Source organism: Pseudophryne corroboree, chromosome 11 (genome assembly GCF_028390025.1).
Source record: "Pseudophryne corroboree isolate aPseCor3 chromosome 11, aPseCor3.hap2, whole genome shotgun sequence".
Taxonomy (NCBI): Eukaryota; Metazoa; Chordata; class Amphibia; order Anura; family Myobatrachidae; genus Pseudophryne; species Pseudophryne corroboree.
In genome coordinates this window covers 143,847,426-143,991,604 of record NC_086454.1, presented here as the reverse complement: position 1 = coordinate 143,991,604, position 144,179 = coordinate 143,847,426, and the positions used below count along the sequence as shown (strand labels likewise).

General features: G+C 46.4%; 1 long non-coding RNA gene and 1 other non-coding gene across 2 annotated transcripts; both read left to right on the top strand.

Annotated features, from left to right (window-relative positions):
- The first annotated feature begins 663 nt into the window (after positions 1-663).
- On the top strand, positions 664-780 carry LOC134971070 (U5 spliceosomal RNA). Its single transcript, XR_010190217.1, has one exon. It is a non-coding gene; the product is annotated as a U5 spliceosomal RNA (small nuclear RNA).
- Positions 781-35,574: 34,794 nt separating this feature from the next.
- On the top strand, positions 35,575-135,112 carry LOC134969149 (uncharacterized). The gene is made up of 3 exons (XR_010189411.1): positions 35,575-35,625; positions 122,556-122,740; positions 134,643-135,112. It is a non-coding gene; the product is annotated as an uncharacterized LOC134969149 (long non-coding RNA).
- The last annotated feature ends 9,067 nt before the right edge of the window (positions 135,113-144,179 follow it).

The window sequence follows — 144,179 nt, the reverse complement described above, 5'->3', positions numbered from 1 at the left end:
CCGGCCGCTCTTCCAGCGCTGACACCGCACACTGATGTATGAAGGCGCCGCCCGCTCGTCCGGACGGCTCCCCAGCGCTATACACAGCGCTCCCCTGCTCTCCCTGCACCCGCTCCCGTCCGCTGCAGGTAACATGGGGGAGACTACCGGGGGTGAGGGGGAGTAAATACCCATAGCAGCAGCACCAAGGCTGCATGGGTTAATAAGACATAGTTTTAACAGATCATGTCCTAAAATATGTTTCTAATTGTATGAATGGCATGCTTCCTGTTTTTCTGTAGGCTGCCATATAATGTAATAAGTGTTCTATTAACTGGAATGTGATTATCACACTTTAATAGGCTATTAAGCCTATATTACCTGTATAATAGGCTATTAAGTCTATATATATTAACACTGCAGCAGGTCCTGTGCTTTTCAGTGTATGCATGGCATGGGGGCCATTTTTAATCATTACAGTTTCTTCCAGTTTATAATTCCAGAACATTCCGGCCATACACCTCTGCTCCACAAGGGGGCGCAGGGGTGTTAGTGGGAATTTTTGTTCAGGTTTCACATAATTCTAGAACATTCCTGCCCTACATCTCTAAGCCACCAGAGGCAAAGGGGTGTTAGTGGGAATTTAGTTCGGATTGCACATGTGAACTGCTTTTCACATAAAGAATACTCTGGTTTCTCTTCAGATCTAATAAATCTTTCGCCTGTTGCTAAAGATGTCCGTAGAGAGAAATAACCATGAGTTTCATATAAATTTTTGAAGCAACAAAAATATATATATGACACATAAGAACTTCAATAAGTAGTGCAAGTGTTGTCTGTTGCCTATTGTGGTGTCAGTCTGCATAGCTAGTAAGGCTCTAGCGCAGACTAAAAATAATTTTAACGGTCCTATGTTAAGCATTGGCAATTCAAATTAAAACAGCGGTAACATCGGAGTCTCGGAAGTACTCCGCCTACTATAACTAAAGATAGTCTTTTCAAAGGGCCAAGTTCCTTTGGGTACCAGGGTTAATGCAGATCTCACACAATAACTACAAGTGAGAAGGGTGCATTACACCAGCACTTATATAGTGCGGGGTTTTTGACAACATACATTGCTAAAAACCAGTGAGTCAAGGTCTCCATTTGTTTTTATAGAAAAAAATTAGTGGACTTTGATCACTATTTAATCGGTTTCAAAATAACGCGATCCGCCATTGGCAAATGCGTCTGTGTTAAACACTATAAAGTCCCAAGATACATTTGGGTCATTAGTCTCTAGGTATGGAAGCTATGAGATCACTGTTAAAAGAAGCTGCAGAGTATATCTGTAAAGCTTCTACTAACGCCTGTTTTTCATCGTAGCTAGTTCAGCACGACTAGGACAGAGCTTGTTTGGTCCTAAATTTGATATTCAGCCATTACCGCATCCAGTATCAAAACGGAATACTGGTACCGGCGTTTAATCCCTTTAGACTTCAGTTTTTTCAAAGGCGGTTGTACAAAACAGTCACGCCTTGTAACGTCAGGACGCTACAGTCAGCAAGCCAGGGGTTTGATGGCCTCTTTTCCAATTGTGGAAGCGCGTCTTTACATGTTACTTTTGAGGGGTTTCCAGACTTCAATTCATGGATGTCTCAGCTATTTACAGATTAAAGGACAATACTGGCTCTGTCGACCGGTTTGGCAGGTTGCCATTTAGTCTCTGCTGGGTTTCAGCTGTCTTTATAAGCCAAGCAGTAGTATACCAACAGAGTCAGGGTTACATATTCCCTCTGTTTGAGCAAAACCAGACGGCTCTGTCGCAATCTCAATCAGCAGGTCACTTACTGCAGTGGGAAAATGAATTTTCTGCGGTTAGTATTTGTTTATTGGAGCACAAAGTTGCATAATGGCACTTGATCTTCACAAGGCGTATTTACCCATTCCGGTTTGATCTTCACAGGTTCTAGCGTTTGCAAATCGCCACAACCATTATCCATTTCAGGTCTACCGTTGCTTATCGCCTCGGGTATTTACCAAAGTTATGTTGGGGATGATAGCTCATCTCACATAAGGACTCTGTCTCAACAGAGTTTCTCTACCTTAGATGATCTGCTCATAAGAACTCTGTCTCAACAGAGTTCCTCTAACTTGCGCTACTAAGGTATACTGCGGTAGCAGATCAAGTTCGAAAACAATCGCATCTAATTCCGTCTAAACGATGTCAATGCCTAGGTAAGATTATAAATACGGTAAATCAAAGACTTTTACTTACTACACCAGCAAGAACAAATGTACATCTAGTAATTAGTGCAAAACACGCACACTAGCGGTACATTGGTGTATTCACCTATTAAGAATAAAGATGTGTTTTCAATTTAGTTCGCCCCTTCACTCGCGTTTCCCACAGAGGGACAAGGGTGTATATACTCTGGACGAGAGTCGCAGAGGGTCAGGATTTGTAGTTAAACAAGATCAGCGACAAAGGTTCTAAAACGGATCACGACAGATTGCTGTCGATAAATGTCCTGGAACTCCGTGCATTTTACAATGCAATACATGCTTCGTTTTCAGTCTGACCAGGGGCAGTCAGACAAGGCAACGGCAGTTGCATACACAATAACCAGGGAGAACCAAGAAGCCGCATGGCAATGCGGCAAGTAACTCAAATCCTCAATTGCTCAGAACACCATTATGTGAGAATGTCAACTACGTTCATTCCGTGAGGGGACATCTGTCACACAGATGATCTCACTCGTCAGGATTTAGATCCTGAAATCTGGACATTAAATCCACAGGTGTTTCCTATGTGAGTCCACAGAAGAAGGTTACCCTCAAGTATACATAATGGCATCTCGCCACAATTACAAAAGCTTAGTATGTGTAACAGGGGCAGTGGCGGTGGAGTCTCTCGCATTCATGTGGTGATTCAGCATCGTGTATCTAACTCCACCAGTTTTTTCCGCTGCTCTCTCTCTCTCTCTCTCTCCGTTGCCAAAACGGATCGTAACACGTCACAGTCATACTAGTGATCTCTCATGGGTTCCGAGAGTTTGCTTCTCAAATATCCAAGGAATACTTGCACACGATCTTGGCGCTCATAATACGTCCGACCTGTTACATCAGGGAACGTTCTTTTACCCATAATTCATATGTACCTATTACCTATGTACCGTAGCTGCGGTTGACGCGGTGAGAGGTCATACCGCCCTCGTAAGAAATAGAGCATTACAGTAACGGTTATACCAACCATGTTACGAGCCGCTTAAGGCAGCTCATTATTACAAAATTTCGTATGCGTACATAGGTGGTAAAGCTCGGAAGTTTCCAACATCATCCTTCACGTTACCCGTATTATTCTGGTAAACGGGGTGGGATGGAAAACTGCGTTTATCTGCACTGAGTGTGCAGGTATCTGTATGGTAAACTTATTTTCAAAGATGTTTGCCTCTATTGCGTCTCTATTGCGTCTGTACACACCTTTCTACAAGGTGTCATCAAAGTTCAGACTCTATTTATCCAACCTATAGCGCCAGGTGGCTTGAGGTTGGGTTCAGATTTCTTACAGTTTTCATATTTGAACCCTTACAACAAAGGGGAATTAAGTTTATCACTTTGGAAAACATTTGTCTTCTAGCCTTGGCTTCGGCAAGGGTTTTGTTTTCATATTTGGGTGCCTTGTATTCTAAGCCACCGTATTTGAGTTTTCTCATGACAAAGCAGATCTTCGGACTAATTCCGCTTTCGTATTCTTCACACCAATAGTGCTTCCTGTGTGGAAAGCACATTCTAGAATTCTGAGTGTGGTACACGCATTACGCGTTTTATATATGTCCCGAACGTCTACAGTAGGTGATACGGATACGTTGTTTGTTCTCTATGATGCTGCCAACTGGGCTTAGCCAGTTTCTCAGCAGATATTATCCAGTTGGATAATAATGTCTACAAGTCAGGCTTACTTTAAGGCTAAGTTACAATCGCCTACGTCAGTAATAGCTCATCCCACAGGTTCTGTGGGAATGTCAGACCCAGCGGGTCGTGGAGCGTCTACGACGCGGCACGTTTGTGCACGTTTACACGTTATGAATGGTGGCGCCATCAGCATCTAGCTTTGGGCTGCCTACTGTTACAAGTATCAAACAGCTCTCCCGCCCACGAGGGAAGCTTTGGTACGTCCCAAGAGTACTCCAGTGACCCCTAGTGGATGATAAAGAAAATAGGATTTTGGTACTTACCAGGTAAATCCTTTTCTTTGAATCCATAGGGGGCACTGGACGCCCACCCAGAGCAGTTTTACCTGGGTTGTTTTAAGCTCAAGGGAGCTTAGGGTAACAAGTTTTACTTGATTGATATTAAGCTCAGAGGAGCTTATGGTAACACATTTTCACCAATTGGTTCAAATTATAAAGTTCTATCGGTTATGGTGTCAACTGTTTAGTTGACAGTAAGGTTATGGGTCAACATTGTTCTTGTCCGTTATGTTATAGGTATTCTCCATTGTCAACCTCTCTATATCGTTCCTGTTCGCTCAGTAAAAAACACTGAGAGAGTACACTGAGGTACTCGGGGATATGGAGGGGGGGGAGGGTCCTAAATTTAAATATTCAGTGCCCTTGTTCGGCCACGCCCGTCCATATCCCAAGAGTACTCCAGTGCCCCCTATGGATTCAAAGAAAAGGATTTACCTGGTAAGTACCAAAATCCTATTTTTAGTGGTGGGGACGTTCCTGGTTGGTAGAAGTACCTTTCGCCCGAATTGAGCATCATGAGAGTCAAAAGTATCCAAGGCATAATGTCTGAGTGAGTTAATGGAAGACCATATGGCTGCCTTACCCATCTGTTCTGCTGAAGCACCATGCTATGCTGCTCATGAAGGACCTACCTTACGAGTAGAGTGAACAGAGACATTAGCCGGAACAGGAAGATCAGCTTGAGAATATGCTTCTGACATCGTCATTCGAAGCCATCTTGCCAGCATCTGTTTAGTAGCAGGCCATCCTCTCTTGTGAAATCAGTAGAGAATGAAGAGAGAATCTGTCTTTTTGACGGCACTGGGTTAATGCCCGGACTACGTCCAGCGACGCATCTTCCGAAGAAAGTCCCGATACCTGAAAAAAACGGGACTACAATTTCTTCATTAAGGTGGAATTTAGACCCCACCTTAGGAAGATACCCAGATCAAGTTCTGAGAACTACACTATCTGGATAATATCAGAAAAGGAGATTAACATGACAATGCTCCTAAATCTGATACTCTTCTAGCTGATGCCATAGTCAGCAGAAAGAGAACTTTAGCTGTTAACAATTTAAGATCCACTTTCTCTGACGTCCTAGTGGATGCTGGGAACTCCGTAAGGACCATGGGGAATAGCGGCACCGCAGGAGACTGGGCACAAAAGTAAAAGCCTCAGTTAGATTTTTGTGCCCGAACGAGAAGGGTGCATACTAGGTGGCTCTCCTGAGCTGCTTAGAGTAAAAGTTTAAAGTAGGTTTTTTATTTTCAGTGAGTCCTGCTGGCAACAGGCTCACTGCACCGAGGGACTAAGGGGAGAAGAAGCGAACTCACCTGCGTGCAGAGTGGATTGGGCTTCTTAGGCTACTGGACATTAGCTCCAGAGGGACGATCACAGGCCCAGCCATGGATGGGTCCCAGAGCCGCGCCGCCGGCCCCCTTACAGAGCCAGAAGAAGGGCAAGGTCCAGGGAACAGTTAGAGGTCGGAGTAGCACTATCTCAAGTAGTACTACGACAGCACGGGTGGATTCTAAATATTCCAAAATCGCAGCTGATTCCGACGACACGTCTGCTGTTCCTAGGGATGATTCTGGACACAGTCCAGAAAAAGGTGTTTCTCCCGGAGGAGAAAGCCAGGGAGTTATCCGAGCTAGTCAGGAACCTCCTAAAACCAGGCCAAGTGTCAGTGCATCAATGCACAAGGGTCCTGGGGAAAATGGTGGCTTCTTACGAAGCGATTCCATTCGGCAGATTCCACGCAAGAACTTTTCAGTGGGATCTGCTGGACAAATGGTCCGGATCGCATCTTCAGATGCATCAGCGGATAACCCTGTCTCCAAGGACAAGGGTGTCTCTCCTGTGGTGGTTGCAGAGTGCTCATCTTCTAGAGGGCCGCAGATTCGGCATTCAGGACTGGGTCCTGGTGACCACGGATGCCAGCCTGAGAGGCTGGGGAGCAGTCACACAGGGAAAAAATTTCCAGGGCTTGTGGTCAAGCATGGAAACGTCATTTCACATAAATATCCTGGAACTAAGGGCCATTTACAATGCCCTAAGTCAAGCAAGGCCTCTGCTTCAGGGTCAGCCGGTGTTGATCCAGTCGGACAACATCACGGCAGTCGCCCACGTAAACAGACAGGGCGGCACAAGAAGCAGGAGGGCAATGGCAGAAGTTGCAAGGATTCTTCGCTGGGTGGAAAATCATGTGATAGCACTGTCAGCAGTGTTCATTCCGGGAGTGGACAACTGGGAAGCAGACTTCCTCAGCAGACACGACCTCCACCCGGGGGAGTGGGGACTTCACCCAGAAGTCTTCCACATGATTGTGAACCGTTGGGAAAAACCAAAGGTGGACATGATGGCGTCCCGCCTCAACAAAAAACTAGACAGATATTGCGCCAGGTCAAGGGACCCTCAGGCAATAGCTGTGGACGCTCTGGTAACACCGTGGGTGTACCAGTCAGTGTATGTGTTCCCTCTTCTGCCTCTCATACCCAAGGTACTGAGAATCATAAGAAGGATAGGAGTAAGGACTATACTCGTGGCTCCGGATTGGCCAATAAGGACTTGGTACCCGGAACTTCAAGAGATGCTCACGGAGGACCCGTGGCCTCTACCTCTAAGAAAGGACCTGCTCCAGCAGGGACCCTGTCTGTTCCAAGACTTACCGCGGCTGCGTTTGACGGCATGGCGGTTGAACGCCGGATCCTGAAGGAAAAAGGCATTCCGGATGAAGTCATCCCTACCCTGATCAAAGCCAGGAAGGATGTAACCGTGCAACATTATCACCGTATTTGGCGTAAATATGTTGCGTGGTGTGAGGCCAGGAAGGCCCCTACAGAGGAATTTCAACTGGGTCGTTTCCTGCATTTCCTGCAAACAGGACTGTCTATGGGCCTAAAATTAGGGTCCATTAAGGTTCAAATTTCGGCCCTGTCGATTTTCTTCCAGAAAGAACTGGCTTCAGTTCCTGAAGTTCAGACGTTTGTCAAGGGGGTACTGCATATACAGCCTCCTTTTGTGCCTCCAGTGGCACCTTGGGATCTCAATGTAGTTTTGGGGTTCCTAAAATCACATTGGTTTGAACCACTCACCACTGTGGACTTAAAATATCTCACATGGAAAGTGGTAATGCTGTTAGCCCTGGCTTCAGCCAGGCGTGTCTCAGAATTGGCGGCTTTATCCTATAAAAGCCCTTACCTAATTTTTCATACGGACATGGCGGAATTGAGGACTCGTCCTCAATTTCTCCCTAAGGTGGTTTCAGCGTTTCACTTGAACCAGCCTATTGTGGTACCTGCGGCTACTAGGGACTTGGAGGACTCCAAGTTGCTGGACGTAGTCAGGGCCCTGAAAATATATGTTTCCAGGACGGCTGGAGTCAGAAAATCTGACTCGCTGTTTATCCTGTATGCACCCAACAAGCTGGGTGCTCCTGCTTCTAAGCAGACTATTGCTCGTTGGATTTGTAGTACAATTCAGCTTGCACATTCTGTGGCAGGCCTGCCACAGCCAAAATCTGTAAAAGCCCATTCCACAAGGAAAGTGGGCTCATCTTGGGCGGCTGCCCGAGGGGTCTCGGCTTTACAACTTTGCCGAGCAGCTACTTGGTCAGGGGCAAACACGTTTGCTAAATTCTACAAATTTGATACCCTGGCTGAGGAGGACCTGGAGTTCTCTCATTCGGTGCTGCAGAGTCATCCGCACTCTCCCGCCCGTTTGGGAGCTTTGGTATAATCCCCATGGTCCTTACGGAGTTCCCAGCATCCACTAGGACGTCAGAGAAAATAAGAATTTACTTACCGATAATTCTATTTCTCGTAGTCCGTAGTGGATGCTGGGCGCCCATCCCAAGTGCGGATTGTCTGCAATACTTGTACATAGTTATTGTTACAAAAATCGGGTTATTATTGTTGTGAGCCATCTTTTCAGAGGCTCCTCTGTTATCATGCTGTTAACTGGGTTCAGATCACAGGTTGTACGGTGTGATTGGTGTGGCTGGTATGAGTCTTACCCGGGATTCAAAATCCTTCCTTATTGTGTATGCTCGTCCGGGCACAGTATCCTAACTGAGGCTTGGAGGAGGGTCATAGGGGGAGGAGCCAGTGCACACCAGGTAGTCCTAAAGCTTTTACTTTTGTGCCCAGTCTCCTGCGGAGCCGCTATTCCCCATGGTCCTTACGGAGTTCCCAGCATCCACTACGGACTACGAGAAATAGAATTATCGGTAAGTAAATTCTTATTTTATTTTTTTTAAGTGGTTCTTATGGAGCAACTTAAAGGGCTTTGAGGACTAGACTACAGTCCCAACGCACCGTAGGCGGAACAAAAGGAAGACTGAATATTCAGCATTCCCTGAAAAAAGTGCGTACATCCTGAAAATTTGGAACCATGCAGCCAATGCTGACAGTAGCACTTTCAAGGAAGCCATCCTTAACCTTTATCCACTCCCGCCTGAAGGAATGCTAGAACCCTAAAAATTCTAAAAGATTTTGGGTCTTTAATTCTTCCATTATACCAATGATTATAGACTTGCTATATTCGGTGGTAAATATGAGCCGAGGAAGTCTTTCCTGCTCTGAACATTGTATGATCTACCTGTGAGAATCCTCTTGACTTCAGGATATAGATTTCAAGAGTCACGCCATAAAAGACAACTGATACAGATGTCTTGTGATACCAAGGACCCTGCATTAGCAAATCAGGGCGTTTGAGGAATCAGAAATGAAGCATCCATCGACATTCTCTGCGGATATGTGTATCAACGCCTTCTGGCCAAGCCGGAGTTATTAGAATCACGGCACCCTTAGCTTCTTTTATCTTCCTCACTACCCTGGTAGCAGGATGATTGGAGGAAAAAGATAAGGCACCTTTGTTGTATTTTTCCTCACCATCCTGTGGTAGCAGGATGATCCGAGGATACACACAAGTGATATGAAATTCCCACTTTATCTTAAAGACGTACACAAAGATCACTACCTGATCCCTTGTTCCTGAACCTTGTATGGGTGTTTTGCCGATGGGACCTCCAGAGATCCATCTCTGGCAAACCCCACTTGTCTACCCGAGTCTGAAATGACTTTTGGGTGTAGAGCCCATTCGTTTAACTGAATGGCGTGTCGACTGTGAAAGTCTACTCTCCAGTTTAGGACTGCTGGAACGAATACTGCGGACAAGGCTGGAAGATGGAGTTCTGCACACTTTAGTATGTGACTTGCCTCCTTCCTTGTTGTTTTAGCTGTGTATTACTCTCTGAAGGTTGAGGTACACTATTGCCATTGCCTTGCCCTGCGGATCTGGACTAGCTTTCCTTTAGGAACGTCCCTTGCCCGAACCATGATCATGTATGTGGCCCGAAATGCTAATAGGTTAATAAGCAGGCAACTTTCTTCTGTGATTCATAGTCCCAGATGTCACACTCGCGGCGCTGCGGCTGCCGCGCTTACCGCTCCGGGTGCGCTGGGTCTCCCGGCGGTCGTCGCCCCCGGTGGGCTCCGGGTCGTCGCGTCTTGCTGGCGCTGCCTTCGGCGGATTCCCGGGGTGTGGGCGCCGCCATTGCGCCCGGCATCCACGAGAGCGTGGTGAGCGGGTGACGTCAACGGCCCCTTCCGCCAATCGGGAGAGGGCGGGAAGTTCAAAGGCAGACGCCGTACAGAGCCCCGGCGCCTGAGTATCGTCTTTTCCAATGATCACCAGTGCTAGCAGCGTTCAGCGTGTTCTCAAGCTGAACGTCTCCTGTGTTCCAGCGTTGCAGAGTATCTTTCAGTGGGACATTCCCTGTGCTACCAGCGTTACAGAGTATCTCTCAGTGGGACATTCCCTGTGCTACCAGCGTTACAGTGTATCACTCAGTGGAACCTTCCCTGTGCTACCAGCGTTACAGTGTATCACTCAGTGGAACCTTCCCTGTGCTACCAGCGTTACAGTGTATCACTCAGTGGAACCTTCCCTGTGCTACCAGCGTTAGTGTATCACTCAGTGGGACATTCTCTGCGTTACCAGCGTTACAGTGTATCTCTCAGAGGGACACCTCCTGTGCTGCCAGTATTACAGGGTATCCCTAAGTGGAACGCCTCCCAAACTTCCAGAGTTACACTGAATCTCAAATCCTCATTTATTTCTCTGACGTCCTAAGTGGATGCTGGGACTCCGTAAGGACCATGGGGAATAGCGGCTCCGCAGGAGACTGGGCACAACTAAAGAAAGCTTTAGGACTACCTGGTGTGCACTGGCTCCTCCCACTATGACCCTCCTCCAGACCTCAGTTAGAATCTTGTGCCCGGCTGAGCTGGATGCACACTAGGGGCTCTCCTGAGCTCCTAGAAAGAAAGTATATTTTAGGTTTTTTATTTTACAGTGAGATCTGCTGGCAACAGACTCACTGCAGCGAGGGACTAAGGGGAGAAGAAGCGAACCTACCTGACTGGAGATAGTTTGGGCTTCTTAGGCTACTGGACACCATTAGCTCCAGAGGGATCGAACACAGGACCCGACCTCGATCGTTCGGTCCCGGAGCCGCGCCGCCGTCCCCCTTACAGAGCCAGAAGCAAGAAGTCGGAAAATCGGCGGCAGAAGACCTCGGTCTTCAACAAGGTAGCGCACAGCACTGCAGCTGTGCGCCATTGCTCCTCATGCACACCTCACACTCCGGTCACTGATGGGTGCAGGGCGCTGGGGGGGGGGGCGCCCTGAGCAGCAATATAAACACCTTGGCTGGCAAATCATCACAGTATATAGTCCCAGGGCTATATATGTGATAAATTACCCCTGCCAGAATCCATGAAAAAAGCGGGAGAAAAGTCCACCGAAAAAGGGGCGGGGCTATCTCCCTCAGCACACTGGCGCCATTTTTAATTCACAGTGCAGCTGGAAGACAGCTCCCCAGGCTCTCTCCTGTAGTTTTCAGGCTCAAAGGGTTAAGAGAGGGGGGGCACTAAATTTAGGCGCAATATGTGTATACAAGCAGCTATTGGGGGAAAAATCACTCCGTTATAGTGTTAATCCCTGCATTATATAGCGCTCTGGTGTGTGCTGACATACTCTCTCTCTGTCTCCCCAAAGAACTTTGTGGGGTCCTGTCCTCAGTCAGAGCATTCCCTGTGTGTGTGCGGTGTGTCGATACGGCTGTGTCGACATGTTGGATAAGGAAGGTTACGTGGAGGCGGAGCAGAGGCCGATAAATGGGATGTCGCCCCCTGTGGGGCCGACACCAGAGTGGATGGATAGGTGGAAGGTATTAACCGACAATGTCAACTCCTTACATAAAAGGCTGGATGACGTAACAGCTGTGGGACAGCCGGCTTCTCAGCCCGCGCCTGCCCATGCGTCTCAAAGGCCATCAGGGGCTCAAAAAACGCCCGTTACCTCAGATGGCAGACACAGATGTCTGACTCCAGTGTCGACGAGGTTGAGAAATATACACAATCCACTAGGAACATCCGTTGCATGATCTCGGGAATGAAAAATGTGTTACACATTTGTGACATTAACCCAAGTACCACATAAAAGGGGTTTTATGTTTGGGGAGAAAAAGCAGCCAGTGTTTTGTTCCCCCATCAGATGAGTGAATGAAGTGTGTAAAGAAGCGTGGGTTCCCCCGATAAGAAACTGGTAATTTCTAAAAAGTTACTGCTGGCGTACCCTTTCCCGCCAGAGGATAGGTCACGTTGGGAGATATCCCCTAGGGTGGATAAGGCGCTCACACGTTTGTCAAAAAAGGTGGCACTGCCGTCTTAGGATACGGCCACTTTGAAGGAGCCTGCTGATAAAAAGCAGGAGGCTATCCTGAAGTCTGTATATACACACTCAGGTACTATACTGAGACCTGAAATTGCCTCAGCATGAATAGTGCTGCTGCAGCGTGGTCTGATACCCTGTCAGATAATATTAATACCCTAGACAGGGATAATATTTTGCTAACATAGACCATATTAAAGACGTCGTCTTATATATGAGGGATGCACAGAGGGATATTTGCCGGCTGGCATCCAGAATTAATGCAATGTCCATTCTGCCAGGAGGGTATTAGAGACCCGGCAGTGGACAGGTGATGCTGACTTTAAAAGGCACATGGAGATTCTGCCTTATAAGGGTGAGGAATTGTTTGGGGATGGTCTCTGGGACCTCGTATCCACAGCCAGGCCCGGCGACAGGGGGGGTCAAAGGGGACACCCGTCCCGGGCCCCGTCATTGTGAGGGGCCCCAAGGTCTAGCGGTGGCAGCATATCATAATAAATGTACATAATTCTATAACTCGCGGCACCGCACCAGCCGCGTGCGGCCCGCTGTGTGGTTGAGTTGTTGTTTTTTGCGGCAGCATCCCCCCAAGCCGTGTGGTCACCCCCTCAGTGCACAGCACCAGCCAGGTCAGCTGTCAGCCTGAGCCAGCCAGTCCCCGGCCGTGCTGTATGCTGTGCACTGACGTTGCATCAGTCACACACGATGACGCCCGTCCGGACCGCCCCTCCTCTTCGAGTCCTCACCGCACGCCTCCCTGTCTCTGCTGTGTGAGCTGTAAGGAGCCGGAGCGCCAAGCAGGAGTGGCCCAGGACAGTACTGCGGGATTCTGAGCCTGGTCAATTAGCGGCGCCGGCGGCTGTGTGTTGCTGCTGGTAAGGCTCTCCAACTCCAGAATGTTTAGGGATTTGGGTTTGGTTTGGGGCTTTGGGATTGGTTTGGGTTGGGCTGCGGGCAGGCAGGCAGGCACATTATGCATGCAGCATTCTGCACATATAGATGCATCTGCATGCATGCATGTCAGATGAGATCAGAGCAGAATGTCTGTGTGGTGGTGACTGGTCTTTCAGGCTCATCTGCTGCTCAGCACAGACAGTACAGAATGCCTGGCCATTGTGTGTCTGGGAATCTTCATTTTGGAAAGAGATGATCCCAATATATCAGTATTGTAATAGGCAGGCGGGGTTGGGATCGGGTGACCGGCGGTCGGGATCCCGGTGGTCAGCATACTGACGCCGGGATACCCACAAGTGGGAATATGGCTGGGCCCCCTGCCGGCATTCTGGCGTCCGGGATCCCGGCGTCGGTATGCTGACCACCAGGATCCCGGCTGCCGGGATCATAACTACATCCCAGGGAGGTGCATGTGACGGCCGTGGGGAAGAACATAGTGCAGACAATGTTTTTAGGGCCGGGTGGGGGGGCCCGCAGAGATATTACTGTACCGGGCCCCAAGATTTCTGTTGCCGGCCCTGTCCACAGCAACAGCTGGGAAGAAAATGTTTTACCTCCGGTTTCCTCACAGCCTAAGAAAGCACCGTATTTTCAGGTACAGTCCTTTCGGCTTCAGAAAAGCGAGCGGGTCAAAAGGCGCTTCCTTTCTGCACAGAGACAAGGGAAGAAGGAAAAAGCTGCACCAGACAGCCAGTTCCCAGGATCAAAAATCTTCCCCCGCTTCCTCTGAGTCCACCGCATGACACTGGGGCTCCACAGGTGGAGACAGGTGCGGTGGTGGCGCGTCTCGGGAACTTCAGGGACCAGTGGGCTTGCCCACAGGTGGATCCCTAGGTTCTGCAAGTAGTATCACAGGGATACAAGCTGGAGTTCGAGGCGACTCCCCCTCGCCGTTACCTCACATCAGCCTTGCCTGCTGCCCTCGGAGAAAGGGAGGTAGTACTGGCGGCAATTCACAAGCTGTACTTCCAGCAGGTGAAATCAAGGTACCCCTCCTTCAACAAGGCCGGGGTTACTATTCCAAAATGTTTGTGGTACCGAAACCAGACGGTTCGGTGAGACCCATTCTAAAATTGAAATCCTTGAACACTTATATACGAAGGTTCAAGTTCAAAATGGAATCGCTCAGGGCGATTATTGCAAACCTGGAGAATTTCATGGTATCACTGGACATCAAGGATGCTTACCTGCATGTCCCTATTTACCCTCCTCACCAGGAGTACCTCAGAATTGTGGTACAGGATTGTCATTACCAATTCCAGACGTTGCCGTTGGTCTGTCCCCGGCACCGAGGGTATTTACCAAGGTAATGGCCGAAATAATTATCCCGTACTTGGACGATCTCCTTATAAAGGCGAGGTCCAGGGAGCAGTTGTTCGTCGGAGTAGCACTATCTCGGGAAGTGCTACAACAGCATGGCTGGATTCTGAATATTCCAAAGTCGCAGCTGGTTCCTACGACGCGTCTACTGTTCCTGGGTATGGTTCTGGACACAGAACAAGAAAAAAGGGTTTCTCCCGGAGGAGAAGTCCAAGGAGTTGTCGTCTCTAGACAGAGACCTCCTAATACAAATACAGGTGTCGGTGCATCAATGCACGCGAGCCCTGGGAAAGATGGTAGCTTCTTACGAAGAAATTCCATTCGCCAGGTCCCATGCAAGGATCTTCCAGTGGGATTTGTTGGACAAGTGGTCCGGGTCGCATCTTCAGATGCATCGGCGGATAACCCTGTCTCCAAGGGCCAGGGTGTCGCTGTTGTGGTGGCTGCAGAGTGCTCATCTTCTAGAGGGCCGCAGATTCGGCATACAGGACTGGGTCCTGGTGACCACGGATGCCAGCCTTCGAGGCTGGGGGGCAGTCACACAGGGAAGAAACTTCCAAGGACTATGGACAAGTCAGGAGACTTCCCTACACAAAAATATTCTGGAACTAAGGGCCATTTACAATGCCCTAAGTCAGGCTAGACCCCTGCTTCAACACCGGCCGGTGCTGATCCAGTCAGACAACATCACGGCGGTCGCTCATGTAAACCGACAGGGCGGCACAAGAAGCAGGATGGCGATGGCAGAAGCCACAAGGATTCTCCGATGGGCGGAAAATCATGTGTTAGCACTGTCAGCAGTGTTCATTCCCGGAGTGGACAACTGGGAAGCAGACTTTCTCAGCAGACACGACCTCCACCCGGGAGAGTGGGGACTTCATCCAGAAGTCTTCCAAATGATTGTACACCGTTGGGAAAGGCCACAGGTGGACATGATGGCGTCCCGCCTCAACAAAAAGCTTAAAAGATATTGCGCCAGGTCAAGGGACCCTCAGGCGATAGCTGTGGACGCTCTGGTAACACCGTGGGTGTACCAGTCGGTGTATGTGTTCCCTTCTCTGCCTCTCATACCCAGGGTAATGAGAATAATAAGAAGGAGAGGAGTAAGAACTATACTCATTGTTCCGGATTGGCCAGGAAGAGCTTGGTACCCAGAACTCCAAGAAATGATCTCAGAGGACCCATGGCCTCTGCCGCTCAGACAGGACCTGCTGCAGCAGGGGGCCTGTCTGTTCCAAGGCGTACCGCGGCTGCGTTTGACGGCATGGCGGTTGAACTCCGGATCCTGAAGGAAAAGGGCATTCCGGAGGAAGTTATCCCTACGCTAATTAAAGCTAGGAAAGAAGTGAACGCAAACCATTATCACCGCATATGGCGGAAATATGTTGCGTGCTGTGAGGCCAGGAAGGCCCCAACGGAGGAATTTCAGCTAGGTCGATTTCTGCACTTCCTACAGTCAGGGGTGACTATGGGCCTAAAATTGGGTTCCATTAAGGTCCAGATTTCGGCTCTATCGATTTTCTTCCAAAAAAGAACTGACTTCACTGCCTGAAGTTCAGACTTTTGTTAAGGGAGTGCTGCATAGTCAGCCCCCGTTTGTGCCTCCAGTGGCACCGTGGGATCTCAACGTGGTGTTGGATTTCCGGAAGTCGCATTGGGTTGAGCCACTTAAATCCGTGGAGCTAAAATACCTCACGTGGAAAGTGGTCATGCTGTTGGCCTTGGCGTCGGCCAGGCGTGTATCAGAATTAGCGGCTTTATCATGCAAAAGCCCTTATCTAATTTTTTTATATGGATAGGGCGGAATTGAGGACTCGTTCCCAATTCCTTCCTAAGGTGGTATCAGTTTTTCATGTGAACCAACCTATTGTGGTGCCTGCGGCTACTTGGGACTTGGAGGATTCCAAGTTACTGGACGTAGTCAGGGCCCTGAAAAATATATGTTTCCAGGACGGCTGGAGTCAGGAAAACTGACTCGCTATTTATCCTGTATGCACCCAACAAGCTGGGTGCTCCTGCTTCTAAGCAGACTATTGCTCGCTGGATCTGTAGCACGATTCAACTTGCACATTCTGCGGCTGGACTGCCGCACCCTAAATCTGTAAAAGCCCATTCCACGAGGAAAGTGGGCTCTTCTTGGGCGGCTGCCCGAGGGGGTCTCGGCTTTACAAATTTGCTGAGCTGTTACTTGGTCGGGTTCAAACACTTGTGCAAGAGTCTACAAGTTTGATACCCTGGCTGAGGAGGACCTAGAGTTTGCTCATTCGGGGCTGCAGAGTCATCCGCACTCTCCCGCCCGTTTGGGAGCTTTGGTATAATCCCCATGGTCCTTACGGAGTTCCAGCATCCACTTAGGATGTCAGAGAAAATAAGATTTTACTCACCGGTAAATCTATTTCTCGTAGTCCGTAGTGGATGCTGGGCGCCCATCCCAAGTGCGGATTGTCTGCAATACTTGTATATAGTTATTGCCTAACTAAAGGGTTATTGTTGAGCCATCTATTGAGAGGCTCCGTTATATTTCATACTGTTAACTGGGTATAGTATCACGAGTTATACGGTGTGATTGGTGTGGCTGGTATGAGTCTTACCCGGGATTCAAAATCCTTCCTTATTGTGTCAGCTCTTCCGGGCACAGTATCCTAACTGAGGTCTGGAGGAGGGTCATAGTGGGAGGAGCCAGTGCACACCAGGTAGTCCTAAAGCTTTCTTTAGTTGTGCCCAGTCTCCTGCGGAGCCGCTATTCCCCATGGTCCTTACGGAGTCCCAGCATCCACTACGGACTACGAGAAATAGATTTACCGGTGAGTAAAATCTTATTTTCTTCAGCATCACTCACAAGTTCTTCATTCTTCTGTGTGCTTCAACATCGTCTCAAATCTTCATTCATCTCTTCAGCATCGCTCACAAGTTCTTCATTCTTCTGTGTGCTTCAACATTGTTCTCAAATCTTCATTCATTTCTTCAACATCGCTCACAAGTTCCTCATTCTTCTGTATACTTCAGCATCGCCCCCAAGCCTTGGCCACAACTAATTCTTTAGCATTACACGTCGGTTACAACGGCTAAGTTCTGCATGAGGAAAACCTACATCCGGCCATCCCTGCTCCGGCCCAGCTGTGGTTCCTCTTCCCTATCATCGGAAGAACCCCTGAGTTCTCAACACTTCCAACCCAGGTCAGTGACAGTATACTCAGGCCACATGGACCCAGGGGATCGGAACCCAGAGTCGAGCGCCATCCAAAACTTGGCTTCCCGAGTTCAGAGTCAGGAGGCGGCACAGAGCCAGGTGATTCAGTATCTCCAGGAATTATCCGGCAGGCTGGATCAAATTCAGGCCTCCCTGGCTTCAGTAGTTCCGGCTCCTGCTCCAGTACCCACTCCAGTAGTCGTCTCCAGTAATGTTCAATCCTCGTCTGGAACCAGGTCACGCCTTCAGCTTCCCACTCCCTCTCGCTATAATGGGAATCCAAAGAATTGCCGTGATTTTCTCAACCAATGCGAGGTGCATTTTGAACTTCTCTCACACAATTTCCCCACGGATCGGTCCAAAGTGGCATACATTATTTCCTTGCTTGAAGGTTCAGCGTTGGATTGGGTGTCTCCGTTGTGGGAACCATCTGACCCATTGGTTTCCAGTTACACTAATTTCATCGCGTCATTCCGAAGGATTTTTTATGAGCCCGGCAGAACGACCGCTGCTTCCTCGGACCTTCTCCGAGTCCGTCAAGGCTCCCGTTCTGTGGGACAGTATGTGGTTCACTTCCAGACCATTGCCTCAGAACTACGCTGGAATAATGATGCTCTCAGGGCCGTTTCTGGAACGGGCTCTCTGACCGTCTGAAGGACGAGCTGGTCACTAGGGATCTGCCGGATCCTTTAGAACAGTTGATTTCACTCTGTGTCAAGGTGGATCTTCGCATGCAGGAACGAGGTGGCGAACGTAGTCGGTCGGATCGATCCAGATTCCGGCTTCTCCCGCCTAAGCAAAGTTACCCCGAGTCCGGACAAACCCATGCAAATCAACCGATCCCGGCTGTCCCCGGAGGAACGACAGCGCCGTAGTGAGGGTAAACTCTGCCTCTACTGTGGAGCCGCGGATCACTTTATCAAGTTCTGTAAGTCCCGTCCTGGAAACGGGCAGGCCTAGCTTGTTCCGGAGGAGTTAAGTTAGGGGTTACATGTAAATCTTCTCCGACAGTGGACTGTTTACTCTCCGTGTCTCTGTTTTCTGAGTCTATAGCCAAACCTGTTAAGGCCCTGCTGGACTCTGGGGCTGCAGGGAATTTTGTTTCTCTTTCTTGTGTTCAGAGTCTGGGTTTACAGATAGTCTGTCAAATGACCTATAACGTTGACTGCCATCAATGGTACCAAAATATCTAATGGTCTTATTACAAGTCGCACAGAGCCAATCAAGCTGCAGGTCGGAGCTCTGCATCAAGAACATTTGGAGTTTCTAGTAATTCCGGAGATGCCTCACGATCTTGTTCTTGGTCTACCTTGGCTTAAAATTTACAACAATCAGGTCGACTGGAAGTCGTCACAAATATTGTCCTGGAGTTCGTTTTGTCACTCTAGTTGTCTCACTCCTGTTTACCCGCTCCGTGCATCTTCCAAGTCGGATGAGGAGCTCATTCCGGAGGCCTATCGGGAGTTCACAGATGTGTTCTCGGTACAGGCGTCCGATCAGTTACCACCCCATAGACCCTGGGACTGTCCCATTGAGCTTATCCCAGGGAAAATGCCACCCCGGGTACGCACATATCCCTTGTCATTACCCGAGACCCAAGCTATGTCGGACTATATCAAATCTAATCTACTGAAAGGATTAATTCGCCCCTCTACCTCCCCGGCTGGAGCAGGTTTCTTTTTCGTGAAGGACGGGGGGTTAAGACCATGTATTGATTATCGTGGCTTAAACGATATCACCGTTAAGAACAAATACCCTTTGCCGCTAATTACTTAGCTATTTGATAGGGTTCGTGGAGCCCACGTCTTCACTAAGCTCGACTTAAGAGGAGCCTATAATCTGATACGTATCCGACAGGGGGACGAATGGAAGACGGCCTTCAATACCAGGGACGGGAATTACGAATATCTGGTAATGCCGTTTGGCCCCAGCAATGCCCCTGCCGTTTTTCACGGATTTGTAAATGAAATCTTCCGAGATATGTTATACCAAAGCGTAGTGGTGTACTTGGATGACATGCTGATATTTTCTAAGAATCTTGCAGAGCACAGAGTACAGGCCAAAGAAGTACTTCTTCGCTTACGAAGGAATCGTCTCTACGGCAAGATTTCCAAATGTATCTTTGAGGTCCCTTCAATTCCGTTCCTCGGTTATGTCATCTTGGGTACGGAGCTTCGCATGGATCCGGAAAAACTCACTGCCATTCGGGACTGGACTCAGCCTCTCTCCTTGAAAGCGGCACAAAGATTCCTGGGCTTTGCAAATTACTACCGGAAATTCATTAAGGGATTTTCTACCATCGTTGCACCCATTACTGCCCTAACCAAAAAGGGGTCTGACCCAAGTCTCTGGTCTTCCGAAGCTGTAGAAGCGTTTGCCCGGTTGAAATCAGCCTTTATGTCTGCTCCGGTACTCCAACAACTGAATTTCTCAAAACCATTCTTCTTGGAAGTCGATGCTTCCTCAGTAGGCATCGGTGCCGTCCTTTCACAGTACTCTTCTAATGGGAAGTTACATCCATGTGGTTTCCATTCTCGTAAGTTCTCTCCTGCTGAACGAAACTACACCATTGGAGATCAGGAAGTTTTAGCAATAAAATCTGCCCTAGAAGAATGGAGGTACTTATTGGAAGGTGCTAAACACCTAATTACTATTTACACCGATCACAAGAACTTGTTGTATATCAAGACGGCCCAGTGCTTGAATCCCCGTCAAGCTAGATGGGCGCTCTTCACTCGGTTCTCGTTCGTTATTAAGTACCGGGCCGGGACTCTTAACGCTAAGGCTGATGCTCTGTCTCGTTCTTTAATGGCCTCGGATGAGGAGAATTCCTTTGAAAAGAGTTTAATTCTCAGTCCAGTCTCCAGGTTCATCGGTCCTTACCCCGTTTTGCAAGTCCTGAACCCTGTTATCTGCAAATTGGGATTGCCTTCCCACTTTCGGGTACCAAATTCTTTCCATGTTTCTCTCCTTCGACCCCTCATTTTAAATCGGTTTCATTCGGAGTCTCCTAGCCCATCTTCACAAGAATTTACAGTATCGGGTAGAATGGAAAGGTTATGGTCCTGAGGAGAGGAGCTGGGTCAAAGCTTCTGATGTCACTGCTCCCCGACTAGTCCGGATCTTTCATTCTAAACATCCAACGAAACCAGGAAAGTGTCCAGGGGCCACTCCTAGAGGAGGGGGTACTGTCACACTCGCGGCGCTGTGGCTGCCGCGCTTACCGCACCGGGTGCGCTGGGTCTCCCGGCGGTCGTCGCCCCCGGTGGGCTCCGGGTCGTCGCGTCTTGCTGGCGCTGCCTCCGGTGGATTCCCGGGGTGTGGGCGCCCGGCATCCACGAGAGCGTGGTGAGCGGGTGACGTCATTGGCCCCTTCCGCCAATCGGGAGAGGGCGGGAAGTTCAAAGGGAGACGCCGTACAGAGCCCCGGCGCCTGAGTATCGTCTTTTCCAATGATCACCAGTGCTAGCAGCGTTCAGCGTGTTCTCAAGCTGAACGTCTCCTGTATTCCAGCATTGCAGAGTATCTTTCAGTGGGACATTCCCTATGATACCAGCGTTACTGAGTATCTCAGTGGGACATTCCCTGTGCTACCAGCGTTAGTGTATCACTCAGTGGAACCTTCCCCGTGCTACCAGCGTTACAGTGTATCACTCAGTGGAACCTTCCCTGTGCTACCAGCTTTACAGTGTATCACTCAGTGGGACATTCTCTGCGTTACCAGCGTTACAGTGTATCTCTCAGAGGGACACCACCTGTGCTTCCAGTATTACAGGGTATCCCTAAGTGGAACACCTCCCAAACTTCCAGAGTTACACTGAATCTCAAATCCTCATTTATTTCTTCAGCATCACTCACAAGTTCTTCATTCTGTGTGCTTCAACATCGTTCTCAAATCTTCATTCATTTCTTCAGCATCGCTCACAAGTTCTTCATTCTTCTGTGTGCTTCAACATCATTCTCAAATCTTCATTCATTTCTTCAACATCGCTCACAAGTTCTTCATTCTTCTGTGTGCTTCAACATCGTTCTCAAATCTTCATTCATTTCTTCAACATCGCTCACAAGTTCTTCATTCTTCTGTGTGCTTCAACATCTTTCTCAAATCTTCATTCATTTCTTCAACATCGCTCACAAGTTCTTCATTCTTCTGTGTACTTCAGCATCGCCCCCAAGCCTTGGCCACAACTAATTCTTTAGCATTACACGTCGGTTACAACGGCTAAGTTCTGCATGAGGAAATCCTACATCCGGCCCAGCTGTGGTTCCTCTTCCCTATCATCGGAAGAACCCCCGAGTTCTCAACACTCCCAACCCAGGTCAGTGACACCAGAATATTAATCTTTCGGACAATGGCCTTCTCCAGCCCGAAGACTGACATTTGTTATCAGGAACTGCCAACCTGATATCCAACAAGGTTGTCCCCTTGTTTAAATGGGATGGCTGTAGCCACCAGGTTAATGACTTTCTTACCTTCTGTGACAGTACCACTTTTGTTCGTTTACTGTCCATCTGGCCCACATACAACACCTGGTATTCACAGGTGGTCTGTTATCGGAGATTTTTAATCAGGCACAACACTGATTGACTTCCAGCATCAGATGAGATTGGACCCATCAGGTGTGATGCGGCTGTAGACAGAAACTGCAGAAGTCTTGAGTAGAATTGTTCATACACCGATGTTGACACCATCAAACCCATAATTCGCATGTGGGGTGAATTGATATTGTTCGACTATGTAACACCTCTTGAGTTCTTGACGGTACCTTGGATATCTTATCCCGATGTAAATACTTTCTACAGACTTTGATTCAGTTCAGCCTTCCCGTGAGTCATCCGTTGTGACGGAACCAGGGATGACCTTGCCCCATATATGAACCACCTGTACCCCTACAGACAAGTTGTCTTTTCGGGATGACACAGAAACCTTTCCTGTATTTGTTCCAGAAAAAAGGTGGCCGAGGTATGGCAATTTTCCTTATCCCCTGCTTGCGGAGATAAACTGCCATAATTTATTTTAGAACATACTCTGGGGCTGTGTTTAGTTGTTTACCCACCGGGTAAGACCTAGAACTGAATGTTGCCGAAGGATGGTAAACATTGAAATAACACTGATGGACAGTGCTGTAGGAACCTGTACTTAAGCATCCTGACTATCCAGGGATACTATGTAATATACTGGTTCCTTACCCAACTATGGAGTGCTTCCATGTGAAACGTGGTACCCAAAACTATCTGTTTAGGATTTTACAGATTGAGAATGAAGTAAACAATCCTTCTAAATCAACCCCAGGTTGTAGTAAACCCCCATGTATTGCATGGGTTACCGGGATGACTACGCCTGACAAAAGCCATTTCTGAACTGCCTGCAATCCCCTTATCTTCGCCTTTGCCCAGAACGGGCTAGAGCTGAAGAATCTTCGAGGAAGATGCTCTTGAAAAGGAAAGCATAAACTAGAGCTATCGTTTCTTACACCCCAGCATCTGTTTCCAGATCTGTGCACCCTAAGAGGCCGGCCCCCTTCCCTGGGATCCCCCATAAAAAGGCCTGTACCATCATGCTGATGGATTATCCTCTGGTTTGGAAGCTGGCCCTCTGCTCGCTGTTACGAACCTATTGCTTTTCCTTTATGTCAGAAAAAAAGGCCTAAACCAGACCCCTAACTAGGGGTTATTTGTGGAAGGAAACGTGACCTTCTTGGAGTCTGCTTCTGACTCCCCACTATCTGCTTATTTAACAGAGACTTTAAACCAAAGTCAAGTTCCCAGAACCTCCTTTGATTCTGAATTATCTTTGCCTGTATTAAGCAAATTGACCTGTTAGCAGCTATTGTTAAGGTTGATACCCCAAAAGCATAACCCATATCTTTGCTGCCTGTTTGTAAACTTATATGGGATTCCTGCTCCCTTGCAGGTACAGAAAACCCGTCTTCCAGTACCTTAGCCAGGCAGCTATTTGCTTTCATGCCAGCTGAAGTCATGGCGTGCCTTATGACTGCCCTAAACAGAGACATTATGGTTTTTTTGAAAACCATTACTCTTTTGATGTTGACGGCAGAGGCTATATAGGTTTTTGCACTATCCAGTATGCATACCTATTTTAGGAGGCACTTCTAGAGGATGCTGGGGTCCATTTTAGTACCATGGGTTATAGACTTCCGCAGGAGCCTTTGGCACTTTAAGACTTTTCAACAGTGTGAACTGGCTCCTCCCTCTATGCCGCTCCTCCAGACCTCCGTATAGGAACTGTGCGTGAGGAGACGGACAACTTCGAGAGAAGAATTTACATTAAACTAGTGGCGAGATTCACACCAGCTCACACCATACCAAAAACATATCGCCTAACATGGCCTTTAACATAACCCATGCTAACGTGCATGCATAACGTAACAGCAACTGCTGTAAAACATCTTAACACATGAGAACCTGTGTAAAAAGACAAAACGTAATTTGCAGGAAAAATGAGCACTGGGCGGGCGCCCAGCATCCTCTACGGACTACGAGAAAACGATTTACCGGTAGGTAATTAAAATCCTATTTTCTCTTACGTCCTAGAGAATGCTGGGGTCCATTTTAGTACCATGGGGATGTACCAAAGCTCCCAGTATGGGCGGGATAGTGCTAACGTACCTGCAAAACTGCATGACCATACAGAAGGTCGTCAGCAGCCAAGGTGTCAAACCTGTAAAACTTAGCAAACGTGTTTGCCCCTGACCAAGTAGCTGCTTGGCAAATTTGCAACGCCGAGACACCCCGGGCAGCCGCCCAGGAAGAACCCACTTTCTTTGTAGAGTCGGCGTTTACCGAACTCTGCAACGGCAATCCTGCCGTGGAATATGCGTGCTGAATGGTAACTGATCCAGCGCGCAATAGTCTGCTTAGAAGCAGGACACCCAATCTTGTTGGGAACATACAGGACAAACAGTGCCTCTGTTTTCCGTATCCGAGCCATTCTTGCAACATAAGTCCTCAACGCTCTGACGACGACATCCAAGGACTTTGAGACGGCTGAGGTGTCAGAAGCCACTGGCACCACCACAGGTTGGTTGATATGGAAATAAGACAACCTTTGGAAGAAAATGCTGACGCTTCCGCAGTTCAGCTCTATCTTCATGAAAAATCAAATAAGGACTCGTGTGACAGAGCCCCTAAATCAGACACTCGTCTGCCTGAGGCCAAGGCCAACAGGATGACCACTTTCCAAGTGAGAAACTTCAACTCTTCCTCTTGTAGAGGCTCAAACCAGTCTGATTTAAGGAACTGCAACACCACATTAAGATCCCATGGCGCCGCAGGAGGCACAAAGGGAGGTTGGATGCGCAAAACCCCCTTCACGAATGTCTGGACCTCAGGAAGGGAAGCCAACTGTTTCTGAAAGAAAATGGACAAGGCCAAAATTTGGACCTTTATAGACCTTAATCTCAAGCCAGCATCCACACCCGCCTGTAGAAATAGGAGAAGACGTTCTAATTTAAACTCCACCGCAGGAGACTTCTTGGATTCACACCAAGATACATATTTTCTCCAAATACGATGGTAATGTTTGGACTTTACCCCTTTCCTGGCCAGAATAAGTGTGGGAATGACTTAATTGGGAATACCCTTACGGGCTATCTGGCGCTCAACAGCCATGCCGTCAAACGCAGCCGCGGTAAGTCTTGATAAACAAAGGGCCCCTGCTGAAGCAGGTCCTCTCGAAGAGGCTGAGGATCTTCCAGTAATAACTCCTCAAGATCTGGATACCAAGCCCTCCTTGGCCAGTCTGGAGCAATGAGAATTGTTTGAACCCTTGTTCTTCTGATGATCTTGAGAACTTTTGGTATTAGTGGAAGTGGAGGGAACAGATACACCGACTGAAACACCCACTGGGTCACCAGTGCATCCATTGCTATTGCTTTTGGGTATGTCGACCTGGAATAATATTTCTGAAGCTTCTGGTTGAGATGTGATGCCATTATGTCTACTTGAGGAACGCCCCAACGATCTGCTACCTCTGCAAAGACTTCTGGGTGGAGGCCCCATTCTCCTGGATGGAGATCGTGTCTGCTGAGGAAGTCTGCTTCCCAGTTGTCCACTCCCGTAATGAAAATTGCCGACAGAGCTGTTGCATGTCTTTCTACCCAGAGGAGTATCTTTGTCACCTCTGCAATTGCCGCTCTTTTTTTTTTTTTGTTCCGCCCTGGCGGTTTATGTAAGCTACTGCCGTTACATTGTCTGACTGGATCTGTATGGGACGACCTTGAAGAAGGTGTGCCGCTTGATGAAGGCTGTTGTACACAGCTCTCAATTCCAGAATGTTTATGTGAAGGAGTACTTCTTGACTTGACCATCGTCCTTGGAAGCTTTCCCCTTGCGTGACTGCTCCCCAACCTCGGAGGCTTGCATCTGTGGTCACTAGGATCCAAGTCTGAATCCCGAACCTGCGTCCCTCCAGGAGGTGAGAACTTTGAAGCCACCACAAGAGTGAAATACTGGCTTTTGTTGACAGGATTATCCTCCGGTGCATGTGTAGATGCGATCCGGACCACTTGTCCAGTAGGTCCCATTCGAACACTCTGGCGTTGATTCGGCCAAATTGTAGAGCCTCGTAGCCGCTACCGTCTTCCCCAGCAGGCGGATGCACTGATGAATCGATCCACGTGCTTGTTTTAAAACTTGTTTGACCATCCTCTGGATCTCCAGAGCCTTTTCCACCGGGCGGAATACTTTCTGTGCTTCCGTGTCCAATATCATTCCCAGAAATGATAACCTCATTGTGGGTTCCAATTGTGATTTTGGAAGGTTTATGATACAACCGTGCTGTTGAAGCACCGTCAGGGAAAGTGCAATGTTCTACACTAGTTTCTCTGAATCTCACTTTTATGAGGAGATCGTCCAAGTATGGGATAACTTTGACTCCTTCCTTGCGAAGAAGAACCATTATCTCCGCCATCACCTTGGTGAATATTCTCGGAGCCGTGGAGAGCCCGAAAGGCAGTGTTTGGAACTGGTAGTGGCAGTCCTGCACCGCAAACCTCAGATATGCCTGATGTGGCGGGTAGATGGGAACATGTAAATAAGCATCTTTGATGTCCATCGATACCAGAAAATTCCTTTTCCTCCAAACTGGAGATCACCGCTCTCAGGGATTCCATCTTGAATTTGAACCTTTTCAAATAAAGGTTCAGAGTCTTTAGGTTTAAAATCGGTCTGACCGAGCCATCCGGTTTCAGCACTACAAACAGGCTTGAATAAAACCCTTTTTCCTGTTGTGAAACAGGAACTAAGGAAATTACGTTGTCTTGGCATAATTTCTGTATTGCGTTCAGCACTTCTGCTCTGTCCTAAACAGAAGCTTGTAAGACTGATTTGAAAAATCGGCATGGGGAAGGTCCTGAAATTTAAATTTGTACCCTTGGGATACTCTCTGCAATACCCAAGGATCCAGATCTGAGTGAACCCAGACCTGGCTGAAAGACAGTAGACGTGCCCCCACCCGATCGTACTCCCTCAGGGGAGCCCCAGTGTCATGCTGAAGTTTTAGCAGAAGTAGCTGTTGACTTCTGCTCCTGCGAGCCTGATGGTGCTGTAGATTTTTTACCTCTTCCTCGACCTCTTCCTGCGAAGAAGGGGGTACCCTTTGCCTTTTTAGACTTGTTGGGCCGAAAGGATTGCATCATATGAGAATGAAATCCTTTCCTAGGTGAAGCAGCTGCGGAAGGCAGAAATACTGACTTGCCTGATGTTGTTGTTGAAATCATGGCATCCAGCTTGTCTCCAAAGAGGGCTTCTCCATTGTAAGGAAACACCTCAATATTCTTTTCTCTTACGTCCTAGAGGATGCTGGGGACTCCGTAAGGACCATGGGGTATAGACGGGCTCCGCAGGAGACATGGGCACTACAAAGAACTTTTAGTATGGGTGTGCACTGGCTCCTCCCTCTATGCCCCTCCTCCAGACCTCAGTTAGATTGTGTGCCCAGAGGAGATAGGGTGCATTACAGGGGAGCTCTCCTGAGTTTTTCTGAAAAATAATTTTGTTACGTTTTTTATTTTCAGGGAGCACTGCTGGCAACAGGCTCCCTGCATCGTGGGGCTGAGGAGAGAGAAGCAGACCTACTTAAATGATAGGCTCTGCTTCTTAGGCTACTGGATACCATTAGCTCCAGAGGGAGTCGGAACGCAGGTCTCACCCCGCCGTTCGTCCCAGAGCCGCGCCGCCGTCCTCGCAGAGCCGGAAGATAGAAGCCGGGTGAGTATAAGAAGAAAAGAAGACTTCAAGGCGGCAGAAGACTTCAGATCTCCACTGAGGTAAGCGCGCAGCGGTAACGCTGCGCGCCATTGCTCCCACACACTACACACACACTGAAGGCACTGATGGGCGCAGGGGGGGGGGGGCGCCCTGGGCAGCAATATAAACCTCTGGAATGGCAACAGGGTACATTTGGCTGCGGAGGCAGTAAATTAAAAAATCCCCCGCCATTTTTCGTATATTGGAGCGGGACCGAAGCCCGCCGCTGGAGGGGGCGGAGCTTGATCCCTCAGCACTAACAGCGCCATTTTTCTCCACAGAACGCTGCAGAGAAGCTGGCTCCCCGGACTCTCCCCTGCTGAACCTGGTGACAGAGGGCTGAAAAGGGGGGGGGGGGGGGGGGGGGCATTTGTAAGGCGCAGTGAGTGTATACACATTTATTGTACATATAAAAAGCGCTATATCTGGGTTTTTATTCCAGTGTCAGTAGGCGCTGGGTGTGTGCTGGCATACTCTCTCTCTGTCTCTCCAAAGGGCCTTGTTGGGGTATTGTCCCCTTATAGATATATCCCTGTGTGTGTGGGGGTGTCGGTACGTTACGTGCGTGCCGGCATGTCTAAAGCAGAAGGCTCGTCCAAGGAGGAGGTGGAGCAGATGAGTGGTGTGTCTCTGTCGGCAACGCCGACTCATGATTGGATGGACATGTGGCATATGTTAAATGCAAGTGTGACCTCATTACATAAGAGAATGGACAAAGCAGAGTCCAGGGAAAGAGCAGGGAGTCAATCCACGGATTGGACTGGGTCTCAAAAACGTCCCCTATCCCAAATAGCAGACACTGGTACCGACACAGATTCTGACTCCAGTGTCGACTACGATGATGCAAAATTACACCCAAGGGTGGCAAAAAGTATTCAGTATATGATTATTGCAATAAAAGATATTTTGCATATCACTGATGACCCCTCTGTCCCTGACATGAGGGTGCGCATGTATAAGGAATAGAAACCTGAGGTAACCTTTCCCCCATCCCATGAGCTTAACGAGTTATTTGAAAAGGCTTGGGAAACTCCAGATAAAAAACTGCAGATTCCCAAAAGGGTTCTTATGGCGTATCCTTTACCCTGCACAGGACAGGGTACGTTGGGAATCCTCTCCCAGGGTGGACAAGGCTTTAACACGCCTGTCCAAGAAGGTGGCGCTACCGTCTCCAGACATGGCAGCCCTCAAGGATCCTGCTGATCGCAGACAGGAGACTACTTTAAAGTCTATTTATGCGCATACAGGTGCTTTGCTCAGACCGGCAATAGCATCGGCATGGGTGTGTAGTGCAGTTGCAGTGTGGACAGATACCTTGTCAGCTGACCTTGATACCCTGGACAGGGATACCATTTTATTGACCTTAGCCCACATTAAAGACGCAGTCTTAAATATGAGGGACGCTCAAATAGACTTTGGGCTGCTGGGTTCCAGAGCCAATGCCATGGCTATTTCTGCGAGACGAGCTCTATGGACCCACCAATGGACGGGTGATGCAGACTCATAGAAGCATATGGAGGTTTTACCTTACAAGGGTGAAGTGTTTGGGGATGGGCTCGCGGACCTGGTTTCCACAGCTACCGCGGGTAAATCTACCTTTTGTTCCCCAACAGCAAAAGAAAACTCCACAGTATCAGATGCAGTCCTTTCGGTCGCATAAGTCCAGAAGAGGTCGGGGCTCCTCCTTCCTTGCCAGAGGTAAGGGTAGAGGAAAGAAGAACGCCTGCTTCGGCTAGTTCCCAGGAGCAGAAGTCCTCCCCGGCTTCTACAAAATCCACCGCATGACGCTGGGGCTCCACTGAGGGAGTCCGCACCAGTGGGGGCACGTCTTCGACTTTTCAGCTAGATCTGGGTTCTTTCAGACGTGGATCCTTGGGCGATGGAAATTGTTTCCCAGGGCTACAAGCTGGAATTCGAAGAGGTGCCCCCTCGCCGATTTTTCAGGTCGGCCTTGCCAGCTTCACCCCCGGAGAGGGAAGTAGTGTTAGCTGCAATTCAAAAGCTGTGTCAACAGCAAGTGATTGTCAAGGTTCCCCTGGTCCAACAGGGAAAAGGGTACTATTCAACCCTGTTCGTGGTCTCGAAGCCGGATGGTTCGGTCAGACACATTTTAAATCTAAAATCCCTAAACCTGTACTTGAAAAAGTTCAAATTCAAGATCGAATCGCTCCGAGCTATAATATCCAGCCTGGAAGGGAGGGATTTTATGGTGTCACTAGACATAAAGGATGCATACCTTCATGTCCCCATCTATCCCCCTCATCAGGAGTACCTGAGATTCGCTATACAGGACTGTCATTACCAGTTTCAGACATTGCCGTTTGGGCTTTCAACGGCCCCGAGGATTTTCCCCAAGGTGATGGCGGAGATGATGGTGCTCCTGCGCAGGCAGGGAGTCACAATTATCCCATACTTGGACGATCTCCTGATAAAGGTGAGATCGAGAGATCAGTTGCTGAAGAGCGTGTCACTCTCCCTGAGAGTGCTGCAACAGCACGGTTTGATTCTCAATCTGCCAAAGTCACAATTGGTTCCAACGACTCGGCTATCATTCCTAGGCATGATTCTGGACACGGAACAACAGAGGGTTTTTCTCCCATTGGAAAAAACCCAGGACCTCCAGAACATGGTCAGAGACTTGCTAAAACCAAAAAGAGTGTCTGTTCATCAATGCACTCGAGTTCTGGGAAAAATGGTGGCAGCCTACGAGGCAATCCCCTTCGGCAGGTTCCATGCGAGGACATTTCAGTGGGACCTTCTGGACAAGTGGTCCGGATCCCATCTACAAATACATCAGAAAATAACCCTGTCCCCCAGGGCCAGGGTGTCTCTCCTGTGGTGGCTGCAGAGTGCTCACCTTCTAGAGGGTCGCAGGTTCGGCATTCAAGACTGGGTTCTGGTGACCACGGACGCGAGCCTCCGAGGATGGGGAGCAGTCACACAAGGAAGAAATTTTCAGGGACTATGGTCAAGCCAGGAGGCTTGTCTACACATCAACATACTGGAATTGAGGGCCATATACAACGGCCTATGACAAGCGGAGAATCTTCTTCGCGACCTACCGGTTCTGATTCAATCAGACAACGTCACAGCCGTGGCTCATGTAAACCGCCAAAGCGGGACAAGGAGCAGAGTGGCGATGGCGGAAGCCACCAGGATTCTTCGCTGGGCGGAAAATCACGTAAGCGCTCTGTCAGCTGTCTTCATTCCGTGAGTAGACAACTGGGAAGCAGACTTCCTCAGCAGACACGATCTCCATCCATGAGAGTGGGGACTTCATCAAGAAGTTTTTGCAGAGATAACAAGTCTTTGGGGAATTCCTCACATAGACATGATGGCGTCACGCCTCAACAAGAAGCTTCGGAGGTATTGTGCCAGGTCACGGGACTCTCAGGCAGTAGCGGTGGACGCCCTGGTGACACCATGGGTATTTCAGTCGGTCTATGTGTTCCCTCCTCTTCCTCTCATCTCAAAAATATTGAGAATCATAAGACGAAAAAGAGTGCAGGCAATACTCATTGTTCCAGATTGGCCTCGAAGGGCCTGGTACTCAGATCTTCAGGAAATGCTCACAGAAGATCCGTGGCCTCTTCCTCTCAGGGAGGACCTGTTACAGCAGGGGCCCTGCGTGTTCCAATACTTACCGCGGTTACGTTTGACGGCATGGCGGTTGAACACCGAATCCTAGCTGGGAAAGGTATTCCGGAGGAAGTCATCCCTACTCTGATAAAGGCTAGGAAGGAGGTGACGGCAAAACATTATCACCGTATCTGGAGGAAGTATGTATCTTGGTGTGAAGCCAAGAATGCTCCTACGGAAGATTTCCATCTGGGCCGGTTTCTCCACTTTCTACAGACAGGAGTGGATATGGGCCTGAAGTTAGGGCCGAAATCTGTACCTTAATGGAGCCTATCTATATTCTTCCAGAAGGAATTGGCTTCTCTCCCAGAAGTCCAGACGTTTGTGAAGGGAGTGCTGCACATCCAGCCCCCCTTTGTGCCCCCAGTGGCACCATGGGACCTTAACGTGGTGTTAAGTTTCCTAAAATCTCACTGGTTTGAACCTCTTCAAACGGTTGAATTAAAATTTCTCACGTGGAAGGTGGTCATGTTATTGGCCTTGGCATCTGCAAGGCGGGTGTCCGAATTGGTGACCTTGTCCCACAAGAGCCCCTATTTGATTTTCCATGAGGATAGAGCGGAGTTGAGGACTCGTCCTCAATTTTTGCCTAAGGTGGTTTCTTCATTTCATATGAACCAACCTATTGTGGTGCCTGTGGCTACGGGGAACTTGGAGGAGGATGTGGTCAGGGCCTTAAAAATTTATGTAGCCAGGACGGCTAGGGTTAGGAAAACAGAGGCTCTGTTTGTCCTGTATGTAGCCAACAAGGTTGGCGCTCCTGCTTCTAAGCAGACTAATGCTCGCTGGATCTGTAACACGATTCAGCAGGCTCATTCTACGGCTGGATTGCCGTTACCAAATTCGGTAAAGGCCCATTCCACTAGGAAGGTGGGCTCTTCTTGGGCGGCTGCCCGAGGCGTCTCGGCATTACAGCTTTGCCGAGCAGCTACTTGGTTGGGTTCAAACACTTTTGCAAAATTCTACAAGTTTGATACCCTGGCTGATGAGGACCTTGCGTTTGCTCAGTCGGTGCTGCAGAGTCATCCGCACTCTCCCGCCCGGTTTGGAGCTTTGGTCCTTACGGAGTCCCCAGCATCCTCTAGGACGTAAGAGAAAATAAGATTTTAAACCTACCGGTAAATCTTTTTCTCCTAGTCCGTAGAGGATGCTGGGCGCCCGTCCCAGTATGGACTAAATCTGCAAGACTTGTATATAGTTGTTGCTTACATAAGGGTTATGTTACAGTTGGAATCGGTCTTTGACTGATACTGTTTTTGTTCATACTGTTAACTGGTTGCGTATTTTCCAGGTTTATATGGTATGATTGGTGTGGGCTGGTATGAATCTTACCTTAGATTAACAAAATCCTTTCCTCATGTTGTCCATCTCCTCTGGGCACAGTTTCTCTAACTGAGGTCTGGAGGAGGGGCATAGAGGTAGTAGCAAGTGCACACCCATACTAAAAGTTCTTTGTAGTGCCCATGTCTACTGCGGAGCCCGTCTATACCCCATGGTCCTTACGGAGTCCCCAGTATCCTCTACAGACTAGGAGAAAAAGATTTACCGGTAGGTTTAAAATCGTATTTTTTGATTCCGCATCAGCATTCCATTGGCGAATCCACAGCGCCCTGCTGGCTGAAATCGCCATAGCGGAGGATCTTGAACTCAGCAACCCAATATCCTTCATAGCTTCAACTAAGTAACCTGCAGCATCTTTGATATGGCCGAAAGTTAGGACTATTTCATCCCTATCAACTGTGTCTATGTTAACAAGCAAGTTGTCAGACCATTTTTCCACAGCGTTACCTACCCACGCACAAGCAATGGTGGGCCTGAGCACCATTCCGTTAGCCGTATATAAGGATTTTAGGGTTGTTTCTAATTTACGGTCAGCTGTATCTTTTAAATAGGCTGAACCAGGGGCAGGCAAAACTATTTTCTTAGCCGAGAAACTGAGGTGTCTATCAGTGGGGGTGTCTCCCATTTCTGCCTGTCTTCCTCAGGGAAAGGGTACGCTACACGTATCCTTCTGGGAAGGGTAAATTTCTTCTCAGGGTTAGCCTAGGATTCTTCAAAGAACGCATTCAAAACCTTTGAAGGAGGAAAAGTCACAACCTGCTTTTTATTTAATTTAAAATAATCCTTTTCCTCTGAGACCAGTGTTGTTTCAGGAAACTCGAACACTTCCTTTATAGCAACTATCATACATTGTATGCTTTTGGTTAATTTGGGGTCTACCCCTCTCAAATCCCCAGTGTCGACATGTCGGAATCTGTGTCTGTGTCCCCTTGCATTATCTGGGCCAGAGACCTTTTCTGGGAACTGGATGAGACCCGAGTGGATGATATGGAGGGGTCAGTAAACAGTGCATCCTCCACAGACTGCCTCCAATATTTAGTCTGTTGTTCAGACTCAGAGAATTTCTTTGCAAGCATTCTCACCCACTCCGGCTCCTTCTGAGAGGGTAGGGCCACCACATTACCCTTTTGTGCATCTAAAATGGGTTCTTCCTGGGAAGAACCTCCCCAATTTCTGACATGTTACACACTTGTACACACACACCCCTATCACACAGGGAAGCTATTGGGGACAGACCCACACTAAAGTCTGTCAGAGACCGAGGGATTTGCCAGTCCACACACTGCGCCTTATTGTGAATTGTAAATATTACCCACTAACAGCACATATACCAATAATAGGCCCACAGACCTAATTATAATGAACACTCTCTGCCCCTTCTATAACACCCTGTACTTGTATCAGCGTTGTCATGAGGAGAAACAGCGTTCAGGAGCTTCACACTGGAGTTTCTGCAGGAGAAAATGGCACCCAGTGAGTGTTCTGGCAAGTCTGAGAAGCCCCGCCCTTCAGCCTCAGCAATGTAATATTTATACTGGCTGCGGATGGCACATCAGCGGGTGTACATGTATGTACCCTTTTTGCCAGTGAGAGGTTTTAAAACTTGGCCTCAGAGCGACCCCCCCCCCCCAGCACTCTGCACCATTGTGCTGAGAGACATGGCGCGCGCTGTTGCCAGCAGCTTCCCTGTAAAATAAAAAACCTATGAAAGTCTTTTTCCAGCAAAGCTCCACTAGTGTGCATCCAGTCTCCTGGGCACATTTTCTAAACTGAGGTCTGGAGGAGGGGCATAGAGGGAGGAGCCAGTTCACACTCTTGAAAAGTCTCAAAGTGCCGAAGGCTCCTGCGGAACCGTCTATACCCCCATGGTACTCAAATGGACCCCAGCATCCTCTAGTACGTAAGAGAGAGGATATTGGAAAGTAGCCCAAACATTTTCCTGATTCTCAGCTGTTCGTGTTTTGGGACGTTTAGATAAGGGTGCCTTATTTTTAACCCAGGCTCTGCTGCTTCTATGAACAGACTAGCCTCTACTGCTGTAATTTTTTCAGTTTATTAACTGAGCTGATACCCTTTTATCTGTTCTTCGTGTGCCGAAGTATAGTATATAGAGCTTTCATCGACTGATGAATTATTCTGTGTAGTCTGTGAAGTGATGATTTATTTTATCTCAGTGTATCAGCTTGTCTTATTTGGAGAAGCTGTTGGGGAAATACTGTAGGTAAGGAGCTGCATATATGGGTTAACAGTGAACCCTGTTCCTGGTATTGAAGCTGTAAGAATTAACTTTCCAACTAAACTGGACAAGGTCTGTGTAAACATCGTATCTACACCTGATGTAGATAAGGGATGTATCAGGGACGTGCAGGCAGGGGAGGCAGTGCCTCCCATGTCATTAATACAATAATACAAAGAGATACTTATGACACATATTCTGTGTCATAAGTATCTCCTTTAGCGCTGATATTATTTTAAGAATTTTTTCCTTGAAAAAATCGTGTGTTAAATGTCCGGCTGTCACTGTGAGAGAGCAGGAAGAGGGGGGCGGGGCCATGCGCTGGACAGTGAAAGCCCGTTAAAAAAACAGCAGAAGCGGCACCTTACAGAAGTGCCGCTTTAGAATGGGGCGTGCTTTCAGCTCATATGAAAGCACGCCCCCACCCCTTTCAGCTGCTGTCTGGCCGAGAATGCAGACATGTCACAGTCTGACATGTCTGCAGCAGCAGAGCCAGCAGCAGCAGTACCCGATGACTGCTCCCCCCCTACCCTCTTTGCATGGCCACTCCCTCCCCCTGCACCAGCCACCAATCTCTACTGCAGCATACATACATTCTCCCTCCCCTCCTGAGGCTCCGCCCCCTTACGCCGAAGGCCACGCCCCTTTCCCCGATCTATTTGGGAAGATATGATTTCTCCCCAGCCAGCTCCGTGGGATGAACCAGGGAGGGAATATGTAGAGACTGCAACCTACCACAATCAAAGGTAAGGATCTGTGGGGGGATTGGTGTTTTATATGTTTATATGTGTATGTATGTATATATATATATATATATATATATATATATATATATATATAAATATACACAGCCAGCAAACGTAGCACTCCTGGTGTCTTGTTAAATGAATCTCTCAGATGGGCAGTTTAGTAAAACAAGTTTCAATGCCGTTTTATTATTAAGGCATTTTCCTCAGGTTACAAATACATACAAAACAATCTTACCTTTAAAGGCTACTAATCACCCTGTGAACCTGCCGCGTGTGGCCGGCGGGAGGCCGCCCGCTCCGTCTGGCGCAGCTATAGTGACGTCAACCTACGTCACTTCCCCCATGAGTGCTCCCCATCACCATAACAACGTATACAGGACAGACAAATTGCTATGGAAACAAGCAGGAAAAATGCTACAGACGAATCTGAAAAGCGTAACTGGATACTATTAGCATGCATCCATAACTGCAGTATATAGCCATGGATGGTAGATAGTGTACTAAAATCCAAGGCAGTGTCTATGCATAAAACATGATATTTGCAGTACAAGGTTCTCGTACAAAGAGATCACAATAGTATCTAACACCCATAAATACTTGGGACATGTCATAGCAACATGCTTACTCAGCATAAAATAAACAGTAGTGACGCATAGGGCTCAGAGGATGTAAATTTGGACACTCAATCTAATGACCCTAAAATGTCCTCCTGTATGCCCCCAGAGTAATATAGGTAGATCTAATTTGCAATAGCAAATGGTCAGAAACACTAGTGGGTTTATCAGCGGTGGCAGTTGCAGACGCAGAAAACAAATGCAGCTACCGATAAAGTCAAGCTACATAAATGAGCAAGGAAACTAGGATAACTGTATTAGTTATAAAAAACAGTTAAATCCCTGGGACTCATAGAGTCCCCTTGGGTGGATAGTGCCTAAACGATAGATCCATCGTGCTTCCAACCTAAGGAGTTTGCCTCCCCGATCACCACCTCGAATAGCGGCCGGTACGTGGTCGATCATACGGTATTTGAGCGTGGTCAATGGATGTCTACTGTGGGCAAAGTGCCTTGCTACAGGCTGTTCGCTTGTACCCTTGGCAATAGCTAATTTAATTGCTGACCTATGGGCTGCCATACGTTCTTTGAACATTCGTTCTGTTTTGCCGATATATGACAGCCCACAGGGGCATATAAGCTGGTATATGACAAATTTGGAGGAACATGTAAGCGTGTGAAGAATATACATAGTCTTGCCAGATTGGGGGTGTTGAAACGTGTCGCCCGGTATTAGAAACTGGCACGTAGTGCAAGTACACCGGATGCATCCCTTTTTATTAAACATAAGTTGAGGAGATACATGTTGGGAGACATCTGCTTTGACTAGGATATCTCTAAGATTTTTATTACGTTTGTAACAGGACATCAATTTGGTATTTTGTAGTCCCAATTCAGGGTCACTCTGGATGATAGGCCACAATTTTTTAGAGATCTGGTTGATCCCTGTACTGGCAGCATGGTATTGCACCACCCAAGGGATCATTGGGCTTTCTGGATTGTGAGTTTTGGAAGGGCCAATTAGTGTCTCCCGCTCTACCCTCAATGCCTTATCCTTAGCGGCTGTAAGAAGGTGCATAGGATAGCCCCGTTTGGCGAACTGCTCTATCATCTCATCCATCTGAGCATTCGCTATGACAGGGTCAGAGGTAATGCGTCTAACTCTAAGGAGCTGGGAGAATGGCAGCCCCCTCTTAAGTGGCTGAGGGTGAAAGCTCTTATAATGCAACATATTGTTCTTATCGGTGGCTTTAGAATAGAGGGAAGTTGTTATCATTCCCTGTTCAAGAGAGATGTGTACATCTAGATAATTGATGGCATGATCGCTGATAGTATAAGTGAGTTTAATAGGGTGCTGCAACATATTGTGCGCTTGAATGACCTCCTCAAGTCTGCTCTTGGGACCCTGCCAGATTAACAGCAGATCGTCGATGCAGCGGCAGTAAAACAATATACTGCTCGCCACATCGGGATCTGTGAAAAATATTTCCTGTTCTACTTGAAATATGAAAATGTTGGAGTACGCCGGGGCCATAGAAGACCCCATGGCACACCCCTTCAGTTGCAGATAGATCTGCCCATCATACAAGAAAAAAAATTTTTGTAAGGTCATTTGTAATAATTGAATGCACAGTTTCAAACTAGTGCCATGAAATTCAACATGGTTACTCAAGTATTGCTCCATAACCGCAAGGCCCATATCATGGGGGATCACTGTACATAGGTTTTGAACATCAATACTGCAAAGTAAAACATTGTCATCAAACCTAGGTAGTTGCTGTAATTTGTGAAGTAACGAAGTGGTATCTAACAGGAACCGCGGATGCGTTTGTATGCATGGTTGGAGCAAAGAATCTAAATATAAAGCAACAGGTTGAAATAGGGATGATCGAGCGGAAATAATGGGGCGCCCTGGTGGTTTACTAAGGGACTTATGAATTTTGGGTGTATATAGTAATGGGATGAGTTGGAATTAGAGCATTGCGTATAGCACTCGTTATTAAACCCTCATGTACTGCACTATCTAGTAGTGTAGTAAGTTGACATTTAAATTCATTGGTGGGATCCTTAGTCAGCCGACAATATGTCTCAGAATCTTGTAGTTGGCGCTGGATTTCATCTTTATAGTCCTTTTTGTTCTGGATCACTAGTGCCCCGCCTTTATCCGCAGGGCGAAAAATGAGATTGTCCTGTGCTGCAAGATGGTGTAGGGCTTCATTTTCGGCTTTGGTTAAATTGTAACATAATTGTGGCATGTTAGTCACATGCATGTTAGTCTGTTCATCCAACAATCTGCCGAACGTTTTAATTGAAGCATTTTGAGACTGCGGTTCAAATTTAGATTTGGGCAGAATTTTCTGCAGTTTACTAGGGATTTGTAAATTCTCTGCTAATGGCGCCTGTTTGTGAAAATGTTCTTTCAGTTTAAGTTGTCGCTGCAGACGGTATTTTTCTATCTGCCAGTTGAACGGGTCACGCTTAGCAGTCGGGATGAATGATAAACCTCTGGACAAAACTTGCTGTGGGGGGATTGATGTTTTATATGTTTATATGTGTATATATATATATATATATACCAAACGATAATGATGAGGCGGCACTCAGAGTCTTGTGAAGTGACAACAAACTGTATTGGTGCAAAATCAACGTTTCGGGGTTTCCCCCTTCGTCATCCTGACGAAGGGGGAAACCCCGAAACGTTGATTTTGCACTAATACAGTTTGTTGTCACTTCACAAGACTCTGAGTGCCGCCTCATCATTATCGTTTGGTGTTATGCAAAGGGTTTCATCCCTGGAGGAGGGCACCTGAGCAAGTCAGCCCCATAGCAGGGGCTGAGCCGAGTGCCGGAGCAAAAACTTGTGTATATATATATATATATATATATATATATATATATATATATATATAGGGTTTGGGGTATATATTAATATTATATAAGGGTTTTGTATTAATATTATGTTTAGGGGAGTGGGTTGGGTAAATAATATTGTGTGGGGGTTGTATCACCATCATGGGGTTGTGTACTGTCTTGTATTATAGTATATTGAAGTTATTTGGGGATGGTGCAATGTAATGTGTGTGTATGTGTGTGTGTGGGGGGGGGGGGTGGTGGAGGGTAGTGATGTTTTGTGGGATTTACTTTTTATTTTTATCTACGCACACGCACACAGGGCCGGTGCTACCATTAGGTTAGAGCCACATGTCCGGGGTTGTTTCCACCAGCACCTCCAGCGTCGCTAGCTCACTCACCCGCCCCCGCCTGGGACCACAAACCGTGTAAGCAGGACACGGTGACGGAGCTGCTGGAGCCCGAGGAGGAGGCCGGGTGCCAGTGGCATTTAGTATATTACTTATCATGCAGCCTGGGACACGCCAGTAGGAGCCATAGGCGGAACTTTACTATGAGGATGACGGCTCAGGGTGCCATTGACTTCATATAAGCCGGCGCCAGATCACATCGCTGAGGCCAGCTAAGCTTACCATGTACTTGCAGGTGGCTTGCTGACCCCTTCCCAGGGACAAGTGGCCGCCTCTCTACAAAAGCTCCTCCAGCTCAGACACCTATCATCTGGTTGGTGCGGAAGTCAGTGATTCCGCCCTTCACAGGATCAGCCACGGGGAGTGAACATTCCAGGAGCCCCATCACTGGACACAGGAGGCCGGGGGCACCGAGACTGGCACTGCTGCTGCTACTACTTCAGGTAAGTTATTGTCTCTACTTGCCTGATGTACAGTACACCCAGAGCAGCTTCTCTAGTACAGCCCAATGCCCTAAATTATGCTGCACATCTGACGGCTCCCTATTGCCCTGATACACCCCGACTGCTCCCTATGTGTCCCTGATACACCCTGACTGCTCCCTATGTGTCCCTGATATACTCCGACTGCTCCCTATATGTCCCTGATGCACCCCGACTGCTCCCTATGTGTCCCTGATACACCTCGACTGCTCCCTATGTGTCCCTGATACACCCCGACTGCTCCCTATGTGTCCCTGATACACCCCGACTTCCCCCTATGTGTCCCTGATACACCCCGACTGCCCCCTATGTGTCCCTGATACACCCCAACTGCTCCCTATGTGTCCCTGATACACCCTGACTGCTCCCTATGTGTCCCTGATACACCCGACTGCTCCCTATATGTCCCTGATACACCCCGACTGCCCCCTATGTGTCCTTGATACACCCCAACTGCTCCCTATGTGTCCCTGATATCCCCGACTGCTCCCTATGTGTCCCTGACACACCCCGACTGCCCCCTATGTGTCCCTGATACACTCCCGATTGCTCCCTATGTGTCCCTGATACACCCCGACTGCCCCCTATGTGTCCCTGATACACCCCGACTGCCCCCTATGTGTCCCTTGTACACCCCGACTGCTCCCTATGTGTCCCTGATACACCCCGACTGCTCCCTATGTGTCCCTGATACACCCCGACTGCCCCCTATGTGTCCCTGATACACCCCGACTGCCCCCTATGTGTCCCTTGTACACCCCGACTGCTCCCTATGTGTCCCTGACACACCCCGACTGCCCCCTATGTGTCCCTGATACACTCCCGATTGCTCCCTATGTGTCCCTGATACACCCCGACTGCCCCCTATGTGTCCCTGATACACCCCGACTGCCCCCTATGTGTCCCTTGTACACCCCGACTGCTCCCTATGTGTCCCTGATACACCCCGACTGCTCCCTATGTGTCCCTGATACACCCCGACTGCCCCCTATGTGTCCCTGATACACCCCGACTGCCCCCTATGTGTCCCTGATACACCCCGACTGCCCCCTATGTGTCCCTGATACACCCCGACTGCTCCCTATGTGTCCCTGATACACCCCGACTGACCCCTATGTGTCCCTGATACACCCCGACTGCTCCCTATGTGTCCCTGATACACCCCGACTGCCCCCTATGTGTCCCTGATACACCCCAACTGCTCCCTATGTGTCCCTGATACCCCCGACTGCTCCCTATGTGTCCCTTACACACCCCGACTGCCCCCTATGTGTCCCTGATACACCCCCGATTGCTCCCTATGTGTCCCTGATACACCCCGACTGCCCCCTATGTGTCCCTGATACACCCGATTGCTCCCAATGTGTCCCTGATACACCCCGACTGCCCCTATGTGTCCCTGATACACCCCTGATTGCTCCCTATGTGTCCCTGATACACCCCTGATTGCTCCCTATGTGTCCCTGATACACCCAGACTGCTCCCTATGTGTCCCTGATACACCCGATTGCTCCCTATGTGTCCCTGATACACCCCGACTGCCCCCTATGTGTCCCTGATACACCCCTGATTGCTCCCTATGTGTCCCTGATACACCCCGACTGCCCCCTATGTGTCCCTGATACACTCCTCACTGCTCCCTATGTGTCCCTGATACACCCCGACTGCCCCCTATGTGTCCCTGATACACCCCTGATTGCTCCCTATTCCCCTGATTGCTCCCTATGTCCCTGATACACTCCTCACTGCTCCCTTAAGGACCCATTTATCCATGATCGTATTTGCAATGCAATCTGAGTCTGAGGTACATGATTCTGGCACAGTGAGATAGCGATCTAGTGAGGCAGCGATCTCTCTATGCTGGCATCAGTCATCTTACCCTAACTCTCCCGCTGTCAGGAGCTGATGGAGCTCAAGGAGGAGGGCGGGGGTGGCACCTTCTCCCAAGCAGGGAAGGGCTTCCCCAACTACCGACTGATCTGAACCCCCTCACAGCCAGCCTTGGCCAGTCAAAACCCGGAAAAACTACAAGTGGGTCTTCAAGGGCGACTTACCTCATCCGCAGCCACAGCATCAGCCAGAACAGAAAGGCAACCATGGTCAGTACCTCATCCAGCCATCAGTCATGTGACCGGCAGGAGGTTCTGCAGCAGCTGCGACTCTCTAGTGCCTGAGAGGTGTCAGCTGCCTGCAGATGACCATAATGACATGCCAAAACATTAATGTGGGGGTGTGTCTATATATATATATATATATATATATATATATAAAATTTCCATATGCACAGTGGGAACCAATGTAGCGGTGTAGGATGGGTCCAAATTACAATATATATATATATATATATATATATATATATATATATATATATATATATATATATGCCGTGTCTGCACATTTTCACCTCAGGGGCTCGGCATTTTGCTGAGTGGGGGTGAGGGGGGGGGGGGGGGGGCGCTGGAGGTGTTTGCTGTTTATTTGCCTAGGGTGCTGAGAAACCTTGCACCGGCCCTGCACGCACAGAGGTGTATTCAGCAAGGAGGGGTCAGTGTGCCGTCTTCATCCGGGGCCCCTTCTTTTTAGCCGGTGGTACAAGTAATACCCCTTTTCAGACTGCCTGAGACGGGTCGCACACAGTGTGCGACCCACCTCAGGCCCCTTGTCGCTGCTGTCTGCAACCCGGTATATTGCCGGGTTGGTGACATCAGTGGTGACGCGGCAGGGACGGCGCTTGGAGATCACATGATCTCCAAGCGCCACCCTACACACACAGTGAACGGGAAACGGGTCGCTTCAACATGGCTCCCATTCACACTGCACAGTGAGCTGCGTTGAACACGAGTTCAACCCTGCTTGTGACCAGGATTAAAATACCGGGTCACTCTACCCAGTATTTTAACCCTTGCACCTTTCAGACCGCACCTGAACACGGGTTATGCGCGCTCATGTGTCAATAACCCGTGTTCATAGGTGGTGGTCTGAAAAGGGTATGAGTAGACTCTGGTGCTGTCCTAGAGTCCACTCACCAGCTTTTCCCAATAGTCATAGCCAGCGGGTTTTTGAGGGAGGATGAGTGGTAGGCTAAAATTTATCCTAGGGCGCAGTGCCACCGTGCACTGACCCTGCTCCCAGACACGGACCTGTACAGGTGGAGCTAGGAAGTGCTGGAGGAAGAGCCACCACAGCGAGCAGGTTTATTGTTTTCTCTGTTACCGGCTACAGGGGTGGTCTTCAGTATGCCGACTGACGGGATCCCGGCGCACAGTATACCGGCGCCGGGATCCCGACAGCCGGCATACCGACACTTATTCTCCCTCGTGGGGGAGTGGGACAGAGTAATGTGCTCTCCATAGTGTATTTATTAACAGTTTTGTACATAGCGCAGCAAATTCCGTTGTCACCCACTGCTGTCACCTTCTCCCCGGCGTCACCCTCTCCCTGTCACCCGCAGTTCGCACCAACTGCTGTCACTCTCTCCCTGTCACCAGCTCCCTGGCATCACCCTCTACCTGTCACCTACTGCTGTCACCCTTTCCATGGCATCATCCTCTCCCTGGTGTCACCCTCTGCCTGTCACCCACTGCCTCCCTCCATCACCCTTTACCAGTTATCCTCTGCCTGTCACCCACTGCCTCTCTCCATTACCCTTTACCAGTTATCCTCTGCCTGTCACCCACTGCCTCTCTCCATCACCCTTTACCAGTTACCCTCTGCCTGTCACCCACTGCCTCTCTCCATCACCCTTTACCAATTACCCTCTTCCTGTCACCCACTGCCTCTCTCCATCACCCTTTACCAATTACCCTCTCACTGTAACCCACTGCATCTTCCCTGCATCACTGTCTCCCTATCACCATCTCTCTCCTGTCACCCTCTGCCTTTCCAAGGCATCACCCTCTCCTTCATCATACGAATACAGCATTCCCATTGTGGATTTGTTGTGTGGCTACACCCTCATTGCAAGACCCCACCCAGTTTTCCAGGAGCACATGTGCCTTTGGCACACGCAGGGACAGTGGCAGTAGCGGGCATGGTAGATACTAGAACCAAGTGGGCTAAAGAACCTCTGATGTCAGGAGGAAGAGCTAGGCTGACGGGACAGTTCTTTCACTATGCACGCCACCCACTACTACCTTTAGTAACCTGGTGGCGAGCAAAGCAAGCCAACGTGCCCAAAGCGTGGCGAATGAAGCAAGCCCACAAGGGTACATTTTGGGTACCCTGTTCAGCCCTGGTGATGTCAGAGGTTCTTTCTCCAACTGGGTTTTAGCCATAACCTAGCGGGCAACGGCTCGGGGGTGGTAGCGGACATTGGCTCGACGGCGGTAGGGGTCATCGGTGGGACTCGGCAGACATTATGGCTGCAGTGCCTCACCAGCCACTAACCTCACCGCACTCCACTGGGATGTATTATGCTGAACAGCACACAATTTTACATATAAACCACAGATCATAGAGGATTATACAAAACAACATGATATGAATGTTGGTACTTACTGCACCTGGTTTCCCAGGTGGTTTTCAAAAACGAACCAGTCCCACCACTGCTTAGCTTCCAACATCAGATGATTGGACATATCCAGTGTGACACAGCTGTTGCTTTTAGACATGATAATTAATCAGTACTTTCACAGTATACTACACCATTTGTGACTGTAACACTTATATCTCTGATATCAATCCGACCCTACTGATATAAAAGGGTCCAGGTGGCATTTCCTTTCCCTGAGGAGGATAGGAAAAAATGGGAAAACCTGACGATTGTTGACGCCTCTGTGTCCAGACTCTCAAAGAAGGTGGTTTTACCTGTTCCAGGATCTACCGCCTTAAAGGAGCTGGCTGATGGGAAAATTGATAACACGCTTAAATCAATGTATACTGCTTTAGGGGCCATATTACGTCCCACTATTGCTACTGCATGGATTGCAAAGGCAATAGTAAAGTGGTCGGCTACCTTATTGAGGATTTGGATACTATGGATAGGGATGACGTTGCTTTATATTTACGCAACATACATGATTCAGCAGGTTTTATGGTAGAATCCATGAAAGGCCTGGGTTCCATGGCTGCGGGAATATCTTCCATGTCTGTTTCAGCTCGTCGGGGACTGTGGCTGGGCCGACGCGGAATCCAGGAAAAGTGTGGAGGCCCTACCCTATGCAGGTCAGGCTCTCTTTGGGGAAGCTCTAGATGTGTGGATATCCACGGCTACAGTGGGTAAGTCTTCATTTCTTCCCTCAGCTGCACCTGCTCCAAAGAAATCCTTCTCTTCATCTGCCCCGCAGTCCTTTCGGCCTAACAGGCCTAGAAAGGCCAGAGCGTCCAATACCTTCTTTAGGGGAGGTCGAGTTAAATCCAAGAAACCTGCAGCTGCAGGTTCCCAGGAGCAAAAGCCTGCTTCAGGTACGCCAAAGTCCTCTGCATGACGGTGGACTGTGCGGCCTGGAGACGGGGCCAGTGGGAGCCAGACTCAGACACTTCAGTCACGTTTGGGTATCGTCCGGCCTGGATCCCTGGGTGATAGATATTGTATCCCTGGCTGGAATTTCAAAGTCTCCCTCCTCATCATTTTCTCAAATCAGGCTTACCAACTCTGTTGGCAGACAGCACTGCACTACAGGACGCTGTCCAAAAACTGGTGGAGGCACAGGTCATTGTGCCAGTCACATGCAGAACAAAGGTTACTATTCGAACCTTTTCATGGTACCGAAACTGGATGGTTCGGTCAGGCCCATTCTGAACCTAAAATCATTGAACCACTTTCTAAAGGAGTTCAAGTTCAAGATGGAGTCTCTCAGGGCGGTGATATCAGGTCTGGAAGAGGGGGGAATTGCTGGTATCCCTGGATATCAAGGATGCGTACCTCCACATTCCGATATGGCTGCCGCATTAGGCTTATCTCCGTTTTGCATTACTGGACTGTCATTTCCAGTTCCAGGCCCTGCAATTCGGCCTCTCCACAGCACCAAGGGTGTTTATCAAGGCGATGGCAGAGATGATGGTTCTCCTCTGCAAACTAGGGGTGTCATGTCCCACGATATATGTGTTTCATGTGTTGTCATGTTTTTATTGCAGAGCTTTGCATTTTGTTAAAATTTGTCCCTCCTGATTTCCTGTAGCCAGGTTCTGATGTCATTAGTCCTGCCCTCATCCTGTCCTCAGCTCTGTGTGTGTCTGCCATTTTAGATTCTAACCAGCTCTGGTAAATCATCATCTTTTCACCTACTGCTGTTTTGTGCATAACTACAAGAATATCAGCTTGAAATAAACCCTTGTATGCAAAATGGTTTGTTGGTTCCGCACTAGCAGTGCGCTGTAAGGTCACACTAAAATATAAGTAAATATGAAAATAACCAATATAAATAGTGCTAGTAACCCAATCTTTGAATAGCACTTTGCTATTGGTGGTGCTCCCAAAACACTTTTGTAGATTAACTACACATATATGGGGAAAGAGAAGGACAAAAGAATTCCTTTTCGGGAGCACTCTTATTTGAAAATAATAGTCAATCATAACAGTATAAGGTAAACAATGTAATGATGAATAATCTAAAACTTAACATTTATTCTGTTCCTTTAAAATATCGACCTAATTAGAATCTCTATCTTAGTTTCTAAATAAGAGATAGAAAGGTGAAAATATAGATTAAAATAGTGAGAGTTGGTAGCATAGGTATGCTCCACCAGTGTTTGTCAGGTGAAAATATAAGTGATAATCTTGGTGATATCCACAGTGCCTGGTATTCCTAAGTGGTCTCCCCTCAGAGTACTAGCCAGGTCTATCCTATCAGCTTCCGAGATTGAAGATCGGGCTACTTTCAGGATAGTACGACCTTGAACAGTAAAGATGATAAATGAAGGAAGAAAGAGCCCACTTCTGCTGTCTGTACTCTGCCTGCTATACGTCACTGAATAAATTGGCCCCAGGCTTTTCCAGATGAGAGAGTGTTGGAAAAGAGAGCCGTAACCAGTCTAGGGGTGGAATAATTCACTGGATGTCACGGTCATATTCCACTTTCAGTATAGGAAAGAAGAAAGAAAGAGGACACTTCTGCTTTCTGTTGTGACAGCAAAATGTACGCTGAAAAGGACAGAGCCCTTGCCAGCACTGCTGTCAGCCAGATGAGAGAGTGATAGAAGAGGTAAGAAGAAGTACAGATAAAAAAAATAAGTGTTTGAGAAGTTAAATACTATGTTCATGTTCATCTGGATTCTTCTCACATGTCTTGGAAGTTGAGTTGACACTATCTGACAAGGTCTCTCAGTGTGAGTACTGGTTAATGTAGACATATACCTAGAGCAACTATCTGAAGAACACTACACTTACAGCCTAGTTATTGAGTCAGAATAGTGAAAAGATGGTTGATAAAAACTACCAGTAAGCCAGTTGCAGCTTCTGCAGATACAAATACATAACAAGCTTGCCTGTAGTGTAACAGGAAATCAGTGTTTGCAGCTATAGCACAGCTCATTATAGCATAACCAGCTACAAACTTACTCTAGCTTTATTCAGATCCATTTTCCTGTGTACTATCATGGCTGAAGGAAATTCAGTTCCGGCTATTCAGGATGAGCAATGTCTACAATCAGAACAAGGAGAAGTTATGGATCTCAACCTGCAGTCTAAACGCCCTGCTAAGCCTATATGGAAGGTAAAAGAGAATCTTGAAGGTAGGAAACATGAGCTTTCTTCCACTGTTCTAAACTTATGGCAAAAATTGCAAAGTCATATGTCCACCATTTCTCAGCCTGTTTGTGATGTGTCACCGCTAGAGGGCGTACTATGACAGCTTTGTTCAGTATATGAACTTTATAAAGTGTCAAGTAAGGAATATATAAGCATTTTGAAGAAACTCAATAGCCAGGATTCTTTAGAAGAACTGCAAAACTTTAATCGTCTTAATTTGGATCAAGACAGTGTATTGCATGAGGTTAAGTCTAAGACAGCAGCCAGAATTGCACAATTATTGGAAACATCATCACGCATTTCTGTGTCCACCAGGCGTTCAAAACGATCATCTAAGTCACGAAGCTCAAAATATTCCATGCTCAGCGAACAACTTATAAATGCACGTGCAGAAGCAGAAACTGCTAAAATACAAGCCGATTTTGCACAACGGAAAGCAGAAATGGAATCTAAAGCAGCACGTGAAAGAGCAGAAATGGAATCTAAAGCAGCACGTGAAAGAGCAGAAATGGAAGCTCTAGAGAAACAATGTGAGTATGCCACAGCAATGGTTAAAGATTTTGGAACAAGCTGGCAGTGGAAGTGAAAGGGACAGCATCAGTTCAAGTGAAGTGGATGTGGGGGATCCTCTTAAGCGCACAAGAAGCTACGTCCTAGGTCAAAACAGTGAACCCCTGATTGCTGCAAACATTCCTGACAGTGCGGACATCCTTCCAGGGGACATCCTTCCAGAACAAAAAGACTCCTGTCCCTATGCAACACGCCACATCCAAGGTCAGTACAATGCACAATCACTTGGTCATCCTGACCCATTTTCACACACCACAGTGCACCAAGGCCCAACACCTCAACAAACCCAATATACAAATGCCTGGTCACAACCCAATATGCCAGTAAGTCCCCAAATCCCTGGCAACCACACAGTTCTACATACAGACTTTAAACCAGCTCTTAGGTTGAATGCCTATGCACCGCCCTATCTCCCTATGTCTCTTACCCAGAACACCACAAATAATATGAACAGAACTACACAGCCAGCAATTCTTTGCCCAAAGTCAGAGAAAACAGACATGTCAGACTTTGCAAGATTCATGGTTCGTCGTGAACTTATTAAGACCAGCCTCACTAGGTTTGATGACCAGCCTGAGAACTACAGAGGTAGGAAATGTGCCTTCAAATCCACAACTAATAACCTTGGTATTACTGCTGCTGAAGAACTAGATCTGCTGATCACGTGGCTGGGCCCACAGTCTACAGAACGTGTTAAGAGACTCAGATCTGTCCATATTAATAATCCTGCGGCAGGCCTCATTGCTGCTTGGGAAAGGTTAGAACGAAGCTTTGGAAGTCCTGAAGCCATAGAGAATGCTCTGTTCAAACGGCTGCGGGATTTTCCAAAAATATCCGGCAAGGGCAATGAGAAATTCCAAGAACTCAGTGACCTACTCTTTGAACTCCAGCTGGCCAAAATGGACACTCACTTACCTGGGCTCAGTTACCTGGACACAGCTCATGGGGTAAACCCAATAGTTTCCAAGCTGCCATACGGTATTCAAGAAAGGTGGACTACACTTGGGTCAAGATATAAAAGAGAAAATTGAGTCTCCTTTCCCCCCTTTTCTTACTTCTGTGAGTTTGTCAAGAATATTGCGTAATCCAAGAATGACCCAAGCTTCTCCTACAGTGAGTCAAGTTATCCTGGTTCACCTACTCCCAAGTTTGACAGCCCACGCTCTAACTACAAGAACCACAGAGGTCCAGTATCAGTGAAAAAGACTGAAATCCTTCCCACACCAGCATCAGCTCCTGTCAAGAACAACCAAGGCGATAGGATCGAAAACCCCAACCGCATGTGTCCCATTCATAAGAAGCCACATCCCCTCAAGAAATGCATTGGTTTCAGAAAGAAACCCCTCCAGGAACGCAAGGAACTTCTAAAGAATTTTAGGGTATGTTTCAGATGTTGTGCTTCTACTGAACATTTTGCTAAGGACTGTAAAACTGCTATTAAGTGCATAGAGTGCGGCTGTGAGGACCACGTGCAGGTACTGCACCCATCACAACCCAATACTACACCCTCGGCACATTTCCCCTCTGCACCAAGGCATGGCGGGGAGAATGCAGATCAAACAGCAAGTCCTACTACTGTATCTTCTTCATGCACTAAAGTCTGTGGGGGAGATCTCCGGGACAAGTCTTGTGCAAAAATATGTCTAGTCAAAGTATACCCCAAGGGACAGCCAGAAAAGACTCTAAGGGTGTACATCATCTTGGACGACCAGAGCAACCAATCACTCACAAGATCAGAACTCTTTGATCTGTTAAACTTAAAGGGAGATGCTTACCCTTACACCTTGGGTACCTGTAGTGGAATTACAGAGGAATCTGGAAGAAGAGCCAGTGGACTGGTTGTAGCTTCTCTCAAGGACAATCTTGAGATACCCTTACCCACACTTGTTGAATGTGATGAGATACCATCCAACAAAGAGGAGATTCCTACGCCAGAGGCCGCTCTTCACCACACTCACCTAAGGCCTATATCCAATGAAATACCAACCCTTGACAAAAATGCAAAGATCTTACTTCTGCTTGGTAGAGACATTCTCAGGGTACATAAAGTACGTCAACACATCAGTGGACCAAATGATGCTCCATTTGCCCAACGTCTTGATCTAGGCTGGGTTATAGGCAATGTCTGTATAGACAAGATGAAGACGCCTACCAAGATTTCCTCATTCAAGACAAACATCTTGCTTAATGGTCGCAGCACCTGTTTTCCGCCATGCCCACATCATTACTGGGTGAAAGAGAAGCTGGGCAGCGGTAATTCGCAGCATAGCCATCAAGATAACATGAACATGGTCCTGTCTTGGGATGACAGTCTCGGATCGACAGTGTTCAATTCAACAAGTGAGGACAACAAGTTAGCATCTGCGAGAGAAGATAAAGAATTTCTCAAGATAATGAACAGATTTCACTCAAGACGATTCCAACAGCTGGGTAGCACCTTTACCCTTCCGCTTTCCAAGAGTTAAACTACCAAACAATCTACAGCAAGCAGTTGCTAGATTTTCCTCTTTAAAACGAACTCTAAAGAGGAAACGGAAAAACATTTTGTGGATTTCAAGCAAAACATATTTGACAGAGATCATGCAGAACCTGCACCACCAGTAAAGGAAGGAGAATAATGCTGGTACCTTCCATCCTTTGGTGTGTATCACCCACGGAAACCCAATCAAATTAGAGTGGTTTTTGATTCCAGCACTCAGTATGATGACGTCTCCCTCAACAATCTGCTCCTTACTGGGCCAAACCTATACAAAAGCCTCATAGGAGTGCTAATTCACTTTAGAGAAGAGCCTGTGGCAGTAGTAGCTGACATCCAGCAAATGTTCCATTGCTTCATAGTCAGGGAAGACAATCGGAACTACCTGAGGTTCCTGTGGCACAAAGACAACAACGTCAATAATGAAGTCATAGATTACCGGATGGAGGTACATGTATTTGGCAACAGCCCTTCTCCTGCTGTAGCAATCTATGGACTCAGGAGAACAGCCCAGAAAGGTGAGAAGGACTATGGATCTGACGCTCGTCATTTTGTTGAAAAGAACTTCTATGTTGATGACGGACTTAGGGGGTAATTCCAAGTAGATCGAAGCAGGATTTTTGATAGCAATTGGGCAAAACCATGTGCACTGCAGGGGAGGCAGATATAACATGTGCAGAGAGAGTTATATTTGGGTGGGGTGTGTTCAATCTGCAATCTAATTTGCAGTGTAAAAATAAAGCAGCCAGTATTTACCCTGCACAGAAATAAAATAACCCACCCAAATCTAACTCTTTCTGCACATGTTATATCTGCCTCCCCTGCAGTGCACATGGTTTTGCCCAATTGCTATCAGAAATCCTGCTGCGATCAACTTGGAATTACCCCCTTAAATCCCTACCCACAAGTGAAGAGGCAATCGATCTCCTCACCAGAACACAAGAAATGCTTTCTGTAGCAAACTTCAGGCTCCACAAGATTATCTCCAACAGCCAGAAAGTAATGGAAGCATTTCCTTCTGATGATCATGCCACCAACTTGAAAGATCTTAATCTTGGTTCTGATGTTCCTCCCATACAACGCAGCCTAGGCTTGCTCTGGGACATTAAACAAGACATATTTACATTCCAAGTATCAGGCTATGACAAACCTTTCACCAAACGAGGAGTTTTATCTGTCATAAATAGTATCTATGATCCTCTTGGATTTGTAGCTCCAGTCACCATTCATGGCAAGATGTTGCTGGACTACAAGTCATCTCTTACCTATGAAGTTTTAGTCACCTTTCTTGCAGAAGTATCTGCCATAATCAATGCAAGATCACTCATCCCAGTATCCTCAGACCCGGAGTCTCCAACCATTCTTACTCCAGTCACTCTTCTTACGCAGAAGATTGGAGCTGCTTTAATTCCTCCTGAAATCTTAGACCACAAGAACATTTACAGACGTCAGTGGAAACAGGTTCAACACCTGTCCAATGTGTTTTGACATCGCTGGAAGACAGAGTATTTACATATGCTTCAAAGTCGTCACAAATGGCAGATGTCAAAATCCAACCTCCAGATCGGGAACCTTGTTCTTTTAAAGGATAAAGAGGCCCATCGCAATGAATGGCCAATGGGACTTATCACCAAGGTTGTTCCCAGTGACGATGGAAAGACTCGTAAGGTAGAGGTTAAAGTGACCAAAGGAGGCTCTGCCAAAGTTTTCTTCCGTCCAATCACTGAACTAGTACTTCTTCCAAAGGAAGATATCACACAAAGAAGGACATGACTACTAGATTCACCTCATGATGGGAAGTATTCTACCTCAAACTTCCAGCTATGATATACCATCGACACCTTATTATTTGAATCATACTGTGGGTTGGTGGAAGTGTTTGCAAGTTGCGGCTTCCCCAATCCGAAGATGGGTTTATCACTTGGAACTTGATCTAACATTTTCCTACTGTTATGGATTACAAGCTTCAAGACCTTCAGTCACAAGACTTCGACTGAACTTATTTCTTGTTATCGTTGTTTATTGTTACAAGTTTTCTCTTTGGTCTTACAGGTCGCAAGATTAGTTCTGGACTTCATCTAAGGACATTACTATAATGTTTGATTTATCGTGAAATCTAAAGATTCCAGACGGGGAGTGTCATGTCCCACGATATATGTGTTTCATGTGTTGTCATGTTTTTATTGCAGAGCTTTGCATTTTGTTAAAATTTGTCCCTCCTGATTTCCTGTAGCCAGGTTCTGATATCATTAGTCCTGCCCTCATCCTGTCCTCAGCTCTGTGTGTGTCTGCCATTTTAGATTCTAACCAGCTCTGGTAAATCATCATCTTTTCACCTACTGCTGTTTTGTGCATAACTACAAGAATATCAGCTTGAAATAAACCCTCATCTGGATTCTTCTCACATGTCTCGGAGGTTGAGTTGACACTATCTGACAAGGTCTCTCGGTGTGAGTACTGGTTAATGTAGACATATACCTAGAGTAACTGTCTGAAGAACACTACACTTACAGCCTAGTTATTGAGTCAGAATAAGGGATGAACATCATTCCTTATCTGGACGATCTGCTGATAAAAGCATCATCCAAGGAGAAGCTGCTGCAATCCATTGTTCTCACAACACGCCTCCTCAGGAGTCATGGTTGGATTCTGAACCTTCCAAAGTCACATTTGGAACCAACCCAGAGGTTGTCCTTTCTGGGAATGATCCTGGATACGGAAGTGCAGCGGGTGTTTAAAGGCGTTGGTGATGCAAGCTATGGTCCGGGATGTCCTGAAGCCAGCCGGGTGTCGGTTCATCAATGCATTCGCCTATTGGGAAAGATGGTGGCCTCTTACGAGTATGGGAGGTTCCACGTTCGGACCTTCCAACTGGATCTTCTGGACAAGTGGTCGGGATCTCACCTCCACATGCATCGGAGAATTCGTCTGTCGCCAAGGGCAAGGATTTCACTCCTCTGGTGGCTCCAATTGCCCCACCTTCTGGAGGGCCGCAGGTTCGGGATTCAGGACTGGGTCCTTCTAACCACGAATGCGAGCCTCCGGGGCTGGGGAGCAGTCACTCAAGGAGTAACCTTCCAAGGACGGTGGTGAAGCATGGAGGCCGGCCTGCCCATCAACATCCAGAAACTAAGAGCCGTCTACAACGGTCTTCAGGCGGCCCCTCTACTGAGAAATCGGGCCATTCAAGTGTAGTCGGACAACGTAACAACAGTGGCTTACATAAACCGACAAGGCAGAACGAAGAGCAGAGCGGCAATGTCAGAGGTGACAAGAATACTCCTCTGGTCAGAAAAGCACGCGTTGGCGCTGTCAGCCATCTTCATTCCGGGAGTAGACAACTGGGAAGCAGACTTCCTCAGCAGACACGATCTGCATCCAGGGGACTGGGGTCTCCATCCGGAGGTGTTCACGGAAAGAACAGACCTTTGGGGTTTGCCCCAAATAGACATGATGGCATCTCGTCTCAACAAGAAGCTTTGGTGTTATTGTTCCAGGTTGAGGGACCCACAGGCAGTGGCAGTGGATGCCCTGGTGTCTCCGTGGGTGTTCCAGTCAGTGTACGTGTTTCCACCACTCCCACTCATCCCAAGAATCCTAACGCTCATAAGGAGAACTAGGGTTCAAGCGATCCTCATTGCTCCAGACTGGCCAAGAAGGGCTTGGTACACAAATCTTCTGGATCTACTGCAAGAAGAGCCGAGGCCTCTTCCTCTTCGGCAGGACCTGCTGCAGCAGGGACCGTTCACCTATCAAGACTTACCGCGGCTACATTTGACGGCATGGAAGTTGAGCGCCTGATACTTGCTCGGAAGGGTATTCAGAAGAAGGTTATTCCTACCCTCATACAGGCTAGGAAAGGGGTAACGTCTAAACATTACCATCGTATTTGGAAGAAATATGTCTCTTGGTGTGAATCCAAGAAGTTTCCTACGGTGAGGTTTCAACTGGGACGTTTCATCCTATTCCTGCAAGCAATAGGATTTTGGTTACCTACCAGTAAATCCTTTTCTCGTAGTCCGTAAAGGATGCTGGGCGCCCTCCCAGCGCTTTGTTTTCCTGCAAAGGTTATTTGGTTCAGTACCACTTTGTTTTAGTTGAGTACTGCGTTGTTACTTGGTAAGTAATGTTTCAGCAGTTGGCTTGACGTGCCTTGTATGTGTGAGCTGGTATGAATCTCACCACTGTTTGTGTATAATCCTTCTCTCGAAGTATGTCGTCTGCTCGGGCACAGTTTCTAGACTGAGTCTGTTAGGAGGGGCATAGAGGGAGGAGCCAGCGCACACTCTCAAACTCTTAAAGTGCCAATGGCTCCTAGTGGACCCGTCTATACCCTATGGTACTAATGTGGACTCCAGCATCCTCTACGGACTACGAGAAAATGATTTACCGGTAGGTAACAAAAATCCAATTTTCTCCTTCATCCACTAGGGGACACTGGAGAGCCAGTACGGTGGGGAATATAGTAGGTAGCAGCTTGGAGCTGGCACTTTAAATAATAGCAATGTGACTAACTCCTCCCATACTATGTTCCTCCTCCAAGCCAGTCATTTTAATGTGCCCAAGGGAGCTGGTTACTCTTGGGTTTCTTCCTGATGGAATTCTTTGTAATTTTATTTGAATTTTTTACAATTTGAGGAACAGACAGGCAGCTTCTGTCTCTGCCTGTCTGCATTGTTGGAGCTGCCAGCGGGGTCACCAACACAGCTGCTGGCGGCTTAGCGCTGGGATCCCCGGCTGCAGAGACGTTAGCTCTCTGGTGAGATGACCGGACTCCGCTGCTTGCAGCGCACGTCGGGGTCACTTCCTCACACCTCCACCGGCCGGCACGGCAGCGGTAAGTATGACCCTGGCTTCTGTTAGCAGAAGTCACGGCTCTTCATTGGGGTGCGGATCACTCCATTAGTGGTGCATCCACTAGCGCCATTAGATTTCAAATAGGCGCCATGGCAGGGGGGTGGAGCTTATTACCGGCTTGAGCTCTCGGCGACCCTGGTGTTTCACACACGCTGACCACCATTTTACATCAAAGCGCCCTGCCCCTAGCTCACATTTATCCTTGTGTTCTGGGATATTGGACACCTGCATGATAACGAGCGGTTGTGCACATATGAACATGTATGTATGTATGTGGATTTCATTTGTGTGGCTGGCGTTCCCCATTCTGGGTCCTGCAGCCAGCGGAGCTTTCCAGAAAAGACATGTGAGGCACCTGTTTTCCTATTTTAGCAGTACACTGCATACAGGGCGGGTGGGACTGCCATCCCTTATTACCTCACACTTTTTCTTGTCAATAGAATGATGTCAGAGTCTATTTAAAATATAGGAGGGGGCTCAGCACGCTAATGCTAGTGGCTGAGGTGCTGCAGGACCTGGGTTCTAGTCCAACTCAGGACCAAACAATAATGGTGGTCATTCCGAGTTGTTCGCTCGTTGCCGTTTTTCACAATGCAGCAGTTAGGTGGAAAATGCGCATGGTACGCAGTGCGCATGCGTTCACTAATTTAACACAAAACTTTGGAGATTTGCTCAAGCTCGAGCAATGTTTTTTCATCGCTCGAGTGATCGTAGTGTGATCGACAGGAAGTGGGTGTTTCTGGGCGGAAACTGGCCGTTTTCAGGGAGTTTGCTAAAAAACGCAGGCGTGTCAGGCTAAAACGCAGGAGTGGCTGGAGAAACGGGGGAGTGGCTGGCCGAACGCAGGGCGTGTTTGTGACTTCAAACCAGGAACTAAACGGCGCGGAGGGCGGGTGGCGACGGAGGTGCGGACGGCGGGTAGCGGCGATGCAGAGTTTGGCAGCGGAGCGGTAACCCATTTCAAAAATGGCGCCTCAGCGTCATTTTTTAAATTGAAGATGGCCGCCACAAGCCAATCACGGCTCGCTACGTCATCGCTCCGCCCCCTCTGGCTGACTTATATAAGTCAGCGCGAGGGAGCGGCTGTCAGTCCGACGGCAAAGGAGGAGCGGAGAAGAGATCCTGAAGGCTGAAGACGCCGGAAGTCCTGGATGGGCGGCGGCTATGCAAAAGAGCTTAGCAGCCGCCGCCCACCAGGTGAAGACGCTGGAAGCCCTGGGGTAGGCGACGACCATGCAAAAGAGCTTAATGGCCGCCGCCCCCAGGTGAAGACCCTGTGTAATAAACTTTTTTTTTAAAGCCTGTGTGGTTGTTTTTATTTTAATATTTTCTTTACAGGTGGACAACATGTGCCAGCAGGCCATTTGTGTCCGGGCATGCTGGCACTTGTGGTTCTCCAAGTGCCAGCATGCTGGGGCAGGCTTGCTGGGTCCTGGGGCAGGCTTGCTCGGACCTGTAGGCCACCTGTAAAGAACAATATTACTATTCTTTGCAGGTGGACTACAGGTGCCAGCGGGCCATTTGTGTCCGGGCATGCTGGCACTTGTGGTTCTCCAAGTGCCAGCATGCTGGGGCAGGCTTGCTGGGACCTGTAGGCAACCTGTAAAGAACAATATTACTATTCTTTGCAGGTGGACTACAGGTGCCAGCAGGCCATTTGTGTCCGGGCATGCTGGCACTTGTGGTTCTCCAAGTGCCAGCATGCTGGGGCAGGCTTGCTGGGACCTGTAGGCAACCTGTAAAGAACAATATCACTATTCTTTGCAGGTGGACTACAGGTGCCAGCAGGCCATTTGTGTCCGGGCATGCTGGCACTTGTGGTTCTCCAAGCGCCAGCATGCTGGGGCAGGCTTGCTGGGACCTGTAGGCCACCTGTAAAGAACAATACTAACAATGAACCCCGCACCCACCGCCACCAGGGGTGCGGGGCTATCAGCCCAGTGCTGGTTATTGCTTTATTGCTTTATTTTTTGGGGTCCCCACTTCTGAGGAATACCAGCCCTGGGCTGACTAGTTTGGGGGGTGTCAGATTAATGCTATGGCAGGGGGACCCCATACCGAGTGTCTCCTGGCTGGTTCTGCCTGGTGCTGGTTTCACCACTGAAGGGAGGGCTACACTTTTTTTTTTCACGCTAATATGCGCGCGCGCTGGGGGAGGGGGGGTGATTGTTAGCTACTTGTGCCTCCCCAGCCACTGACCTCACCGCACGCCACTGCTAGGGGAGCGCTCCACAGTTTCTCTAGTAAAGATTAGAGTTTATTATTTTACAGGGAGGCTGCTGGCAACAGCCTCCCTGCTTCATGGGACTAAGGGGGGGAGTAGTGTCCGCCCTGCGGGGTCTGAGCCACTATCTCCGCTGACAGGACACTGAGCTCGTGAGGGGATAGATCGTTACCCGCCACAGCGGATCGCTCACCCCAGCAGCATGCCGCCACCCCCTTACAGAGCTGAAGATCAGTGGCGAGTGAGTCACCGACCCTCCCAAGCGGGGGGCCGGTGTGACGATGGCTGCAACATGGTAGGAGCGCAGTTGGCTCATCGGTACTTAGTGTGGTGCTGTGAGGGGCGCCCTGAGCCAGCGCCATAACCCTGCACTGGTCAGCAAGCCTGTCGGGGTCCGTGGATCTCAGCCAGCATTTTCAGGCCAGTATAATCCTTGTGAAGAGCCGGAAGACATCGCCATTTTGGGGGCGGAGCTTCTCAGAGCGGACGCAGCAGCGTTCAGCACCATTTTCCTGCCTACGCAGCACTGTCCAGGAAGAGCAAGTCCCTCCACAGCAACTCCAGCTATCTCTCATGGTACCAGGAGGTTGTAGAAGGGGAGGGGTGAGGCTGCATTTAGACTGTGTAACCTATTAAGGTGCACAGTCAGCGCTAGTAGGGGTTTCCCTTTACATTAAAAGCGCAGTGTGTGGGTTGGCTCCAATCTCTGTGTCTCTCTTGCCATTCTTGGGGGTGAAACTCTGTCCTCCCCTGTGTGTGTGTGGAGTGTCTGTGGTCTCCATTAAGCAATGTCCAGGGACTCTGTGTCATATGCTGCAGAGGATATGTCCTCTCAAGATGATCCCATTCCATGTACTCAGGATTGCACTGGTTTAGCACAGATACCAGCAAGGGAGCCTGAGTGGTTATCCTCTATCAAATCTATGATTTCTCAGATTTCAAATAGGGTTGCACAAAATTAATCTGCAACTCAGGCTTTACAGAACTCTGTGGCAGTCTGGCCCAGTTCTGGTACCTCAGGGCTCCCCGCTGTACAGTCACATAAACGTGCTCTTGCGCAGATCATGCAGGATGATACGGATACCGATTCTGACACTGCAGACGGTGACGGGGATGTGTTGCAGGGGTCAGCATCTCTTGCTAAAGGGGTGCAGTTGATGATAGAGGCTATTAGATGTGTTGCATATTGCTGATACAACACCCGAGCAGGTTGAGGAGGCTTACTTCACTGAAAATTAGAAAGCTTCGCTAACCTTCCCTGTGTCAATAGAATTGAATGCTATTTTAGAACGGGCTTGGGGAAACCCGGATAAAAAATTCCAGATACCTAAATGGGTTCTGGTGGCATTTCCTTTCCTGGTAGAGGATAGGAAAAAATGGGTAAAACCCGCCTATTGTTGACGCGTCAGTATTCAGACTCTCAAAAAAGGTGGTTTTACCTGTTCCAGGATCTACCGCTTTGAAAGAGTCGGCTGATCGTAAAATTGATAATACGCTCAAATCCATGTACACAGCTTCTGGGGCAATACTACGTCCCACTATTGCCAGTGCTTGGATTGCCAAAGCTATAGTAAAGTGGCCAGGCACGTTACTTGAAGACTTGGATACTATGGAGAAATGTGATGTTGAATTGTTTTTACGTAACAGTCAGGATTTGGCAGGATTTCTAGTAGACTCCATGAAAGACCTGGGTTCCATGGCTGTGGGAATTTCTTTCATGTCTGTATCATCTCGTCGAGGACTGTGGTTGCGCCAGTGGTCTGCTGACGCGGAATCCAGGAGAAGTGTGGAGACCCTACCCTACACAGGTCAGGCTCTCTTTGGGGAAGCATTAGATGCGTGGATCTCCATGGCTACGGCTGGTAAGTCACCTTTTCTTCCCTCAGCTACACCTGCTCCGAAGAAACCCTTTTCTTCAGCTACATCACAGCCGTTTCGGTCTACCAAGCCCAGAAAGAGCAAGCAGTCCAACACCTTCTCTCGGGGAGGTTGGCCCAAGTTCAAGAAACCTGCAGCTGTAGGTTCCCAGGAGCAGAAACCTGCTTCAGGTACACCAAAGTCCTCTGCATGACGGAGGACTGCACACCGCGGAGGTGGGGCCGGTGGGAGCGAGACTTAGGCATTTCAGTCACGTCTGGGTGTCATCCGGCCTGGACCCCTGGGTGCAAGATATTGTGTCTCGGGTACAGACTGGAATTTCAAAATCTCCCTCCTCACCGATTTTTCAAATCAGGTTTGCCAGCTCTGCTGGTGGACAGGACTGTCCTGCAAGAAGCCGTCCAGAAGTTGGTGGAGGCACATGTCATTGTGCCAGTACCACCTCATATGCAAAACAAAGGTTACTATTCGAACCTTTTCGTGTTACCGAAACCGGGTGGTTCGGTCAGGCCCATTCTGAACCTAAAATCACTAAACCCCTTTCAGAGGGAGTTCAAGTTCAAAATAGAGTCTCTAAGGGTAGTGATATCAGGTCTGGAGGAGGTGGAATTCCTGGATATCAACGATGCGTACCTTCACATTCCGATTTGGCTGCTGCATCAAGCTTATCTTCGATTCGCACTGTTGGACTGTCATTTTCAGTTCCAGGCGCTGTCATTCGGCCTCTCCACAGCACCGAGGGTATTCACCAAGGTGATGGCGGAAATGATGATTCTCATCCGCAGACAGGGGGTGAACATAATTCCATATCTGGACGATCTGCTGATAAAAGCATCATCCAAGAAGAAGCTGTTACGGTCCATATCTCTCACGACCCAGCTTCTCAGGGAACATGGCTGGATCCTGAATCTTCCAAAAGCAAATTTGGAACCAACCAGGAGGTTGTCCTTTCTGGGAATGATCCTCGACACGGAAGTGCAGAGAGTGTTTCTTCCAGAGGAAAAAGCGTTGGTGATACAAACAATGGTCCGGGATGTCCTGAAGCCAACCCGGGTGTCGGTTCATCAGTGCATTCGCCTTCTGGGAAAGATGGTGGCCTCTTACGAGGCCCTGCAGTATGGGAGGTTTCATGCTCAGTCCTTCCAACTGGATCTCCTGGACAAGTGGTAAGGATCCCATCTACACATGCACCAGAGAATATGTCTGTCACCAAAGGCCATGATTTCACTTCTCGCTGCAACTGCCTCACCTTCTGGTGGGCCGCAGGTTCGCGATTCAGGACTGGATCCTTCTAACCACGGATGCAAGTCTCTGGGACTGGGGCGCAGTCACTCAAAGGGAAACCTTCCAAGGAAGGTGGTCAAGTCTGGAAGCCAGCCTGCCGATAAACATTCTGGAACTAAGAGCCGTCTACAACGGTCAAGCGGCCCATCTTCTGAGAAATCGGGCCATTTAAGTGCAGTCGGACAATGTGACAACAGTGGCTTACATAAACCGACAGGGCGGAACAAAGAGCAGAGCTGCAATCTCAGAGGTAACAAGACTCATCCTCTGTGCAGAAAAACACGCGTTGGCGCTGTCTTCAATCTTCTTTCAGGGAGTAGACAACTGGGAAGCGGATTTCCTCAGCAGACACGATCTCCATCCAGGGGAGTGTGGTCTCCATCCGGAGGTGTTCAAGGAGATAACAGATCTTTGGGGCGTACCCCAGATTGACATGATGGCCTCTCATCTCAACAAGAAGCTTCGGCGGTATTGTTGCAGGTCGAGGGACCCGCAAGCAGTGGCGGTGGACGCCCTAGTGACTCCGTGGGTGTTCCAGTCGGTGTACGTGTTTCCTCCACTTCTACTCATCCCAAGAGTTCTAAAGCTCATAAGGAGAACAAGGGTTCAAGCAATCTTCATTGCTCCAGACTGGCCAAGAAGGGCTTGGTACGCGGATCTTCTGGATCTACTGCAGGAAGTGCCGAGGCCTCTTCCTCTTCAGGAGGATCTGCTGCAGCAGGGGCCATTCGCCTATCAAGACTTACTGCGGCTATGTTTGATGGCATGGAGGTTGAACGCCTGATACTAGCTTGAAAGGGCATTCTGAACAAGGTTATTCCTACCCTGATACAGGCTAGGAAAGGAGTAACGTCTAAACATTACCATCAAATTTGGAAAAAATATGTATCTTGGTGTGAGTCCAAGAAATTTCCTGTGGTGGAGTTTCAACTGGGACGGTTTCTCCTCTTCCTACAAGCCGGTGTGGATATGGGCCCGAGGTTGGGATCTGTGAAGGTCCAGATTTCGTCCCTATCCATTTTCTTCCAGAAACAATTGGCTGCCCTCCCTGAGGTTCAGAACTTTTTGAAGGGAGTTCTGCACATCCAGCCTCCCTTTGTACTGCGTACGGCGCCTTGGGACCTTAACGTGGTGTTGCAGTTCCTCCAATCGGACTAGTACGAGTCTCTGCAGTAGGTTGAGATCAAATTTCTTACATGGAAGGCTGTCACGTTGTTGGCCTTAGCTTCTGCTAGACGTGTGTTGGAGTTGGGGGCTTTGTCCTGTAAAAGCCCATACTTGATCTTCCACGAAGATAGAGCTGAGCTCCGGACACGTCAGCAGTTTCTTCCGAAGGTTGTGTCGGCATTTCATATCAACCAGCCTATTGTGGTGCCAGTGGCTACTGACTCCTCAATTTCATCAAAATCCTTGGATGTTGTAAGGGCTCTGAAAATCTATGTGAAGTGGACTGCTCGTCACAGAAAATCGGACTCTCTGTTTGTCCTGTATGGTACCAAGAAACTTGGGTGTACTGCTTCTAAGCACACGATCTCTCGCTGGATCCGGTTCACTATCCAGCACGCGTATTCAATGTCAGGATTGCCGTGTCCTACGACTGTCAAGGCCCACTCTACTCGTAAGGTGGGGTCTTCCTGGGCGGCTACCCGGGGTGTCTCGGCTTTGCAACTTGCTCTGGGTCGAACACGTTTGCAAAGTTCTGCAAGTTCGATACTTTGGCCTCTGATGATCTGAAGTTCAGTCAATCAGTTCTGCAGGAGCCGCCGTGCTCTCCCTCCCGTTCTGGGAGCTTTGGTACATCCCCATGGTACTAATATGGACCCCAGCATCCTCTAGGACGTAAGAGAAAATAGGATTTTGGTTACCGACCGGTAAATCCTTTTCTCGTAGTCCGTAGAGGATGCACTTCATTTTCCTGCTATCATTATTTGGTTCAGTACAACTTCATTTTAGTTGAGTACTGCATTGTTACTTGGTAAGTAATGTTTCAGCTGTTGCTGAGTTTTCAAGCTAAGTCAGCTTGATGTGCCTTGTATGTGTGAGCTGGTATGACTCTCACCACTATCTGTGTTAAATCCTTCTCTCGAAGATGTCCGTCTCCTCGGGCACAGTTTCTAGACTGAGTCTGGTAGGAGGGGCATAGAGGGAGGAGCCAGCCCACACTTCAAACTCTTAAAGTGCCAATGGCTCCTGGTGGACCCGTCTATACCCCATGGTACTAATGTGGACCCCAGCATTCTCTACAGACTACGAGAAAAGGATTTACCGGTAGGTAACCAAAATCCTATTTTTACATTGCCCGGCGCAGGTAGGTTGTTGAGTTAATAAAGCTATGGCAACCTGGACGGACCGCCTGTCCTCAGATTTGGGTGACGATTTACCTCCTAAACAGTGCATATTTGTCAATCAACATTGTATCTTTGTGAGGCCTCCTAGGACATCTGTACCACTTGAAGCCAGAATTTCCACCCTGTCTATCTCGGCTCTCAGAGCTCTCTGGCAACGACAGTGGCAAGCGGATACTGAAAATAAGAGATCCAGTGGAATTGTTTCCTTTTACAGGAGAGGTCCTGTTCGGTACGGAACTTGACTCTTGGATTTCTCAAGTCGACTTATCTCTCTATTGCTGTTCCAGCTCCTCACAGAACTTCTTTGGAGCCTTTCTGTCCTTTCGTATCCTTTCCTCGTTTAGGGGCCTTCCCGGAGAGGAGCCTCAGACACCAGTGGCTCTTGAGTTAGAGGCAGAAGTTCCACGGTCTCAGCCAGCAGGTTGGTAAGTCTACCACTAAGCCCATTGCATGATGGGCTTCCCCTCTCACCTGGGGGACCCCAGAGTGGGAGCTCATCTGTGGGATTTCAAGGTTGTCTGGGCAACATCCATCCCAGTTGCATGGGTTTGAGATCTCATCACCCACGGGTATGAGAGCGATTTGCATCGGCGACAGGAGTCTCATCTTACAGAAGGCTGTCCAAAGACTACTGTCTGCATATATGGTAACAGGGCTCCTGCTCCAGCCTTTTTTCTCGTGCTGAAGCCGGGGAGTTCAGCCAGACAGATTCTGAACTTAAAGGATCGCAATCTTTTTTGTGAATGTTCAAATTCAGGATGGAGTCCCTGCAATCGCTAATTGTAGGTTTGGAGCAGAACGGGTTCCTGGCATCCTTGGACATCAGGGACGCCTATTTACATGTTCTCATTTGGCCTCCACATCAGGATTTGCTCCAGTTCGCTATGGGGACGCCCACTCTAAATTCCAGGCCCTTGCATCAGATCTCTCTGCAGCTCCCAGAGCCTTCACAAGGATCGTGGCCATCCTGATGGCCTTTCTTCGCAGGTAGGGCGCAAGGATTATTCCTCTATCTGGATGTTCTGCTGCTGAGGGCCGCACCGCAGACCTTGTGATTCGGCATGGGTAGTTCCTATACTTCCCAACTTTTATGCCCCACACAACAGTTACTGTTCCTGGGGATGATCCTCTACACAGTATGTCAGAAGGTATTTCCTCCTCAGAATTAAATCCTCTCTGTTCGGTCGGGGCCCTTCTGTGCGAAGTTCTCTCTTAGGGCCTTTCCACCTGGATCTCCTACGTCAGAAGACACGGTTGTCTTTTCTCTGGTGGCCGAAATTCGAGGTTTGGACCCTGGAACTCCAGTTTCAGGGGCGTTGGTCTTCCCTAGACTTCGCTCTCCCGATAAACATACTCGAATTGCGAGCAGTGTACAAGATCACTTTTTTTTTCAGCGTAAGGCCGTCGGAGTTCAGTCCAACAACACCAAGACGTCGGCACTCGCAGCTGTGCGGCAAAGTGGAAGGTCACTGATATCCTACTCTGGGGGAGGATGACGCTCTGGCCATGTCGACACTTTTCCTTCCAGGGGTGGTGAACTGGGAGGCCATTTATCTTGGCTGCCAAAAATATGCTCCCAGGACAGTGGACTCTCACTCCTCAGGTGTTTCTTTGGTTGGTCCATCGGTGGGGCTATCCTCAGATTGAACTCTGGGCGTCCCGCCTAAACCACCAGCTGCCTCTTTCCTGCTATCGGACGAGAGACCCAGCGGCAGCGACCGTGGATGCCTTCACGGCTCCTTGAGACTTCCAGTTCGTTTATCTCTTTCCTCCTTTTCTGTTGATGCCTCGGGTTCAGCAACGCAGACGCACTGGTCCTCCTAGTGACTCTGGATTGGCCATGCAGGGATAGATACTCAGGGCTCTGCTTTTTGTCAATTGCGAAACCTTGGCTCCTACCAATCCAAATTCATCTGCTACAACGGGGTCAAACTACGTTTGACGGCGTGGCTGTTGAGAAGGCCATCTTGAGGAGGAGTGGGTTTTCTCTTACAGTTATACCTACCCTGTTTCAGGCTCGGCAGTCTGTCACATCATCTCATTACTACCGCAGATGGCAGTCCTGTGTGGCCGCGTGTGAACGATGGGGGTTGTCTCCTGTGGTTTCTTCTATTGGCCCGCCTTTTCCTTTTTCTGCAGGCGGGTTTCTCTGGGCCTGAAATTTGGTTTTCTGAGGGTTCAGGTCTCTGCTCTTTCTGGTTTCTTACAAAGAAACTTGGCTTTGCTTCCGGAGGTTCAGACCTTTTCATGGGGTTTCTCCAAATTCAACCGCCCTTTCGGCCTCCGACTGCTCCGTGGGACCTAAGCCTGATCCTTTCTTTTCTACGGGCTCCTTTGTTTGAGCCTCTTTTACTAATGGAGATTAAAGATCTCGCCTGGAATATGGTCCTTCTCCTGGCTCTGGCTTCGGCCAGACGGGTGTCGGTACTTGGAGCTCTCTCTTGCCTACCTCCTTCCCTGGTGTTTCATGAGGTTAGGGCGGAGCTTCAGATTCACACGCTCTTCCTGGATGGCCGGCTTCCAACCTGACTTTGGTCTATTGGATCCGTTTGACTATCCAACGACACCTCCTACTTACATTTTTGCGCTCTTTATGCACTCCATGGGACCCTTGTGGGTAGCCGCCCGCAGGGTTTTCCATGATTTTTTTCGGTTGCGCGACCGCTTGGTCAGGCCAACATACGTTTATCACGTTTTACTGTTTTGATTCCTTTGCGGCCTCTGCATCGCAGTTTGGCCGTGCCCTTTAGCAGGACTCTCAGTGCTCTCCCACCCGTATTTGGAGCTCTGGGACATCCCCACTGTACTGGCTCCCCAGTGTCCCCTAGTGGATGAAGGAGAAATCAGGATTTTGGTACTTACCGATAGATCCCTTTTTCCGATTCCACAGCGGACACTGGACGCCCATCCGGCGCTGTTTTTCTGCCTTGTTGACTTGTCTGCTTGCCTGTCACTCCGTGACTGCTTGTTTTTTGTTCGACTCACCTTCGCTACGGTGGTTTGTTAAACACATCTACTTGTGTGTTGTTGTTTTTTGTGTTCTGTGACTTGGTTAACCTCCTCTGTTTAACGTTGGTTTCTTCCAGCTCTCCACAGGCACAGTTTTAGTAGACGGGCTTGGAGGGGGGACATAGTAGGGGAGGAGCTAGTCACATTGCTATTATTTAAAGTGCCAGCTCCCAGTTGCTACCTACTATATTCCCCACTGTACTGGCTCTCCAGTGTCCCCTGTGGAATCGGAGAAAGGGATTGATTGGCAAGTACCAAAATCCTGATATTAGATGGACACATAGGCTAAGGGGACACAATTGAGGAAAATATGTACCTGGGGGTGGTAATACAGCTTTAATCAGGATACTTATATACACCATGCGTACCTCAAACTCACCACTTAGATGTAATCAAGGTGTGAAAAAAATTGTGAATATTTTTTTTTTATTATTTAAATTGGATTTTAATAAAAATGATCAAGTAATCAAATAAACCAAGTAAAAACAATAATACAAAGTTCTTTTAAAATACTGTAACTTTAATATATTTAATTTAAATTACTTGTCAGTGACACCATGAATCATGGCATGGCACAGCAAACGACACACAAATCACACAAACGGCAAAAAGAAAGAAACTGCAATGATGTTAAACGTTACAATAGTTAGCAATTGTCTTACTTGATTTGTAAATCTGAATACTACACATTAGTTTTATTGAATGCATTAAAAAGAAAACAAGTTTTAAAACACATTTTCCATCAATCTATTGGTGCCTCTGTTGACACAACATTGTGGTCAAACAAGAGGTTATTAAATGGGGTTGCTTTTGCTTGGACTGCCTGGGCTGCCCGTTTGGTGTACGTCTGACCTTTTGCTTTTCCTGAGGGATGAAAGGAAGTACTTTTAACCTTCGGTACAGAAGGGGCAGTACTTGGTAGACAGGCTGTTTTAGCAGATGCCAAATCAGCCACTATTTTATTTAAGTCCTCTCCAAAAAGGATATTTCCCTTAAAAGGGAATACCTCCAGGGTTTTTCTAGAGTCCAGATCCACAGACCAGGACCGCGGCCATAAGATCCAGCGAGCTAGAACTGACGTAGTCAAAGCCTTGGCTGCCAGAACACCGAGATCAGAAGCCGCCTCCTTAACATAGTGAGAAGCCGTGACAATATACGACAAGCATTGTCTAGCATGGTCAGAAGAGATTTCAGCTTCCAACTCCTGGGCCCACGCTTCAATAGCTTCTGCAGCCCATGTCGCTGCAATAGTGGGCCTATGTACGGCGCCCGCAAGGGTATAAATTGCTTTTAGACAACCCTCCACACGCTTATCCGTAGGCTCTTTCAGAGTCGGAACGGTAGTGACAGGTAGAGCTGGGGAGACCACCATCCTTGATACATATGAAAAATAGTATACACTATCAAGGGAGCGCTTGAATCATATTGGATTTTAAATATATTTATTTTATTCGTATTCCTGTTAACAACATCAAACATAAAACCATATATAGGTATAAATTCATGTATAAAAATACTCTAATCCACATACAATAACGCATAAAAAATTGCCCTTTAAATTCATTTGTAAAAAGTGTCCATGAAGTATCTTTTGTATATATACGTATACTTAGTAACAATTGTTACATGGACAGCCGTCTCTTTAAGAATGCCGGAATATAAGGTGCAGTCATTAATTTTGGCCACTTGTTCAGATTGATAGGATTAACAGGGGGAGAGCGCTGTGTATTCAACTGTCCACAGCGGTATGCTACGACCCCAATTTGTATATTGCCATACTAGATCTCTTTAGCCGGAATAAAGGTATAAGATGATAGTTTCACTCACTTATGAGCTTTCTTGTTGCTGACAGGGGGAGTCCACTGTGTTGGATCTTAGCTGCAGCGATACACTCCACCCCTGTGCTGTCTGGCAACGGTAAATGTCACAGGTTACTCACGGCTATAGCGGCTTTAGAATGAACAGGGTGCGGACCTCCTTAGCTCGGTCCCGCTGTAGCCTTTACCCTGTTTGAAGACTTTCCAGCAATCAGAGAAAGTAGGTAATAACGGGCAGCAAGATGCAGGTGCTGGTGCCTTGCTTACGCGTTTCTCCGCTAAACTGGCAGGCGGTTTTGTCAGAGGATATTCTCAACAACAGCATTGATGTGGTTTTTAAAGTAGAGTGGACCAATCAGGATACTAATAACATTAATTAAACACATCTGTTGTCTAAATCACTACATATGTGTGGAATACGTAGTTACCATTAAAAGACACCAATTTTAAACAATTCAAACATTTTTGGTGGTATAATCATAAAACCGCATAAATTAGCGACTTATATATAGAAAAGTAAAGATATATAACCTATCTAATCCAGATATAAATAGAGACTGACCAGGAGATATAGTAAACAATTCCATTATAAATCATAAATTTAACATGTCGTAAACCCACATTGGATTTAAGGGAAACGCTTGTGGCTCAGAGGGAATGCAGCCGACCATTCATTCACACAGACCTGAGTTCAAAACCCAGACAGACTCATCTTCCACCGAAGCAACTCCAATATTAATTTTATATTTAAACTTAAATCACAAAATTCTTATTATTATCTTCAATCAAGCAAATACAATTATATTGAACACATCCTCTTTGTAATATATCCCGTTATATAAGTACATAATATCCCTCATAGTTCTAAGTTCTGATCGGCCGATGATGAACTTATCTAGCAAACATTTTTTGTTGTTATCACCTCTATGCTAGTAATCATAACATTTGTTAATTCCATTTAGGCGGGGCTCCAATAGCTCCGAGAGAACACCGCCGACCATAATGGTTTATATTAAACACCTTTCCTATATAAACACTTTCTTGTTCTTGTATACAATGAATATGCATATAAAAAATATATATCAATAGAACTTATTTTGCAAATGATATTTGTTAACACATCTATATTATTAGTCTCAACATTCATTCCTTCCATTAATACGGGGCTCCAATCGCTCAGAAAGAACACCACCGATCATCTATCCACAAAATCCCGGGTTCTCAACCCGAGCGATCGCGATCCTACTCACAGCACAAGAACACCCCCAATTAGTTTTTTTATATATGTTTTTTTCCAAAACAGCTTATACTGAACACCTTTCTTATATATATGCACATACTTTCTTGTTCTTGTGTATTAAAATATATCTAATAATAATAATAAATTATTGATGTACTAATTTTAATAATTAAATCCAGAGAATTATTTCAGTGCACATGTTACTATTTTTCTTTAACATTTTGATACTAAAGTGTATGTATACTTATGTATATATACATATACAAACTTTTTGTTTTGTTACCTTCTATTGATCTAACTTAGTTTGAGGACACCCCAAGTTTGTCCCATAAGGTACAATAGATGTCTAGTATATTGTGAATTTGCCCTAAAAAGGAGAAAAGGGAAGAACAAAATAACCCTCTGAGTATGGGAGGAAATAAATTCACTATACCGGGGACCTTATTACCGATGTCCTCAGATATTTACGTCCCTAGATATTGATTTGATTATATGTATGGGGATCTTTATTGCCAGCCGGGGGTCGCGTAGCTAAAACCTTACCTAGTAATTAGAGACTATTCAGTTACCAATATTATTCAGTTCGACATTCTCGTTGAGACCCTCGGGCATAAGGGTCCCCAACGAGAATATCCAATATGCCTCCCTTGTGCATAGCCGATTATACCTATCCCCCCCTCGTGACGTAGGAACTATAAATTCTATTCCCTGCACTTTTAATACCCCAACATCACCTCCATGACAATAGGTAACGTGTCGTGAAAGGCTATGTTTGCAATTTTTCTTTTTTACATTTCTCCTGTGCTCAAGAAATCTTGTGTTCAAACTTCTAATTGTCCGCCCCACGTGCTGTTTTTTACATATACATGTAACAAGATAGATGACATATGAATGTTGACAATTAATTAATGTCTCTATGTCAAACGTGTGACCTAAAGAAAAGGACTCAAAGGTCAAACTTCTATTAATAATGTGTGAACAGGTCAAACAATTCTTTCTACCACACTTGTAACAGCCTCGTAATTTGGTTAGCCAATTTTCAGTTCTGGGAGTATCAGTACCTTGATTATGAAAAAAACTTGGTGAAATAACATTTTTGATGGTCTTAGCCTTACGAAAAACTACCCCCACTGATTCTCCTAAACATGAATTCAGTATTTTGTCTAGTTTCAGAATTTCAAAATTCTTAGATAGAACTTTTTTGATTTCATTTGAACCTATATTGTATTTAGTTATGAAAGGGAGTATTTTGTTGTTAGCGCTCTTTTTATTTATAATAGTATTAGTATTGGAATCTTGTATAGTACTACTCGTAGGTTTAGACAGTAAGGAACTTCTATCTCTATTTCTCACTTTCTCTAAGGATTCTTCTAACAATCTAGGGGGATATCCTTGATCTAAAAAAGCTTCAGTTATTATGGCCGCATGTTTTTGAAATTCACTTTCTTCAGTACAGTTTCTCTTCATCCTCAAATATTGTCCCACTGGTATATTATCCTTCCATTTGTGGTGATGACAACTTGTGTAGTTTAAATAATTATTACATTCAACTTCCTTCCTAAATGTTTCCGTTATTATGGCACTTTCCCTGACAGAGAGAGCAACATCCAGATAAGCAATGTGTGATGGGTGACAAGAGTGTGTGAATTTTAACCCAAACGTGTTAGAATTAATATAAGATATAAAAGAAGAAACACTAGAATCCCCATCCCAAATAATAAAAAGATCATCAATGTACCGACCATAGAGCACCAAGTTCGCCACATATGGACCTCCCCAGATATATTTATCCTCGAAGAGGCCCATATATAAGTTGGCAAAACTCGGGGCGAACTTGGTGCCCATGGCGGTACCTTGCACTTGTTAGAAAAACTGTGAATTAAACAAAAAATAGTTATTGGTTAAAATGTATTCGATTGACTCCAATACAAACTCACGTCGTCCAGGCATCATACCCACAGCGGAACAGAGGTAATGGCGACATGCCTCGATGCCCTCACAGTGTGGTATGTTTGTGTAAAGTGATTCTACATCACAGGTCAAAAAGACATAATTAGGTCGCCATTCAATACCACTCACAAGGTTTAAAAAATGAGTGGTGTCCCTAATGTAGGACCGAAGGCCCACGACGTTAGCCTGTAAAAAAGAGTCATCGAATGCAGAAAGGTTTGAAGTGAGGGACCCAACACCTGAAATTATGGGACGACCAGGAGGTGCTACCAAAGACTTGTGGATCTTGGCAAGGTGATAATATGTGGGGATAATTGGGTGTGAATTGAAAAGAAACAAATGCTCATCTTTAGTGATTGCTCTCTCTGACAGGGCATTATCCAAAAGTGACCTAAGTTCCTGCATATACTTTTCAGTGGGATTCCCTCTCAATTTCTGATAATATTCTTGATTAGATAATTGTCTTTCTGCCTCTTCTAAATATGATGATTTGTCTTGTACTACAACCCCCCCTCCTTTATCCGCATTTTTAATAGTTATGTTGGGATCTTGTTTCAAGGATCGCAATGCTCGGCGTTCATTTATATTCAGATTATCTTTCCTTCCCTTCCCCTTTCTCTTCTTATCACACAATATGCGGAAGTCGTTTAAGGTTGATGTGTAAAAGGTTTCAATATATGCACTTCTGTGTTGCAGAGGGTAAAATTCAGATCTTTTCTTAAATTGCTTACTACTTGCTGTATTCTCTAATATATCAAAGACCCTTACTTGTTGTGTTTCAGTTGGAGCTTCTTCTTCTCCATTCTCCAACAACAAAGAGTTTAATATATATAGGCCATTCTCATCCTCCTTGTTAAGTATTATGGGTGTACCTTCAATTTCCTTATTTTTGAGAGTTTTATTAATAAAGTATCTCTTACGACAAAGATCTCTCGTAAATTTATTTAATGCTACAAACAATTCAAATATGTCGGGTTTTACTGAAGGTGCGAATTTTAAGCCCTTGGCTATCACTGCTTTCTCATGTTCATTCAAAACTCTTATTGACAAATTATATATACCTCTATTTCTCAACCTAGTTTTACGCTTTTGGCGTTGTACCTTCTGTCCTCCTCTACACCCCCTAGTTCTTCTCTTGATCTTTTGGGGGTGGTCGTTTGTAGGGGTTCGAATCTGTTTTGTGTCTCCCATTTTGATCTTTCCCTTTGTCCTAAAAAAACTTTAGATGCCTCATCTTTCTCTCTATATTGATTCCCTCTTTCCACCATATTACTTTCTTTTGGTCTTGCTCCTCTATCTTCAAATACCCCTTTCTCATTAGCCAACTGACCTAAATTTCCTCTATTCTGATGGGTTTGATAATTATCTCTTACTTCTCCTTTTCTCCTTGTATATACAGCTTCCTGTCTTTGCCCTCTTGTTGATTCCTGGTAACCTTGATCTGATAATCTCCTGCTTTGACCGTCAAATCTGTTACCTCTCTCTGAGTGAATATTTCTGGTCATTGGAGTCCTATCTCGTCTATTCTTATTCTTATTTTGATAATTGGAATATTGATTATGATTACTCCTTGATCTATTCCTATTATAATGCATGTTCTCTCCCTTATTTTCTCTTTTATTATAAGTCCTGACTCGATCAGATCTGTAATCATTGTTATCTCTTTCCAATTTTTTCTTTTTAATTAGTGAGTGCTCAAATTCATTGATTCTATTATTAAGCACCCCATCACGTTCTATAGATTCTTTACTATTCTCGTGGGGTTTAAGGAGTTCTTGAATTTTCTCTATCTCTTCTGAGATTTTATGAACTTTATCCTTCCTAAATTTGATTAATAATTTAATCAAAGAAAATGAGCAATTGTCTAGGATCTCATTCCATTCATTTGTCAAAACCGAATCATCTTTGAATGAGCAAGATTTAAATACCCGTAAACCTCTTGGGATTATTTTTGTCTCTAGGTATTTACTTAGTGTTTCTTGGTCCCACCAATGGCGCGTTTCCACTTTTAATAGGGATTCTAACTCATTAAACAATTTACCCAAGTCTGGAACATCATTTTCACCTTCTAAAAAATCAACATCACTATTAGTCATCAACGTTTTTCTCCTGGTCAGTCTCTCAGATATGCTCCTAAATGAAGCCATAATTTACTCTGAAAGTAAATAAACTTTCTATACAGATTTCTGTGCAAGCTGCTACGAAAAACCAGTTAATTATAGATTGGAAACAATATATTTTACTAAAACCCAGCGCTCGCTAACCACCAAAACCGGAAAGTCTTCAAACAGGGTAAAGGCTACAGCGGGACCGAGCTAAGGAGGTCCGCACCCTGTTCATTCTAAAGCCGCTATAGCCGTGAGTAACCTGTGAAATTTACCGTTGCCAGACAGCACAGGGATGGAGTGTATCACTGCAGCTAAGATCCAACACAGCGGACTCCCCCTGTCAGCAACAAGAAAGCTCATAAGTGAGTGAAACTATCATCTTATACCTTGATTCCGGCTAAAGAGATCTAGTATGGCAATATACAAATTGGGGTCGTAGCATACCGCTGAATACACAGCGCTCTCCCCCTGTTAATCCTATCAATCTGAACAAGTGGCCAAAATTAATGACTGCACCTTATATTCCGGCATTCTTAAAGAGACGGCTGTCCATGTAACAATTGTTACTAAGTATACGTATATATACAAAAGATACTTCATGGACACTTTTTACAAATGAATTTAAAGGGCAATTTTTTATGCGTTATTGTATGTGGATTAGAGTATTTTTATACATGAATTTATACCTATATATGGTTTTATGTTTGATGTTAACAGGAATACGAATAAAATAAATATATTTAAAATCCAATATGATTCAAGCGCTCCCTTGATAGTGTATACTATTTTCCTATATAGATTATTTTTGGTGGCACAGTATCACCGGTGGGAGACGCAGGAATCTTTTGTGGATATTTTTATATATATATAATCAAACAGTTTTGGTGGTTAGCGAGCGCTGGGTTTTAGTAAAATATATTGTTGGCAATCTATAATTAACTGGTTTTTCGTAGCAGCTTGCACAGAAATCTGTATAGAAAGTTTATTTACTTTCAGAGTAAATTATGGCTTCATTTAGGAGCATATCTGAGAGACTGACCAGGAGAAAAAGTTGATGACTAATAGTGATGTTGATTTTTTAGAAGGTGAAACTGATGTTCCAGAATTGGGTAAATTGTTTAATGAGTTAGAATCCCTATTAAAAGCGGAAACGCACCATTGGTGGGACCAAGAAACACTAAGTAAATACCTAGAGACAAAAATAATCCCAAGAGGTTTACGGGTATTTAAATCTTGCTCATTCAAAGATGATTCGGTTTTGACAAATGAATGGAATGAGATCCTAGACAATTGCTCATTTTCTTTGATTAAATTATTAATCAAATTTAGGAAGGATAAAGTTCATAAAATCTCAGAAGAGATAGAGAAAATTCAAGAACTCCTTAAACCCCACGAGAATAGTAAAGAATTTATAGAACGTGATGGGGTGCTTAATAATAGAATCAATGAATTTGAGCACTCACTAATTCTTTTTAAAAAGAAAAAATTCGAAAGAGATAACAATGATTACAGATCTGATCGAGTCAGGACTTATAATAAAAGAGAAAATAAGGGAGAGAACATGCATTATAATAGGAATAGATCAAGGAGTAATCATAATCAATATTCCAATTATCAAAATAAGAATAGACGAGATAGGACTCCAATGACCAGAAATATTCACTCAGAGAGAGAGGTAACTGATTTGACGGTCAAAGCAGGAGATTATCAGATCAAGGTTACCAGGAATCAACAAGAGGGCAAAGACAGGAAGCTGTATATACAAGGAGAAAAGGAGAAGTAAGAGATAATTATCAAACCCATCAGAATAGAGGACATTTAGGTCAGTTGGCTAATGATAAAGGGGTATTTGAAGATAGAGGAGCAAGACCAAAAGAAAGTAATATGGTGGAAAGAGGGAATCAATATAAAGAGAACGATGAGGCATCTAAAGTTTTTTTTAGGACAAAGGAAAAGATCAAAATGGGAGACACAAAACAGATTCGAACCCCTACAAACGACCACCCCCAAAAGATCAAGAGAAGAACTAGGGGGTGTAGAGGAGGACAGAAGGTACAACGCCAAAAGCATAAAACTAGGTTGAGAAATAGAGGTATATATAATTTGTCAACAAGAGTTTTGAATGAACATGAGAAAGCAGTGATAGCCAAGGGCTTAAAATTCGCACCTTCAGTAAAACCCGACATATTTGAATTGTTTGTAGCATTAAATAAATTTACGAGAGATCTTTGTCGTAAGAGATACTTTATTAATAAAACTCTCAAAAATAAGGAAATTGAAGGTACACCCATAATACTTAACAAGGAGGATGAGAATGGCCTATATATATTAAACTCTTTGTTGTTGGAGAATGAAGAAGAAGAAGCTCCAACTGAAACACAACAAGTAAGGGTCTTTCATATATTAGAGAATACAGCAAGTAGTAAGCAATTTAAGAAAAGATCTGAATTTTACCCTCTGCAACACAGAAGTGCATATATTGAAACCTTTTACACATCAACCTTAAACGACTTCCGCATATTGTGTGATAAGAAGAGAAAGGGGAAGGGAAGGAAAGATAATCTGAATATAAATGAACGCCGAGCATTGCGATCCTTGAAACAAGATCCCAACATAATTATTAAAAATGCGGATAAAGGAGGGGGGGGGGGGTTGTAGTACAAGACAAATCATCATATTTAGAAGAGGCAGAAAGACAATTATCTAATCAAGAATATTATCAGAAATTGAGAGGGAATCCCACTGAAAAGTATATGCAGGAACTTAGGTCACTTTTGGATAATGCCCTGTCAGAGAGAGCAATCACTAAAGATGAGCATTTGTTTCTTTTCAATTCACACCCAATTATCCCCACATATTATCACCTTCCCAAGATCCACAAGTCTTTGGTAGCACCTCCTGGTCGTCCCATAATTTCAGGTGTTGGGTCCCTCACTTCAAACCTTTCTGCATTCGTTGACTCTTTTTTTACAGGCTAACGTCGTGGGCCTTCGGTCCTACATTAGGGACACCACTCATTTTTTAAACCTTGTGAGTGGTATTGAATGGCGACCTAATTATGTCTTTTTGACCTGTGATGTAGAATCACTTTACACAAACATACCACACTGTGAGGGCATCGAGGCATGTCGCCATTACCTCAGTTCCGATGTGGGTATGATGCCTGGACGACGTGAGTTTGTATTGGAGTCAATCGAATACATTTTAACACATAACTATTTTTTGTTTAATTCACAGTTTTTCTTACAAGTGCACGGTACCGCCATGGGTACCAAGTTCGCCCCGAGTTTTGCCAACTTATATATGGGCCTCTTCGAGGATAAATATATCTGGGGAGGTCCATATGTGGCGAACTTGGTGCTCTATGGTCGGTACATTGATGATCTTTTTATTATTTGGGATGGGGTTTCTAGTGTTTCTTCTTTTATATCTTATATTAATTCTAACACGTTTGGGTTATAATTCACACACTCTTGTCACCCATCACACATTGCTTATCTGGATGTTGCTCTCTCTGTCAGGGAAAGTGCCATAATAACGGAAACATTTAGGAAGGAAGTTGAATGTAATAATTATTTAAACTACACAAGTTGTCATCACCACAAATGGAAGGATAATATACCAGTGGGACAATATTTGAGGATGAAGAGAAACTGTACTGAAGAAAGTGAATTTCAAAAACATGCGGCCATAATAACTGAAGCTTTTTTAGATCAAGGATATCCCCCTAGATTGTTAGAAGAATCCTTAGAGAAAGTGAGAAATAGAGAGAGAAGTTCTTTACTGCCTAAACCTACGAGTAGTACTATACAAGATTCCAATACTAATACTATTATAAATAAAAAGAGTGCTAACAACAAAATACTCCCTTTCATAACTAAATACAATATAGGTTCAAATGAAATCAAAAAAGTTCTATCTAAGAATTTTGAAATTCTGAAACTAGACAAAATACTGAATTCATGTTTAGGAGAATCAGTGGGGGTAGTTTTTCGTAAGGCTAAGACCATCAAAAATGTTATTTCACCAAGTTTTTTTCATAATCAAGGTACTGATACTCCCAGAACTGAAAATTGGCTAACCAAATTACGAGGCTGTTACAAGTGTGGTAGAAAGAATTGTTTGACCTGTTCACACATTATTAATAGAAGTTTGACCTTTGAGTCCTTTTCTTTAGGTCACACGTTTGACATAGAGACATTAATTAATTGTCAACATTCATATGTCATCTATCTTGTTACATGTATATGTAAAAAACAGCACGTGGGGCGGATAATTAGAAGTTTGAACACGAGATTTCTTGAGCACAGGAGAAATGTAATAAAGAAAAATTGCAAACATAGCCTTTCACAACACGTTACCTATTGTCATGGAGGTGATGTTGGGGTATTAAAAGTGCAGGGAATAGAATTTATAGTTCCTACGTCACGAGGGGGGGATAGGTATAATCGGCTATGCACAAGGGAGGCATATTGGATATTCTCGTTGGGGACCCTTATGCCCGAGGGTCTCAACGAGAATGTCGAACTGAATAATATTGGTAACTGAATAGTCTCTAATTACTAGGTAAGGTTTTAGCTACGCGACCCCCGGCTGGCAATAAAGATCCCCATACATATAATCAAATCAATATCTAGGGACGTAAATATCTGAGGACATCGGTAATAAGGTCCCCGGTATAGTGAATTTATTTCCTCCCATACTCAGAGGGTTATTTTGTTCTTCCCTTTTCTCCTTTTTAGGGCAAATTCACAATATACTAGACATCTACTGTACCTTATGGGACAAGCTTGGGGTGTCCTCAAACTAAGTTAGATCAATAGAAGGTAACAAAACACAAAGTTTGTATATGTATATATACATAAGTATACATACACTTTAGTATCAAAATGTTAAAGAAAAATAGTAACATGTGCACTGAAATAATTCTCTGGATTTAATGAGTAAAATTAGTACATCAATAATTTATTATTATTAGATATATTTTCATACACAAGAACAAGAAAGTATGTGCATATATATAAGAAAGGTGTTCAGTATAAGCTGTTTTGGAAAAAAACATAAATAAAAAAACTTATTGGGGGTGTTCTTGTGCTGTGAGTAGGATCGTGATCGCTCCGGTTGGGAACCCGGGATTTTGTGGATAGATGATCGGTGTTCTTTCTGAGCCATTGGAGCCCCGTATTAATGGAAGGAATGAATGTTGAGACTAATAATATAGATGTGTTAACAAATATCATTTGCAAAATAAGTTCTATTGATATATATATTTTATATGCATATTCATTGTATACAAGAACAACAAAGTATTTATATAGGAAAGGTGTTTAATATAAACCATTATGGTCGGCGGTGTTCTCTCGGAGCTATTGGAGCCCCGCCTAAATGGAATTAACAAATGTTATGATTACTAGCATAGAGGTGATAACAACAAAAAAAGTTTGCTAGATAAGTTCATCATCGGCCGATCAGAACTTAGAACTATGAGGGATATTATGTACTTATAGAACGAGATATATAACAAAGAGGATGTGTTTAATATAATTTTATTTGCTTGATTGAAGATAATAATAAGATTTTGTGATTTAAGTTTAAATATAAAATTAATATTGGAGTTGCTTCGGTGGAAGATGAGTCTGTCTGGGTTTTGAACTCAGGTCTGTGTGAATGAATGGTCGGCTGCATTCCCTCTGAGCCACAAGCGTTTCCCTTAAATCCAATGTGGGTTTACGACATGTTAAATTTATGATTTATAATGGAATTGTTTACTATATCTCCTGGTCAGTCTCTATTTATATCTGGATTAGATAGGTTATATATCTTTACTTTTCTATATATAAGTCGCTAATTTATGCGGTTTTATGATTATACCACCAAAAATGTTTGAATTGTTTAAAATTGGTGTCTTTTAATGGTAACTACGTATTCCACACATATGTAGTGATTTAGACAACAGATGTGTTTAATTAATGTTATTAGTATCCTGATTGGTCCACTCTACTTTAAAAACCACATCAATGCTGTTGTTGAGAATATCCTCTGACGAAACCGCCTGCCAGTTTAGCGGAGAAACGCCTAAGTAAGGCACCAGCACCTGCATCTTGCTGCCCGTTATTACCTACTTTCTCTGATTGCCGGAAAGTCTTCAAACAGGGTAAAGGCTACAGCGGGACCGAGCTAAGGAGGTCCGCACCCTGTTCATTCTAAAGCCGCTATAGCCGTGAGTAACCTGTGACATTTACAGTTGCCAGACAGCACAGGGGTTGAGTGTATCGCTGCAGCTAAGATCCAACACAGTGGACTCCCCCTATCAGCAACAAGAAAGCTCATAAGTGAGTGAAACTATCATCTTATACCTTTATTCCGGCTAAAGAGATCTAGTATGGCAATATACAAATTGGGGTCGTAGCATACCGCTGTGGACAGTTGAATACACAGCGCTCTCCCCCTGTTAATCCTATCAATCTGAACAAGTGGCCAAAATTAATGACTGCACCTTATGTTCCGGCATTCTTAAAGAGACGGCTGTCCATGTAACAATTGTTACTAAGTATACGTATATATACAAAAGATACTTCATGGACACTTTTTACAAATGAATTTAAAGGGCAATTTTTTATGAGTTATTGTATGTGGATTAGAGTATTTTTATACATGAATTTATACCTATATATGGTTTTATGTTTGATGTTGTTAACAGGAATAAATATATTTAAAATCCAATATGATTCAAGCGCTCCCTTGATAGTGTATACTATTTTTCCTATATAGATTATTTTTGGTGGCACAGTATCATCGGTGGGAGACGCAGGAATCTTTTGTGGATATTTTTATATATATATAATCAAACAGTTTTGGTGGTTAGCGAGCGCTGGGTTTTAGTAAAATATATTGTTGACAATCCTTGATACATGTGAATCCACCGGCGGAGGTGTCTCCCAATTTTTGGTCAGCTCCGGCGCGACAGGATAGCGAGCAAGTAGCTTCTTGTGAGGTGTGAACTTTGGGTTTTCCCAGGATTCCTGACGAATATTAACCAGATGATCAGAGTGAGGTAAAACTAGTTTAACCACCTTCTGACGTTTAAACCTATCCGGTTTCTTAGGAGGAACAGACGGTTCCGGTTAATCTGTAATATGAAGAATTGACCATATAGCCTCCAATAAATCAGGAACATCCACTTGTGAAACAGCCTCCTCATCAGATAGATCAGGATCCGAATCTGTGGGGTCAGTATAAATGCCATCCTCATCAGACGAGGTGTCAGGGACAGCAGTGGATTGTGAGGAAGTAATGGCCCGCTTAGAGGACCCTTTGATCTTAGGCGGGCGAGGGTTTGACTTCTTAGTAGTCAAGGAATGGTTCAATTGCTGTAACTGATTGGACAAATGATCTGTTCACGGCGGATTAACCGCGGGGACCATGAACGATTGCACTGGCACAGGAGGTCCCATAGGGGGCTTTAGTTTGGTAACTAGTGTAGTCAGTAGCGTGGAGAAGGTAGCCCACGGTGGGTCATTCTGAACCCCAGTTGCTACAGTCCCACTGGGGGGCAAGGAAACCCCAGAACCGAAACCCTCAGCTGCTACGTTTTCCTCAAATGTATCTGCGACTACATCACCACTCCCAGTACAATATCATCAGCACAATACCTGACCCAAACCCCTGCGCAGTGTAGTCAGCACAAACAGGAATTTAGGAGAGATACAGTGACTAAAATCACATAGAAAAATACATACTGAGTATATCTTGTGAATAACCTATATTAATAATAAACCTGACGCACCTAGCCCCCTCAGGTTATAGAATATAGGGATAGCAAGCTGAGTGAGAAACACGAAATGGAAGTCACACAGCAGGCAAATGCACACATATATAGTCACAGTTGTACAATGCAGAAGTTATGACTAGTGATGTGCACCGGACATTTTTCGGGTTTTGTGTTTTGGTTTTGGATTCGGTTCCGCGGCCGTGTTTTGGATTCGGACGCATTTTGGCAAAACCTCCCTGAAAATTTTTTGTCGGATTCGGGTGTATTTTGGATTCGGTATTTTTTTTTTACAAACAACCCTAAAAAACAGCTTAAATCATAGAATTTGGGGGTCATTTTGATCCCATAGTATTATTAACCTCAATAACCATAATTTACACTCATTTTCAGTCTATTCTGAACACCTCACACCTCACAATATTATTTTTAGTCCTAAAATTTGCACCAAGGTCGCTGGATGGCTAAGCTAAGCGACACAAGTGGCCGACACAAACACCTGGCCCATCTAGGAGTGGCACTGCAGTGTCAGGCAGGATGGCACTTCAAAAACATTGTCCCCAAACAGCACATGATGCAAAGAAAAAAAGAGGCGCACCAAGGTCGCTGTGTGACTAAGCTAAGCGACCCAAGTAGCCGACACAAACACCTGGCCCATCTAGGAGTGGCACTGCAGTGTCAGGCAGGATGGCACTTCAAAAAAATTGTCCCCAAACAGCACATGATGCAAAGAAAAAAAGAGGCGCACCAAGGTCGCTGTGTGACTAAGCTAAGCGACCCAAGTGACCGACACAAACACCTGGCCCATCTAGGGGTGGCACTGCAGTGTCAGGCAGGATGGCACTTCAAAAAAATAGTCCCCAAACAGCACATGATGCAAAGAAAAAAAGAGGCGCACCAAGGTCGCTGTGTGACTAAACTAAGCGACCCAAGTGGCCGACACAAACACCTGGCCCATCTAGTAGTGGCACTGCAGTGTCAGGCAGGATGGCCCTTCAAAAAAATTGTCCCCAAACAGCACATGATGCAAAGAAAAATGAAAGAAAAAAGAGGTGCAAGATGGAATTGTCCTTGGGCCCTCCCACCCACCCCTATGTTGTATAAACAGGACATGCACACTTTAACGAACCCATCATTTCAGCGACAGGGTCTGCCACACGACTGTGACTGAAATGATTGGTTGGTTTGGGCCCCCACCAAAAATAGAAGCAATCAATCTCTCCTTGCACAAACTGGCTCTACAGAGGCAAGATGTCCACCTCATCATCATCCTCCAATTCCTCACCCCTTTCACTGTGTACATCCCCCTCCTCACAGATTATTAATTCGTCCCCACTGGAATCCACCATCTCAGGTCCCTGTGTACTTACTGGAGGCAATTGCTGCTGGTGAATGCCTCCACGGAGGAATTGATTATAATTAATTTTGATGAACATCATCTTCTCCACATTTTCTGGAAGTAACCTCGTACGCCAATTGCTGACAAGGTGAGCGGCTGCACTAAACACTCTTTCGGAGTACACACTGGAGGGAGGGCAACTTAGGTAGAATAAAGCCAGTTTGTGCAAGGGCCTCCAAATTGCCTCTTTTTCCTGCCAGTATACGTACGGACTGTCTGACGTGCCTACTTGGATGCGGTCACTCATATAATCCTCCACCATTCTTTCAATGGTGAGAGAATCATATGCAGTGACAGTAGACGACGTGTCAGTAATCGTTGGCAGGTCCTTCAGTCCGGACCAGATGTCAGCACTCACTCCAGACTGCCCTGCATCACTGCCAGCGGGTGGGCTCGGAATTCTTAGCCTTTTCCTCGCACCCCCAGTTGCGGGAGAATGTGAAGGAGGAGATGTTGACGGGTCACGTTCCGCTTGACTTGACAATTTTCTCACCAGCAGGTCTTTGAACCTCTGCAGACTTGTGTCTGCCGGAAAGAGAGATACAACGTAGGTTTTAAATCTAGGATCGAGCATGGTGGCCAAAATGTAGTGCTCTGATTTCAACAGATTGACCACCCGTGAATCCTGGTTAAGCGAATGAAGGGCTCCATCCACAAGTCCCACATGCCTAGTGGAATCGCGCTGTTTTAGCTCCTCCTTCAATGTCTCCAGCTTCTTCTGCAAAAGCCTGATGAAGGGAATGACCTGACTCAGGCTGGTAGTGTCTGAACTGACTTCACGTGTTGCAAGTTCAAAGGGTTGCAGAACCTTGCACAACGTTGAAATCATTCTCCACTGCGCTTGAGTCAGGTGCATTCCCCCTCCTTTGCCTATATCGTAGGCTTGAATGGCCTTTTGCTGCTCCTCCATCCTCTAAAGCATATAGAGGGTTGAATTCCACCTCGTTACCACCTCTTGCTTCAGATGATGGCAGGGCAGGTTCAGGAATGTTTGGTGGTGCTCAAGTCTTCGGCACGCGGTGGCTGAATGCCGAAAGTGGCCTGCAATTCTTCGGGCCACCGACAGCATCTCTTGCACGCCCCTGTCGTTTTTTAAATAATTCTGCACCACCAAATTCAATGTATGTGCAAAACATGGGACGTGCTGCAATTTGCCCAGATGTAATGCACGCACAATATTGCTGGCGTTGTCCGATGTCACAAATCCCCAGAAGAGTCCAATTGGGGTAAGCCATTCTGCAATGATCTTCCTCAGTTTCCGTAAGAGGTTGTCAGCTGTGTGCCTCTTCTGGAAAGCGGTGATACAAAGTGTAGCCTGCCTAGGAACGAGTTGGCGTTTGCGAGATGCTGCTACTGGTGCCGCCGCTGCTGTTCTTGCTGCGGGAGGCAATACATCTACCCAGTGGGCTGTCACAGTCATATAGTCCTGATGCTGCCCTGCTCCACTTGTCCACATGTCCGTGGTTAAGTGGACATTGGGTACAACTGCATTTTTTAGGAAACTGGTGACTCTTTTTCTGACGTCTGTGTACATTTTCGGTATCGCCTGCCTAGAGAAATGGAACCTAGATGGTATTTGGTACCGGGGACACAGTACCTCAATCAAGTCTCTAGTTGCCCATGAATTAACGGTGGATACCGGAACCACGTTTCTCAACGCCCAGGCTGCCAAGGCCTGAGTTATCTGCTTTGCAGCAGGATGACTGCTGTGATATTTCATCTTCCTCGCAAAGGACTGTTGGACAGTCAATTGCTTACTGGAAGTAGTACAAGTGGTCTTCCGACTTCCCCTCTGGGATGACGATCGACTCCCAGCAGCAACAACAGCAGCGCCAGCAGCAGTAGGCGTTACACTCAAGGATGCATTGGAGGAATCCCAGGCAGGAGAGGACTCGTCAGACTTGCCAGTGACATGGCCTGCAGGACTATTGGCTTTCCTGTGTAAGGTGGAAATTGACACTGAGGGAGTTGGTGGTGTGGTTTGCAGGAGCTTGGTTACAAGAGGAAGGGATTTAGTGGTCAGTGGACTGCTTCCGCTGTCATCCAAAGTTTTTGAACTTGTCACTGACTTATGATGAATGCGCTGCAGGTGACGTATAAGGGAGGATGTTCCGAGGTGGTTAACGTCCTTACCCCTACTTATTACAGCTTGACAAAGGCAACACACGGCTTGACACCTGTTGTCCGCATTTGTGTTGAAATAATTCCACACCGAAGAGTTGATTTTTTTTGTATTGTGACCAGGCATGTCAATGGTCATATTCATCCCACAGACAACAGGTGTCTCCCCGGGTGCCTGACTTAAACAAACCACCTCACCATCAGAATCCTCCTTGTCAATTTCCTCCCCAGCGCCAGCAACACCCATATCCTCATCCTGGTGTACTTCAACAGTGACATCTTCAATTTGACTATCAGGAACTGGACTGCGGGTGCTCCTTCCAGCACTTGTAGGGGGCGTGCAAATGATGGAAGGCGCAAGCTCTTCCCGTCCAGTGTTAGGAAGGTCAGGCATCGCAACCGACACAATTGGACTCTCTTTGGGGATTTGTGATTTAGAAGAACGCACAGTTCTTTGCTGTGCTTTTGCCAGCTTAAGTCTTTTCATTTTTCTAGCGAGAGGATGAGTGCTTCCATCCTCATGTGAATCTGAACCACTAGCCATGAACATAGGCCAGGGCCTCAGCCGTTCCTTGCCACTCCGTGTCGTAAATGGCATATTGGCAAGTTTACGCTTCTCATCAGACGCATTAAATTTTGATTTTTGGGTCATTTTACTGAACTTTTGTTTTTTGGATTTTACATGCTCTCTACTATGACATTGGGCATCGGCCTTGGCAGACGAAGTTGATGGCATTTCATCGTCTCGGCCATGACTAGTGGCAGCAGCTTCAGCACGAGGTGGAAGTGGATCTTAATCTTTCCCTATTTTACCCTCCACATTTTTGTTCTCCATTTTTTAATGTGTGGAATTATACTGCACACAACTAAAATGCACCACAGGTATAGAATGTAGATGGATAGTATACTTGACGACACAGCGGTAGGTACAGCAGTGGCCTTCCATACCGTACTGCTATATATACTGGTGGTCACTGTGTCAGCAAACTGCAAAACTAAAATGCACCACAGGTATAGAATGTAGATGGATAGTATACTTGACGACACAGAGGTAGGTACAGCAGTGGCCTTCCGTACCGTACTGCTATATATACTGGTGGTCACTGTGTCAGCAAACTGCACAACTCAAATGCACCACAGGTATAGAATGTAGATGGATAGTATACTTGACGACACAGAGGTAGGTACAGCAGTGGCCTACCGTACCGTACTGCTATATATACTGGTGGTCACTGTGTCAGCAAACTGCAAAACTAAAATGCACCACAGGTATAGAATGTAGATGGATAGTATACTTGACGACACAGAGGTAGGTACAGCAGTGGCCTTCCGTACCGTACTGCTATATATACTGGTGGTCACTGTGTCAGCAAACTGCACAACTCAAATGCACCACAGGTATAGAATGTAGATGGATAGTATACTTGACGACACAGAGGTAGGTACAGCAGTGGCCTTCCGTACCGTACTGCTATATATACTGGTGGTCACTGTGTCAGCAAACTGCAAAACTAAAATGCACCACAGGTATAGAATCTAGATGGATAGTATACTTGACGACACAGAGGTAGGTACAGCAGTGGCCTTCCGTACCGTACTGCTATATATACTGGTGGTCACTGTGTCAGCAAACTGCACAACTGAAATGCACCACAGGTATAGAATCTAGATGGATAGTATACTTGACGACACAGAGGTAGGTACAGCAGTGGCCTACCGTACCGTACTGCTATATATACTGGTGGTCACTGTCAGCAAACTGCAAAACTAAAATGCACCATAGGTATAGAATCTAGATGGATAGTATAGTTGACGACACAGAGGTAGGTACAGCAGTGGCCTTCCGTACCGTACTGCTATATATACTGGTGGTCACTGTGTCAGCAAACTGCAAAACTAAAATGCACCACAGGTATTGAATCTAGATGGATAGTATACTTGACGACACAGAGGTAGGTACAGCAGTGGCCTTCCGTACCGTACTGCTATATATACTGGTGGTCACTGTGTCAGCAAACTGCACAACTGAAATGCACCACAGGTATAGAATCTAGATGGATAGTATACTTGACGACACAGAGGTAGGTACAGCAGTGGCCTACCGTACCGTACTGCTATATATACTGGTGGTCACTGTCAGCAAACTGCAAAACTAAAATGCACCACAGGTATAGAATCTAGATGGATAGTATACTTGACGACACAGAGGTAGGTACAGCAGTGGCCTTCCGTACCATACTGCTATATATACTGGTGGTCACTGTGTCAGCAAACTGCACAACTGAAATGCACCACAGGTATAGAATCTAGATGGATAGTATACTTGACGACACAGAGGTAGGTACAGCAGTGGCCTACCGTACCGTACTGCTATATATACTGGTGGTCACTGTCAGCAAACTGCAAAACTAAAATGCACCACAGGTATAGAATCTAGATGGATAGTATATTTGACGACACAGAGGTAGGTACAGCAGTGGCCTTCCGTACCGTACTGCTATATATACTGGTGGTCACTGTGTCAGCAAACTGCACAACTGAAATGCACCACAGGTATAGAATCTAGATGGATAGTATACTTGACGACACAGAGGTAGGTACAGCAGTGGCCTACCGTACCGTACTGCTATATATACTGGTGGTCACTGTCAGCAAACTGCAAAACTAAAATGCACCACAGGTATAGAATCTAGATGGATAGTATACTTGACGACACAGAGGAAGGTACAGCAGTGGCCTTCCGTACCGTACTGCTATATATACTGGTGGTCACTGTCAGCAAACTGCAAAACTAAAATGCACCACAGGTATAGAATGTAGATGGATAGTATACTTGACGACACAGAGGTAGGTACAGCAGTGGCCTTCCGTACCGTACTGCTATATATACTGGTGGTCACTGTGTCAGCAAACTGCAAAACTAAAATGCACCACAGGTATAGAATGTAGATGGATAGTATACTTGACGACACAGAGGTAGGTACAGCAGTGGCCTTCCGTACCGTACTGCTATATATGCTGGTGGTCACTGTGTCAGCAAACTGCAAAACTAAAATGCACCACAGGTGTAGAATGTAGATGGATAGTATACTTGACGACACAGAGGTAGGTACAGCAGTGGCCTTCCGTACCGTACTGCTATATATACTGGTGGTCACTGTGTCAGCAAACTGCAAAACTAAAATGCACCACAGGTATAGAATGTAGATGGATAGTATACTTGACGATACAGAGGTAGGTACAGCAGTGGCCTTCCGTACCGTACTGCTATATATACTGGTGTCACTGTGTCAGCAAACTGCAAAACTAAAATGCACCACAGATATAGAATGTAGATGGATAGTATACTTGACGACACAGAGGTAGGTACAGCAGTGGCCTACCGTACCGTACTGCTATATATACTGGTGGTCACTGTCAGCAAACTGCAAAACTAAAATGCACCACAGGTATAGAATCTAGATGGATAGTATACTTGACGACACAGAGGTAGGTACAGCAGTGGCCTACCGTACCGTACTGCTATATATACTGGTGGTCACTGTCAGCAAACTGCAAAACTAAAATGCACCACAGGTATAGAATCTAGATGGATAGTATAGTTGACGACACAGAGGTAGGTACAGCAGTGGCCTTCCGTACCGTACTGCTATATATACTGGTGGTCACTGTGTCAGCAAACTGCAAAACTAAAATGCACCACAGGTATTGAATCTAGATGGATAGTATACTTGACGACACAGAGGTAGGTACAGCAGTGGCCTTCCGTACCGTACTGCTATATATACTGGTGGTCACTGTGTCAGCAAACTGCACAACTGAAATGCACCACAGGTATAGAATCTAGATGGATAGTATACTTGACGACACAGAGGTAGGTACAGCAGTGGCCTACCGTACCGTACTGCTATATATACTGGTGGTCACTGTCAGCAAACTGCAAAACTAAAATGCACCACAAGTATAGAATCTAGATGGATAGTATACTTGACGACACAGAGGTAGGTACAGCAGTGGCCTTCCGTACCGTACTGCTATATATACTGGTGGTCACTGTCAGCAAACTGCAAAACTAAAATGCACCACAGGTATAGAATGTAGATGGATAGTATACTTGACGACACAGAGGTAGGTGCAGCAGTGGCCTACCGTACCGTACTGCTATATATACTGGTGGTCACTGTCAGCAAACTGCAAAACTAAAATGCACCACAGGTATAGAATCTAGATGGATAGTATATTTGACGACACAGAGGTAGGTACAGCAGTGGCCTTCCGTACCGTACTGCTATATATACTGGTGGTCACTGTGTCAGCAAACTGCACAACTGAAATGCACCACAGGTATAGAATCTAGATGGATAGTATACTTGACGACACAGAGGTAGGTACAGCAGTGGCCTACCGTACCGTACTGCTATATATACTGGTGGTCACTGTCAGCAAACTGCAAAACTAAAATGCACCACAGGTATAGAATCTAGATGGATAGTATACTTGACGACACAGAGGAAGGTACAGCAGTGGCCTTCCGTACCGTACTGCTATATATACTGGTGGTCACTGTCAGCAAACTGCAAAACTAAAATGCACCACAGGTATAGAATGTAGATGGATAGTATACTTGACGACACAGAGGTAGGTACAGCAGTGGCCTACCGTACCGTACTGCTATATATACTGGTGGTCACTGTCAGCAAACTGCAAAACTAAAATGCACCACAGGTATAGAATCTAGATGGATAATATACTTGACGACACAGAGGTAAGTACAGCAGTGACCTTCCGTACCGTATTGCTATATATACTGGTGGTCACTGTGTCAGCAAACTGCACAACTAAAATGCACCACAGGTATAGAATCTAGATGGATAGTATACTTGATGACACAGAGGTAGGTACAGCAGTGGCCTACCGTACCGTACTGCTATATATACTGGTGGTCACTGTCAGCAAACTGCAAATATAAGATTTTACTCACCGGTAAATCTATTTCTCGTAGTCATTAGTGGATGCTGGGAACTCCGTAAGGACCATGGGGAATAGACGGGCTCCGCAGGAGACTGGGCACTCTAAAAGAAAGATTAGGTACTATCTGGTGTGCACTGGCTCCTCCCACTATGACCCTCCTCCAGACCTCAGTTAGGATACTGTGCCCGGAAGAGCTGACACAATAAGGAAGGATTTTGAATCCCGGGTAAGACTCATACCAGCCACACCAATCACACCGTATAACTTGTGATACTATACCCAGTTAACAGTATGAAATATGACTGAGCCTCTCAACAGATAGCTCAACAATAACCCTTAGTTAGGCAATAACTACATACAAGTATTGCAGACAATCCGCACTTGGGATGGGCGCCCAGCATCCACTACGGACTACGAGAAATAGATTTACCGGTGAGTAAAATCTTATTTTCTCTGACGTCCTAGTGGATGCTGGGAACTCCGTAAGGACCATGGGGATTATACCAAAGCTCCCAAACGGGCGGGAGAGTGCGGATGACTCTGCAGCACCGAATGAGAGAACTCAAGGTCCTCCTCAGCCAGGGTATCAAATTTATAGAATTTAGCAAACGTGTTTGACCCTGACCAAGTTGCAGCTCGGCAAATTTGTAAAGCCGAGACCCCTCGGGCAGCCGCCCAAGATGAGCCCACTTTCCTCGTGGAATGGGCTTTTACTGATTTAGGATGTGGCAATCCAGCCGCAGAATGCTCCAGCTGAATTGTGCTACAAATTCAGCGAGCAATAGTCTGCTTAGAAGCAGGAGCACCTATTTTGTTGGGTGCCTACAGGATAAAAAGCGAGTCAGTTTTCCTGACTCCAGCCGTCCTGGAAATATAAAGTTTTAAGGCCCTGACTACGTTCAGTAACTTGGAATCTTCCAAGTCCCTAGTAGCCGCAGGCACTACAATAGGTTGGTTCAAGTGAAAAGCTGATACCACCTTAGGGAGAAACTGGGGACGAGTCCTCAATTCTGCCCTATCCATATGGAAAATCAGATAAGGGCTTTTACATGACAATGCCGCCAATTCTGACACCCGCCTGGCCGAAGCCAAGGCCAATAACATGACCACATTCCACGTGAGATATTTCAAATCCACAGTTTTAAGTTGCTCAAACCAATGTGATTTTAAGAAACTCAACACCACGTTGAGATCCCAAGGTGCCACAGGAGGCACAAAGGGGGGCTGAATATGTAGCATTCCCTTTACAAATGTCTGAACTCCAGGCAGTGAAGCCAGTTCTTTCTGGAAGAAAATCGACAGAGCCGAAATCTGGACCTTAATGGAACCCAAGTTTAGGCCCATAGTCACTCCTGACTGTAGTAAGTGCAGAAAACGACCCAGCTGAAAATCCTCTGTTGGGGCCTTCCTGGCCTCACACCACGCAACATATTTTCGCCAAATACGGTGATAATGGTTTGCGGTTACTTCTTTCCTGGCTTTTATCAGCGTAGGAATGACTTCCTCCGGAATGCCCTTTTCCTTTAGGATCCGGAATTCAACCGCCATGCCGTCAAACGCAGCCGCGGTAAGTCTTGGAACAGACAGGGCCCCTGCTGTAGCAGATCCTGTCTTAGCGGTAGAGGCCATGGGTCCTCTGATATCATTTCTTGAAGTTCTGGGTACCAAGCTCTTCTTGGCCCATCCGGAACCACGAGTATCGTTCTTACTCCTCGTTTTCTTATCATTCTCAGTACCTTTGGTATGAGAGGCAGAGGAGGGAATACATAAACCGACTGGTACACCCACGGTGTCACTAGAGCGTCCACAGCTATTGCCTGAGGGTCCCTTGACCTGGCGCAATATCTAGTTTTTTGTTTAGGCGGGACGCCATCATGTCCACCTGTGGCCTTTTCCAACGGTTTACCAACAGTTGGAAGACTTCTGGATGAAGTCCCCACTCTCTCGGGTGTAGGTCGTGTCTGCTGAGGAAGTCTGCTTCCCAGTTGTCCACTCCCGGAATGAACACTGCTGACAGTGCTAAGACGTGATTTTCCGCCCATCGGAGAATCCTTGTGGCTTCTGCCATCGCCATCCTGCTTCTTGTGCCACCCTGTCGGTTTACATGGGCGACTGCCGTGATGTTGTCTGATTGGATCAGTACCGGCTGGTTTTGAAGCAGAGGCCTTGCCAGACTTAGGGCTTTGTAAATGGCCCTCAGTTCCAGAATATTTATGTGTAGGGACGACTCCTGACTTGACCAAAGTCCTTGGAAATTTCTACCCTGTGTGACTGCCCCCCAGCCTCGAAGGCTGGCATCCGTGGTTACCAGGATCCAGTCCTGTATGCCGAATCTGCGGCCCTCTTGAAGATGAGCACTCTGCAGCCACCACAGTAGAGATACCCTGGTCCTTTGAGACAGGGTTATCAGCCGATGCATCTGAAGATGCGATCCCGACCACTTGTCCAAGAGGTCCCACTGAAAGGTTCTTGCATGGAACCTGCCGAATGGAATTTTGCTCCGTAAGAAGCTACCATTTTTCCCAGGACTCGTGTGCAGTGATGCACCGATACCTGTTTTGGTTTCAGGAGGTCTCTGACTAGAGATGACAGCTCCTTGGCTTTCTCCTGCGGGAGAAACACTTTTTTCTGTTCTGTGTCCAGAACCATCCCCAGGAACAGTAGGCGTGTGGTAGGAACCAGCTGTTACTTTGGAATGTATAGAATCCATCCGTGCTGTTGTAGCACTTCCCGAGATAGTGCTACTCCGACCAACAACTGCTCCTTGGACCTCGCCTTTATAAGGAGATCGTCCAAGTACGGGATAATTAAAACTCCCTTTTTTCAAAGGAGTATCATCATTTCTGCCATTACCTTGGTAAAGACCCTCGGTGCCGTGGACAGTCCAAACGGCAGTGTTTGGAATTGGTAATGGCAATCCTGTACCACAAATCTGAGGTACTCCTGGTGAGGATGGTAAATGGGGACATGTAGGTAAGCATCCTTGTAATCCCCCTCCTCCAGGCTTGCAATAACCGCCCTGAGCGATTCCATCTTGAACTTGAATTTTTTTATGTATGTGTTCAAGGATTTCAAATTTAAAATGGGTCTCACCGAACCGTCCGGTTTCGGTACCACAAACAGTGTGGAATAGTAACCCCGTCCTTGTTGAAGTAGGGGCACCTTGACTATCACCTGCTGGGAATACAGCTTGTGAATTGCCTCTAGCACAGCCTCCCTGCCTGAGGGAGTTGTCGGCAAGGCAGATTTGAGGAAACGGCGGGGGGGAGACACCTTGAATTCCAGCTTGTACCCCTGAGATACTACTTGAAGGATCCAGGGATCCACCTGTGAGCGAGCCCACTGATCGCTGAAATTTTTGAGGCGGCCCCCCACCGTACCTGGCTACGCCTGTGGAGCCCCCGCGTCATGCGGTGGACTCAGAGGAAGCGGGGGAAGAATTTTGATTCTGGGAACTGGCTGACTGGTGCAGCTTTTTCCCTCTTCCCTCGTCTCTGTGCAGAAAGGAAGCGCCTTTGACCCGCTTGCTTTTCTGAAGCCGAAAGGACTGTACCTGATAATACAGTGCTTTCTTAGGCTGTGAGGAAACCTGAGGTAAAAAAATTTCTTCCCAGCTGTTGCTGTGGATACGAGGTCCCAGAGACCATCCCCAAACAATTCCTCACCCTTATAAGGCTTTATGTGCCTTTAAAAGTCAGCATCACCTATCCAGTGTCGGGTCTCTAATACCCTCCTGACAGAATGGACATTGCATTAATTCTGGATGCCAGCCGGCAAAATATCCCTCTGTGCATCCCTCATATATAAGACGACGTCTTTAATATGCTCTTATATAAGTTCGCAAAATAGTATCCCTGTTTGACAGGGTCACAGACCACGCTGCAGTAGCACTATCTGCAGGTCTCAGTCTAATACCTGAGTGTGTAAATACAGACTTCAGGATAGCCTCCTGCTTTTTATCAGCAGGTACCTTCAAAGTGGCCGTATCCTAAGACGGCAGTGCCACCTTTTTTGACAAACGTGTGAGCGCCTTATCCACCCTAGGGGATATCTCCCAGCGTAACTTATCCTCTGGCGGGAAAGGGTACGCCATCAGTAACTTTTTAGAAATTACCAGTTTCTTATCGGGGGAACCCACGCTTTTTCACACTTCATTCACTCATTTGATGGGGGAACAAAACACTGCCTGCTTTTTCTCCCCAAACATAAAACCCTTTTTTAGTGGTACTTGGATTAATGTCAGAAATGTGTAACACATTCTTTATTGCCGGGATCATGTAACGGATGTTCCTAGTGGATTGTGTATATGTCTCAACCTCGTCGACACTGGAGTCAGACTCTGTGTCGACATCTGTGTCTGCCATCTGAGGGAGCGGGCGTTTTTGAGCCCCTGATGGCCTTTGAGACGCCTGGGCAGGCGCGGGCTGAGAAGCCGGCTGTCCCACAGCTGTTACGTCATCCAGCCTTTTATGTAAGGAGTTGACAATGTCAGTTTATACCTTCCACCTATCCATCCACTCTGGTGTCGGCCCCACAGGGAGCGACATCACATTTATCGGCATCTGCTCTGCCACCACATAAGCCTCCTCATCAAACGTGTCGACACAGCCGTACCGACACACCGCACACACACAGGGAATGCTCTGACTGAGGACAGGACCCCACACAGCCCTTTGGGGAGACAGAGAGAGAGTATGCCAGCACACACCAGAGCGCTATATAATTTAGGGATTAACACTATATTGAGTGAATTTTTCCCAATAGCTGCTTGTATATACAATATTGCGCCTAAATTTAGTGCCCCCCCTCTCTTTTTAACCCTTTGAGCCTGCAAACTACAGGGGAGAGCCTGGGGAGCTGTCTTCCAGCTGCACTGTGAAGAGAAAATGGCGCCAGTGTGCTGAGGGAGATAGCTCCGCCCCTTTTTCACTGACTTTTCTCCCGATTTTTTATGGACTCTGGCAGGGGTATTTATCACATATATAGCCTCTGGGGCTATATATTGTGATATATTTGCCAGCCAAGGTGTTTTTATTGCTGCTCAGGGCGCCCCCCGCAGCACCCTGCACCCTCAGTGACCGGAGTGTGAGGTGTGTATGAGGAGCAATGGCGCACAGCTGCAGTGCTGTGCGCTACCTTGGTGAAGACTGATGTCTTCTGCCGCCGATTTTCCGGACCTCTTCTTGCTTCTGGCTCTGTAAGGGGGACGGCGGCGCGGCTCCGGGAACGAACACCAAGGCCAGTTCCATGCGGTTGATCCCTCTGGAGCTAATGGTGTCCAGTAGCCTAAGAAGCCCAAGCTAGCTGCAAGCAGGTAGGTTCGCTTCTTCTCCCCTTAGTCCCTCGATGCAGTGAGCCTGTTGCCAGCAGGTCTCACTGTAAAATAAAAAACCTAAAATAAACTTTCTTTCTAGGAGCTCAGGAGAGCCCCTAGTGTGCATCCAGCTCGGCCGGGCACAGAAATCTAACTGAGGTCTGGAGGAGGGTCATAGTGGGAGGAGCCAGTGCACACCAGATAGTACCTAATCTTTCTTTTAGAGTGCCCAGTCTCCTGCGGAGCCCGTCTATTCCCCATGGTCCTTACGGAGTTCCCAGCATCCACTAGGACGTCAGAGAAACTAAAATGCACCACAGATATAGAATCTAGATGGATAGTATACTTGATGACACAGAGGTAGGTACAGCAGTGGCCTTCCGTACCATACTGCTATATATACTGGTTGTCACTGTCAGCAAACTGCAAAACTAAAATGCACCACAGGTATAGAATCTAGATGGATAGTATACTTGACGACACAGAGGTAGGTACAGCAGTGGCCTTCTGTACCGTACTGCTATACATGCTGGTGGTCACTGTGTCAGCAAACTGCAAAACTAAAATGCACCACAGGTATAGAATGTAGATGGATAGTATACTTGACGACACAGAGGTAGGTACAGCAGTGGCCTTCCGTACCGTACTGCTATATATACTGGTGGTCACTGTGTCAGCAAACTGCAAAACTAAAATGCACCACAGGTATAGTATGTAGATGGATAGTATACTTGACGACACAGAGGTAGGTACAGCAGTGGCCTACCGTACCGTACTGCTATATATACTGGTGGTCACTGTCAGCAAACTGCAAAACTAAAATGCACCACAGGTATAGAATCTAGATGGATAGTATACTTGATGACACAGAGGTAGGTACAGCGGTGGCCTTCCGTACCGTACTGCTATATATACTGGTGGTCACTGTCAGCAAACTGCAAAACTAAAATGCACCACAGGTATAGAATGTAGATGGATAGTATACTTGATGACACAGAGGTAGGTACAGCAGTGGCCTTCCGTACCATACTGCTATATATACTGGTGGTCACTGTGTCAGCAAACTGCAAAACTAAAATGCACCACAGGTATAGAATGTAGATGGATAGTATACTTGACGACACAGAGGTAGGTACAGCAGTGGCCTTCCGTACCGTACTGCTATATATGCTGGTGGTCACTGTGTCAGCAAACTGCAAAACTAAAATGCACCACAGGTGTAGAATGTAGATGGATAGTATACTTGACGACACAGAGGTAGGTACAGCAGTGGCCTTCCGTACCGTACTGCTATATATACTGGTGGTCACTGTGTCAGCAAACTGCAAAACTAAAATGCACCACAGGTATAGTATGTAGATGGATAGTATACTTGACGACACAGAGGTAGGTACAGCAGTGGCCTTCCGTACCGTATTGCTATATATACTGGTGGTCACTGTGTCAGCAAACTGCACAACTGAAATGCACCACAGGTATAGAATCTAGATGGATAGTATACTTGACGACACAGAGGTAGGTACAGCAGTGGCCTACCGTACCGTACTGCTATATATACTGGTGGTCACTGTCAGCAAACTGCAAAACTAAAATGCACCACAGGTATAGAATCTAGATGGATAGTATACTTGACGACACAGAGGTAGGTACAGCAGTGGCCTTCCGTACCGTACTGCTATATATACTGGTGGTCACTGTGTCAGCAAACTGCACAACTGAAATGCACCACAGGTATAGAATCTAGATGGATAGTATACTTGACGACACAGAGGTAGGTACAGCAGTGGCCTACCATACCGTACTGCTATATATACTGGTGGTCACTGTCAGCAAACTGCAAAACTAAAATGCACCACAGGTATAGAATCTGGATGGATAGTATACTTGACGACACAGAGGTAGGTACAGCAGTGGCCTTCCGTACCGTACTGCTATATATACTGGTGGTCACTGTGTCAGCAAACTGCACAACTAAAATGCACCACAGGTATAGAATGTAGATGGATAGTATACTTGATGACACAGAGGTAGGTACAGCAGTGGCCTACCGTACCGTACTGCTATATATACTGGTGGTCACTGTCAGCAAACTGCAAATATAAGATTTTACTCACCGGTAAATCTATTTCTCGTAGTCATTAGTGGATGCTGGGAACTCCGTAAGGACCATGGGGAATAGACGGGCTCCGCAGGAGACTGGGCACTCTAAAAGAAAGATTAGGTACTATCTGGTGTGCACTGGCTCCTCCCACTATGACCCTCCTCCAGACCTCAGTTAGGATACTGTGCCCGGAAGAGCTGACACAATAAGGAAGGATTTTGAATCCCGGGTAAGACTCATACCAGCCACACCAATCACACCGTATAACTCGTGATACTATACCCAGTTAACAGTATGAAATATGACTGAGCCTCTCAACAGATGGCTCAACAATAACCCTTAGTTAGGCAATAACTACATACAAGTATTGCAGACAATCCGCACTTGGGATGGGCGCCCAGCATCCACTACGGACTACGAGAAATAGATTTACCGGTGAGTAAAATCTTATTTTCTCTGACGTCCTAGTGGATGCTGGGAACTCCGTAAGGACCATGGGGATTATACCAAAGCTCCCAAACGGGCGGGAGAGTGCGGATGACTCTGCAGCACCGAATGAGAGAACTCAAGGTCCTCCTCAGCCAGGGTATCAAATTTGTAGAATTTAGCAAACGTGTTTGACCCTGACCAAGTTGCAGCTCGGCAAATTTGTAAAGCCGAGACCCCTCGGGCAGCCGCCCAAGATGAGCCCACTTTCCTCGTGGAATGGGCTTTTACTGATTTAGGATGTGGCAATCCAGCCGCAGAATGCTCCAGCTGAATTGTGCTACAAATTCAGCGAGCAATAGTCTGCTTAGAAGCAGGAGCACCTATTTTGTTGGGTGCCTACAGGATAAAAAGCGAGTCAGTTTTCCTGACTCCAGCCGTCCTGGAAATATAAAGTTTTAAGGCCCTGACTACGTCCAGTAACTTGGAATCTTCCAAGTCCCTAGTAGCCGCAGGCACTACAATAGGTTGGTTCAAGTGAAAAGCTGATACCACCTTAGGGAGAAACTGGGGACGAGTCCTCAATTCTGCCCTATCCAAATGGAAAATCAGATAAGGGCTTTTACATGACAATGCCGCCAATTCTGACACCCGCCTGGCCGAAGCCAAGGCCAATAACATGACCACATTCCACGTGAGATATTTCAAATCCACAGTTTTAAGTGGCTCAAACCAATGTGATTTTAAGAAACTCAACACCACGTTGAGATCCCAAGGTGCCACAGGAGGCACAAAGGGGGGCTGAATATGTAGCATTCCCTTTACAAATGTCTGAACTCCAGGCAGTGAAGCCAGTTCTTTCTGGAAGAAAATCGACAGAGCCGAAATCTGGACCTTAATGGAACCCAAGTTTAGGCCCATAGTCACTCCTGACTGTAGTAAGTGCAGAAAACGACCCAGCTGAAAATCCTCTGTTGGGGCCTTCCTGGCCTCACACCACGCAACATATTTTCGCCAAATACGGTGATAATGGTTTGCGGTTACTTCTTTCCTGGCTTTTATCAGCGTAGGAATGACTTCCTCCGGAATGCCCTTTTCCTTTAGGATCCGGAATTCAACCGCCATGCCGTCAAACGCAGCCGCGGTAAGTCTTGGAACAGACAGGGCCCCTGCTGTAGCAGATCCTGTCTGAGCGGTAGAGGCCATGGGTCCTCTGCTATCATTTCTTGAAGTTCTGGGTACCAAGCTCTTCTTGGCCCATCCGGAACCACGAGTATCGTTCTTACTCCTCGTTTTCTTATCATTCTCAGTACCTTTGGTATGAGAGGCAGAGGAGGGAATACATAAACCGACTGGTACACCCACGGTGTCACTAGAGCGTCCACAGCTATTGCCTGAGGGTCCCTTGACCTGGCGCAATATCTAGTTTTTTGTTTAGGCGGGACGCCATCATGTCCACCTGTGGCCTTTCCCAACGGTTTACCAACAGTTGGAAGACTTCTGGATGAAGTCCCCACTCTCTCGGGTGTAGGTCGTGTCTGCTGAGGAAGTCTGCTTCCCAGTTGTCCACTCCCGGAATGAACACTGCTGACAGTGCTAAGACGTGATTTTCCGCCCATTGGAGAATCCTTGTGGCTTCTGCCATCGCCACCCTGCTTCTTGTGCCACCCTGTCGGTTTACATGGGCGACTGCCGTGATGTTGTCTGATTGGATCAGTACCGGCTGGTTTTGAAGCAGAGGCCTTGCCAGACTTAGGGCTTTGTAAATGGCCCTCAGTTCCAGAATATTTATGTGTAGGGACGACTCCTGACTTGACCAAAGTCCTTGGAAATTTCTTCCCTGTGTGACTGCCCCCCAGCCTCGAAGGCTGGCATCCGTTGTTACCAGGACCCAGTTCTGTATGCCGAATCTGCGGTGCTCTTGAAGATGAGCACTCTGCAGCCACCACAGTAGAGATACCCTGGTCCTTTGAGACAGGGTTATCAGCCGATGCATCTGAAGATGCGATCCCGACCACTTGTCCAAGAGGTCCCACTGAAAGGTTCTTGCATGGAACCTGCCGAATGGAATTTTGCTCCGTAAGAAGCTACCATTTTTCCCAGGACTCGTGTGCAGTGATGCACCGATACCTGTTTTGGTTTCAGGAGGTCTCTGACTAGAGATGACAGCTCCTTGGCTTTCTCCTGCGGGAGAAACACTTTTTTCTGTTCTGTGTCCAGAACCATCCCCAGGAACAGTAGGCGTGTGGTAGGAACCAGTTGTTACTTTGGAATGTATAGAATCCATCCGTGCTGTTGTAGCACTTCCCGAGATAGTGCTACTCCGACCAACAACTGCTCCTTGGACCTCGCCTTTATAAGGAGATCGTCCAAGTACGGGATAATTAAAACTCCCTTTTTTCAAAGGAGTATCATCATTTCTGCCATTACCTTGGTAAAGACCCTCGGTGCCGTGGACAGTCCAAACGGCAGTGTTTGGAATTGGTAATGGCAATCCTGTACCACAAATCTGAGGTACTCCTGGTGAGGATGGTAAATGGGGACATGTAGGTAAGCATCCTTGTAATCCCCCTCCTCCAGGATTGCAATAACCGCCCTGAGCGATTCCATCTTGAACTTGAATTTTTTTATGTATGTGTTCAAGGATTTCAAATTTAAAATGGGTCTCACCGAACCGTCCGGTTTCGGTACCACAAACAGTGTGGAATAGTAACCCCGTCCTTGTTGAAGTAGGGGCACCTTGACTATCACCTGCTGGGAATACAGCTTGTGAATTGCCTCTAGCACAGCCTCCCTGCCTGAGGGAGTTGTTGGCAAGGCAGATTTGAGGAAACGGCGGGGGGGAGACACCTTGAATTCCAGCTTGTACCCCTGAGATACTACTTGAAGGATCCAGGGATCCACCTGTGAGCGAGCCCACTGATCGCTGAAATTTTTGAGGCGGCCCCCCACCGTACCTGGCTACGCCTGTGGAGCCCCCGCGTCATGCGGTGGACTCAGAGGAAGCGGGGGAAGAATTTTGATTCTGGGAACTGGCTGACTGGTGCAGCTTTTTCCCTCTTCCCTCGTCTCTGTGCAGAAAGGAAGCGCCTTTGACCCGCTTGCTTTTCTGAAGCCGAAAGGACTGTACCTGATAATACAGTGCTTTCTTAGGCTGTGAGGAAACCTGAGGTAAAAAAAATTCTTCCCAGCTGTTGCTGTGGATACGAGGTCCCAGAGACCATCCCCAAACAATTCCTCACCCTTATAAGGCTTTATGTGCCTTTAAAAGTCAGCATCACCTGTCCAGTGTCGGGTCTCTAATACCCTTCTGACAGAATGGACATTGCATTAATTCTGGATGCCAGCTGGCAAAATATCCCTCTGTGCATCCCTCATATATAAGACGACGTCTTTAATATGCTCTTATGTTCGCAAAATAGTATCCCTGTTTGACAGGGTCACAGACCACGCTGCAGTAGCACTATCTGCAGGTCTCAGTCTAATACCTGAGTGTGTAAATACAGACTTCAGGATAGCCTCCTGCTTTTTATCAGCAGGTACCTTCAAAGTGGCCGTATCCTAAGACGGCAGTGCCACCTTTTTTGACAAACGTGTGAGCGCCTTATCCACCCTAGGGGATATCTCCCAGCGTAACTTATCCTCTGGCGGGAAAGGGTACGCCATCAGTAACTTTTTAGAAATTACCAGTTTCTTATCGGGGGAACCCACGCTTTTTCACACTTCATTCTCTCATTTGATGGGGGAACAAAACACTGCCTGCTTTTTCTCCCCAAACATAAAACCCTTTTTTAGTGGTACTTGGGTTAATGTCAGAAATGTGTAACACATTTTTTATTGCCGGGATCATGTAACGGATGTTCCTAGTGGATTGTGTATATGTCTCAACCTCGTCGACACTGGAGTCAGACTCTGTGTCGACATCTGTGTCTGCCATCTGAGGGAGCGGGCGTTTTTGAGCCCCTGATGGCCTTTGAGACGCCTGGGCAGGCGCGGGCTGAGAAGCCGGCTGTCCCACAGCTGTTACGTCATCCAGTCTTTTATGTAAGGAGTTGACACTGTCAGTTTATACCTTCCACCTATCCATCCACTCTGGTGTCGGCCCCACAGGGGGCGACATCACATTTATCGGCATCTGCTCTGCCACCACATAAGCCTCCTCATCAAACGTGTCGACACAGCCGTACCGACACACCGCACACACACAGGGAATGCTCTGACTGAGGACAGGACCCCACACAGCCCTTTGGGGAGACAGAGAGAGAGTATGCCAGCACACACCAGAGCGCTATATAATTTAGGGATTAACACTATATTGAGTGAATTTTTCCCAATAGCTGCTTGTATATACAATATTGCGCCTAAATTTAGTGCCCCCCCTCTCTTTTTAACCCTTTGAGCCTGCAAACTACAGGGGAGAGCCTGGGGAGCTGTCTTCCAGCTGCACTGTGAAGAGAAAATGGCGCCAGTGTGCTGAGGGAGATAGCTCCGCCCCTTTTTCACTGACTTTTCTCCCGATTTTTTATGGATTCTGGCAGGGGTATTTATCACATATATAGCCTCTGGGGCTATATATTGTGATATATTTGCCAGCCAAGGTGTTTTTATTGCTGCTCAGGGCGCCCCCCCCAGCGCCCTGCACCCTCAGTGACCGGAGTGTGAGGTGTGTATGAGGAGCAATGGCGCACAGCTGCAGTGCTGTGCGCTACCTTGGTGAAGACTGATGTCTTCTGCCGCCGATTTTCCGGACCTCTTCTTGCTTCTGGCTCTGTAAGGGGGACGGCGGCGCGGCTCCGGGAACGAACACCAAGGCCAGTTCCATGCGGTCGATCCCTCTGGAGCTAATGGTGTCCAGTAGCCTAAGAAGCCCAAGCTAGCTGCAAGCAGGTAGGTTCGCTTCTTCTCCCCTTAGTCCCTCGATGCAGTGAGCCTGTTGCCAGCAGGTCTCACTGTAAAATAAAAAACCTAAAATAAACTTTCTTTCTAGGAGCTCAGGAGAGCCCCTAGTGTGCATCCAGCTCGGCCGGGCACAGAAATCTAACTGAGGTCTGGAGGAGGGTCATAGTGGGAGGAGCCAGTGCACACCAGATAGTACCTAATCTTTCTTTTAGAGTGCCCAGTCTCCTGCGGAGCCCGTCTATTCCCCATGGTACTTACGGAGTTCCCAGCATCCACTAGGACGTCAGAGAAACTAAAATGCACCACAGGTATAGAATCTAGATGGATAGTATACTTGATGACACAGAGGTAGGTACAGCAGTGGCCTTCCGTACCGTACTGCTATATATACTGGTTGTCACTGTCAGCAAACTGCAAAACTAAAATGCACCACAGGTATAGAATCTAGATGGATAGTATACTTGACGACACAGAGGTAGGTACAGCAGTGGCCTTCTGTACCGTACTGCTATATATGCTGGTGGTCACTGTGTCAGCAAACTGCAAAACTAAAATGCACCACAGGTATAGAATGTAGATGGATAGTATACTTGACGACACAGAGGTAGGTACAGCAGTGGCCTTCCGTACCGTACTGCTATATATACTGGTGGTCACTGTGTCAGCAAACTGCAAAACTAAAATGCACCACAGGTATAGTATGTAGATGGATAGTATACTTGACGACACAGAGGTAGGTACAGCAGTGGCCTACCGTACCGTACTGCTATATATACTGGTGGTCACTGTCAGCAAACTGCAAAACTAAAATGCACCACAGGTATAGAATCTAGATGGATAGTATACTTGATGACACAGAGGTAGGTACAGCGGTGGCCTTCCGTACCGTACTGCTATATATACTGGTGGTCACTGTCAGCAAACTGCAAAACTAAAATGCACCACAGGTATAGAATGTAGATGGATAGTATACTTGATGACACAGAGGTAGGTACAGCAGTGGCCTTCCGTACCATACTGCTATATATACTGGTGGTCACTGTGTCAGCAAACTGCAAAACTAAAATGCACCACAGGTATAGAATCTAGATAGATAGTATACTTGACGACACAGAGGTTGGTACAGCGGTGGCCTTCCGTACCGTACTGCTATATATACTGGTGGTCACTGTCAGCAAACTGCAAAACTAAAATGCACCACAGGTATAGAATGTAGATGGATAGTATACTTGACGACACAGAGGTAGGTACAGCAGTGGCCTTCCGTACCGTACTGCTATATATACTGGTGGTCACTGTGTCAGCAAACTGCAAAACTAAAATGCACCACAGGTATAGAATGTAGATGGATAGTATACTTGACGACAAAGAGGTAGGTGCAGCAGTGGCCTTCCGTACCGTACTGCTATATATACTGGTGGTCACTGTGTCAGCAAACTGCAAAACTAAAATGCACCACAGGTATAGAATCTAGATGGATAGTATACTTGACGACACAGAGGTAGGTACAGCGGTGGCCTTCCGTACCGTACTGCTATATATACTGGTGGTCACTGTGTCAGCAAACTGCAAAACTAAAATGCACCACAGGTATAGAATGTAGATGGATAGTATACTTGACGACACAGAGGTAGGTACAGCAGTGGCCTACTGTACCGTAATGCTATATATTATATACTGGTGGTCAGCAAACTGTGCAAAACTGAAATGCACCACAGGTATGGATGGATAGTATACTTGACGACACAGAGGTAGGTACAGCAGTGGCCTACTGTACCGTAATGCTATATATTATATACTGGTGGTCAGCAAACTGTGCAAAACTGAAATGCACCACAGGTATGGATGGATAGTATACTTGACGACACAGAGGTAGGTACAGCAGTGGCCTTCTGTACCGTACTCCTATATATTATATACTGGTGGTCAGCAAAATTATGCACTGTACTCCTACTATATACTGTCTACAATGCAGCACAGATATGGAGTGTTTTTCAGGCAGACAACGTATACTGGTGGTCACTGGTCAGCAAAACTCTGCACTGTACTCCTCCTATATAATATTATACTGGTGGTCCCCAGTCCCCACAATAAAGCAGCACACTGAGCACAGATATGGAGTGTTTTTCAGGCAGACAATGTATACTGGTGGTCACTGTCAGCAAAACTCTGCACTGTACTCCTGCTATATAATACAGCTGCTCCCCAGTCCCCACAATTAAGCAGTGTGAGCACAAATATATGCAGCACACTGAGCACAGATAAGGAGCGTTTTTTTCATGCAGAGAACGGATAAAACTGGTGGTCACTGATCAGCATAACTCTGTACTGTACTCCTCCTATATTAATATACAGCTGCTCCCCAGTCCCCACAATTAAGCAATAAGTAAAGCAAGCACAAATATTTGCATCAACAATACACGGAGAGGACGCCAGCCACGTCCTCTCCCTAACATTTCCAATGCACGAGTGAAAATGGCGGCGACGCGCGGCTGCTTATATAGAATCCGAATCTCACGAGAATCCGACAGCGGGATGATGACGTTCGGGCGCGCTCGGGTTAACCGAGCCATTCGGGAGAATCCGAGTTTGCCTCGGACCTGTGTAAAAAGGGTGAAGTTCGGGGTGGTTCGGTTTCCGAGAAACCAAACCCGCTCATCACTAGTTATGACATGCAATAATACTGCACTGGACTAGCTACATAACTATATAGAAGATAGATATAACAATGTACAGTAAAGACTGGATGTATATCACAGGTTACTTGTACTAAATAACCCTGACTAAATACACTCTTTCTTAACTAGCCCTAGGGCTGGGGGAGGGGCTACAGGTCTCAGCCTTTCCCCCTGCTGGACTTAACCACCGGTACTGTGGGCTGCATGAGAAACGGGTTATGAGAGAAACCGACCTGTGCCCTTGCCCTGGTGGCTTAGTGGGGTCCCTGTACTGACACAGTGTCCACGCCAGCGCGCGTGGCCCGCCTCCCACCGGCCGTGCCGGATCGCGATAAAGCGCGGGTCCCGCGAACGGGACCACTTACCACCTCCTGAAATGCGGCCTCGCAATCCCGGAGAGCCCCAGCCGTGTGTGTCTGACCAAGAAGAAATCCTGAGCCTCCTGCTGTGTGTACCCAGCAACCAGGGCGCGGGAGTCTACAGCGCCGCTGTGGAGAGATGGAGCCACAGCAGAGAATGTCCCTGACATCTAACCTCCGCTGCAGCCCTTGTAGACTTCACTTTTTTCTTCAAAAAAGCTCTTTTTCTTAGACTGCCTGGAGCAGTCCTCTGTTGACATGCCTGCTACTGCAAGCACCAACTACAAAACTGAGCTCCTGTGCAGGGAGGCGGGGTTATAGAGGAGGCGGTGCTGTGCATTCTGGGAATGGTCAAAGCTTTTGAGCCTGTTGGTGCCTCGGATCAAGATCCTACTCTACACCCCAATGTCTATCCTTGTGGAGCCCAGTGTACCCCGCAGCAGAAATGATTGTTCCTAAAATACTTAGCAACATGAACTACCTACACCTTGACTTTTCCTTTAAAGTCCCTGCTGACCGTAAGATTGAGACCACTCTCAAGGCAATATATACGGCAGCAGGCGTAGCACACAGGGCCTGATCAAGGCCGCTCTGCGCCCCAGGCAGGAAACGGGGCATGGCCTACTACAGGGGGCGGGGTCAGTTACGCCCCCTGTACATTACTAGCGCCGCTTGAATGCTGAGCGGTGCGCGATGACGTCATTGCGCACCGCACAGCAAAAGGTCCTCTCCACGAAGGGAAACTAGACGCTACGCGTCTAGTTCCCTTCGTGGAGAGGACCTTTGCTGTGCGGTGCGCGATGACGTCATCGCGCACCGCTCAGTAAAGGTACTCTCCACGAAGGTAAACTAGACGCTACGCGTCTAGTTCCCTTCACAGGAGGCGGGGACACAGCGGGCCGGGCAGCGGGCAGCGGAGGCGGACGGGGGACACAGCGGGCAGCAGTGGCGGATCTTGCCACGGTGCGGTGCCCTCAGGATGGCGCCAGCGCCCTCCGGAAGGCGGCGCCCCGGGCAAAAGTCCTGCTTGCCCGTGGCAAGATCCGCTACTGGTAGCACAGCACCCCACAATAGTTTGTGGCTGGATTTCCGGGGCAGTAGTCAAGTGGTCTGATAATAGTATTAATGGTGTGAAGATACGGATTCCCTGATCACTCAGGTAAACAGTTTAGTAAAGTGGCAACTGTCCTTTATTGTAAATATACACACACAGTACACAATAACATTAACATTTGCAAGCCAGGATGGTATCTTACTTATTAAATCCCCACAGTAGTTTAGGATTACAGATGTCTGCGATCTCCTGCTGTTACACACTGGTCGTGGTTCTGTATCCCCTGGTCTAGGATACCAGCTCACACAGCATCCTGCGCCACAGATTCTCGCCACTGATGGCACCGCAATGCCTAGTCAGTGCCTGCACTTCAGAAGTACATCCACTCTCTCTGACCTTCTGTGCAGATCTCTCCCTCACCAGAAGAGCTCACTCTTGTTATACCCTCCCCTGTCTATTCATCACAGAAGCTGGTCAGTCAGGAGGTCACAGAGTGGAGACGGTGTGTCTGGGCTCCTGCACACAATGGGGTGTATAGGATCAGATTACCTGCAGGCTCATACATAACCTGTTTACTACTGAACCTACTCATCCTAATCACATCTGATTGTACAGCTAGGGGATTTACATTACAATAAATTGTTTACCATGTTAAATAACACTCTGGCATAGACTAAAGGGGGGTACTTACGGAGCGATATTCTAAGCAATCTGACTAGATTGCTTAGAATATCAGCCTTATCGCTCCGTGAATACCCCTTACAGCGATAGCGATGCGCAGCCCCACGCATCGCTATCGCTGCTGCTAGATTGGCCTTCATGCAGGCCAATCTAGCGGGTCGCTCACTTCACCCGCTGGGTGAAGTGGGCGCCCCCCCCCCGTCTCTCCCCGCAAGCTCAGCACAGATCGCGCTGTGCTGAGCGGCGGGAGAGATGTGTGCTGAGCGGTTCGCTCAGCACACATCTCTCATGCATCGGCCCACTGGGCTTTATTCCTGTTAATAATTAAACACATTAAACACAGTATAACCAAATAAAATACATGTTTCAAATATAACAGATAAAATATAACTGTACAATATAATAACACAATACAATATTGCCTAGCATATAACTAATACATTCATATATATACATCGTCATATGCATTCTGTACAAAACATCAGGCTAGAGATATTATTCCACGATAAGCACAAACACATATAACAGAGGGATTATGTTTCACAATAATATGTGATGTCCAGTTCTACAGTTCTATTGGGAATCCAGGCAGCATGCTGTAGGTGATAAAACAGTTCTGTCCTGCCTCTTTACAATTACGCACTGAATCCAGAAACAGGCTGGCAAAAAGTACTCCTCATGAGCCAGCTGGGACAGAGTACGTTACAAATGGATTAGACTCTCTGCCCTAGGATGAGGCCATTACTCTACTGCAACACATACAGGATGCTGCAAATTATATGAGCAAGGCTATTAAGGAATTGTGTAAGATAAATGTCCGCACTACTGCTATGGCTGTTTTGGATCGCAGAGCTCTGTGGTTACGTCAATGGTCAGCAGACGCTGATTCCAAAAAGGGTGCAGAAAATCTTCCATTTACAGGTAATGCCATGTTTTGGGGACGAATCAAATTAATGGATTTACCAGGCAACGGTGGGTAAGTCTACCTATCTGCCGTCGGCTGCGCCACCTGCTAGACATTCTTACACAGAACCCTCCTTGCAGTCCTTTCGTGTGGCAAGGTTCAGATGCAGGGACCGGGAAGCCTCCACAATCCGAGAAGATCTCGGGGTAAGTCCCGTAAACCCACAACTGCTGCATCCCTGGACCAGACCACCGGATCCCCTGCCGCTAAGCCTTCCGTGTGACGGTTGGCCCCAGCAGCATGGCGACTTTCAGGTAGGTGCTCGCCTTCAACACTTCGCACACGTGTTCCTTGGGATCCTTGGGTGAGGTACCTCATTTCCCATGGATACCAGCTGGAATTTCAAGCACTTCCTCCTCACAGATTTTTAAAATCGGGCTTCCCAGTTTTGTCCGCAGCAAAAGTTACCTTGCAAGAGGCCATTCAAAAACGTTTGTTGACAGGGGTGGTGGTTCCGGTACCTCCTCCGTTACACAACAGGGGTTTTTACTCCAGTCTTTTTCTCGCTCCAAAACCAGATGGTTCGGTGCGACCCATCTTAAACCTGAAGTCTCTAAACCTGTATCTGCGGTTGTTCAAAATCAAGATGGAATCCCTGCAGGCACTGGTGTCTGATCTGGAGGAGGGGGAATTCCTGGTATCCCTAGATGTCAAGGATGCTTACCTACACATTCCCATGTGGCCCCTCATCAGGCTTACCTCAGGTTTGCCATCTTGGATGACCATTTCCAGTTTCAGGCCTTGCCCTTTGGCCTGGCCACAGCTCCGATGGTCTTCACCAAAGTTATGGCGGAGATGATATTGCAACTGCACATGATGGGAGTCAACATAGTCCCCTACTTGGATGATCTGCTGATAAAGGCTATGTCCAGGGAGCGTCTGTTGCACAGCATCGATCAGACGACTTGCCTACTTACGGATCATGGGTGTATCCTAAATTTCCAGAAATCTCACCTGGAACCGACCCAACATCTTCAGTTCCTGGGAATGGTATTGGATACAGTGTCTCAAAAGGTGTTTCTTCCGATGGACAAGGCCTTGGCTATCCAGGCTATGGACCACTCAGTGCTCCGTCCTTGCAAGGTGTCAATACATCTTTGCATATGCTTGCTGGGCAGGATGGTTGCTGCTTACGGCGCAATCCAATATGTCAGATTTCATGCCTAGCAATTTCAGCTGGATCTGCTGGACAAATGGTCAGGGCCTCACCTTCACATGACTCAGGAGGTGACCTTACCTCTGAAAGCCTGGATTTCTCTATTATGGTGGCTACAAATTCCTCACCTGGTAGAAGGCAGGAATTTCAATATCCACTCGTGGATTCTACTCACAGTGGATGCCAGCCTCCGGGGTTGGGGGGCTGTGACCAAAGGGGCCCAGTTCTAGGGGCTATGGTCAGTTCAGGAATCAGCTCTGCTGATAAACATCCTGGAACTCAGGGCAATTTACAATGCTCTTCTGCAGGCTTCCTATCTCCTGAAGGATCAGGCGATCCAGGTTCAATCGGACAACGCCACGGTGGTGGTGTACATAAACTGACAAGGGGGAACAAGAAGCAGAGCGGCGATGCAAGAAGTGTCAAGAGTACTCATCTGGGCGGAGGCCAATGCAAGGGCCATCTCAGCCATATTAATTCCAGGAGTGGACAACTGGGAAGCGGACTTCCTCAGCAGACACGACCTCCATCCGAGGGAATGGGGCCTACATCCACAGGTGTTTCAACAGTTGATTAACCGGTGGGGCTGTCCGCATATAGATCTGATGGTTTCTCATCTCAACAAGAAGCTTTGCCGTTACTGTTCCAGGATGAGGGATCCGCAAGCTATAGAAGTAGACTGTCACGATCCGGGTATCTGGACGCCATTACCTGCCGTTTAGGTTTCTTCTGAGACTGGCCCAGCGTTCCAAATCCGGATCTCATCTGTGTCAACACTCTGCACATCCCTCCTGTCATTCTGAGACACTACCACAGCGGCGCCATGTTTGAATCCAACATGGCGTCTCCCGTCCTCCGCGGCCTCCGCCGCCGTTACTGTGTTATTGCTGCAGGTTCTCAGAATCATGTATCATGCCTGCCGCGGCCTCTGCTGCCCTCCGTGTGTCTCAGCATATAACTGTCATCTGGCGTCTCCTGTCCTCCGCGGCCGGCGCCACCATTATCATTATGTTTGCACATTTCATTTCAAACCAGTTTTCCCTCCAGGTTCCAGCATGGGCGCAGCCATGTTGGATTTGATCACATGCTCCAATTCCCCCAATCCACCGTCTCTGGAATCTGCATAATTGCCCAGCCAATGCCTGCATAGCAGCAGGTATAAGTATCCTGTGTCTGGGCCAGATAGATGTCAGTGCTTTGAATGTCATACCTTGTTCCAGTCTCTCTCCCCTGTGGCTTGTTTTTCCAGGTTCCAGTTCCTGTCTCCAGCATCCACAAAGAGACCCGCACCTGCTTTCCATCTTGCAGTGCAGCCTGACTCTACAGCCTTCCGTGGCTGTCCAGTTTCCAGCTATCTACTATCTGCTTCCAAGCAGCCAGCTTCTACTAAACACCGGTGCTGATCCAGCGGATCCTATCTTACCAGCAGTATCCACTACCACCGGTAACCATCTTTCAGCTATTCTGTTTCTACGCTCCCTAGCATCTCACATTCACTCTGTGTTTTATCACCTGGCTGATTCCATTCAGCATCCACTCTGCATTTCATCACCTGGCTGATTCCACTCAGCATCCACTCCGTGTCTTACCACCTGGCTGGTTTCATCCAGCTGATACAGCAGCATACTCAAGTTACAGATTCACCTGCTACAACTACTGGCATGTTCCTTGGCTATTTCTACAACTACAACCAGGCCTGGTAAGGTGATTCCATCAAAGGACTTTTACATCTGTTCTAAACCTACCAGTGCTCTGAGAAACCTTCTATGGTTATGTATTCCAGGAACTGTGTTATTTGCCACTGTCTTTGCTAAACTTGAATACTGCTTGTTATCACACGGAGTCTGTTAATAAACTTTTATTTTGAATTTTAAACTGGTTGTCATGGTCACACCTTCGGGTAATCATTCTGCACTTACATGTCCAGGGGTCTGATTAAACCTCCCAGGTTTAATTTCATCTCAGCCCTACAACTGAGGCTTCCTCTCGTCAGCCTAAACCCTCAGTTGTGACAGTAAGCACTGACCATATGAATCCAGCCGGAGACCAGGATCAAGCGGCTAGACCTATGCAAGAACTGGCAGCCAGACTCGAACATCAGGAGGCTGCACAAGGTCACATCATCCGCTGTCTCCAGGATTTCTCTACTCGGCTGGATGGGATTCAGATGACCCTCCGTGGACCTGACACGTCTGATGCGTCCACCACAGTGACTCCAGCTGTAACCCCACCCACCTTACCCATTTCCATACCACGTCTTCATCTTCCAACGCCAGCAAAATTTGACGGATCTCCAAAGTTCTGCAGGGGCTTTCTCAACCAATGCGGAATCCATTTTGAGCTTCAACCTGGCAACTTCCCCAGTGACCGTACCAAAGTTGCTTATATTATTTCTCTCCTCAGTGGCTCAGCCCTTGATTGGGCATCACCGTTATGGGAGAAGTCTGATCCCCTGCTGTCCTCCTATACTGACTTTATAGCATCCTTCAGGCGCATCTTCGACGAGCCGGGCCGGGTTTCCTCTGCTTCATCTGAGATTCTCCGTCTACGCCAGGGAACACGTACTGTGGGACAGTATCTTATACAGTTCAAAATCCTGGCATCTGAACTGGCCTGGAACGACGAGGCCCTGTATGCTGCATTCTGGCATGGCTTGTCAGAACGCATTAAAGATGAGTTAGCTACCAGAGACTTACCTTCTAAGTTGGATGAGCTAATTTCACTATGCACGAAGGTTGATCTACGGTTCAGAGAGAGAGCAACCGAACGAGGAAGATCATCCGTTCCTAAATCTTCTGCTCCTCCTCCTCGTCAACCATCTCCATCCAAGGATGAGCCTATGCAAATTGGTCGTTCCCGTCTATCTCCCGCTGAGCGCCGAAGACGCCTCTCCGAGTCTCTATGTCTCTACTGTGCAGCTCCGTCGCACACTATCAACGCCTGTCCCAAACGTTCGGGACTCCAGATCCTAGCTCGCCAAGGAGAGGGCCGGCTAGGAGTAATGATCTCCTCTCCATCTCCTCATGATTGTAACCTCCCAGTGTCGCTCCAAATTGCTCAACGTTACAGGAACGTCATTGCCCTCCTTGATTCCGGAGCAGCTGGGAATTTCATAACCAAAGCTTATGTTAAACGGTGGTCCCTACCCACCGAGAGACTGTCCTCGTCCATCTCTTTGACTGCCGTGGATGGCAGCAAGATTTTTGACGCAGTCATTTCCTTAAGAACTCTTCCAGTTCGTCTGAGAGTGGGAGTTCTTCATTCTGAGTATATTTCTTTTCTAGTGATTCCAAGAGCCACACATCCAGTGGTTTTAGGCCTTCCATGGCTCCGTCTCCACAACCCATCGATTGACTGGACGACTACGCAAATACTGGCATGGGGTCCCTCCTGTGTTGAGACTTGTTTAGCCAAAGTTCTTCCTGTTTGTTCTTCCTTCCCCAGGTCATCTGATGTTCCACCTCCTCCATATCAAGACTTCACGGACGTGTTCAGTAAAGCCTCTGCTGATATCCTTCCTCCTCATAGAGAATGGGACTGCCCAATCGACCTCATTCCAGGGAAGGTTCCACCGCGAGGCCGAACTTATCCGTTGTCTCTGCCTGAGACACACTCCATGGAAGAGTACATCAAAGAGAACCTGGCGAAGGGTTTCATCCGACCATCTTCTTCTCCAGCCGGCGCAGGCTTCTTCTTCGTTAAGAAGAAAGATGGTGGTCTGCGTCCGTGCATCGACTACAGAGGTCTGAACGACATTACTGTCAAGAACCGATACCCTTTACCCCTGATTACAGAGCTCTTTGATAGAGTTAGTGGTGCAACCATTTTCACAAAGCTGGACTTGAGGGGTGCCTACAATCTCATCCGAATCCGTGAGGGTGACGAGTGGAAGACCGCCTTTAACACCCGTGACGGACATTATGAGTACCTCGTCATGCCCTTCGGATTGAGCAACGCTCCAGCAGTCTTCCAGCACTTCGTGAATGAGATCTTCAGGGACATCTTATACCGCCATGTCGTGGTTTATTTAGATGACATCCTCATCTTTGCTAATAATCTAGAAGATCATCGTTTCTGGGTAAAGGAGGTCCTTTCCCGTCTCCGTGTCAACCACCTCTATTGTAAATTGGAGAAGTGTATGTTTGAAGTTAAAACCATTCCGTTTCTAGGTTACATTGTGTCCGGTTCCGGACTAGAGATGGATCCTGAGAAACTCCAAGCAATCCAGAATTGGCCTATACCCTTAACCCTCAAAGGGGTCCAGAGGTTCTTAGGGTTCGCCAATTATTATAGAAAGTTTATACGAGACTTTTCCACCATTGTGGCGCCTATCACTGCATTTACCAAGAAAGGTGCTAATCCGTCCAAGTGGTCCGAAGAAGCTACGCAGGCCTTTCACCTTCTGAAGGAACGGTTCATCTCTGCACCAGTTCTGAAACAGCCCGACACCGACTCTCCTTTTATCTTAGAGGTAGATGCCTCCTCCGTTGGAGTAGGAGCGGTGTTATCCCAGAGGGCCAAAGATGGACATCTACATCCTTGCAGTTTCTTCTCCCGGAAGTTCTCCCCAGCTGAGCGCAACTATGCCATTGGCGATCAGGAGTTGCTAGCCATCAAGCTCGCTCTGGAGGAGTGGAGATACCTGTTGGAGGGAGCTTCTCATTCAATCACCATACTTACCGACCACAAAAATCTTTTATATCTCAAAGGCGCACAATGTCTGAACCCTCGTCAGGTCAGATGGGCACTTTTCTTCTCTAGGTTTGACTTTAAACTCCAGTTCTGTCCGGGTTCTCAGAATCGTAAGGCCGATGCCCTTTCCCGCTCATGGGAGCAAGAAAATGAGTCCGAGTCTGCAGACAAGCATCCTATTATTAATCCGTTGGCATTCTCCACGGTAGGGATGGACTCTACGTCCCCGCCAGGGAAAAGTTTTGTTAAGCCAGTTCTAAGGAAGAAGCTCATGCATTGGGCCCACGCTTCCCGCTTTGCTGGACATACAGGCATTCAGAAAACCCTGGAGTTTATCTCTAGGTCCTACTGGTGGCCAACTCTGAAGAAGGACGTTATGGAATTTATTGCCTCCTGCCCAAAGTGTGCCCAACACAAAGTCTCCCGCCAGTCGCCTGCAGGGCAACTGGTTCCATTATCTGTTCCCCGTCGACCATGGACCCATTTGTCGATGGACTTTGTTACCGATCTACCTATCTGCAACAAGTTTAATACCATCTGGGTGGTAGTTGACCGGTTCACCAAGATGGCACATTTCATCCCTCTCACCGGTCTTCCGTCAGCTTCCAAGTTGGCTCAAGTGTTTATACAAGAGATCTTCCGACTTCACGGTCTTCCTGAAGAGATTATCTCGGATCGTGGAGTACAATTTGTAGCCAAATTTTGGCGAAGTTTGTGTCAAGCCCTCCAAGTCAAGTTAAAGTTTTCCACAGCTTACCATCCTCAGACCAATGGTCAAACCGAGAGGGTGAATCAGGACTTGGAGGCCTTCCTCCGTATATATGTGTCTTCCTCTCAAGATGACTGGGTTCAACTCCTTCCTTGGGCCGAGTTCAGCCACAACAATCAATACCATTCCTCATCTTCTTCAACACCATTCTCCATTAATTATGGATTCCACCCTAAAGTCCCAGAATTTCAACCGCTTCCCGCAACTTCTGTTCCAGCAGTGGATGTCACCTTGCGTCAGTTTTCAAATAACTGGAAGAACGTCCGCGCAGCCCTGCTTAAAGCCTCATCCAGGTATAAGAAGTTTGCCGATAGGAAGCGTAGAGCGGTTCCTGCTCTCAAGGTGGGTGATCGTGTGTGGTTGTCCACGAAGAATTTGAGGTTGAGAGTTCCCAGCATGAAATTTGCACCTCGCTACATCGGTCCCTTCAAGATTGAACAAGTCATCAATCCTGTTGCCTACAGATTACAGTTACCACCCTTCTTGAAAATACCCAGGATATTTCATGTTTCCTTGTTGAAACCGCTGATCCTGAATCGGTTTCATTCCGCACTTCCTCCAGCTCCCAAAGTTCAGACTCAATGGGGAGTCGAGTATGAGGTGGCCAAGATTTTGGACTCACGTTTCCGTTACGGTCAGTTACAGTATCTCATTGACTGGAAGGGCTATGGTCCTGAAGAACGCTCTTGGACCAATGCCTCAGACGTACATGCTCCTGCCTTGGTCCGAAATTTCCACTCAAAGTTTCCTTTAAAGCCTAAGAAGTGTCCTGGGGCCACTCCTAAAGGGGGGGGGTGCTGTCACGATCCGGGTATCTGGACGCCATTACCTGCCGTTTAGGTTTCTTCTGAGACTGGCCCAGCGTTCCAAATCCGGATCTCATCTGTGTCAACACTCTGCACATCCCTCCTGTCATTCTGAGACACTACCACAGCGGCGCCATGTTTGAATCCAACATGGCGTCTCCCGTCCTCCGCGGCCTCCGCCGCCGTTACTGTGTTTTTGCTGCAGGTTCTCAGAATCATGTATCATGCCTGCCGCGGCCTCTGCTGCCCTCCGTGTGTCTCAGCATATAACTGTCATCTGGCGTCTCCTGTCCTCCGCGGCCGGCGCCACCATTATCATTATGTTTGCACATTTCATTTCAAACCAGTTTTCCCTCCAGGTTCCAGCATGGGCGCAGCCATGTTGGATTTGATCACATGCTCCAATTCCCCCAATCCACCGTCTCTGGAATCTGCATAATTGCCCAGCCAATGCCTGCATAGCAGCAGGTATAAGTGTCCTGTGTCTGGGCCAGATAGATGTCAGTGCTTTGAATGTCATACCTTGTTCCAGTCTCTCTCTCCTGTGGCTTGTTTTTCCAGGTTCCAGTTCCTGTCTCCAGCATCCACAAAGAGACCCGCACCTGCTTTCCATCTTGCAGTGCAGCCTGACTCTACAGCCTTCCGTGGCTGTCCAGTTTCCAGCTATCTACTATCTGCTTCCAAGCAGCCAGCTTCTACTAAACACTGGTGCTGATCCAGCGGATCCTATCTTACCAGCAGTATCCACTACCACCGGTAACCATCTTTCAGCTATTCTGTTTCTACGCTCCCTAGGATCTCACATCATTCACTCTGTGTTTTATCACCTGGCTGATTCCATTCAGCATCCACTCTGCATTTCATCACCTGGCTGATTCCACTCAGCATCCACTCCATGTCTTACCACCTGGCTGGTTCCATCCAGCTGATACAGCAGCATACTCAAGTTACAGATTCACCTGCTACAACTACTGGCATGTTCCTTGGCTATTTCTACAACTACAACCAGGCCTGGTAAGGTGATTCCATCAAAGGACTTTTACATCTGTTCTAAACCTACCAGTGCTCTGAGAAACCTTCTATGGTTATGTATTCCAGGAACTGTGTTATTTGCCACTGTCTTTGCTAAACTTGAATACTGCTTGTTATCACACGGAGTCTGTTAATAAACTTTTATTTTGAATTTTAAACTGGTTGTCATGGTCACACCTTCGGGTAATCATTCTGCACTTACATGTCCAGGGGTCTGATTAAACCTCCCAGGTTTAATTTCATCTCAGCCCTACAACTGAGGCTTCCTCTCGTCAGCCTAAACCCTCAGTTGTGACATAGACGCACTGACGATCCCTCGGACGTTCCAGTTTGTGTACCTGTTCCCTCTTCTACCGTTAATCCTAAGGGTTCTAAAAGGCTAAGAAGGGAAAGCATTCAAGCAATTCTAATTGCCCTGGATTGGCCTCAAAGGGCGTGGTACTCGGACATCCTAACCTTGGCACTGGAGGATCTCTGGCCTTTGCTGCTTCAAAAGGATCATCTTCAACAAGGTCCATTCGTCTATCCAGACTTACAGCGGCTACGTTTGATGGCTTGGAAGTTGAGAGGGAGATTCTAGCAAGAAAAGGTCATCCCTCCCGGGTTATTTCCACCATGGTCCAGGCCAGGAAGATGGTTACGTCAAAACATTATCATCGTATCTGGAAAAAGTATGTTTCCTGGTGTGAAAGTAGAAAGGTTTCTCCCTTGGAATTTAGAATTGGTTGCTTTTATACTTTTCCTGCAAGCGGGAGTGGATATGGATCTACGTTTGGGCTCCCATCAAAGTCCAGATTTCGGTGCTCTCTATTTTCTTCCAAAAACAACCAGCCATGTTGCCGGAAGTACAAACTTTAATAAAAGGAGTTCTTCATATACAACCACCTTTCGTACCTCCATGGGATCTCAATGTGGTTCTGTCCTTTCTTAAATCGGACTGGTTTGAACCCTTACATAGGGTTTCTATTTCTCACTTGGAAGACAGTGATGTTATTAGCATTGGCGTCTTCTAGACGTGACTCTGAATTGGGGGCATTATCCTGTGAGAGCCCTTATTTGATTTTTCATGCAGACAGGGTGGAACTCAGGACCTGGCCTCAGTTTTTGCCAAAAGTGGTGTCAGCTTTTCACGTGAATCAACCTATTGTGGTTCCAGTGTTGTCTGACGCTTCTGTTGGCCCAGAGTCCTTGGATGTGGTGAGGGCTCTGAACATTTATGTAAAAAGGACTGCTTGTCATCGGAAATCTGATTCGCTGTTTGTCCAAGATTAGTCGGCCGGCTCCTAAGCAATCTGTTGCTCGTTAGCTCAGGTTGACCATTCAACAAGCCTATACTTCTGCGGCTCTGCCTTTGCCGACATCTATTCAGGCCCACTCAATTAAATCTGTGGGCTCTTCCTGGGTGACTGCCCGGGGTGTCTCGGCCTTACAGTTGTGCCGAGCTGCTACTTGGTCTGGTTTGAACACTTTGGTGAATTGTTATCGGTTCGACACCTTGGCCAAGGATGACCTTCAGTTTGGTCAGGTGGTTTTACAGGAGTCGCAGCACTCTCCCACCCGTTTGGGAGCTTTGGGACTTCCCCATGGTACTAAAATACAGATTCCCAGTATCCACTAGGACGTAAGAGAAAATAGGAATGTAATACCTACCAGTAATTCCTTTTCTCGTGGTCCGTAGTGGATACTGGGTGCCTGATTCAGTGCTTCGATTCCTGCTTACCTGAGTAAGTGTTTGGTTGGCCCACCATTGCGGTCCCATTATCTTGTTGGGATAGCTGTGCTATCCTGGTTAGGTTGGTGTTGCTATCCTCTGTTCTGGTTAGCGCCCTCCTTTCGATTATGGTTGTGTGTTGGCTTAGTGTCTAACCGCTGTTGTACCTGATTTCTTCTCTCGTGGTATGTCAGTCTCCTCGGGCACTGTTTCCTAGACTGAGTCTGGTAGGAGAGGCACAGAGGGGAGGAGCCAGCACACACATACACACACTAAAGGTTTTAAAGTGCCAGGCTCCAGTGGACCCGATCTATACCCCATGGTACTAAATTACAGATCCCCAGTATCCACTACGGACTACAAGAAAAGGAATTACCGGTAGGTATTAAATTCCTAAAAATTTTTACATTTGTGATTTTAATCAGCGCACCTGGATGACAAATTGCCTTCAATGCCTGGTGGATTACATTCATGATTTATTTTATGGAGACCCAGTGCAATTAATGTATGCATCCCGTACATTTCAAATTGGAGTAATCATTAGTATTTCCTCTATGAGCAAAGACTGGCTCAGTCCAATACATTACCATGGGATGGTTCTGCTCTTGGTCATTGCCCTGTTTATTTTAATGTCTCTGAAGAGTACGATCATGTTTCTCTATTTTACCTTTCAGTGGGTGGTTAGTGCAGTACACATCATGTTTTGGAACAGCTACCGGTGAGTAAATATATAACTCCTCTCTGCAGCAGTTTATACATTTGGTCAGAACTGCTTTCTTTTCATTAAATGGATTTCAAATATACTAAGTATTTGTAGTATTCTGGCAATGAACTTTAAAGGATGTGTTGAACAGAGGACATTCAGGTTCTAGGTCCACAATGCATCCATTTGCAGTGTCTTCTTATGTTCAACACCAGCATAAAACCTAGACTAATCCATTTTAATGACCATTGGGTAGAAGATATAACAGCATATGTAGAAATACAGTAATTGTGAATTATTATGTTTTTGAACACCACAGGGATTTTTTACTTTGTACAGGCTGGTGCCACACCATAGGTACTCCTAGGTTGATGCATGCACAGAATGCAGGTAGTTCAACTGGGTTAGTGTTGGGTGACAAGTGGTGTGGAAGAATGCTGGCAGGGGGGTGGGGTGGGGGTTGAGCACAACAAAGCCCCTTGGTGTCTCGCTGCGCTCGTCACAGGTTATGTTCTCACTCTGTGGGTGTCGTGAACACCCACAAATGGGAATAGTCCCTGTTAGTCAGCATGCAGACTGTAGGGCTTTTGATCACTTGGGATTCCGACGTCGGCATGGTGACTGCCGGGATCCCAAGTGCCGATCACATGACCGGATCCCCTTCAAACATTGTTACCATTAATCTGGAGAGTATGGATCTGTGTATACATATTTGTTATTGTTCTTTTGCCTTGCAAGACTCCTCATGAGAAGGTTGTTATGTAAAGAGGAGACAAATTTAGTAAATTGATCCATTAAATATTTGTCCCATTATGGCTTTATCTGTGAAACTTCGGATGTTTACTGAAACTTGGTGGGACGAATCTCATGATTGGACAGTCACTCTAGAGGGCTACACACTGTTTAGGAGAGACAGACTAAATAAAAAGGGTGGAGGGGTGTGTCTTTACGTAAAGCCGTTTTTAAAACCTGATATACAGGAAGATATTCAGGAGGGGACTGTAGACACTGTCGAGACATTAAGGGTAGAAATTGCATGCGGGGAAAAAGGAATAAAAAGGAATAAAAAAGTTAGTATTGGGTGTATGCTATAGGCCGCCTGGTATCAACGTATCTGATGAGGAATTGTTACTAAAGCAAATTGAAAGAGCAGCAGGAATAGGAGACATAGTAGTGATGGGAGATTTTAACTATCCAGAGATAAACTGGAAAAACGATTCATGTGATACTGCTAGGGGCAATATGTTTTTAAACACACTTAATGATAACTACTTAGTTCAATTAATTGAGGAACCAACTAGGTACAATGCAATCTTAGACCTGGTATTAACAAACAATGGGGATTTGGTATCAGGTATTATAGTAGGGGAACCCATAGGAAACAGCGACCACAATATGGTCACATTCAATATCAGTTTTCATAAACAGCCCTATACTGGCTCAACTAGGACTCTAAACTATAGCAAAGCAAATTTTGAAAAGATGAGGGTATTTTTCAGGGATATTGAATGGGAAGGTTTGTTTTTAGGAAAAAATACTACGGAGAAATGGGAGGTACTAAAATTCCTGCTAGCTAAAAATACACTCAAAGTTATTCCAACGAGCAGCAAAAAAAAGGACTAAAAATCATAAATCGATGTGGCTTAACAAAAAGATAAAGGAACTTATGGGCAAGAAAAGGCGAGCATTTAAAAAATACAAATCTGACGGGGAAGCAGAGTCATTTCAGCACTATAAGGAATGTAACAAAATATGCAAAAAGGAAATAAAAGCGGCTAAATTAGAAACTGAAAAACTAGTAGCAAAGGAAAGCAAAGCGAATCCCAAAAAATTCTTTAAATACATTAATAGCAAGAGATTAAAGAAGGAGAGTATAGGCCCTTTAAAAGACAAGTTGGGAGTCTTAAGCAAAAATGATAATGACATAGCGGACACACTAAATGAGTTTTTTTCAACAGTATTTACTAGAGAGGACCAAATTAGGGGCTAACCCATAATCTCAATAATGAGAATATCCCACTGATAGGTACTTATTTAAGCGAGGAAGTAGTCTGTGACCGATTAAAACATTTAAATATTAATAAATCACCAGGTCCTGATGGTATTCACCCAAGGGTTCTAATGGAGCTTCACTCTGAACTTGCAAAACCGCTATTTTTGATCTTTAAGAATTCAGTAATATCAGGTATGGTTCCCAAAGACTGGCGTATAGCGGAAGTAGTGCCTATATTCAAAAAGGGAAGTAAAGCTGAACCAGGTAATTATAGACCAGTTAGTCTTACATCTATAGTGGGGAAAGTATTGGAAGGTATTCTAAGAGACAGTATTCAGAAGTTCCTTGAAGTCAATAAGGTCATTAAAAGGAATCAACATGGGTTTATGAAGGACAGATCCTGTCAAACCAACTTACTTGGCTTTTATGAAACAGTAAGCGCAAACATAGATCAGGGTAAAGAGGTGGATGTAATCTTTTTAGATTTTGCCAAAGCATTCGACACTTTACCACACATGAGACTTATCTACAAGCTACAAGAATCAGGGCTAGGAAGCACAATATGCACTTGGGTCAAAAACTGGTTAGCTGATAGGGAGCAGTGCGTTGTGGTTAATGGATCTTTTTCAAATTGGACTGAAGTTCTAAGTGGTGTGCCGCAAGGCTCAGTATTAGGACCGCTATTGTTCAATATTTTCATTAACGACCTAACAGAAGGTCTAGAGAGCATGGTGTCAATTTTTGCAGATGATGCCAAATTGTGTAAAGTTATAAATGCGGAGGGGGATGCTGAGGCGCTTCAGAATGACTTAGTTAAATTAGAAGCTTGGGCAGCGAAATGGAGAATGCGCTTCAATACAGACAAGTGTAAGGTAATGCACTGTGGTAACAAGAACAAAAATAACACCTACCTACTAAATGGGGTAGTATGCATGATATAGAAACTGTTTGTCTGTTTAAAAAGTGCACAATTTGTTGGTAACAAGAACAAAAATAACACCTACCTACTAAATGGGGTAAAATTAGGGGATTCTGTACTGGAAAAGGACTTAGGTGTCCTCATAGATAGCAAACTAAGCAGTAGTACCTAAAACGGACAGTTGACACCCAGAAACGCCCTCTTCCTGTCAATCACTCTGCGGCCAGCAGTGCGACTGAAAAGCTTCGCTAGACCTTGTGTGAAACTACAACGTTCGTTGTAATAGTACGTTGCGAGTGCGCATTGCGCCACATATGCATGCGCAGAAGTGCCTTTTTTTGCCTGATCGCTGCAGTGAACTAAAGCAGCTAGCGATCAACTCGGAATGACCCCCAATGTCCAGATGGCGATAAGAAAAAGGCCTTCTCATTAAATTAATGAGCAAACAGTGATAAGAATATATTCAGGAATGCTATAATTGGTTTTAATTAAATAATTGTTTATCTTTGCACACAGTGTACTTTGATTGGCTAACACACTGCCATACCTTTATTCCTTTGTTCATTTGTGTATAAATAAAGGCTCCTAGAGCAACGAGTCAGATCAGAAATGACTTGCTGAGCTTCTACATATCTCCTGTGTGTTGTCTCATTATTTCTGGTCTCCAGCTGGCTGCGAAGTACAGAACCATTGACTGATGTTCGAGGGTATTGAACAGACAACCGAAGGACATTGATATACGGAGTCTATCTCCAACAGTTACATGGGGGCTCGTGACCCGGGATCACTAACGCTCCTGCCAGCAGATGACGACACGGCTGATGCTCATATACAACCAATGACAAAACCCCGGGTGAGTAATCTAAAGATTCATTTTCAACTTGATTGCTCTCTCAGTGTTTGTATACTATCTACCAGTCTGTTCATCTATGTGCAGATAGTATGCATGATATAGAAACTGTTTGTCTGTTTAAAAAGTGCACAATTTGTTGTTTTTTGTGTTCTCTGATAAAGTACATACATAAGTTTCAGTTTCAGTTTTTACATTTACAAACATTTTTTTCTCTTTCTCAAATGACATGTCAGTATTGTAAATGTTCATTATTATTATTATTATGGTATAATCTTAAACCTGAACCAGAATATTGTGAATTTAAGGGGATATTGCCACAAAGTGATTTCAGTTTTGTAGGGAACCACTGTCTAGATTGTCGTGCACACATTATAATATATATAGTATCATGGAATTCAGACTTAAGGGTAAGACGGACTCAATAGAAAGGGAGTTCGGATATCATTGCCCTAAGTGCATGCTGGAGTCAATAGAGATGGGGCTCAGGTATGATTGCCCAGTGTGTACGGGACACATTTTCAAACTCAAGGGGACTGTATTCTAAGAATAGTCGGGGTTATTCCAAGAATACTAGGGGCAACAGAATACATGATACGGGGAGGAATTTATGAAGGACAAGGTACAGATTCACAGAGTAATTTAACAATAATCATAGGGATACAGCTCAGCAGTCCAGAAGAAGTAGTCTATTATACAGGGCTCACTTGGGGAGCATTGGTAATTGATTTTCCACCACCACAAGGAGGAAAAGGCAATGCCACAACACCAGTCATCTGTCCACAGACGGATTTGAGAAACTCTTTGGCCACAAGGGTAGAGGGGTTTATTCAGAGTCGCCTCCTGAACGATATATATATATATGTAATTAGAGACAGATATAAGAGACGTATAACACAGTGGTTAAAGAAGTCTTTGTGGACTAGGTAAAGTCCAGTCAGCAATATCAAAGTTTTATTGTGTCAGAGATTAAGATCCAAATAGTTTGCTTCATTTGACCTTTTTATTGTTGGTTTGATTAACTTTCCCATAAAGGTATATCCCATATAAACATAAACTGACTTTTGTTTTTGAGTACTATGCAGTGCAGGCAACGGTTTCAGCCCATAAGGATATCGCAAGGTGAACTGATCATTCATGCGGTGGGTGCACATGGTAGGACAACCAGGGAGAGGCCTACCCTGGGGATTGTCAGTGATAGGGAGGGGGGGGAAAGCACTTAATGGTATTGGTGCGATTTTTAAAAAGGGCAAACTTCCCAGGGGAAGGGATACTGGTTCCTGACTAAGGGAGAAGGGTTAAGCAAATAAGAAACACTGTATTAATAAAAGTGGTTTTTCTGACACTGTAAAAATTTGGCAAACTGTCCCAGGAAATTGAGGTTCAATACATCACCTGTATATATGAGAAATAATAATGTCATAGGTCTTGGCAACATAATGCCCCTAGAAAACAGACTTTGCACATGCTTTGATTTATTAGAGAGAAATGTCTAACCCTCTGTTATAATTTTTATATTACATGCACACCGCTGTAGATTACAGGAAAACAGCAATGTGTATATGTAGTGGGAATTGCAGTTTTGCTGCCCCCTCGTTTATAAGCTGAAAGGTTTTAATGTGGCTCAGGAAAGAGTTAAAGAAACAGTATGTATAAATAATGCTTCTGCATGAAAGAGCATACTGTAATATGTACACATATACAGATGTAATATGTTTATGACTGCAAATTATATTAATGGGTAATCATGCATACTTATGTAGATTTATATATTCCCATAAGTCATTTTACATATAAGCAATGTGTATTTTAATTTTGGTTTAAGAAAAAGTTCTCAGCTGTTAGGTATTTGGAGACAGTAGTATAGTGACTCATTACTACTGTACTTTGTTATTATCTGAAATACTAGAAGTTTCTGTAATGCATTTTTAATGCAGGGGAAAATTAATCCGACGTTGCAACCCCAGACATATTGATCAGGAACATTACACACCATGGTTTCAGTCTGATATGTTAAGAATTGTAAATTAATTACCAGATATAAGGAAAAATCCTGTGGTATATAATTTTTTTAAGCAATTGTCACAAGTATGTGGTATATACAGACCTTGCTGGATAGATTTAGAGCAAATTATTAGTACAGCAGTAGGCTCTGGAAAATATTCCCTTATGGAACAAATGGCTGCCTGAGATGCAGCAGGTGGTAGAGGAAAAAAAATTGCAGACAGGCCAGCAGCGGATGAGAGATATACTAGAGCAAGTGGAACAAATCTCTTAGCAAGAGTATAGTGGAGATATTTCCAAATACAGGAAACCGCACCCGCGACACCAGATATTGTACAGAAAACAGACAATGTATGCCAGTACTATGATAAACTTGTGGTTAGACAAGAGGAGGAAGGATATCCAGTATGTGATGCTGCAGGAGCAAGAATGTTAAAGACAAAGTTTTTTAAATGGTTTAAAGAATGAATTAAGACCTCAGCTTTTCCAGATACAGGTGCTGGAAGGCATTGAGGATTTGGAAAAGGAAAAGAAGGACAAACGCATGTCTAAAACTCCTGCAGTGACTGTTCACCTGATACAAGGTCCTCAAAAGACATGGATACCAAGACCCAGGAGTGGACAAGAAGGAAAGCCACACCAAACAAGGGAACAAATGGATGTACAAGGTAATAACATGACTGGCAAATGTTTTTGGTGTAAGCTCCCAGGACATCAAAAGGATTGCAGAAAATATCTTAGATTCACGCAAAGACGACAGCAAACTTCTGACCAGCCATATGTAAACCAACATGCACAAGATGACAGAGTATGAAGATGCGCAACCCCTGTGTCAGTGACAGTATCTGTGTATCCTGTGGCAACTGACATTTCAACAAAAGGTACCATTACAGTGACTTTACCCACAGGACAAGAACTTAATTGTTTAATAGACACAGGGGCTTCAAGAACTGTTTTTGTGCACAACCAGATTCCTCCACATTTACTTACAGATCAGGCCATCGAAGCAACTGGATTGGGAGGTCAAGCCCTACCCCTGCAAGAAAGTAAGATGATGCCCTTACTCATCAATAATGAAGCCAAACCTGTCCCAGCAGCATTCCTAACCTCACCCACCTGTCCAGTCAACCTTTTGGGAGTGGACATCCTAGCCCTAATGCAAGCAACAATCCAGTACACCCCACAAGGCATTAAGTATACCAGCAACATTCCAGCAAAGATACAACCTGAAATAGAAGCTGCTATACAAGTCTACCTCTCAAAGAAAAAGAAAGATGAAGAGGAACAGCAACTCCCAGCATGGACATCATCAGTCCCTGATAGATTATGGTCCAAGGAAAAACGGATGTAGGCCTTCTTAAAGTACAGCCACTACAACTGCAACTTAAAAAACGAACGGTACTAGTGTCCATCAAACAGTACCCCCTTACTACACATAAGGGTAAACAATACTGCTGGACAAGACTGCCCCAGGGGGGGGGGGGGGGGGCACATCACCAAGTGATTTCACTGAAGCCATGTTTACAATATTACAAACATGGAGACCCCTCTATCCAGAAAACACACAGCTCATACAGTATGTAGATGACATGCTAATTGCCACCACCACTGAAAAGAAGTACCAAGAAGAGACAGTGTCCTTATTGAAGTTTCTGGAAGAACAAGACTGCAGTGCCTCAAAGGTGTTAGGGTCTCCTGCCCTGTGCTGCCACGTCGTCATGGCAACCGGGAGACAAGTGCTAGCGGAGTAACCTGAGCGCAGCTGATACTCCGGTTCGGGTCTTTTGCTGTGCAGTGGTTATAGGCTCTGTGCACGGCAGGGGATCCGGTGCTGGTTTTTGTGCTCACAGTCTGTGAGGTCTGAGTGGGGCGTGGACAGCACGTGCTTTATAAGGCCTCTTCTCAGGGTAAGCAGATGCTGCTGAATCTTTGTTGGTTAGTCAGTTCCTGAAAGTTAACCAGTACTGTGTAGCTTTGTATTTGTTTGTTGCTTACTGCAAATAGGCCTGGGGATTTGGTATTACACTCTGCCAATCCAGACCTAGCAGTAAGACTGGAGTCAGTCGTTTAGCTTGCTGGGGTTCTGTTACTACTCTGTGAACTTAGCAAGTTTGCGGCTGTATTCTAAGACTTGCCTGTCTAATCCTGTCTCACTGTGCTAGGTGTCAGGGGTCAGTTTAGTGGCAGTAAGCTGAACCTGTGCACTGCAAGTGAGAATTAGGATTGTGGAGACTCTCCTTGTGTCTATCATTCCATCTCTGACCAAGGAGTTTACTGCCACACCCGTTGGTAACCCTTTAGGGTTTTGCTGTTGCCCTTAGCAACAGCATTTCGGGTTCTCTACGTATTAAAACACAACATCTTGCTTTTCCCATCTGAGCAGTTCTAATACAAGGGAGATACCCAGTTCCTTAGCCTCTGGGCTTCTCTGTTCACCTTGTGTGTATTTTGTTACCCTATCACCTTCTGTGTACGTTATGTCATATTCCCCAGTCTGTCTGTGAGTCCATTTGTTTTGCATAACAGTTCTGACACCAGTACTTTCCTGCAGGCACTGGTGTGCATAACATATTCAGCAGCCTAATACTCCTGTTGAAATTTTGTGGGAATATGGAGCATACCCCTCAAAATACGTTGCAACAGGTGGTCGATCAGGTGCAGGTCCTGACTCGACAATTTAATGATTTGTCCATTAAAATGCACACCTCCCAGGCTGCTGGCGGAGCTCCCGCAGCAGCAGCACCTGCAGGGGTTAAGGAGCCGAAAGTAAATCTCCCGGATCGTTTTTCTGGAGATCGCTCGCAGTTCTTTTGTTTCAAGGAGAGCTGCAAGCTATACTTCCGGCTTAGGCCTCAGTCTTCTGGGTCGGAGATTCAGCGGGTGGGCATAGTGATTTCCTTGCTACAAGGAGACCCACAGGTCTGGGCATATGGGTTGCAGCCTGACTGTCCGTCGCTTAAAAGTGTTGATGCTTTTTTTTACGGCACTGGGCATGTTGTATGATGACCCTGACAAGACGGCCTCAGCCGAGGCTCAGATTTCGATCCTTAAGCAAGGGCGAAGGCCAGTTGAGGTTTACTGTACGGAGTTTCGGAGGTTGGCCCATGATACCCAGTGGAATGACCCAGCCCTGAGACACCAGTACCGAAGAGGTCTTTCTAACCAGATAAAGGACCAACTGGTACAATATCCCTTGCCTGATAGCTTGGATCAGCTCATGCAGTTATCCATCCGGGTGGATAGACGGCTGAGAGAGCGTAGGCTTGAAAGGGAGACTGAGATTTCCTTCCTTCCCAAGGGAACCTCAGACTCTGAGGAATTTTCCGAGGAGCCTATGCAGATTGGGGCTACCCGCCTCTCCTCGCGTGAGAAGACGCGGAGGAGACAGCAGGGGTTGTGTTTGTACTGTGGGAATAAAGGTCATGTGGTAGTATCATGCCCAGAAAAGCCGGAAAACTTCAGGGCCTGAGGGTGATGGGAAATATCCTGTCAGGCCAGAAGTCAGAATTTCCCAAGAAGACTTTTATCATTCCGGTGACCTTGAAGATCCTCGGTCAAACTGTCAAGACTGAGGCCTTTGTGGACAGTGGGGCCGATGGGGTTTTTATGGACCGCCAATTCGCCCTGAAACACTCTGTTCCCTTAGTACCCTTGGCATCGGAAATTGAGATTTGTGGGTTAAACGGAGAACCATTATCCCAAGGTAAAATTACCTCTTGCACTAGCCAGATTTCTTTGTTTATTGGAGCCACACACTCTGAAAAATTGTCCTTTTATGTGACTGTCTGTACTTTTGCCCCATTGGTGTTGGGGTTACCCTGGTTAAGGGCCCACAATCCTCAACTTGACTGGGTCTCTGGGGAGATTCTTAGTTGGGTTACTGATTGTTTCAGGAGTTTCTTGAGCCTTCCAGTCAGGCTCTCGCAGCTAAGTTTGCCAGGATTGCCAGGGTGTTATGCAGATTTTGCGGACGTGTTCTCCAAAAAAGTTGCAGAGGTACTACCTCCCCATCGCCCCTATGACTGTGCCATTGATTTGTTGCCAAATGCTAAGCTTCCCAAGAGCAGGTTGTACTCCCTGTCACGTCCTGAGACTCAGGCTATGGCAGAGTACATTCAGGAGAACTTGGCTAAGGGATTTATCAGACCTTCACAGTCTCCAGTTGGGTCGGGGTTCTTCTTCGTGGGTAAAAAGGACGGTTCGTTGCGACCCTGCATCGACTTCAGGGAATTGAACCGTATCACGATTAAAAACTCATAACCACTGCCTCTCATTTCGGTCTTGTTTGACCAGCTTCGTACTGCCACCATTTTTTCTAAGATTGACCTACGCGGTGCGTACAATCTAATCCGAATAAGAGAGGGGGATGAATGGAAGACTGCCTTTAATACCCACTCAGGGCATTATGAATATTTGGTGATGCCTTTTGGGCTCTGTAATGCCCCGGCAGTCTTCCAGGATTTCATGAATGATGTGCTCAGGGAATATTTGGATAGATTCTTAGTTGTATACTTAGATGACATCCTAATCTTCTCCCATTCCCTGGAGGAACATCGGAAGCATGTACGCTTAGTCCTCCAGAAACTCAGAGACCACCGGCTTGGGGCGAAGCTGGAGAAGTGCGAATTTGAAGTTCAGCAAATCGCATTTCTAGGATATATTATCTCCCCAGAAGGTTTCCAAATGGAGGGTTCCAAGGTACAGGCAGTCCTGGATTGGGTGCAGCCCACTAGTTTGAAGGCGCTTCAGCGTTTCCTGGGCTTTGCGAATTTTTATAGACGATTTATCGCTGGATTTTCATCTATAGTGGCGCCCTTGGTGGCACTCACTAAGAAAGGGGCGGATGTTGCTCACTGGTCTTGTGAGGCTAAAGCGGCTTTTGCCCGTCTCAAAAGGGCATTTGTTTCGGCCAAGGTGCTGCGACACCCAGATCCAGAGCGTCCTTTTGTGGTGGAGGTGGATGCCTCTGAGATGGGTATTGGGGCAGTGCTTTCTCAGATGGGAGTGTCTGATAATCGCCTTCATCCCTGTGCTTACTTTTCCCGTAAATTTTCGCCTGCCGAGATGAATTATGACGTGGGTAACCGGGAATTGTTGGCTATTAAGGATGCACTCGAGGAGTGGAGACACTGGCTTGAGGGGGCTAAGTTTGTGGTCTCAATTCTCACTGACCATAAGAATCTGGCATATTTAGAGTCAGCAAAGCGTCTCAATGCCAGGCAGGCACGATGGGCTTTGTTTTTTGCTCGCTTTAATTTTTTGATAACATATCGCCCTGGGTCAAAAAACATCAAGGCTGATGCGCTCTCGCGGAGTTTTGCTCCAATCCAGGAGACCACCGAGGAGCCGTTGCCCATTGTTTCCCCATCATGTATTAAAGTGGGCATTACCCAGGACCTCTTATCATTAGTCCTTAGAGCACAGGAGCAGGCTCCTCCAGACCTTCCGGTAGGTCTTTTGTTTGTGCCTCCTAGGTTAAGACAGCGAGTGTTCCTGGAATTCCATGCCAAGAAGTCGGCAGGTCACCCGGGTATTTCCAGAACTCGGGAGTTGCTATCTAGGGCGGTGTGGTGGCCCTCCGTGGCTAAGGATGTAGATCAGTGGGTTCGGGCATGTGACATCTGTGCCCGAAATAAGACTCCTAGAGGGGTTCCTGTTGGCCCATTACATCCACTCTCTATCCCATCTAAGCCATGGACCCACATTTCAATGGATTTTGTGGTGGACTTGCCCAAATCCTCGGGGATGACAGCCATCTGGGTTGTCGTTGACAGGTTTTCGAAGATGGCGCACTTCGTTCCACTGGTTGGGCTGCCATCGGCCAGACGCCTGTCTGAATTATTTATGCTGCATGTTGTGCGTCTCCACGGGTTGCCACTTGATGTGGTCTCTGACCGCGGATCCCAGTTTGTGGCCAAATTCTGGAGGGCATTTTGTTCCGATCTCCAGATTTCTGTCAGCTTGTCGTCAGGCTACCATCCGCAGTCTAATGGGCAGACTGAAAGGGTGAACCAGTCCTTGGAGCAGTTCCTCAGGTGTTATGTCTCCAAGTGTCAGACTGACTGGGTTGCTCATCTGTCCATGGCGGAGTTTGCCTATAACAACGCGGCTCACTCTGCTACAGGGATCTCTCCCTTCCTTTGTGTGTATGGGCATCATAATAAGGCCAATTCTTTTGACCCCCTGGACTCCACGCCTGGTGGTTCCTCTGTGGTTTCGGTCCTTAGAGGTATTTGGCGGAAAGTGAAGAAAGCCCTTGTGTCTGTGTCATTAGTGACCAAAAGGGTTTTTGATAAGCGGAAAAGACCCTGCAGCTTCAAATTAGGAGACTTCGTCTGGTTGTCTACCAAGAATTTGAAGTTGAGACAGCCATCTCATAAGTTAGGCCCCCGGTTCATCGGCCCTTATAAGATCACCAGGGTTATCAATCCGGTGGCATTTCAGTTAGATCTGCCCCGTTCTTTGGGTATCAATAAAACATTTCATTGTTCCCTTTTAAAACGGGCGATTAGTAATCCTTCTTCCAGTGGAAGACCTTCCCCTCTTCTGATACGTGGCCAGAGGGAGTTTGTTGTTGAAAGGATTCTTGACTCCAAGGTGGTTCGGGGTCGGCTGTCATTTTTGGTGCACTGGACGGGGTATGGCCCGGAGGAGCGGTCGTGGGTGCGCAGTTGTGATCTTCATGCCCCCAGACTGATACGCTCTTTCTTCTCGCAGTTCCCCGATAAACCCGGTGGTAGGGGTTCTTTGACCCCTCGTCAGAGGGGGGGTACTGTTAGGGTCTCCTGCCCTGTGCTGCCACGTCGTCATGGCAACCGGGAGACAAGTGCTAGCGGAGTAACCTGAGCGCAGCTGATACTCCGGTTCGGGTCTTTTGCTGTGCAGTGGTTATAGGCTCTGTGCACGGCAGGGGATCCGGTGCTGGTTTTTGCGCTCACAGTCTGTGAGGTCTGAGTGGGGCGTGGACAGCACCTGCTTTATAAGGCCTCTTCTCAGGGTAAGCAGATGCTGCTGAATCTTTGTTGGTTAGTCAGTTCCTGAAAGTTAACCAGTACTGTGTAGCTTTGTATTTGTTTGTTGCTTACTGCAAATAGGCCTGGGGATTTGGTATTACACTCTGCCAATCCAGACCTAGCAGTAAGACTGGAGTCAGTCGTTTAGCTTGCTGGGGTTCTGTTACTTCTCTGTGAACTTAGCAAGTTTGCGGCTGTATTCTAAGACTTGCCTGTCTAATCCTGTCTCACTGTGCTAGGTGTCAGGGGTCAGTTTAGTGGCAGTAAGCTGAACCTGTGCACTGCAAGTGAGAATTAGGATTGTGGAGACTCTCCTTGTGTCTATCATTCCATCTCTGACCAAGGAGTTTACTGCCACACCCGTTGGTAACCCTTTAGGGTTTTGCTGTTGCCCTTAGCAACAGCATTTCGGGTTCTCTACGTATTAAAACACAACATCTTGCTTTTCCCATCTGAGCAGTTCTAATACAAGGGAGATACCCAGTTCCTTAGCCTCTGGGCTTCTCTGTTCACCTTGTGTGTATTTTGTTACCCTATCACCTTCTGTGTACGTTATGTCATATTCCCCAGTCTGTCTGTGAGTCCATTTGTTTTGCATAACAGTTCTGACACCAGTACTTTCCTGCAGGCACTGGTGTGCATAACAAAAGGAGAAATTGCAGCTAGCAAAGCAAAAGGTAATCTTCCTAGGACATGGTATTTCTCACGGTAAAAGGCACCTGACAGAAGACAGGAAAAGGCTCATACTGCAAGCAAAAAAGCCAACTACTGTGAAGCAAGGCAGATCATTCCTAGGCCTAGTGGGATACTGCAGAGAATGGATATCTCTAGCATCAGTCTACATGAAAGCATTATATGACAACACCGAAAGTGAGGGAGGGTCCACATCCTACACAGCAACAGATGAATGAAGCAATTGAACAATTGGAAGCAGCAGTTGCCTCATCTCCAGCCCTAGGACTACCTGACTACAGTAAATCTTTTACCTTGTATTGTCATGAAAAAGGAGGCCATGCACTGGGAGTCCTCAAATTCACGGACTAAAGCAAAGACCAGTGGCCTACCACTCAAGCAAGCTTGACAACATTATTCAAGCAGCACCTACCTGCATCAGAGCAGTGGCAGCAGCAGTCCTTGAAGAGGACAAGAGCACAGGCATAGTGCTGAATCATAAGCTTATCATCCAGGAACCGCATGCAGATACAGAGAAGCTTCAACAAGCAAGAACCAAACACCTGTCAGCAGCAAGGCTGACCAAGTATGAGGTAGTACTGCTAAGTGCAACAAATGGGACCATCAGAAGATGTACTACGCTCAACCCAGCAACCCTTTTACCAGCATTAATAAATAAAGGTGTTGAATCTCAAGATTCAAAAGGAGGGAGAAACAGATTATCTTCCCTATTGATGGATCAGCAAGAAGATGATGATGAGGACCAGGAAGGTGGTCCAGAAAAGGAAGATACAGACAGATCATCATGGACGCAGGACCAGAGGGCCGGTCCAGATCAAGACGATAGTTCTACTAATCAAAATTTTCTTTTTCCCATGATTGAGTGGCTTTAATGGAACAAGAAACTCAACCTTTGCCACATATTACAGATACATCCCTACTCAATGCTCACCATGAGCTATATGTGGATGGTTCAAGATACTATGAGGATGGGATTCCTTATACAGGATATGCAGTAACTACTGAAATTGAAGTTGTGGACTCAGGATCCTTACCATCCTAGCACAGGATTGTGGGCCAGATATGGAAAAGCAGAGGCTTCAAGACGGCAAGTGGCGAAGATATACAACATGCTTCACTGATCAGACACCAGTTCAGAGCTCTGCAGGGGCCACAAAAAAGTTGCAGTGATGAAGATCCAGGCACACGCAAGAAACAACACTCCTGAAAAAAGAGGCAACAATCTGGCAAGATGCTGAAGCCAAGAGGGCAGCAAAATGCCCCTAGCAGAAAAAGCAAGCCTATACAGTAAAGTAACCATTCCAGCGCCAGACCAAAATGCCTGATTATGCCACACTGATTGAACTTCAGAACCAAGCAGGAGAGAACGAGAGAGTAGCCTGTGGATAAAGAAAGCAACCAAACAACCAGTGAAGGTAGCAATCTATACCACACAGATAGAAGAAACAAAGCCTCAAATGCCTAATCTACAGGATTTGAAGACATTTCAGGAACAAGTAGGTCCTCAAGAAAAAGCAGCATGGCAGGGAAGAGGAGCCAGACAAGAAGAAGAAACTGGTTTATGGAAATTAGAAGAGAAGTTATGCTTACCCAGAAGCTTATATCCATTTATGTGTTAAGTCAGCCATGGACTCACACACCTGGGAAAGGATCAAATGGGAAATTTAGTTAATGAAAGATGGATAGCTCCAGAATTTTATCCAGATGCAGCCAAATTTGTACAAGCCTGCTAGATATGTGGAAATGTCTAATCCAGGACAGTAGGTCAAGACAACCCTTGGAGAAATCCCCAAAAGTTATTTTCCATTTCGAAGACTGCAAATTGACTATAACTAACTGCCAAAGATGTATTGGTAGCCACAGACATTTTCAGTTATTGGCCAATGGCAAAAGCTACAGCAAAATCAATAGCTAGAGAGTTAAGTTCAGAAGTTATTTGCAGATATGGAGTACCAGATTAGTGAGTGTGTCACAGAAACCAGAAAGGGATGCTAAAGTGTTTATTTTTAGTACTGGTTAATAGTAGAACCATACTCAGTAAAACCACAGGTTATTCACCTTATGAAATCTTGTTTAATAGCATACCTAAGATAGGATGTTATTATCCACAAGAGTTACAGCATAAATATGGTGATTTGACTGCATATGTTAAAAAAAAGTCTTACTGAAGAAACTGACACCTCTGTTTTCTCTAGTTTTTGCCTCTCTCCCAGTTTCAGGAGCAGCTCTGAATCCCCACAAAATTTAACCAGGAGATTGGGTGTATCTGAAAAGACATGTGAGAAAGTCACTTGAGCCCAGATTTGATGGTCCATATCAAGTGTTGCTGACCACGCCTACTTCTGTGAAAATTAAGGCGAGAGAGAGACTTGGGTGCCACTGCAAACTTGCCCAAGTTAAGTTTGATCAATAAAATACACAAACATGCAGAGGCTAAGTGGGCCTAAATCAGACAGGCCACTATGGGTCATTAGATTGGGAACTTCAGTATTTATTGCATGACATTATATACCCAGACAAGTAGAATGTGTTGTACATTTATCACTAATGAAACAGATAATGCACAAGAAGTGGTTCAATGGCATGTCCAAGAAATAGAAAAGAAAAACAAGCATATGCCAACAAAAACAATATCCCTGACACTCTAGAGCAGGCATTCCCAACCACGGTCCTCAATGCACACTAACAGTGCAGGTTTTAGTGATATCCAGGCTTCAGCACAGGTGACTTAATTAGTACCTCAGTTATTTGGATTTAACCATCTATGCTGCAGCCTGGATATCACTAAAACCTGCACTGTTGGTGTGCCTTGAGGACCGTGGGTGGGAATGCCTGCTCTAGAGGGTGACTGGGGATGGTTATCATGGCTAAATCCTACTAAGTGGTTTAGTGGAATCAAAGGATGGATTTTTGGAATTTTTATGTTTTTGTTAAAAATTGTTGTCTTATCAATTATAATATAATCTGTGTTTTAAGATATTGCTTTGCTGTTTTTCAGTTTGCAAGAAACAAGTAAAGAAAGGTTTTGATACTTCCAAGTTTAAGGATTTACAGAAAAGTCTGGCAAGAAAGAGCCATGAACAGTCTACCTTGATGGATATGAGTGAACGGTCATCAATCCTCCATCAGACAGAATGAAAGCACCATCTCGCAGGGTTATAGCCTTTAGCACCTTCATAGCTAGACTGTCTGCTTAGACTCGTTAGGCAGAGAAATTGTAATGCCAGATATACTGTAATGTCAGATTAATATAAAAACGAGGGACTGAAAGAGACAGTATTATGCTAAAGCAGCTATCAGCCATTTTGTTTAATGGCAGCCATTCTAGATGTATTACAAACTATTTTTTATAGGTTTATAAGTAATGCTGACATTTATATGATATATGCATGAGATCCTTAGGCCTAGCAACCTGTATAAGAAATATGCACTCCAACATATTGGTAATGGTCAAGGATTAGCTCAGATGCATATATGGGTTATTAATCCTACCTACCCCTTTAAGAGTTTATTAAGTGAATTTTTGTACTTGCATAAACAAAACTTATTGATAAGAAACAGTAGCTTGTTAAAAAAGATAATTTTTAAGGGCAAGCAACTCCCTATTAGCTCGTTAGGCTAATAAATCTAAAATAATTCACACCTGCAGATTAAAGGAGTTTTTTGTCAAGATTCCCAGAAATTGGCAAGACGCCCAGAAAAATGACCTTAAGCCATTTTAAAGGAATTTGACGTTTTAAATATAAAATCATCTTTATAACTGTTGTAAGCTTTGCATTTTATAACTAAAAGCACGTATAATGCTATAAAATAAGTTTCAACCCAATAAGTAGTTATGTGATTCTATGTCTCATAATTTGGTATTGATTAGAATGTTCATTGCAATAATCAATGAGAACAGTAAAGGAGTATGTTTTGCAGTGCCGTAACTAGACATTTTAGCGCTGTGTGCAAGAAATGGCTTTGGCGCCCCCCCTCCCTTAACGTAAACCGTCGGCAGGGGCATGGCTTCACGGGAAAGGGGTGTGGCCACAAAATAATAGCAATTCATATAATGGTGCACAGTAGTCTGCATTATTCAAATTACGCCACACAGTAGCGCCACTACACCAGGTAGAGCCGCTTTTTCACATTATGGCAGACAGATTCCCCTTTTTACACATTACGGCAGACAACATCCCCTCTTTACACATTACGGCAGACAGCGTCCCCTTTTTACACATTACGGCAGACAGCGTCCCCTCTTTACACATTACGGCAGAGTCCCCTTTTTACACATTAAGGCAGACAGCGTCCCCTTTTTAATACATTAAGGCAGACAGCGTCCCCCTTTTACACATTATGGCAGACAGCGTCCCCTTTTTACACATTACGACAGACAGCGTCACCCTTTTTACACATTACGGCAGACAGCGTCCCCCTTTTTACACATTACGGCAGACAGCGTCCCCCTTTTACACATTACGGCAAACAGCGTCCCCGTTTTTACACATTACGGCAGACAGCGTCCCATATAAACATACGTATATATATATATATATATATATATACACATACAGAACTGTTCTCCCGGCACTCCAAAACGTATAATAAATTGAACTTGCTGCGGTGCCCTCCGTGAGTGGTAATTGCAGCCACTCAATATGCTGTGGTTGTTCCGGCGGCACTCAAACAGTCTGAACAAATAGGTAAATGCTGAGATCTTTATTAGACCATCCAACGGCGTTTCGGGGTATTACCCCGTCGTCAGGGACAAAGTGTTCACAATAAGCACAATACAAAATACACTTATATGCACAAACCAACATCTGAAACAAATTACAATTAAAATCAACATATAGCGGAGCTCACCTGCCGGACGCATTCGGCTTCAGCCACCTCCATGCACGCCAAACAAGGAGCACCTGAAGGTGACGTCAGCCGGCATCGCCGGACACGTGGGTACCGCACCAGGAGCTTGTTGCTAGGTGAACATAAACAAAACACGTACCAATACTACGAGGCGGACATATTATAATAACCTCCGTGCAACAATAAACATTTAAAATAACAAGCCCATATCACAATACACAAACTTCTCTTAAATACGGGCCACTAATGTTAACCTGATCATGTGAATTTGCTGAAAACTAGAATACATATTAATATTATCTTAAGTTGATATCACCAAGTAATGTATTATGCATCAGTAAGGAGTAATGTATTAATCAACTGAACTTCTGAAACATTATATAATTGTATTTAAAGTATCAATGTAATCGCCAATATCACAAGAAGGATTGTAACCCGAGGTGTTCATTGAGACCCCCCGGTGCTATGGTATTCAGTGTGAATATCCACCTGCTTTCTCTTTGCAGTAATATCTTCCCTCTGTTGCCTCCTCTATGTGAGGGCGGCACATGATCTATAATAATAGCTCGAATGCTAGCTACACTATGACGAGCCTGTAGGCAATGTCGTGCCACAGGCTGGTCACTGGACCCTTTCTCTAACGCTTGTTTTATGGAACTCCGATGACCAGCCATGCGTTCACGAAACTGGCGCTGGGTATTGCCCACGTATGCCAATCCACAAGGGCACTTGAGCATATAAACGACATACGTAGTGGTACATGTAACCCTGTGATTAATTTTAAAGATTTTCCCAGATGAGGGACGATGAAAAGTAGGACCAGTAAGTAGGGTGTTACATGTTGAGCACCCCAGGCACTTAAAGCAACCTAGTTTTGGTCTGAGAAAATGGGACTGTCGCTGCTTGGTTAAAGGGAAAATGTCAAGCTTCACTACTTTGTCCGCTAAGTTAGTGCCTCTTTTGTAACCAGGTAACAAGCGACTATTGTATAAAGCTGGCAAATCCTTGTCTGTATTAATTATAGGCCAAATTGCTTTGGGTTTTTTAGTGGTACACTCTGTGTCCACTGTGTACTTGTTAACCCAGGGGATCACTGCCCTATTATCCTTGTCCTTGTGTGATGCTGTCACTGATCGGTCCCTTAATGTATGCTCTCTAGGTATATTAAGGACCTTTTGTCTAAGAGTGAGCATACGTGGGCAAAACCCAGCGCCAGTTTCGTGAACGCATGGCTGGTCATCAGAGTTCCATAAAACAAGCGTTAGAGAAAGGGTCCAGTGACCAGCCTGTGGCACGACATTGCCTACAGGCTCGTCATAGTGTAGCTAGCATTCGAGCTATTATTATAGATCATGTGCCGCCCTCACATAGAGTAGGCAACAGAGGGAAGATATTACTGCAAAGAGAAAGCAGGTGGATATTCACACTGAATACCATAGCACCGGGGGGTCTCAATGAACACCTCGGGTTACAATCCTTCGTGTGATAATGGGCGATTACATTGATACTTTAAATACAATTATATAATGTTTCAGAAGTTCAGTTGATTAATACATTACTCCTTACTTATGCATAATACATTACTTGGTGATATCAACTTAAGATAATATTAATATATATTCTAGTTTTCAGCAAATTCACATGATCAGGTTAACATTAGTGGCCCGTATTTAAGAGAAGTTTGTGTATTGTGATATGGGCTTGTTATTTTAAATGTTTATTGTTGCACGGAGGTTATTATAATATGTCCGCCTCATAGTATTGGTACGTGTTTTGTTTATGTTCACCTTGCAACAAGCTCCTGGTGCGGTACCCACGTGTCCGGCGATGCCGGCTGACGTCACCTTCAGGTGCTCCTTGTTTGGCGTGCATGGAGGCGGCTGAAACCAAATGCGTCCGGCAGGTGAGCTCCGCTATATGTTGATTTTAATTGTAATTTGTTTCAGATGTTGGTTTGTGCATATAAGTGTATTTTGTATTGTGCTTATTGTGAACACTTTGTCCCTGACGACGGGGTAATACCCCGAAACGCCGTTGGATGGTCTAATAAAGATCCCAGCATTTACCTATTTGTTCAGACTGTTTGAGTGCCGCCGGTACAACCACAGTATATATACACATATACACACTCACACACACACATTACATACATAGACACACACACACACACACACACACACACACACATGTAAAGCAACACAGAGAGACAAAAATTCCAATTTTATAAACCGCAGCATAATAAAAAAACAACAACATTATAACAGCAGTATGATTTAAAAAAAAATACAGCTAGCTTACTTTTTTTTCTGCAGCTGGCAAGCTGCTTGTGGCACTCTGCTGGCTGACTCCACAAACTCTTCTTTCCTGCAGCCTGCGTACCCAGCCAATGACTGAGCCGCAGGCTGCACCTTAACACCATTGGACAGCTGAGTCGTCGCTCAGCTGTCCTGAACTTCTATGCGGCGCTGGAGCCTCTGCTGTCCGGTTGCCAGGGCAACCTACAGGGAGCCGTCAGAGGAGCGCGGCGCCGCAGATCGGGGGCTCTGACCGTGACCGCCGCCTGCCCAATCACCCGCCCAGAGCTGGATTAAATCCACTGGGGGGCCCAGGGTACTTAAGACAGGGGGGCCCTAAGGTATAAAATTATATATATATATATATATATATAAATACACACACACACACACACACACACACACACACACACACACACACACACATATATATATAGTGTGTGTGTGTGTGTGTGTGTGTGTGTGTGTGTGTGTGTAATATTATATTTATATATATTTATATTAATATAAATACACAAGCACACACACGTAGATTTATATAGATATATATATAGAGAGAGAGAGAGAGTGGTGAAGGCTGGGATGCTGAATGGGAGATATAGGGAGGTAAGGGTGCTGAGGGGGAGTTACAGGGAGGCTGAGGGCAGGGATGATGAGGGGGAAACAAAGGGAGGATGAGGGTAAGGGCGCTGAGGAGTTACAGGGACGGTGAGGGCAGGGATGCTGAGGGGGAGTTACACGGAGGCTCAGTGGGAAATAAAGGGAGGATAAGGTAGGATTTACAGGGTGGGTGAGGGCATGGATGCTGAGGGGGGAGTAATGGAGGATGAGGGCAGGGATGCTGAAGGAGCAGAAATATGGAGGCTGAGAGGGAGATACAGGGAGGCTGAGGGGGAGTTACAGGGACGGTGAGGGCAGGGACGCTGAAGGGGAAATAAAGGGAGGATGAGGATAAGGGCGCTGAGGAGTTACATGGACGGTGAGGGCAGGGATGCTGAGGTGGATACAGGGGGGCTGAGGGGGAAATAAAGGGAGCATGAGGTAGGATTTACAGGGAGGGTGAGGGCAAGGATTCTGGGGGGGAAGTAACAGGGAGAGTGAGGGCAGGGATGCTGACGGGGGAGATACAGGAAGGGCAAGGGCAAGGACGCTGAGGGGGGAGTAACAGGGAGGGTGAGGGCAGGGACACTGAGGGAGAATTTACAGGGAAGGTGAGGAAAGGGGCACTCAGGGGGAGTTACAGGGAGGTTATGGGTGCTGAGGGGGACACAACACTTAAAATATGTTTGGAAGTATATACACATGATAAGTTACAATGTAACTTATCATGTGTATATACTTCCAAACATATTTTATCCGGCACTGAGTTGCATACTTGCCTCAAAATCAAACTCCCTCCCCCAGTCCCCAGTCACATCACATATAGCAATTACCTGGCAGGTATCCTAAGACTGACAGGAGGCGGGTACAGGGGAGAGCACACATGTGGAGAGCCTTGGAACAGGAGGGGAGAGCGAACCGCAGGTACGGGAAAGAGCTACATGAAAAAAAGCTGGAGCAGGGGAGGAGACAGCAAGACGCGGTAAAGGAGGAGAGCGCACACAGTGTGGTGTATTCACATCACGTGCGGGCGGGTTCCTATTAGGCAGGGGTAGGCAGAGCGCAGCACCGGCGGCTGTATCGGCTGTCAGTGGGAAGCACATTGCCGCACCACAGATCGGTAATAGAGATCCGATCTGTGGCGGGTGGCAGGGGGCCCTTTCAGGCAGCCTCCTCAAGGACAGGCAGTGGGAGCGCAGCCAGGGGGAATATGCGCTCCAACTAGGTGTGCGCTGTGGGCAATGACCCTTCAGCACACACCTAGTTACAGTGCTGATGTTTTGGAATGTCCAGGTGACAATGGAAATAAGCTTTTCATGTGCCGCCCTCACATAGAGTAGGCAACAGAGGGAAGATATTACTGCAAAGAGAAAGCAGGTGGATATTCACACTGAATACCATAGCACCGGGGGGTCTCAATGAACACCTCGGGTTACAATCCTTCGTGTGATAATGGGCGATTACATTGATACTTTAAATACAATTATATAATGTTTCAGAAGTTCAGTTGATTAATACATTACTCCTTACTGATGCATAATACATTACTTGGTGATATCAACTTAAGATAATATTAATATATATTCTAGTTTTCAGCAAATTCACATGATCAGGTTAACATTAGTGGCCCGTATTTAAGAGAAGTTTGTGTATTGTGATATGGGCTTGTTATTTTAAATGTTTATTGTTGCACGGAGGTTATTATAATATGTCCGCCTCATAGTATTGGTACGTGTTTTGTTTATGTTCACCTTGCAACAAGCTCCTGGTGCGGTACCCACGTGTCCGGCGATGCCGGCTGACGTCACCTTCAGGTGCTCCTTGTTTGGCGTGCATGGAGGCGGCTGAAGCCAAATGCGTCCGGCAGGTGAGCTCCGCTATATGTTGATTTTAATTGTAATTTGTTTCAGATGTTGGTTTGTGCATTTAAGTGTATTTTGTATTGTGCTTATTGTGAACACTTTGTCCCTGACGACGGGGTAATACCCCGAAACGCCGTTAGATGGTCTAATAAAGATCCCAGCATTTACCTATTTGTTCAGACTGTTTGAGTGCCGCCGGAACAACCACAGTATATATACACATATACACACTCACACACACACATTACATACATAGACACACACACACATGTAAAGCAACACAGAGAGACAAAAATTCCAATTTTATAAACCGCAGCATAATAAAAAAACAACAACATTATAACAGCAGTATGATTTAAAAAAAAATACAGCTAGCTTACTTTTTTTTCTGCAGCTGGCAAGCTGCTTGTGGCACTCTGCTGGCTGACTCCACAAACTCTTCTTTCCTGCAGCCTGCGTACCCAGCCAATGACTGAGCCGCAGGCTGCACCTTAACACCATTGGACAGCTGAGTCGTCGCTCAGCTGTCCTGAACTTCTATGCGGCGCTGGAGCCTCTGCTGTCCGGTTGCCAGGGCAGGCACGGATACAGAGGGGGGCGGTGGGGGCGATCGCCCCCCCTAGCACACTTCTGCCTACAGACAATCTGTCTGTGAAGTCCTGCTCCTTAACCCCTTCCTATCTCAGCTGGCCGTCAGCTATAGTCAGTCAGCTATAGTCAGTGGTGTGAGTCGCAGCAGCTCACAGCGGGTGCCCCTTCCTCCTCACTCACCCTTTTGGCCTGCACGGCAGTTAATCAATCAACATAGTTTGTTGATTGAGACTGCTTTCATCTCCCCAGCGTCTCCTTGCTGATAACAGATCCAGGAAGTGGCTGTGTGTTGGGGGCGTGGCTTCACTTATAAGACAGGCTAGTGGGCTAATAGAAACAGTATACTATAGTGTGTTTACTTTTTTCCACACTGAGAGCATGCTGCATTCCTGCACCCAGAGACCAGCCAGAGGGACTTTCCTGCCAATCTGTACCATTGACCAGCCTGTGGAAAAGGGACCATCTTACCAGCCTGTTGCAGAGGAACCAGCCAGTAAGAGATCTTCTTGCCATATTCCCTAGGCAGGGTATTACAGGTTGAGTCTCACATATGTGCGATACAGTAGAACAGAGGATGTCTGTAGTAGATGCACTTATAGGTTTTAAAATATTCCTTGTATTTCATAATATTAAACATTACATATCATGTCCTGTCAGTGAAATACTAAAATAATAGAGAGATGCGTGTAAAAGTACAGAAAATGTGTATAAAAATGCTATACAAGAAATATGGTGTATGCTAATCTGTCCTCTATTTGGTTACTTTCTCATAACACCATACTCCTTCTACAAGGTATCAACTCGGAATTGTCCTCACCGTGTAATTCCCCTACAAGGTGCCCTCACTATAGCCTCACAAATGAGTATTAACGTCTTCAAGTTCCTGTATAGCATTGGTCCTATAATGTGCATCAGTTTATATATCAGTGGGAGAGATCCCTTGATTATAAATGGCACCCTAATAGCTGGTAGGGATATATTGCAAGATAAGCAGGTAAAGGATTTGTTAGTGGGTGTTTGGTATAATAATCACTTCTACAACACATCAAATCAAAGTCCCCCAATATAACATCTATCCAAATCCCTAGAAATATTTCAATTGCTTGATATGGTGCGTCCTCGGGAGCCTCACTCTCTTATAACTGATGTCATTACAGACAAGGGGCCTAATTCACACCTGATCACTGCTGTGCATTTTCTCACAGCAGCCGTTCAGGTTTGAACTGCACATATACGCTGGTGCATGCCAGACAGCCGACGGCCATCTCAGCCCTGCCAGGCAGAGGCGGACGCTGGGCAGGAGGGTGCGGGCCGGTGGCGTTTTGCTGCCTTTTTAGGGGTGCGGTCCAGGCAACGCAGGTGTGCCCGGACCGTGCGGGGGGCAGGCTGCTGCGTGACGTCACACGCAGCCGCTGTGACCCGGTCAGTGACTAGTAGCTCCCTGCCTGTGCGCAGGAGCTGCGCTGGTAGGGAGCTACTCATCAAGTACAAAAGCATTGCCGCTGTGCGATGGTTTTGAACTTGTACGGTGGGG